General features: G+C 42.8%; 4 protein-coding genes across 6 annotated transcripts; 2 read left to right on the plus strand and 2 right to left on the minus strand.

Annotated features, from left to right (window-relative positions):
- Positions 1-16,766: 16,766 nt before the first annotated feature.
- emsy (EMSY transcriptional repressor, BRCA2 interacting) lies at positions 16,767-44,702 on the minus strand. 3 transcript variants are annotated; one of them, XM_046327486.1, is made up of 20 exons: positions 44,684-44,702; positions 39,593-39,701; positions 39,355-39,454; positions 39,154-39,228; positions 36,592-36,767; positions 35,906-36,055; positions 35,494-35,753; positions 35,027-35,270; positions 34,583-34,807; positions 34,315-34,464; positions 33,439-33,612; positions 27,755-27,891; positions 27,214-27,390; positions 25,796-25,985; positions 25,277-25,450; positions 24,284-24,442; positions 21,834-21,991; positions 18,613-19,182; positions 17,564-17,992; positions 16,767-17,383 (listed from the first exon to the last, which is right to left on the minus strand). In XM_046327486.1, the coding sequence occupies exons 2-20, from the start codon at positions 39,696-39,698 to the stop codon at positions 17,186-17,188; spliced, it is 3,852 nt and encodes a 1,283-aa protein (XP_046183442.1). In that variant the 5' UTR covers positions 39,699-39,701; positions 44,684-44,702; the 3' UTR covers positions 16,767-17,185. The 3 variants fall into 3 exon arrangements, with proteins under 3 accessions (XP_046183442.1, XP_046183437.1, XP_046183430.1); XM_046327481.1 differs by lacking the exon at positions 44,684-44,702 and adding an exon at positions 43,889-44,114; XM_046327474.1 differs by lacking the exon at positions 44,684-44,702 and adding an exon at positions 43,802-44,114.
- Positions 44,703-50,757: 6,055 nt separating this feature from the next.
- LOC124013238 (NHL repeat-containing protein 3-like) lies at positions 50,758-65,141 on the minus strand. Its single transcript, XM_046327495.1, has 7 exons — positions 64,956-65,141; positions 59,830-59,985; positions 59,462-59,612; positions 53,984-54,184; positions 53,634-53,725; positions 52,347-52,459; positions 50,758-52,167 (listed from the first exon to the last, which is right to left on the minus strand). Exons 1-7 carry the CDS (start codon positions 65,046-65,048, stop codon positions 51,912-51,914), a joined length of 1,062 nt encoding a protein of 353 aa, XP_046183451.1. The 5' UTR covers positions 65,049-65,141; the 3' UTR covers positions 50,758-51,911.
- A 44-nt stretch (positions 65,142-65,185) lies between these two features.
- On the plus strand, positions 65,186-92,641 carry LOC124013245 (zinc finger protein 525-like). The gene is made up of 2 exons (XM_046327508.1): positions 65,186-65,476; positions 91,319-92,641. Exons 1-2 carry the CDS (start codon positions 65,284-65,286, stop codon positions 92,128-92,130), a joined length of 1,005 nt encoding a protein of 334 aa, XP_046183464.1. The 5' UTR covers positions 65,186-65,283; the 3' UTR covers positions 92,131-92,641.
- Positions 92,642-120,250: 27,609 nt separating this feature from the next.
- Positions 120,251-129,664, plus strand: dcps (decapping enzyme, scavenger). The gene is made up of 6 exons (XM_046327517.1): positions 120,251-120,494; positions 120,943-121,093; positions 125,369-125,514; positions 126,288-126,401; positions 126,551-126,661; positions 127,104-129,664. The coding sequence occupies exons 1-6, from the start codon at positions 120,291-120,293 to the stop codon at positions 127,368-127,370; spliced, it is 993 nt and encodes a 330-aa protein (XP_046183473.1). The 5' UTR covers positions 120,251-120,290; the 3' UTR covers positions 127,371-129,664.
- Positions 129,665-140,270: the final 10,606 nt, after the last annotated feature.

Raw genomic sequence — 140,270 nt, forward strand, 5'->3', positions numbered from 1 at the left:
ATAAATGATAAGGATGTTAAGCTTGAAAGGGCTGGTAACTGTGACAGCATGGAATTCAAAGGAGGCGATAGACAGATGGGTAAGGGGAGAAAGAGAGAATGACCACTTGGGAGAGATGAGGATCCCGGTGCCACCACCCCGCTGACCAGAAGCTCTCGGGGTGTGCGAGAACACGTGGGCGGACGAAGAGAGAGCAGTAGGAGTAGCAGTGTTGTCTGTGGTGATCCATGTTTCCGTTAGTGCCAAGAAGTCGAGGGACTGGAGGGAGGCATAGGCTGAGATGAACTCTGCCTTGTTGACCGCAGATCGGCAATTCCAGAGGCTACCGGAGACCTAGAACTCCACGTGGGTCGTGCGCGCTGGGACCACCAGATTAGGGTGGCCGCGGCCACGCGGTGTGGAGCGTTTGTATGGTCTGTGCAGAGAGGAGAGAACAGGGATAAACAGACACATAGTTAACAGGCTACAGAAGAGGCTACGCTAATGCAAAGGAGATTGGAATGACAAGTGGACTACACGTCTCGAATGTTCAGAAAGTTAAGCTACGTAGCAAGAATCTTATTGACTAAAATGATTAAAATGATACAGTACTGCTGAAGTAGGCTAGCTGGCAGTGGGTGCGTTGTTGACACTACACTAATCAAGTCGTTCCGTTGAGTGTAATAGTTTCTACAGTGCTGCAATTCGGGGGCTAGCTGGCTAGCTAGTAGTGTTGTTTACGTTACGTTGCGTTAAAAGAATGACAATAGCTGGCTAGCTAACCTAGAAAATCGCTCTAGGCTACACAATTATCTTTGATACAAAGACGGCTATGTAGCTAGCTATGTACCTAGCTACGATCAAACAAATCAAACCGTTGTACTGTAATGAAATTAAATGAAAATGTGATACTACCTGTGAATGCGACCGGGTTGTTGAGTTCTATTCAGAAGACGTTGGCTAGCGTTGGCTAGCTGTTGGCTAGCTAGCAGAGTCTCCTACGTTAAGGACGACAAATAGCTGGCTAGCTAACCTCGGTAAATTAAGATAATCACTAAGACTACACACTCTAAACCTAAACAACACAATTATCTTGGAACGAAGATACGAAGACAGCAAAGACAGCTATGTAGCTAGCTAACACTACACTGATCGAGTCGTTCAGTTGAGTGTAATAGTTTTCCCAGTGCAGCTAATCAGTGGACGTTAGCTAGCTGGCTAGTGAAGACTACGTTAGGTCTTCACTAGCCAGCTCATTTAAGCCTCCAATTGACTTAAATGATGTAATTTAGCCTATCAGAAGTTTCTAAAGCCATGACATTTTCTGGAATTTTCCAAGCTGTTTAAAGGCACAGTCAACTTAGTGTATGTAAACATCTGACCCACTGGAATTGCGATACAGTGAATTATAAGTGAAATATTTTGTTTGTAAACAATTGTTGGAAAAATTACTTGTGTCATGCACAAAGTAGATGTCCTAACTGACTTTCCAAAACTATAGTTTGTTAACAAGGAATTTGTGGAGTGGATGAAAAAACAAGTTTTAATGACTCCAACCTAAGTGTATGTAAACTTCTACTTACGCAAAGCTTCCCAGTAAAGCAATGAAATCAAGCAACCATGCCAAAAAAGTGAACAAAAATAGCCCACGTTAACATATGTAGCTTAAGAAACAAGGTTCATGAAATTAGTATCTTGCCAGTAACAGACGACATTCATATTATCTCTCTTAAACTCACTTAGACAATACTGTTGATGATACAGTGGTAGCAATACAAGCTTATAAAATGTACAGAAAATACAGAAATGCCAGTGGCGGAGGTGTCGATATTCATATTCAGAACCACATTCCTGTGAAAATTAAAGAGGATCTCATGTTAAATACTGCTGAAGTAATATGCTACAGTTATCACAATATCGTAGCCATATCTAGGAAAACCAAAGTTCCAAAGGCTATGCCTAATATAGTGTATAAGAGGTCATACAATCATTTTTGTAGTGATTCCTATGTTGTTGATGTAAAGAATATGTGTCGGTCTGTGGTGTGTAATGAGGAGCAAACACTTGACACATTTATGAAATTGCTTATCCCAGTTACTAATAAGCATGCACCCATTAAGAAAATGACAAAAAATGGTTGAATCATTGTGGATCAATGAGGAATTTAAAAATTGTATGGTTGAAAGGGATGAGGCAAAAGGAATGGCAAATAAGTCTGGTTGCACAACCAATTGGCAAACGTACTGCAAGTTGAGAATTTATGTGACTAAACTGAATAAAAAGAAGAAACAACTACACTATGAAACAAAGATAAATGACAAAGAATGATAGTAAAAAGCTTTGGAGCGAGCACCTTAAATTAATTTTGTGGAAAAAAGGCAAACTCAACTCCATCATTCAGCAACAAATGCTGACACGACACATATCTGACCAAATTATGAAAGACAAGAATTGTCATTTTTAATTCCATAAAGTGAGCGTGGAAGAGGTGAAAATATTATTGTTGTCTATCAACAATGACAAGCCACCGGGGTCTGACAACTTGGATGGAAAATTACTCAGGATAATAGCGGATGATATTGCCACTCCTATTTGCCATATCTTAAATTTAAGCCTACGAGAAAGTGTACGCCCTCAGGCCTGGAGGGAAGCAAAAGTAATTCTGCTATCTAAGAATAGTAAAGCCTATAGGCTCAAATAGCTGACCAATCAGCCGGTTACCAACCCTTAGAAAAATGTTGGAAAAAATAGTGTTTGACCAGATACAATGCAACAGTAAACCAACTGACAACAGACTTTCAGCACGCTTACAGGTAAGGATATTCAACAAGCACAGCAATTACACAAATGACTGATGATTGCCTGAGAGAAATTGATGATAAAAGATTGTGGGGGCTGTTTTGTTAGACTTCAGTGTGGCTTTTAACATTATTGATCTTAGTCTGCTGCTATATTGAGGATAATGTCTTACCTGTCTAACAAAACACAGAGGGTGTTCTTTAATGGAAGCCTCTCCAACATGGGGTGGCAGGTAGCCTAGTAGTTAGAGCATTGAGCCAGTAACTGAAAGGTTGCTGGATTGAATCTCCCGAGCTGACAAGATAAAATCTGTCATTCTGCCCCTGAACCCACTGTTCCCCCGGTAGGCCGTCATTGTAAATACAAATTTGTTCTTAACCGACTTGCCTAGTTAAATAAAGGTTACATTTAATCCAGGTAGAATCAGGAATGCCCCAGGGCAGCTGTCTAGGCCCCTTACTTTTTTCAATCTTTACTAACGACATGCCACTTGTTTTGAGTAAAGTCAGTGTCATGTTTTGTCATTTATTATCTTGTCTTGTCCCTGTGCTTCCCATTCTATTCGTTTCCCTCTGCTGGTCTTATTAGGTTCTTTCCCTCTTTCTATCCCTCTCTCTCCCCCTCCCTCTCTCACTCTCTCGCTCTCTCTTCTCTCTATCGTTCCGTTCCTGCTCCCAGCTGTTCCTATTCCCCTAATCAATCATTTAGTCTTCCCACACCTGTTCCCGATCCTTTCCCCTGATTAGAGTCCCTATTTCTTCCTTTGTGTTCCGTTCCTGTCCTGTCGGTTCCTTGTCTAGAATTCACCGTGCTGTGTTTGTGTATCGCCCTGTCGTGTCGTGTTTTCCTCAGATGCTGCGTGGTGAGCAGGTGTCTGAGTCTGTCTGGTTCAAGTGCCTTCCCGAGGCAACCTGCTGTTCACCTGCTGTTCAAGATCGAGTCTCCAGTTTGTCCTCGTCATTTCGAGTGAAAGTTGTGTTTTTTGTTTGTATTTACTTTACTGGATTAAAGACTCTGTTTTCGCCAAGTCGCTTTTGGGTCCTCTTTCACCTGCATGACAGAAGGAACCGACCAAGGAATGGACCCAGCGACTTCAGACGCTCGTTACACTGCCGTCGAGATCCAAGGAGCCATGCTCGGCAGACACGAGCAGGAATTGTCTGCTGCTCGCCATGCCGTGGAGAACCTGGCCGCTCAGGTTTCCGACCTCTCTGGACAGTTCCAGAGTCTACGTCTCGTGCCACCTGTTACTTCCTGGCCTGCCGAGCCTCCAGAACCTAGGGTTAATAACCCACCTTGCTACTCCGGGCAGCCCACTGAGTGCCGCTCCTTTCTCACGCAGTGTGAGATTGTGTTCTCTCTCCAACCCAACACATACTCTAGAGAGAGAGCTCGGGTTGCTTACGTCATTTCACTCCTTACTGGCCGGGCTCGAGAATGGGGCACAGCTATCTGGGAGGCAAGGGCTGATTGCTCTAACAAGTTCCAGAACTTTAAAGAGGAGATGATTCGGGTTTTTGACCGTTCAGTTTTTGGTAGGGAGGCTTCTAGGGCCCTGGCTTCCTTATGCCAAGGTGAACGGTCCATAACGGATTATTCTATTGAGTTTCGCACTCTTGCTGCCTCTAGTGAGTGGAACGAGCCGGCGCTGCTCGCTCGTTTTCTGGAGGGACTCCACGCAGTGGTTAAGGATGAGATTCTCTCCCGGGAGGTTCCTTCAGATGTGGACTCTTTGATTGCTCTCGCCATCCGCATAGAACAACGGGTAGATCTTCGTCACCGGGCTCGTGGAAGAGAGCTCGCATCAACGGTGTTTCCCTGCTCCGCATCGCAACCATCTCCCTCCTCTGGCTCAGGGTCTGAGCCCATGCGGCTGGGAGGGATTCGCATCTCGACTAAGGAGAGGGAACGGAGGATCACCAACCGCCTGTGCCTCTATTGCGGAGTTGCTGGACATTTTGTTAATTCATGTCCAGTAAAAGCCAGAGCTCATCTGTAAGCGGAGGGCTACAGGTGAGCGCAACTACTCAAGTCTCTCCATCAAAATCCTGTACTACTTTGTCGGTCCATCTACGCTGGACCGGTTCGGGTGCTACATGTAGTGCCTTGATAGACTCTGGGGCTGAGGGTTGTTTCATGGACGAAGCATGGGTTCGGAAAGATGACATTCCTTTCAGAGAGTTAGAGAAGCCTACGCCCATGTTCGCCTTAGATGGTAGTCATCTTCCCAGTATCAGATTTGAGACACTACCTTTAACCCTCACAGTATCTGGTAACCACAGTGAGACTATTTCTTTTTTGATTTTTCGTTCACCGTTTACACCTGTTGTTTTGGGTCATCCCTGGCTAGTATGTCATAATCCTTCTATTAATTGGTCTAGTAATTCTATCCTATCCTGGAACGTTTCTTGTCATGTGAAGTGTTTAATGTCTGCCATCCCTCCCGTTTCTTCTGTCCCTACTTCTCAGGAGGAACCTGGCGATTTGACAGGAGTGCCGGAGGAATATCATGATCTGCGCACGGTCTTCAGTCGGTCCCGAGCCAACTCCCTTCCTCCTCACCGGTCGTATGATTGTAGTATTGATCTCCTTCCGGGGACCACTCCTCCTCGGGGTAGACTATACTCTCTGTCGGCTCCCGAACGTAAGGCTCTCGAGGATTATTTGTCTGTGTCTCTTGACGCCGGTACCATAGTGCCTTCTTCCTCTCCGGCCGGGCGGGGTTCTTTTTGTTAAGAAGAAGGACGGTACTCTGCGCCCCTGCGTGGATTATCGAGGGCTGAATGACATAACGGTTAAGAATCGTTATCCGCTTCCCCTTATGTCATCAGCCTTCGAGATTCTGCAGGGAGCCAGGTGCTTTACTAAGTTGGACCTTCGTAACGCTTACCATCTCGTGCGCATCAGAGAGGGGGACGAGTGGAAAACGGCGTTTAACACTCCGTTAGGGCATTTTGAGTACCGGGTTCTGCCGTTTGGTCTCGCCAATGCGCCAGCTGTTTTTCAGGCTTTAGTTAATGATGTTCTGAGAGACATGCTGAACATCTTTGTTTTTGTCTATCTTGACGATATCCTGATTTTTTCTCCGTCACTTTCGAGATTCATGTTCAGCACGTTCGACGTGTTCTACAGCGCCTTTTAGAGAATTGTCTCTACGTAAAGTCTGAGAAGTGCTCTTTTCATGTCTCCTCCGTTACTTTTCTCGGTTCCGTTATTTCCGCTGAAGGCATTCAGATGGATTCCGCTAAGGTCCAAGCTGTCAGTGATTGGCCCGTTCCAAGGTCACGTGTCGAGTTGCAGCGCTTTTTAGGTTTCGCTAATTTCTATCGGCGTTTCATTCGTAATTTCGGTCAAGTTGCTGCCCCTCTCACAGCTCTTACTTCTGTCAAGACGTGTTTTAAGTGGTCCGGTTCCACCCAGGGAGCTTTTGATCTTCTAAAAGAACGTTTTACGTCCGCTCCTATCCTCGTTACTCCTGACGTCACTAGACAATTCATTGTCGAGGTTGACCTTCAGAGGTAGGCGTGGGAGCCATTCTATCCCAGCGCTTCCAGTCTGAATAAGGTTCATCCTTGCGCTTATTTTTCTCATCGCCTGTCGCCATCTGAGCGCAACTATGATGTGGGTAACCGTGAACTGCTCGCCATCCGCTTAGCCCTAGGCGAATGGCGACAGTGGTTGGAGGGCGACCGTTCCTTTTGTCGTTTGGACAGACCATAAGAACCTTGAGTACATCCGTTCTGCCAAACGACTTAATGCCCGTCAAGCTCGTTGGGCGTTGTTTTTCGCTCGTTTCGAGTTTGTGATTTCTTACCGTCCGGGTAGCAAGAACACCAAGCCTGATGCCTTATCCCGTCTGTTTAGTTCTTCTGTGGCTTCTACTGATCCCGAGGGGATTCTTCCTTATGGGCGTGTTGTCGGGTTAACAGTCTGGGGAATTGAAAGACAGGTTAAGCAAGCACTCACGCACACTGCGTCGCCGCGCGCTTGTCCTAGTAACCTCCTTTTCGTTCCTGTTTCCACTCGTCTGACTGTTCTTCAGTGGGCTCACTCTGCCAAGTTAGCTGGTCATCCCGGTGTTCGAGGCACTCTTGCGTCTATTCGCCAGCGCTTTTGGTGGCCGACTCAGGAGCGTGACACGCGCCGTTTCGTGGCTGCTTGTTCGGACTGCGCGCAGACTAAGTCGGGTAACTCTCCTCCTGCCGGTCGTCTCAGACCGCTCCCCATTCCTTCTCGACCATGGTCTCACATCGCCCTAGACTTCATTACCGGTCTGCCTTTGTCTGCGGGGAAGACTGTGATTCTTACGGTTGTCGATAGGTTCTCTAAGGCGGCACATTTCATTCCCCTCGCTAAACTTCCTTCCGCTAAGGAGACGGCACAAATCATTATCGAGAATGTATTCAGAATTCATGGCCTCCCGTTAGACGCCGTTTCAGACAGAGGCCCGCAATTCACGTCACAGTTTTGGAGGGAGTTCTGTCGTTTGATTGGTGCGTCCGTCAGTCTCTCTTCCGGGTTTCATCCCCAGTCTAACGGTCAAGCAGAGAGGGCCAATCAGACGATTGGTCGCATACTACGCAGCCTTTCTTTCAGAAACCCTGCGTCTTGGGCAGAACAGCTCCCCTGGGCAGAATACGCTCACAATTCGCTTCCTTCGTCTGCTACCGGGTTATCTCCGTTTCAGAGTAGTCTGGGTTACCAGCCTCCTCTGTTCTCATCCCAGCTTGCCGAGTCCAGCGTTCCCTCCGCTCAAGCGTTTGTCCAACGTTGTGAGCGCACCTGGAGGAGGGTGAGGTCTGCACTTTGCCGTTACAGGGCACAGACTGTGAGAGCCGCCAATAAACGCAGGATTAAGAGTCCAAGGTATTGTTGCGGCCAGAGAGTGTGGCTTTCCACTCGCAACCTTCCTCTTACGACAGCTTCTCGTAAGTTGACTCCGCGGTTCATTGGTCCGTTCCGTGTCTCCCAGGTCGTCAATCCTGTCGCTGTGCGACTGCTTCTTCCGCGACATCTTCGTCGCGTCCATCCTGTCTTCCATGTCTCCTGTGTCAAGCCCTTTCTTCGCACCCCCGTTCGTCTTCCCTCCCCCCTCCCGTCCTTGTCGAGAGCGCACCTATTTACAAGGTACATAAGATCATGGACATGCGTTCTCGGGGACGGGGTCACCAATACTTAGTGGATTGGGAGGGTTACGGTCCTGAGGAGAGGAGTTGGGTTCCGTCTCGGGACGTGCTGGACCGTTCACTCATTGATGATTTCCTCCGTTGCCGCCAGGATTCCTCCTCGAGTGCGCCAGGAGGCGCTCGGTGAGTGGGGGGTACTGTCATGTTTTGTCATTTATTATCTTGTCTTGTCCCTGTGCTTCCCATTCTATTCGTTTCCCTCTGCTGGTCTTATTAGGTTCTTTCCCTCTTTCTATCCCTCTCTCCCCCTCCCTCTCTCACTCTCTCGCTCTCTCTTCTCTCTATCGTTCCGTTCCTGCTCCCAGCTGTTCCTATTCCCCTAATCAATCATTTAGTCTTCCCACACCTGTTCCCGATCCTTTCCCCTGATTAGAGTCCCTATTTCTTCCTTTGTGTTCCGTTCCTGTCCTGTCGGTTCCTTGTCTAGAATTCACCGTGCTGTGTTTGTGTATCGCCCTGTCGTGTCGTGTTTTCCTCAGATGCTGCGTGGTGAGCAGGTGTCTGAGTCTGTCTGGTTCAAGTGCCTTCCCGAGGCAACCTGCTGTTCACCTGCTGTTCAAGATCGAGTCTCCAGTTTGTCCTCGTCATTTCGAGTGAAAGTTGTGTTTTTTGTTTGTATTTACTTTACTGGATTAAAGACTCTGTTTTCGCCAAGTCGCTTTTGGGTCCTCTTTCACCTGCATGACAGTCAGTGTGTCGATGTATGTGAATGACTATACATGTTGGTTACCTATACACATCAGCTACTACAGCTACTACATAAACTGAAATGCCTGTAACATTTAACAAAGACCTGCAGTTAGTTTCAGAATGGGTGGCAATGAATAAGTTAGATATATTTAAATATTTCTTAAATATAAAAAAAACAAAAAGCATTGTATTTGGACAAATCATTCACCTAAACCTCAACTAAATCTTGTAATAAATCATATGGAAATTGAGCAAGTTGAGGTGACTAAACTGCTTGGAGTAACCCTGGATTATAAACTGGCATGGTCAAAACATATTGTTACAACAGTAGGTAAGAATGGGAGAAGTCTGTCCATAATAAAGCATTGCTCTTAACAGCCCTATCAACAAGTCAGGTCCTACAGGCTCTAGTTTTGTGGCATCTGGACCACTGTTCAGTCTTGTGGTCAGGTGCCACAAAAAATTACAATTGGCTCAGAACAGAGCAGCACGGCCCTTGGATGTACACAGAGAGAAAACATTAATAATATCCATGTCAATCACTCCTAGCTCAAAGTAGAGGAGAGATTGACTTCCTCGCTACTTGTATTTGTGAGAGGTATTGACATGTTGACATGTCTATTTAAATGATTAGCACACAACTCAGACACCCATGCATACCCCACAAGACATGCCACCAGAAGTGTCTTCAAAATCCCCGTCCAGAACAGACTATGGGAGGCGCACAGTACGACATAGAGCCATGACTACATGGAACTATATTCCACATCAGGTAACTGATACAAGCAGTAGAATCAGATAAAAAACAGATAAAAATACACCTTATGGAACAGCGGGGACTGTGAAGCAACACAAAGCTAGGCAGACACATACATACACAAACATGATAACATACGCACTATACACACAGATTTTGTGTTGTAGATATGTGGAACATGGGCCCGAGGGCACACACTTAGTGACATAATTTTTCCGGACCCCAGGAAGAGTGGTAGCAGCTAATGGGAATTCATAATAAATACATATACAAATACTCAAACTATTACACATGACAGCAATTGTTGGACTGGTGGGAAAGTACTAGAAACTGGATGGTTTGGTAAATTTAACTTGCTCTTAAATAAATACTTGGCAAAAGGTTTATGCCACCTTTGGCAACATTTGTGATTTGTGAAGCATGTTTCTACGTAGTGTTTACGAAGACTATGAATGCTGCATAAAACAATTTTTATGTTGTTATCATTTAAACTGGGTCCCTAATGTTTTTGATACCAGCGTTGAGGCATACAGAGACAACGTGGAAATAACATGACATCAATACTCATTGGCAGATGGAGATGTGGTAAAAACCGATATAGAACAAACACTCTTTTTGCTCTGTCATAGTTTACAGAAGTGCTGCGTCACTGACATTTTGCTTATCTTTCGCTCGTACTGCCCCTGCCTTTGTTCCACTAGGCTATTCACTCGAAGTGAAATGTACACCCACTATCTGTCTAAGTAGAGTGTACCGCCCCTCTGTCTGTGGCTTTTATTGAGTGTGTGGGAGAGGGGAACCTGATAGCAGTGTGTGAAGGGTACTTCTCACATAGGGATGGACTACAGATGCTATAAGGGGACTTCCTCATTGTTAACAGTGGGTGCAATGTCCCAAATGGCACCCTATTCCCTACACCCTATTCCCTACTACTTTTTAAAAGTAGTCCACTATGTAGGGAATAGTGTACCATTTGGGACATAAATAAGGTATGCTTTCTTGGTGGACTAATCTCAATTAACTGACTTTTCTGACAATTGCTACCTCTTTGGCAGAGATCCGCCACCTTCCCTCAAAACAATGATAGGACACTTGAGAGAGTTGAGGAAGTTATTCCAGTATGATCGTTCTGCCAGATACCAAATAACACAAAACGCACATTACTAGAGAGGGAGGAAATCATTCAATACGTTCTGTTTCTCAAATATTCAAGGTTAAATTCTACCAAAGACCTGAAATGACAGACTATGGCATTTTGAACACATTTTCACAGTAAAACAAGTTAGAGACAATGCAATATGATGGCAGCATTATTATGGCAAAAACATTGAAATTATACACTGACATTTATCAAACACTGCTGACTGTCTGACCTCTTATGGTCTGTGTATGTCCAACCACATTGGTCAGATGGAACCCATGGTCAAATTCAATAGTGCACAACTTAGAAAAGCATTTTGCAACTGAAAACGAAACATGCGTTTCTCATTTGACAAATTAAGGTAATCCCTCCATGTTTAGGTCTGTTTGCTACAGTTTGGTTCCTAGTGAATATGACACACGACGCAACATTGGCGAACAATAATGTGTATGAAATTAGGAAACGTTAACAATAATTAGGAAACTTTAGCAATTAATCATATTAATCATTAATCATACTGACACCATAGGTTATTTCATTTCTTCATTGCTTCCTAGATGTTTCCAATGAAGATGAGTCATGTTCAAACTCTGATAATCTCTGTGAGGAAGGCTGTGTTCAGTAGGCACTAAATGGAAAGAAGACGCTCTGAAATGGAGTTTAGGTACGCTTAATTAAAACGCTTAATTCCGTTTTCCATTGCAAACTGTTTTGCTATAGTGTGTCCCAATGAACACAAGCCAGAACTGATGCTCCGGTCAGGGATTTTTGCACAGTCTGTCTCTGAGAGGACCATGAGAAACCGAGAGATCAAAGGTGACCTTCAGCCAACATTATTTATGTCCTCTGCTCCTAACATTCCCAGGCAGACTCACTTTTTTTTGGGGGGGGGTCTTCTATCTACAGTACATCCTTATCCTCCTCATCCTCCTTACCCCTGCTCCTCCTTTCATCTTGCACCTCCTTTCTCTTACCCTATCCTCTCCTCCCCCTTACTTCTCCTCCATTTATTCCTCTCCCCTTCCTGCTTGTCCTCCTCTCGGTCCTCCTATCCCCTTCCTGCTTCCTCCTTCCCATCTTCCTCATCTCCCCCTAATCTTCTCTCCCTCCTAAACGTCATCCTCCCCTATGCCCCTAACCAACTGGTGGTTGTGGTCAGAAGTTCAAAGTCCAGCTAAGACATCTACCATAGGGATGAGCACAGAGCTAAGCTATCTGTCTCTCCATGAGAATCAAAATAAACAGTCTTTAAGCGAGCAAAACCACCTCGCTGGCAAAACATTTAAGTGCCCCCCCCTCTTGACAGCGGAGTGAAAAAAATAAAGGGGTACTTCGGCATTTTGGAAATTAGGCCCTTTATCTACTTCCCCAAAAATATTTAGTCAGCCACCAATTGTGCAAGTTCTCCCAACTTAAAAAGATGAGAGAGGCCTGTCATTTTCATCACTTCAACTATGACAGAAAAAATGAGAGAAAAACAATCCAGAAAATCACATTGTAGGATTTTAAATTAATTTATTTGCAAATTATGGTGGAGAGAGGGGAACTGGCCAGGCAGAGACAGCAAGGGCGGTTCGTTGCTCCAGTGCCTTTCTGTTCACCTTCACACTCCTGGGCCAGACTACACTCAATCATAGGACCTTCCAAAGAGATGAGTCTTCAATAAAGACTTAAAGGTTGAGACAGAGTCTGCGTCTCTCGCATGGGTAGGCAGACCATTCCATAAAAAAATGGAGCTCTATAGGAGAAAGCCCTTCCTCCAGCTGTTTGCTTAGAAATTCTAGGGACAGCTAGGAGGCCTGCATCTTGTAACCGCAGCGTGCGTGTAGGTATGTACAGCAGGACCAAATCAGAAAGATAGGTAGGAGCAAGACCATGTAATGCTTTGTAGGTTATCAATAAAACCTTGAAATCAGCCCTTGCCTTAACAGGAAGCCAATGTAGAGATGCTTGCACTGGAGTAATATGATCATTTTTTTTGGTTCTAGTCAAGATTCTAGCAGCTGTATTTAGCACTAACTGAAGTTTATTTAGTGCTTTATCCAGGTAGCTGGAAAGTAGAGCATTGCAGTTGTCTAACCAAGAAGTGACAAAAGCATGGATTCATTTTTCTGCATAATTTTGGTCAATAACAAAGGTTTTCCACCATAATTTGCAAATGAATTCATAGTTGAAGTGTACATATGATGAAAATTACAGGCCTCTCTTGTCTTTTTAAGTGGGAGAACTTGCACAATTGGTGGCTGACTAAATACTTTTCCCCCCCACTGTATCTCCCTCACTAACTTCAAGCATTGGGTGCCAGAGAAGCTTACCGATCGCTGCAGCTGTACACAGCCCATCTGTAAATAGCCTTCCAACCAACCTACCTCATCCCCATATGTTTTTTTTCTGCTCTTTTGCACACCAGTATTTCTACTTGCACATCCTCATCTGCACATCTATCACTCCAGTGTCAATTGCTAAATTGTAATTACTTCGCCACTATATAAAGTCACATATATCCTAGGGCCACGTCCAAATACGTCTGGGCTGCCGGACAGATCTCAGCCTGAGCACACTCAACCCTCAACCCAGGATATCAATTCCAAAGCAGGAGAAAGGCAGACCAAAAGCAGGCCAGGTTGATGAATACAGGAATAGCCAGAGGACCAGTCACTGAAAAAGGAGTCGGAGTGACCCTACCACCTCAACTAAGCCCAGTCAGACATCGATAGGAGGGTAGAAAAACAGATGACACCCACGAATCTACCAGCGAGTGAGCAACACCATAATGATCTAGAAACATATTCACTCTGTACTGATCTAGGATCAGATCCACCCTGTCCATGTAGTCTTATTCAATATAATCTAAAAGGAAAACCTGACCCTAAATCAGCCCTTGTATTCTGAGACACTTAGAGACACTTAATACATATGGCCCCAAATGCCCATTCAACTCCCTCCATGGACACCACAGTGAGTATTAAAGTGAGGGATCAGGTTAACCAGGAGTATTACCACAAACCAGATTCTGGCTGGATTCCACTCCGCACACACTGAACTGATATACAAGGCTTTTGGCACAATGGTTGTGAAAAAAGTGGAATGTTTCTGTACAAAAACAATGTCACAAACATTGGTTGGACAATGGTTTATCACAAAAATATAGCACAACCATTGTGTGAAAATTAAATGCAGATAGATGTACAACCCGGGTGTGTATGTTAAAGATTCTTATTCTAGTGATGCCAGTAGACGTCTTAGAAGGAAGGACGTGTCCAACAACAAGAATGTATCCCATTTTAATTAACATATGCATGCAGAGATACAGTCTACCTTATAGGGAACCTAAATTAAATTATCTGAACTTAAGAAAAATGATCTGTGTGACTGAAATAAATGCACAGGTTGTGATTTCACTCTACTTAGCTAAGCCAAACCATTTGGACTGGGCTGGGTATGCATCTACCAGAGTAGCTGGAATAGTAATGGAAAGGACATAGTGAAAGAAAATGATCTGAGCCAGTATAGTACGGTTCGGGTCAGCACGGTTGGGTAAAAAGAGTATTCCTATATTGAGGCACAGACTTGCTTGCTCCCATGCTGAGGTGGGTAGCGGAGTTGAGTGGTTGTGTTCTAGTTGTGGTTGCGCTGGTCGATCTGTGGTTGCAAGGTCTAAACACAGATGTTTGGGAGCCTGAACCACAAGCCTGGCAGTGAAAGTTCTCTCAGTTCCTCTTTTATGAAGTTACATTCAGCAATTGAGACTTCTCAAGTACCACTATGCATATTTTTGTTGGGGATTGCATTTGAAAAAGGTTGTATTCAATGGAATCAACTAGCACAGGTTTCAGATACAGTAGACCCCATTCAAAATGGGGTCTACTATGCTAACGTATGACATTTTTTAAGATGGTCATAACAATGCACATTTAGAGATTTGATGTAGAATTTTAAGACCCCTTTAGGCATAAAAAAATATTTGATGAAACATTGAATTTGACCTTTCTGCTATAGCTAATAGAAACACATTGAATTACAGATTCATACATGGAAAAACTTTTGTTTGGATGTGTCTGTCCTATATTTGAAAGATATAAGAACGATCAAGGTATTATTTTTATTTCAGGGGAGAATATAATAAAATCCATTTTTTGGTTTTACGCACTAAACTACTTCCATATATGCTCCCATTAATTAAAAAAAAACTGGTACCAGGCTACCTTCAGTCTTGTGGGGCGTCTACGTCAGAAACACTGACATGTACGTGTTCGTACTTTTCAGACGCTACAGATAGAAGTTGAAAGAACCGACTAGACAAGTCGGGGATCGTATAGCAAAACAGAGGACATGTTCGTGAGAGTCTCATCTTTCCACAGAGGGGTCATATCAGTAAGGATGCTACAGACGTTTTCGTGAGAATACCAATTTTCGGGATATTTCATCGTCTGACAAACACACTATAGCTCTGCAACTTTTCACCACAGTTGCGCATGGCCGACAACCGTGGATGCGGTGGATTGCAGCCCATGCAAAAAAACAGATGTCTCTAGTTAAAACAGAGATTTTTATGGGGATTTTTTTATTACGCGAATTACATTTCCGCGGGGCACGGACAACGTCAAGGGGTTTTTAAGGTCTATTTAGGATTTAAACTGAATCTATTATTCATGGAAATTCTAGCGTAGAGGTCACGACAGTTTTTGCTATGGTATCCCACAAGGGGCTTCCCGTGTGACCTCACTTCCTTATCTCTCTAATTGTACTAAAATAGAAAGAGAAATTCGGGGGTGCATTTATTAATGCACACCGTAGCAAAACGTTTTGCAACTGGAAACATTTTGCAACCAAAATTTGTGTTTGTTGGACAAGTTCAGGTTAGTCCGTCCCGTTTCGAACCGGGTGGTTCCTAGTGAATACACCCCTGTAAATCGATTGTTGTCAGAGTGCAGTTTCCCCATTAGCTGTAATGGGTAGATAGTTATAAAACAGGTGCAGCAAACAAGACGGACAGTTTGCGCATGGTTTCAATTATTTTTATACAAAGGGATTTTCAAATGGAAATTTGTGGAATAATATTATGATAATGGGTTATAAACACCTTGTGCATGCAATTAGGGCAAAATACAAAACAACCATAGGCTAAATAAAAGGACAATGATTATGTCTGTGGTCCCCCATTCTTACAAAACACACCTGATTTATTATGGTATGTGCAGCCAATGCTTACATATTTTCAGTTTTACAAAGGCATGATTTAGAATCCATGTGAGTTGAAGTATCATTTACAATTTCAATTAGCAAAACAGATGCTTGTCACATGTTCAGCCAGAAACAACCTCAAAGCAATGCCCAAAATGTCCATTTCTGTATCCAGAAATGAACCGTTGAATCATCTTTTGGCTACTAATGTGGTTTGTTAGAACACAATGCTAACCACTCAAAGGAGTAAATGAGGGGAGAGCTAGTTCTAGGTCTACATCATCCTCCCTTGGGCTTGGGCATACTCCTGGCTTTAGCAATATCCGGACACAAAGTCCCTCTGTGTGGATAACATGAGAAGATTCGCCAAAGCCCGACGAGAGAGCAAAAGCACCCTATAATGAATGACAGATTCCCCTTTCAGCCAGTCCAGTACACGGATGCTCTGTAGGCTAGTTAGCACAATGGCTAGCCTCCATCTCCATCGCTGACTACACTGCAGTTAGACCAACCACATTGTGTAAACACACTCATAAAATCTGTATAGCCTCAGTTGGTAGAGCATGGCGCTTGCAAAGCCAGGGCTGTGGGTTCGATTCCCATGGGGGACCAGTACATAAAAATAATCTATGCACTCACAACAGTAAATTGCTCTGGATAAGAGCATCTGCTAAATGACAAAAATGTAAATTATACAACCCAGACTTACAGCACTAACAAAAGGGTGCTGGTATTCACAGAAACTTCCCAACACACACTAGCCAAGCTTACATGTAGCCCTCACATTAAGCCATTCTTTTTTACCCCTATGATTTAATGCAAATAAACATTTGGTGGAAACATTGGTGATTTCCTTATGTTGAAAGGTCAATTCATTAAGATGGACTGATAGGTCATGTACAAAATGACATTCACCAAGGGAATGCCAAATTGTGTGCAGTCCTGTAACAGTTTAAAGCTGTTGTATAAAAGTTTAGTTAAACTTCTAAAAGGTTACACAGAGAACACAAAACAGAAAAACGCAAACTAACAAGGTTGAATGTGTATTTATTTGTTTGTATTTCTTTTTTCTTCCAACAATTGTTCTTACCAACTGTTTCAACTTCAAAGTGTTAATTCCTCAAGGGTTACTACAATCTCTTTATGGTCAGCCGTTATTGTCTGTGACAAATCTTGAATCACTGCATGTGCCCACTTTAAAACAAACTGAAGTAATCTGAAGGCCATCAAACTTATTTATTTCAAGTCAGAAACTCAAACTGTACTATCATGTATTCAAATTGACATTGTCGAATCAAATACCGTTATGCAAATACCTCATTTATTCGTTTGCCGTAACGTGATTAGGGTTCTAACTAAGTCGGGAGATAACCACAAGTCACTGTGATGACCGTAATCACCCTCATCTCTGCCACACATTGTGTGTGACGGAGTTGACATGTGTAGTGGTCACTGGGACTGGTCGGCACAGCCCTCCATGGGGCTGACAGTGGTGGCCTCGTCATTGCTGCTGTCCACCTCTTGCTCCATGACGCTCTCCTCGTCCAGCCGCTGGCTGGTGTAGTTGCTGATCTCCAGGAAGCCGCTGGGCTCCACCACCACATTGGACTGGCTGGAGTCTGGCATGATAGAGTACCGAGGGATCACCTGGGGAGGGGAGTAAACGGATGTTATTTAGCTTTTATTGTCTATAGATGTTAAAAGCTTAGATGACTGTTGTCCTATAATAAGCAATGTTTAAGAGATGTTAATCATATGGCTCAGAATATGTAATTAGTAAGGCTTTGCTATGCTATAACATACATCTTTGAAATCACAGAAATGTACCTCAATGACGTCCAGGTCTTCTTTGCCCTTGGCCACTAGGCCCTGGATGCGGCTAAACTGGCTGTGCTGGGGCTTGGAGTGGGATGAGTGGTGCAGGGAGGCCCCCGAGCTGCTGATGACCGGGCCTGAGCCCCCCAACACACCTAAATCTCCCCCTGCCCCCACACCCTTCCCGTAGGGGTTGCAGTCGCTGGACGAGTCAACCACCATTGGCTCGGCGCTAGGGTCGATCTCCGCTTCCATCATGGAAATCTTGAGAATGTCCGAAACGGAGGGCTTCTCGCCGCCGGACGGGCCCGAGCTGCTGGGCTCGGCGGGGACCAGCTTTGCTGTGGCCTCGCCACTGCTGGACACGGGTGGGGACTGGTGGCAGCTGCTACCGCCGAAGGTGATCTTGGTGATGCTGGCGCCCTGGGTGATGATTGGCGGCTATGTCGGGGGAGAGAGGGGAAAAATGGATTTGGTTGGAACTATAGAAATTAATAGAACAGACATTGCAATTCAAGTCAATGTTCTGTAATATGTAGACCAGCGGCCATATTGAATGTACCCATGAAGGTTAGTCAAATTGCCATGGTCTGAAAGGGCTTCCCCCTTCCATTTCTATGGTTGGAACTAGTGTAGGGCATGGGGAAACTCATGCCCCCTTTTGAATGAAAAACAATGGTAATTTATTTTCAGGTTGTCATAAGTGAAGGTTTTGTCAGGCTTCCTGCGCTACTGTACAAGCAACACTGATCTGATGGGAATTTGTGGCATGGTGCCCAGAGCTTTGTCTTATCTTATTGATCTTAAAAGGCCCATCAAGGGACAAGTGCTGTGAATCAGGACAAGATTTACATGTATGGAATGTGCACTCGGTGTAAATGCTTTTAAATGTTTAAGTCAAAATCCATGTAGAGGGCAAATAAATGAATTTCTATTCTAAAGCATTATGGCACAATGCATCTGACAGTTGATGATTCACTGTGTCAACCTGATCTGTCCCGGACCAATAAATAAAATAGTCACTGAGGCCTGGAGGTCCATCAGAGAGGGATGGTGCTCACCAGGCTTGTGGAAGGGGTCTTGTCTGCACCAACCGGGTGGTGGGCCTGCAGGGGTGGCGGCTGGGACAGCTGTGTGTGGATGGGCCTGTGGTGGGAGGTGGGTGCCTGCTGCAGCTTGGGGAGCTGGGGGGTGAGGGAGGGTGGCTTTGTAGGGGTGCCCAGGCCCACCAGCTGGGGGGATCCCGAGGCAGAGGAGGGCCTCTCCTTCAGGCTCTGCCCTGGAGCCTGGGGCTTGGGCTGGTACTGCTCTTGGAGCTGGGGTGGCTTCTTCACCAAGGTGGAGGAAGGCTGGCTCATCTGGGGCTTGCTGTGTAGCTGTGGGGGCTGGGTGGAATGGGGCATGGGCTGGGTGGAGTGGGGCATGTGTCTGCCCTGCTCCGACTGGGGCTCAGAGTGTGACTGGCTTTGGGGTTGGGGGAGTGTGTGGTGCTGAGGGGCAGGGGCTGCCGCGAGTTGGATGGAACGGTAGAACAGGCCCGTCTGGGGGTCCAGGGTGTCCCCTTCTAGTTCACCCTCCTCCATCACCATCTCCTCCGCCTGCTTACTGTGGATAAGCTGGCCCTCCGATGCCTGGAATGACATTATACGATCCTTAACAATAGTGGTATGTATATATGGAAATACAGGTAACTGCTAAAAATAAAGGAAACACCAACAAAGTTTATTAATAGGGTGTTGGGCGACCATGATCCAGAACAGCTTCTATGCACCTTGGCATAGATTCTACAAGTGTCTGGAACTCTACGCAACACCATTCTTCCTCAATTTCGTGTTTTGTTGATGGTGGTGGAAAACGCTATCTCAGGCGCCACTCCAGAATCTCCTATAAGTGTTCAATTGGCTTGATATCTGGTGACAGACGGCCATGGAATACGGTTTATAACAATTTCATGCTCATCAAACAATTCAGTGACCACTAGTGCCCTGTGGATGGGGGTATTGTCATCCTATGGAGACAAAATAATGGCCTGCCCAGCATTTTAATACATGGCCCTAAGCATGATGGGATGTTAATTGCTTAATTAACTCACACTATACCTGTGTGGAAGCACCTGCATTCAACACTATTTGTATCCCTCATGTTTCCATTATTTTGGCAGTTACCTGAATATTGGTGCATATTGATACAGTTGAAGTTGGACGTTTACATACACTTAGGTTAGTCATTAAAACTCGTTTTTCAACCACTCCACAAATGTCTTGTTAACAAACTATAGTTTTGGCAAGTCGGTTAGGACATCTACTTTGTTCAGCAATTTTTTCCAACAATTGTTTACAGACAGATTCACTGTATCAATTCCAGTGGGTCAGAAGTTTACATACACTAAGTTGACTGCCTTAAACAGCTTGGAACATACCAGAAAATGATGCCATGGCTTTAGAAGCGATAGGCTAACTGACATCATTTGAGTCAATTGGAGGTGTACCTGTGGATGTATTTCAAGGCCTACCTTCAAACTCAGTGGCTCTTTGCTTGACATCATGGGAAAAATCAAAAGAAATCAGCCAAGACCCCGGAAAATAAATTGTAGACCTCCACAACTCTGGTTCATCCTTGGGAGCAATTTCCAAATGCCTGAAGGTATCATGTTCATCTGTACAAACAATAGTACGCAAGTATAAACACCATGGGAACCTGCAGCCATCATACCGCTCAGGAAGGAGACGCCTTCTGTCTCCTAGAGATGAATATACTTTGGTGCGAAAAGTGCAAATCAATCCCAGAGCAACAGCAAAAGATCTTGTGAAGATGCTTGTGAAGATGCTGAAGGAAACAGGTACCAAGGTATCTATATCCACAGTAAAATGAGTCCTATATTGACATAACTTGAAAGGCCGCTCAGCAAGGAAGAAGCCACTGGTCCAAAACCACCATAAAAAAAGACAGATTATGGTTTGCAACTGCACATGGGGACAAAGATCGTACTTTTGGGGGAAATGTCCTCTGGTCTGATGAAACAAAAATAGAACTGTTTGGCCATAATGACCATCGCTATGTTTGGAGGAAAAACGGAGAGGATTGCAAGCTGAAGAACACCATCCCAATCGTGAAGCACCGGGGTGGCAGCATCATGTTGTGGGGGTGCTTTGCTGCAGGAGGGTCTGGTGCACTTCACAAAATAGATGGCATCATGAGGGGGGAAATTATGTGGATATATTGAAGCAACATCTCAAGAGTGGCCATCACAAAGCACTGACCTCAATCCTATAGACAATTTGTGGGCAGAACTGAAAAAGTGTGTGCGAGCAAGGAGGCAGGCAAATCTGACCCAGTTACACAAGCTCTGTCAGGAGGAATGGGCCAAAATTCACCCAACTTATTGTGGGAAGCTTGTGTGGAAGGCTACCCGAAACGTTTGACCCAAGTTAAACAATTTAAAGGCAATGCTAGCAAATACTACACATTCTGACCCACTGGGAATGTGATGAAAGAAATAAAAGCTGAAATAAAATCACTCTACTATTATTCTGATATTTCACATTCAACATTCACAGTCAGTTAGGATCACCACTTTATTTTAAGAATGTACACTTACCTAATGAACAGTGAGATCCTATGCCAGTGAGATAATGCAGTATAACATGCACTATATGATTTAATAAAACATTGGAAAAGAAGAATACAAAGACAAACATGTATTTTGTTAGTAGCTTGTTAGTAGCTACTTTCTTGTCTCATCGCTACAACTCCCGAACGGGCTCGGGAGAGACGAAGGTTGAAAGTCATGCGTCCTCCGATACACAACCCAACCTAGCCGCACTGCTTCTTAACACAGCGCGTATCCAACCCAGCCGCACCAATGTTCAGCATTGTGTCGGAGGAAACACCATGCAACGTTGGTTAGCGTGCACTGCGCCCGGCCCACCACAGGAGTCGCTGGTGCGCGATGAGACAAGGATATCCCTACTGGCCAAACCCTCCCTAACCCGGACGACGCTTGGCCAATTGTGCGTCGCCCCACGTACCTCCCGGTTGCATCCGGTTACAAATGCCGCTGCAGTACAGCGCCCTTAACCACTGCGCCACCCGGGAGGCCTCATGTATGTGATTTTTAAGTTCATAGTAGTATATTAACTTAAAAATCACATACATGAGGCCTCCCGGGTGGTGCAGCGGCAGTTGTGCCACCAGAGACTCTGGGTTCGCGCCCAGACTCTGTCGTAACCGGACGCAAACGTGGGGCGACGCACAATTGGCCTAGCGTAGGCGTTTGTCTCACCAGTTGGACAATGCGTGTGACGGTGACCGCAGAGGAAGTTGGGATGGACTTGACCACCATGGGGGTGTGACCTGTGCTCTGTGAGGACGCCGCCAGTTGCTGGCTAGCGGACATGACCATGTCGCCTCCAGAGGATGGTCCGGCCCGGCTGGCTTTAACTGCACAAAGAGAGATCATCATAAGTTAGGTTCCCATCCAATTGGCAACAGAGTTTGCATGTGAATATTCTAAAATCCACTTAATAACAATGTGCACATTTTCCCACCAGGGGGGTTATTCCATTAAATTGACTTGTTGCAGATAAAAGGCACGTGCACTCCAGCCAACAGATACAGTAGCACTGTTGGCTAGAGAGCACGTATAGCCTACATGATGAGATCATTATGGACACAATTATTTTTATTTGTCAAACGCAAGCATCAATCATGTCACCAGAATAAGACCCTCAATATTTATTGGAAAGGAGAATCAAAAGAATCACCTTGCACTTTCACCGCCCCCTGAAGTTCATCATAACTTGTTTAATCTGTAGCCTAATAAACTGCATGTTTTCCCGACGAGCTGGGAGGACCACACATGTCATCGGGTGACTCCTAGTTTAATTCAATAAGGGTTATTTGATCAATATTTGTGAATAAAAAAAATAGTTTCCACCATTTATCGCATAATTAATTTTCCTGACACAAAAATATCCCACCTTGTCTATTGTATTTTGTTTTGCCTGTAATTAAAATGTTTTTTTTCTGACATACTTTACTCGCATAAAAAGGTTGGATGGAAACCTTGTTTTTAACATGGAATTGCTCTCAATTACTCGGAACGGCATTATTTCGAGACATTCTTTAGTGAGTACAGCTAAGTATAGAACAGCCTGCTGTTTTTCACTTTGCTTATTTCTGTGTGGTTAAGGGCTACAATTGTGTGTAAACCCCTGAATACATGAGTAGGAAAGTGTATAATTTTCCATCCAAGTTGTAATATCATTAAGGGGTGACGAAATATGATATACACTACCAGTCAAAAGTTTGGACACACCTACCCATTAAAGGGTTTTTCTTTATGTTTAATATGTTCTACATTGTAAAATAATAGTGAAGGCATCAAAACTATGAAATAACACATATGGAATTAAGTAGCAACCAAAAAAAAGTGTTCTTCGAAGTTGCCACTCTTTGCCTTGATGAGAGCTTTGCATTCTCTCAACTAGCTTCAACTGGAATGCTTTTCCAACAGTTTTGAAGGAGTTCCCACATATGCTGAGCACTTGTTGGCTGCTTGTCCTTCACTCTGCGGTCCAACTCATCCCAAACCATCTCAATTGGGTTAAGGTCGAGGGATTGTGGAGGCCAGGTCATCTGATGCAGCACTCCATCACTTTCCTTCTTTGTCAAATAGCCCTTACACAGCCTGGAGGTGGGTTGGGTCATTGTCCTGTTGAAAAAAAAAATGATAGTGGGACTAAGCCCAAACCAGATTGGATGGTGTATTGCTGCAGAATGCTGCGGCCAAAGGACAGATTTCCACTAGTCTAATGTCCATTGCTCATGTTTCTTGGCCCAAGCAAGTCTCTTCTTCTATTGGTGTCCTTTAGTAGTGGTTTCTTTGCAGCAATTCAACCACGAAGGCCTGATTCACGAAGGCCTGATTCAAACAGTCTCCTCTGAACAGTTGATGTTGAGATGTGTCTGTTACTTGAAATCTGAAGCAATTTCTGAGGCTGGTAACTCTAATGAACGTATCCTCTGCAGCAGAGGTTACTCTGGGTCTTCCTTTCCTGTGGTGGTCCTCATGAGAGTCAGTTTCATCATAGCGCTTGATGGTTTTTGCGACTGCACTTGAAGAAAATGTCAAAGTTCTTCATGTCTTAAAGTAATGATGGACTGTCATTTGTCTTTGCTTATTTGAGCTGTTCTTGCCATATGGACTTGGTCTTTTAGGGCTATCTTCTATAAACCAGCCCTACCTTATCGACTCAAAACGCATTGAGGATGAAATAAATACCACCAATGTACTTTTAACAAGGCACACCTGTTAACTGAAATGCATTCCAGGTGACTACCTCATGAAGCTGGTTGAAGGAATGCCCAGGTGTGTCCAAACTTTTGACTGGTACTGTACATCAATGTATTTCACAATGAAACAGTATGAAAAGAAAGTGAACATCATATCACTTTGGGAATCATTTTAGGTGTCCTCCTAAAGTGATGACAATACAGTGTAATATGACAATTGATCAAATCTGAGAAACTAAAAAGTAAGACAGATTATAGTGTCTTGGCTGTGTGTAATGCCCAAGTAGAAATGTTTCAGTGAGCTCGCTTCCCAAATAGCACCCTATCCCTTATATAGTGCACTACCTTTGAACAGGGCTGGACCTCAGTGAAAAGTAGTGCATGATATAGAGAATAGGGTGCCATTTGGGAGGCAACCCGAGTGGTCAGTTCATGTACCAGCAGTGATGTATTCAGTGGACGGTTCAGTCTCTACAGTGGATGTCCCAGGGGAGACTAGATCCTGCTGCTTCTTGTCCTGGGCCATCTGAAAGGGCACAGCCATCTGGCTCAGGTCTATGGTGTGCTGCCTGGGCTTCGCCTCACCCTTGTCCTTCACTGTAAAGGCAACAGAGACTGTCACTATCAGTCATCTAATAAACAACTACTCCATTTATATTTGGAAAGACGCGGGACGACAAAGTACCGTCACTTACATGAGAATTAGAGTTCAGAGCAGTCTGACCCCAACAACAAACACTTTTACATCCAAATCTCCCAGAATCAGGTTCCAGAGAGTCCAGTTACTTGACCTGTGATCAGGCTGTGTTTGAGTGCGCCACAGGCCCATTAATTGCACCGGTAAGAAATTGTGTGTTTGTATATGTGGAAAAACGGAGGTGTCAGAAGCTGGGCTTTCTTCTCAAGTCGTTTGTATTAAACATTGGGGGCTGCAGTGTCAGGATATTCGCACAGCACCTGACACACCTAATTCAACTAATCGTGGTGTACAAATTTAATATCTATATTATTTGAGTCAGGTCTGGTACAAAACCCTGCCACTATAGCAAGGACTAGATAGGTGCAATATGGCGATGGCTCCATCTCGTTTCTATCTGCAAGCACTAAAAGGGGGATGTTTTTGTATATCAGGCATCAGTCACACTCAACTTAGTCACGCTCAATAGCAAGCAAAAAACAGCCTTTTACAAGAAGTCAGTGAAAGGTCCACAGCAGTAAAGATTACAAAAGGGGAAGTGGTTTGGATAACCCCCAGAGTTCTTCCACTGACTTCTGGGATAGAATCCCAGCCATAATAACAAGCACTATTAACAGGTGACTAGCCTTGTTGCCAGGAAGATTACTCCATTTCTGAATTTAAATGGAATTGACCCCAACCCTGGTAAGTGGTATGATAGTTGTCATGGTGACGGTGGTCAGTCTGTTAGTCACCTGTGGTTTGCTGCAGCTCCAGCAGGGCCTTAATGGTTGAGGTGGCCGACTGGGTCACGTTCCCCGTAGACACGTCCTGGTAGATGATTGTGGGGCCGGACTCCACCGACACTTCATGCTGCTCAGCCCACTCCTGCCCTCTGGAGGAGATGATGTGCACTACGGGCTGGGAGTCTGACCGGTGACAACAACCAAAACAAGTCATATGGAATTGTGCGGGTTCCCTTTAGATTCCAGTCGATGTAGGAATTAAATTGGACATGGCATTCAAGTAAAAGGGAATTGAAATAATTATATTATGCGAGTGGAGCCATTTACCATTTGAAAGTGAAGGGAATTGAACTTAGCTGGATACTTGTGAGAATATACACTTTACACTTTCATACTACAGATGAGGTAGTCAATAGCTGTGTGAGACTACAATACACAGTTTTAACTTGAGTGTATTTTTTGTTCTCGTAGTTAGGCTGCAGGCTATATCATGTACTTCTTGCTGTTATGTGGAGTGCCACGACGTACCGTGACTGCTGCTGTTGGAGCCGTCGGCGGGCTGAAAGCTGCCCTCGGCGATGCCACCGGACTCATCCTTCAGCGCCCCCTCCTGTGCGTCAGCCACCCTGGACGCCTGCTGCAGTGTTTCGCTCACCAGCTGCCTGGTCTGCTCGCTCAACACTGCAGTCTGGAAGATGGGCTTAGGCTTGATCAGCACCTGGACACGAACCAATGTTTAAAAAACGTTATATTCAATATTACAAACCTAGAAGAGCTCAGTGAATGGCACTAGAGAAATAGTTTTTGTTGCTCCATAAAGTACAGCACAGCTGAGACCAATGTCAAGTGTCCTGGTGGTCCTTTTTTTACATCATACATATAATTAATGTGCCTATTTAAAGCGGTATGGTCTTGCAATCCTAAAGTTACACTGACCTGATGCATTGGTAATTCAGGACAGAAGTTAAAATATACAGTGCATTCAGAAACCTTCCTTTATTCCACATTGTTACATTACAGCCCTATCCTGTGTATGTGTGTATATATATATATATATATATATATACATACACACACACACACATACACAATAACCCATAAGACAAAGCAAAAGTTTTTTTTTTATATATATATATATTTTTTATTGTAATTTTACCTCTCTTTTCCTCCCCAATTTTGTGATATCCAATTGGTAGTTATGATCTTGTCTCATCGCTGCAACTCCCCCAACGTGCTCGAGAGAGAGAGAGAGGCGAAGGTCGAGTCATGCATCCTCCGAAATATGGCCTGCCAAGCCGCGCTACCTCTTAACACCTGCTCGCTTAACCCGGAAACCAGACGCACTAATGTGTCGGAGGAAACACCGTTCAACTGACGACTGCGCCACTCCGGAGGCCACGAAAACAGGTTAAGAGATTTTAGCAAATTTGCTAAATAAAAACAGAAACAACTTTAGGTACATAAATATTCAGACCCTTTGCTATGAGACTCGAAATTGAGCTCAGGTGCATCTTGTATCCATTGCTCATGCTTGATGTGTTTCTACAACTTGATTGGAGTCCACCTGTGGTAAATTAAATGTATACATTTGCAAAAATGTCTAAATACCTGTGTTTGCTTTTTCATTATGTGGTATTGCATGTAGATTGACGAGGATTTTTTATATATTTTTAAATCCATTTTAAGTTAAGGCTGTTACATAACAAAATGTGGAAAAAGTCAAGGGGTCTGAATACTTTCCCGAAAGAACTGTATCCAAGACAAAGAGCTTTTAGTACTCGTTGAGTGGCTGAGACGCTCCGGGGTGAAGTTTCCCCAGAGTACAGACAGCTCTCGGATCAGCTTCCCCAAACCTAAGCATTAGAGGGGTAAAGGCAAAACTGACCCAAGAGCCAGCGTCTAAGGGCAACTTCACCCTACATAGACAGCGTTGGACTGTTACTGACCTGGGTCTTGCCCTGCTGGCCGTACACTATTTTGGTGGGGATGATCTTGGTGGTGGTGTTGGGCTGCACCCCTGAGCCCATGCCTTTCGGCTGGGTCACGATCATCTTGGTGATGGGTCTGGAGGCTGTGATGATGGCTGGCTTGGACCCTGGCACACCCTGCAGGGTCTTTTCGCCCTATGGCACAGAGGCATTCATATTTTGGTTCTGTAACCAATGGCACCCTATTCCCTATATAGTGCATTATTTTGACCAGAGTTTAAGATTCATGTACTAATTGTAAGTCACTATGAATTAAGAGCATCTGCTAAATGACAACTGAAAACATAAACATGTAAATGCATAACATGGAGCTGAAAGCAATAGACTGATCAGACAAAGGCTAAACTAGAACTATCAAAAAACTTTAAAATACGTTTTGGGGTCAATACATTTGAACACTTCTGAAATAATTACTTAGAATCTAGATAGATTTTATTTAACATAAAAAATGTCTTAATTAAAACGGTTTCATTTATAATAACAATCATGTTGAACTGACCCCTGCATTCAACAGTGTGGTGACCACATTCTTGCCAGGCAGGCCCTGGATGGTCGTTGCTTTGCCAGTGGTTTTTTGCACCACAATAACATTGGGTTTGGACGTCATAGGAATGGTAGTTATCTTAGTTGTTGTACCTGCAATGGAGGGGGAAAGAACATCCAAAGGTTTGCCAAAACACAACATTTGAAGTCACTATAATTGGACAACTAGATGTTCAGTCAAAATTGGTAACATTAGGGTTGCAAAAGTTAGGTAATTTTGCTAATCTATGTAAACTTTAATAAATGTATACTGGAGTAACTACATAGCCCTTCAAATTAGTGGATTCTCCCATGTCAGCCACACAGCCATGTAATCGCCATAGACAAACAGCGGCAGTAAAATGTCCCGTACTGAATTAGCTCAGTGACTTTCAACGTGGCCCCATCATTGGATGCCACCTTTCCAACAAATTAATTGTAAAATTTCTGCCCTGCTCGAGCTGTCCCGGTCAACTGTAAGTGCTGTTACTGTGAAGTGGATACATCTAGGAGCAACAACGGCTCAGCCGAAGTGGCAGGCCACACAAGCTCACAGAACGGGACCGCTAAGTGCTGAAGAGAGTAGTGCGTAAAAATAGTCTATCCTCGGTTGCAACACTCACTACCGAGTTCCAAACTGCCTCTAGAAGCAACATCAGCACAATAACTGATTGTCAGGAGCTTGACAAAAATGGTTTTCCATGCCCGAGCAGCCGCACACAAGCCTAAGATCACCATGCGCAATGCCAAGCATCGGCCAGAGTGGTGTAAAGTTTGCCTCCATTGGACTCTGGATCAGTGGAAAGGCGTTCTCTGGAGTGATGAATCACACTTCACCATCTGGCACTGCGACAAACTAATCTGGGTATGAGGTATGCCAAGAGAATGCTACCTGCCCGAATGCGAGGATGAATAATGGTCTGGGGCTGTTTTCATGCAACGGGTTAGACCTGTTCGTTCCAGTGAAGGGAAATCTTAAAACTACAGCATACAATGACATTCTAGACGATTCTGTGCTTCCAACTTTGTAGCAACAGTTTGGAGAAGGCCCTTTCCTATTTGAACATGACAATTTAGATTGGTGTGGTAGCACTTTATTGGCCTGCAGAGCCCTAACCTGATTTGGAACGCCGACTGCGAGCCAGGCCGAAATGCCTGACCTCAGTAATGCTCGTGGCTGAATGGAAGCAAGTCCCTGCAGTCATGTTCCAACATCTAGTGGAACGCCTTTAGAAGTGTAGAGGCTGTTATAGCAGCAAAGGGGGAGGGACCAACTCCATTTAATGCCCATGATTTTAGAATGAGATGTTCAACAAGCACATGTCCACAAACCTATGGCCATGTATAGTGTGAGAGAGATATATACACTGCTCAAAAAAATAAAGGGAACACTTAAACAACACAATGTAACTCCAAGTCAATCACACTTCTGTGAAATCAAACTGTCCACTTAGGAAGCAACACTGATTGACAATACATTTCACATGCTGTTGTGCAAATGGACTAGACAACAGGTGGAAATTATAGGCAATTAGCAAGACACCCCCAATAAAGGAGTGGTTCTGCAGGTGGTGACCACAGACCACTTCTCAGTTCCTATGCTTCCTGGCTGATGTTTTGGTCACTTTTGAATGCTGGCGGTTCTTTCACTCTAGTGGTAGCATGAGACGGAGTCTACAACCCACACAAGTGGCTCAGGTAGTGCAGCTCATCCAGGATGGCACATCAATGCGAGCTGTGGGAAGAAGGTTCTGTCTGTCAGCGTAGTGTCCAGAGCATGGAGGCGCTACCAGGAGACAGGCCAATACATCAGGAGACCTGGAGGAGGCCGTAGGAGGGCAACAACCCAGCAGGGCCGCTACCTCCGCCTTTGTGCAATGAGGAGCAGGAGGAGCACTGCCAGAGCCCTGCAAAATGACCTCCAGCAGGCCACAAATGTGCATGTGCATGTGTCTGCTCAAACAGTCAGAAACAGACTCCATGAGGGTGGTAATGAGGGCCCGACATCCACAGGTGGGGGTTGTGCTTATAGCCCAACACAGTGCAGGACATTTGGCATTTGCCACACCAAGATTGGCAAATTTGCCACTGGCGCCCTGTGCTCTTCACAGATGAAAGCAGGTTCACACTGAGCCCATGTGACAGACGTGACAGAGTCTGGAGACGCCGTGGAGAACGGTCTGCCCCCTGCAACATCCTCCAGCATGACCGGTTTGGCGGTGGGTCAGTTATGGTGTGGGGTGGCATTTCTTTGGGGGGCCGCACAGCCCTCCATGTGCTCGCCAGAGGTAGCCCGACTGCCATTAGGTACCGAGATGAGATCCTCAGACCCCTTGTGAGATCATATGCTGGTGCGGTTGGCCCTGGGTTCCTCCTAATGCAAGACAATGCTAGACTTTATGTGGCTGGAGTGTGTCAGCAGTTCCTGCAAGTGGAAGGCATTGATGCTATGGACTGGCCCGCCCGTTCCCCAGACCTGAATCCAATTGAGCACATCACGTCTCGCTCCATCCACCAACGCCACGTTGCACCACAGACTGTCCAGGAGTAGGCAGATGCTTTAGTTCAGGTCTGGGAGGAGATCCCTCAGGAGACCATCCGCCACCTCATCAGGAGCATGCCCAGGCATTGTAGGGAGGTCATACAGGCACGTGGAGGCCACACACCATACTGAGCCTCATTTTGACTTGTTTTAAGGACATTACATCAAAGTTGGATCAGCCTGTAGTGTGGTATTCCACTTTAATTTTGAGTGTGACTCCAAATCCAGACCTCCATGGGTTGATACATTTTTATTTCCATTGATAAAGTGTGATTTTGTTGCCAGCACATTCAACTATGTAAAGAAAAGTATTTAATGAGAATATTTCATTCATTCAGATCTAGGATGTGTTATTTTAGTGTTCCCTTTATTTTTTTGAGCAGAGTATATACACATACACACACACACACACACACACACACACACACAAAACATTTGGACACACCTATTCATTCAAAGGTTTGTTTTTATTTGTACTATTCTACATTGAAGAATAATAGTAAAGACATCAAAACTATGAAATAACACATGGAATCATGTCATAAACCCCCCAAAAAAGGGTTAAATAAATTGTGACAAGGTAGAGGTGGTATACAGAAGATTGGGCTATTTGGTAAAAGACCAAGTCCATATTATGGCAAGAACAGCTCAAATATGCAAAGAAAAGGACATTCCATCATTACTTTAATTTAAGACATGAAGCTCAGACAATACAGAACATTTCAAGAACTTTGAAAGTTTCTTCAAGTGCAGTCGCAAAAAACATCAAGAGCTATGGTGTAACTGGCCCTCATGATGACCGCCACAGGAAAGGAAGACCCAGAGTTACCTCTGCTGCAGAGGATAAGTTCATTAGAGTTATCAGTCTCAGACATTTCAGCTCAAATAAATGCTTCACAGAATTCAAGTAATAGACATCTCAGCATCAACTGTTCAGAGGAGACTTCGTGAGTCAGGCCTTCATGGTTGAATTGCTGCAAAGAAACTGCTACTAAAGGACACCAATAAGAAAAAGATACTTGCTTGGGTCAAGAAACACGAGCAACAGACATTTGACCGGTGGAAATCTGTCCTTTGGTCTGATGAGTCCAAATTCAATTTTTGGTTCCAACTGCAGTGCCTTTGTAAGATGCAGAGTAGGGTGAACGGATGATCTCCACATGTGTGGTTCCCACTGTGAAGCATTGAGGTGGTGGTGTTTTGCTGGTGACATTGTCTTTGATTTATTTAGAATTCAAGTCACACTTAACCAACATGGCTACACCATCCCAACCGGTTTGCGCTTAGTGGGACTATCATTTGTTTTTCAACAGGACAATGCCCAAAAACACACCTCCATGCTGTGTAAGGGCTATTTGACCAAGAAGGAGCGTGATGGAGTGCTGCATCAGATGACCTGACCTCCACAATCACCCGATCTCAACCCAATTGAGATGGTTTGGGATTACTTGGACCGCAGAGTGAAGGAAAAGTAGCCAACAAGTGCTCAGCATACGTGGGAACTCCTTAAAGACTGTTGGAAAAGCATTCCTCGTGAAGCTGGTTGAGAGAATGTCAAGAGTGTGCTAAAGTGTCATCAGGGCAAAGGGTGGCAACTTTGAAGAAACTAAAATATATTTTGATTTGTTTAACACTTTTTTGGTTACTACATGATTACATGTGTTATTTCATAGTTTTGATGTCTTAACTATTATTCTACAATGTATAAAATAGTAAAAATAAAGAAAAACCCTGGAATTAATAGGTGTCTAAACTATTGACTGGTACTGTACTTAAGTATCAAAAGTAAATGTCATTTCTATAATATACTTATTAAGTATGAAAAGTATAAATTATTTCACATTCTTATATTAAGCAAACCAGATGGCACCATTTTCTTAAAAATAAATAAATGAATGAATAGCCAGGGGCACACTCGGGCATCATTTACAAATGAAGCATGTGTGTTTATTTAGTCTGCCACAGAGGCAGTAGGGATGACCAGGATGTTCTCTTGAGAAGTGTGTGAATTGGACCATTTTCCTGTCCTGCTAATCATTCAAAATATAATTAGTAATTTTGGGTGTGAGGGAAAATGTTTGGAGTAAAAAGTACATTATTTTCTTTAGGAATGTAGTTTAGTAAAAGTAAAAAAAATATAAATAGTAAAGTACAGATAACCCAAAAAAACACTTTAGTACTTTACACCATTGTATATATTCATATACATTTTTATATCAGTGTCCATGTCATCTATGAGTTTCTTGAAGAAGGACAATATGGTTTAGGAGAAAATAGCCTAATAATAAAAACAAAAGAACAATATTGAATCAAGAATGAAATCTGGCCTCCCGGGTGGCGCAGTGGTCTAGGGCACCAGAGACACTGGGTTCGCGCCCAGGCTCTGTCGCAGCCGGCCGTGACCGGAAGGTCCGTGGGGCGACGCACAATTGGCCTAGCGTCGTCCGGGTTAGGGAGGGTTTGGCCAGTAGGGATATCCTTGTCTCATCGCACACTAGCAACTTCTGTGCACGCTAACCAGGTCGCCAGGTGCACGGTGTTTCCTCCGACACATTGGTGCGGCTGGCTTCCAGGTTGGATGCGCGCTGTGTTAAGAAGCAGTGCGGCTTGGTTGGATTGTGTTTCGGAGGACGCATGGCTTTCGACCTTCGTCTCTCCCGAGCCCGTACGGGAGTTGTAGAGATGAGACAAGATAGTAACTACTAACTATTGGATACCACGAAATTGGGGAGAAAAGGGGGTAAAAAAAAATTTAAAAAGGAAAAATCATGAAATCTGCAATTTACTCTGCAACGCTTCCAACTATTGACTTATTTCACAACTTCCACTAGTTCAGCCCCAAGTATTTACCTCAAATTTAATCCAGACAGAAACCTTCATATTAAACAGCAACAGCACTAAGTTGATAGGTTATACTGAGGATGTTTGACAGCTTTGTGATTCTATTTTTCACATGAATTTTTTTTATTTATTATCAGCGATATATATTTTACATGTTACATCAATTATTTGAAATCATTTAAAAGTATCCAAATCTCCAGTAGTTAACTGGTAAATATAAACATCACTGGTAAATACCCCCCGAAACCCTAGTAACACTACAGAACTTTCAAACTCACCAGACACAATGTTGCTGCTGATGATCTTGCCGCCTAGTGTGGCTAGAGACTTGGGGACCACCGTGATTATGCTGCCGCTGGTGGTCTTGACGTAGGTGGCACCACTGGTTGACGTCGCCATCCTGGCGCCAATGGAGGGACTCACAGTGGGCCTTGAGTATGTGGCCTGGGTGCCTGCACAAAATCAATGTTTTTCCTCAACGGGGCTTTGCTAAGTATTTCTTCATATCAATATCTAGTTTCATGTCAGTTTCATGCCACATGCACAAGTACAGTGAAATGCCTTTCTTGCAAACTCAAAATCCAACAATGCAATAAATCTATAACAATGTATTACTAGAAAAAAAGCAAATGAGAGATAAGAAATACACTAAGTAAGTAAAATAGAATAAAGGATTAAAACAGATGATCCAAACCAGTGCAGACATCTACTGTCCTTGTGTATTATTTACATGTTTGGACGACAGTTGTCTGTTTTGTGAGTTTACTGTTGGTGCATTTACACTGAGGATTTACCTTGGTATTTTACCAAACAGTCTCAGACTTGTGTGTTTCCACCCCCACAGCCTGGCTCCTGGGACTCACTGGGCCATGGCCTCGGTGAACCTGCTCTAACCTGGGACCAAGAAAGCCACTGGGGCTTTTCTGGCAGCATTTACATAATGGCTAACTGAACATGGGTTTACGCCATCAATGGTTAAGATATCCTCACAAAGCAACTGTTTTGATTATGCAGAGGTTGTTGATTTTGTTCTTCACAAGTCCTCACTGTCAGCCTTAGCTTTGGAAACACTGTTTACCTAGTAAAACATCAGTGTGTATACACTAGTGTAACAATTGTGTTACAGTCAAAAAGCAGTATGTGAGAAGGCACACCTGTGGGCTGGGACACCAACTTGGTGGTCATGATGGCCCCGTTGCTACTGACAACCATGATGGGGGAGGAACTGCTGCTGGACATGCCTACAGAGGAGGGCTTGGGCAGGATCTTACTGGGCTGCATCTGCTGGGTGATGATTTTGACACCTACAGGTACAATTAGACAAATCATTAGTTAAATACATGATTAAGACTTTCTGTACTCTTGCATACTCAGGGTAGAGTACTGACACCAGTAGAGTTGGGTATCACGCCCTGTACTCACCTGACTCCTGCTTAATCTGGATGGTGGGTTTGGAGCCGGGGAGAGTGGTAGAGGACTGGGCCTGGCCCATGACGCCGGCCCCCATGGGGGAGCCCTGCTGCAGCTGCTTGGGTGACTGTTGGTGCTGCTTGGGGAACTGGGCCAGAATCTGGGTTGGAGAGCCCACCATGGTCTTAGGAGAGGGGAGCCTGGCGGAGGCCACTTTCATGCCCGTCGACGAGCCACCTGGCACAGGGAGAGGACAAGCAATAGTGGCCAGTTTCAAAGACCAATCAGATACACACAATTCAGTACAATTCCTGTTTCAATAAAATTTTGTATACATGAAAGGTCTTAGTTGCTAGAACAAGACAATCTTTGTCTAAATTGGGCGAAGGCCGGTAATAAATCCTGAGTAAACAAACTATTTGAAAACACTGCAGGAAGTGGGACATTCAAACCTACCCTGCGCTATTGTTGACATGACCACAGACGGGCTGGAAGAAACCATGGTGGTCACAGCGACTGTGTTTGGGGCTGAGGAGGGACTGGAGCTGGCCGGAATTAACACTGTCTGCTTCTGGTTGGCCGAGGTCAGCATGGAGGTGGACACCAACTTGGACATGGCCGCCGCGTAGTTGTGTGAGTGAGACTTGGACAGGATGTTGGGAACGAAGTTGGAGCTTGGAGAGGTCGTCACAATGATCACCTGACAAAACATACATTATACAGTAAATTACACAGCCACTTACAATTAAGTTCTTATACACAATCACTTACAATCAAGTTTTCAAACAGTATGCAATCACTTACGATCATTCAAACATATCCATACATTCCTATATTATCTGGCTCACACCTCACTATATTGACTCTTTGCCTATAGAACAAGAGGATTTATACTGAACAATGGTAAGTTCTGTCCTGCTCACCTTCTGCGTGGTGGTGTTAGTGGTCTGGGTGGTGGGCTTTGTAAAGGTGATCTTGACGGGGGACATGTGCGGTGGCAGGGAGTTTGCGATGCTCTGCATGATGTTGCTCATCTTGGGGCTGCCGCTCACCGGCACAGTGATGGTCTTGGACATGGGCGGGGTCACCTTGGCCACTTCCTTCAGCACCACAGGGGAGGAGCTTGAGGAGTTAGTCCGCCTCCGCTTACGCGGCTTCTCATCCTCATCCGAGCAGCTCACGCCTGGGGGAGCGAGAGAAACATACAGACGGAGACAAAGAATGCAGCAATACATTGACAGACTTCAGGTTCTGTTTAGTGAGTGTCGCGTCGGAGACTCCTTAACCAATGCAAAATTCTTAAATAAACACTTTAATCTCTGTTCTGACACTCACTTTTCACATAGACGGTGCTCCCGCTGGGCAGCACCACCATGTTTGAAGCGGGGCTGGCCGGACGGGGGGATTTCACCATGGCTGCTGCACTGCCACTGGGCGCCGTGGCACTGGTGGACGTGGTGCTTGTGTAGGAGTAGCAAACAACCACTGCAAACAAATAACAACCATAATTCATATAAAAAGACACTATAAGAAGACATAAGTGATTAATCATGTAACGTCTTCCTCCCTCTTCAGTTGATGTTGCAGGTAGAAAGTTACTACTGACAGGGCCAGATGACGTAAAATAGAGTCTAAGCTACAACATATGCTAATATTTTGAAATGTCTGATTTTACACAATTGACTTCAGGTAAAAATTAAAAAAATAAATAAATCTAGAAATGATAAAATAGTTTGACAACCCTGTTTGTAAGCTTTTAAATGATATCAAATCTCAATAGTTTATATCTTCCAGTGATGAATACATGTATGTCTCATGGAATGGTGGGGGCATGTAAAATATGTCAAGTTTGAGCAGTTTGGGCAAATACATATGGAAGGTTCAGTTCAAATCAAAAGAGGTGCTGTCAAAAAGTGATTGAATTCAAATGGATTAACCCTCAGGCTAAGATTAGGAGCAAGGTAATGTGATCCTAGATCTGTGGTTAAGAGCAATTTCCACCTTGAGCTGTCTGATCTTACCTTCTTTATTTCCTGTTTCGGCAGGCAGCAGAAGCGAAGAGTTCTGATTGGCTGTGGCGCTGGCCACTGCGTTGGCCGTCACAGTGAAGGCAGTCTGGGGGACCAGTCTGGGCATCAGCGGGACCAGCCGACGCCCCTCAATGGACCACTCTGAGGAGCTGTTGGGACCTGACATGCTTGACAAGACAGATACAATTGTCATCAAACCAAAGTTCATTTGTCACGTGAGCCGAATACAACAGCTGTGGACCTTACCGTGAAATGCTTACTTACAGGCTCTAACCAATAGTGCAAAAAAGGTATTAGGTGAACAATAGGTAAGTAAAGAAATAAAAACAACAGTAAAAAGACAGGCTATATACAGTAGCGAGGCTACATACAGACACTGGTTAGTCAGGCTGATTGAGGTAGTATGTACATATGGTTAAAGTGACTATGCATATATGATAAACAGAGAGTAGCAGCAGCATAAAAGAGGGGTTGGCGGGTCGGACACAATGCAGATAGCCCGGTTAGCCAATGTGCTGGAGCACTGGTCGGTCGGCCAAATTGAGGTAGTATGTACATGAATGTATAGTTAAAGTGACTATGCATATAGGATAAACAGAGAGTAGCAGTAGCGTAAAAAAAAATGGGTTGGGGGGGACACACACAATGCAAATAGTCTGGGTAGCCATTTGATAACCTGTTCAGGAATCTTATGGTTTGGGAGTAAAAACTGTTGAGAAGCCTTTTTGTCCTAGACTTGGCACTCCGGTACCTCTTGCCATGCGGTAGTAGAGAGAACAGCCTATGACGGGGGTGGCTGGGGTCTGACCATTTTTAGGGCCGTCCTCTGACACCGCCTGGTGTAGAGGTCCTGGATGGCAGGCAGCTTAGCCCCAGTGATGTACTGGGCCGTACGCACTACCCTCTATAGTGCCTTGCATGTAAGAGGCTGAGCAATTACCGTAACAGGCAGTGATGCAACTAGTCAGGATGCTCTCGATGTTGTAGCTGTAGAACCTTTTGAGGATCTCAGGACCCATGCCAAATCATTTTCGTTTCCTGAGGGGGAATAGGCTTTGTCGTGCCCTCTTCACGACTGTCTTCGCGTGTTTGGACCATTTAATTTGTTGGTGATGTGGACACGGGGAATGGGGGTGTGCTCGGTCCTCCTTTTCCTGTAGTCCACAATCATATCCTTAGTCTTGGTTACGTTGAGGGATAGGTTATTATTCTGGCACCACCCGGCCAGGTCTCTGACCTCCTCCCTATAGGCTGTCTCGCTGTTGTCGGTGATCAGGCCTACCACTGTTGTGTGTCATCTGCAAACTTAATGATGGCGTTGGAGTCGTTCCTGGCCATGCAGTCGTGGTAAACAGGGAGTACAGGAGGGGACTGAGCAAGCACCCCTGGGGAGCTCTAGTGTTGAAGATCATCGTGGCAGATGTGTTGCTACCTACCCTCACCACCTGGGGGTGGCCAGTCAGGAATTCCAGGATCCAGTTGCAGAGGGAGGTGTTTTGTCTCAGGATCCTTAGTTTAGTCATGAGCTTTCAGGATACTATGGTGTTGAACGCTGAGCTATAGTCAATGAATAGCATTCTCACATAAGTGTTCCTTTTGTCCAGGTTGGAAAGGGCAGTGTGGAGTGAAATAGAGATTGCATCATCTGTGGATTTGTTTGGGCGGTATGCAAATTGGAGTGAGTCTAGGGTTTCTGGGATAATGGTGTTGATGTGAGCCATTACCAACCTTTCAAAGCACTTCATGACTAGACTTGAGTGCTACGGGTCTGTAGTCATTTAAGCAGGTTGCCTTCGTGTTCTTGGGCACAGGGACTATGGTGGTCTGCTTGAAACATGTTGGTATTACAAACTCAATCAGGGACATGTTGAAAATTTCAGTGAAGACACCTGCCAGTTGGTCAGCACATGCCCGGAGCACACGTCCTGGTAATCCGTCTGGCCCCGCAGCCTCGTGTATGTTGACCTGTTTAAAGGTCTTGCTCACGTCGGCTACGGAGAACGTGTTCACACAGTCGTCCGGAACAGCTGATGCATGCCTCAGTGTTGCTTGCCTCAAAACGAGCATAGAGGTGATTTAGCTTGTCTGGTAGGCTCGTGACACTGGGCAGCTCTCGGCTGTGCTTCCCTTTGTAGTCTGTAATAGTTTGCAAGCGATGCCACATAAGACGAGCGTCTGAGCCGGTGTAGTATGATTCAATCTTAGCCCTGTATTGACACTTTGCTTGTTTGATGGTTCGTCGCAGGGAATAGCAGGAATTCTTGTAAACTTCCGGGTTAGAGTCCCGCAGCTTGAAAGCGGCAGCTCTACCCTTCAGCTCAGTGCGAATGTTGCCTGTAATCCATGGCATCTGGTTGGGGTATGTACATACAGTTACTGTGGGGACGACGTCCTCGATGCACTTACTGATAAAGTCAGTGACTGATGTGGTGTACTCCTCATGGTAAAGATATGATAAATTGAGGGGCTGAAGCGTGTACTAGTATGTAGTAGTTGGTCATAATGTGTATGTAGTTTTAGTACTGACCACCTTAAGAGGGTAACTTGACTTACTGATAGGCAATGGTGGTAAGGCGCTCATCATTGACTGCCCTACGGACCTCTGCACGATGACGCTCTGTTGAAATGCTGTGGGAGACAACCATACAGTATTAGCAAAGAAAGTATGAGCAATTAAGTCACAAGCCAAGTTTGTTTTTATTAAGAAAAGGGTCCCATATTTCATAGGTTCCTCTAGTGACTTTGCTGGTTTACCTGAGGACTTTAGTGAGTTCTCCAAGGAGATCCTTCTTATCCTTGGTGAGGTCGCCTTGGGCTCGCAAAGCACTGATAACACCAGCATACGCCTCCAGCTCTGTTGAAACAATATGGTTTATCATTAAAAACAACTTTCACTCTGAAATAGCAGTAACATTTGGGGTTCTTTGAAAGTGGCAAATCACTTCATGCATAAGGCAAGCCAGAGAGGCCGGATAAGTTCAAAGGCACTTACCAAGTTTACGGAGGATTCTCTTACACTCATCCCTGCCCAAGTCAAGGAGAGTGGGCCACACCACAGGCATGGTGCAGGCCAGCTGCGGTTTCTCCTGCTGAATCATCAACTAAATTGACAGTGAGCAGAAGAGAGGACATGTCAAATATGTAATCATCTAGATTATCCATGCACTACAATTACTTTATTTGAATTATGAATACGTTTCTCCAACTCTTAGTATCAGGGTACCTTTCATGTACAAAGTAATGGTAGAAGAAGGTCTAGCTAGCTCTGTGTACCAATAAGTCATAATATATCAGAATTGGATAATGCAATATGGTTGTCAGTAATAGAAGTTCCATATCAGAATATGGATATTATTCAACCATAAACAAGCATTGTCAGCAGCTTCCAAATCAGGATTGATACAAGCTAGTTAACTAACCTAAACCACCGGACTATTGTTATTAGTAAGCTTATTCCCAGAGTTGGTACCAATTACGTGTATAAAACCTGGATTACGGATTTTATGTAATGGCCAATGAGAGGCTTTGAAGCCACCTGTCGGCCATATTGGTACTCCTAAGGCGCAGTCCTCCATAATGGAATTCTACAGTACTTCAATGAAATGTTTCAAGGACAGAATTACATGTATTTAAGTATTTATTTGTTGGAGTGGGGACAGTAACAGTATTCTCTAAAAAAATTGCTTTAAGGAGTATATTTTATACATGAATTAAGGTGTCTATAATGGAATATACTTGTCAAAAACAAATGAATAATAAAAGCATTTCTATAGCTTCCAAAATCTTAATTTTTGTATTATTACTATTATTATTATTCAAATCAAAGTTTCTCATGTGCCCCGAATACAACAGGTGTTGGGGGGTGCTATTTTGAAGCTACCGCGCAGCCATTCTGGCGTGAAAAGAGATTATCGTACCAGTGACAATAGACAGCTAGAAGAAACCTTACAGTGAAATGCTTACTTAAAGGCTCTAACCAATAGTGCAACAATGGTATTAGGTGAACAATAGGTAAGTAAAGAAATAAAAACAACAGTAAAACTACAGTGAAAAATTACTGTTTGATGGTTCGTCGCAGGGCATTGCAGGGTTTCTTGTCAGCTTCCAGATTAGAGCGGCAGTGCGGATGTTGCCTATTATCCATGCCTTCTGGTTGGGGTATGTACGTACAGTCACTGTGGAGACGACGTCCTCAATGCACTTATTGATAGAACCAGTGACGTTTAATTTTTATTTTACCTTTATTTAACCAGGCAAGTCAGTTAAGAACACATTCTTATTTTCAATGACGGCCTAGGAACAGGTTAACTGCCTGTTCAGGGGCAGAACGACAGCTCGGGGGTTTGAACTCGCAACCTTCCTGTTACTAGTCCAATGCTCTAACCGCTAGGCTACCCTGCCGCCCCTGATGTGGTGTACTCCTCAATACCATCGGAAGAATCCCGGAACATATTCCAGTCTATGCTAGCAAAACAGTCCTGTAGTTTAGCATCTGCTTCATCTGACCACTTTTTTATAGACCGAGTCACTGGTGCTTCCTGCTTTAATTTTTGCTTGTAAGCAGGAATCAGGAGGATAGAGTTGAGCCGGATTTACCAAATGGAGGGCGAGGGAGATCTTTGTACGTGTGTGTGGAGTACAGGTGATCTAGAATGTTTTCCCCTAGAAAACTGATTAGTAGAACTGATTTAAGTTTACCTGCATTAAAGTCTCCGGCCTTTAGGAGCGCCGCCTCTGGGTGAGTGGTTTCTGGTTTGCTTATTTCCGCACTAAGTGCGGTCTTAGTGCCAGCATCTGTCTGTGGTGGTAAATAAACAGCCACGAAAAGTATAGCTGAGAACTCTCTAGGCAAGTAGTGTGACCTGCAATTTATCACAATATACTGGACGGAAATGGACATCATCCAAGGCTGTGCAGCAAGCAACATCAGCCCTGAGACACCAAGACATTGTGGGGAATATCCAGTATGTAAGAGGAGGCTTTGGCCTGGCAGCAAGCAAACCAACGTTCCATAAGGCAACAACATCTGAACGCAGGAAGCTGGTGGTCGAGGAGGTACGCAGACAGGAGGAGACTGCAAGAAGTGCAAAGGCTGTCTCTCTTGCTAAACAAGGGTAATGGACGCGGTGGGAAGGCCTGGAGAGGAGAAAGATCAACTGGAGTGAGCTTTGGCAAATGGAGGCAAGCAACATCAGCTTCATCATAAGAGCTGTTTATGATGTACTTCCATCACCAAAAAAATCTACATCAATGGTATGGCGAGGACTCGACCTGCCCCCTCTGCCCAGCTCCAGCGACTCTCAGGCATATAATGACAGGTTGCAAGACCAGCCTCTCACAAGGCCGCTACACCTGGAGGCACAATCAGGTCCTCAAGAGCCTGGCTGCAGCACTTGAGACCAAGAGGAGTGCAACCAATTCATTACCTCCAAAAACAAGCAATCCCGTCAAAACAACAACCTTCATCCGGGAGGGACAGAAAAGGCCCAAGTATCCTCCTACGAAGCCAGAAACTGGACACCTAGCCATGGCCCGGGACTGGAAGATGCTTGTCGATATTGGCCAGCAACTATTTTTTCCATCTGAGATTGCTTCTACCAACCTTAGGCCAGACATGGTACTCTGGTCCCCTTCACGAAAGGCTGTGTACATCATAGAGCTCACAGTCTGTTGAAGAGGCCTACGAGCGTAAGAAACTGCGTTACACAGAGTTGGCAGCAGACGCAACTCAGCGTGGCTGGAATTCAAAAGTCTGGCCAGTTGAAGTGGGATGCAGAGGATTCGTGGCTTCTTCCACCATCAGGTTGCTGAAAGAACTTGGAATCCATGGACAGGCTCTGCGGCAGACCGTCAGAGCAGTTTCTCAAGCAGCTGAGAGGCAGCCAGTGGATCTGGATCAAACGGAAGGACCCTTGCTGGGCTATAACTTCATGACCCCCCACCCCCACCCGAGAACCCAATTCAGATCCCTCCAACTTGAGGAGGGCATATGAGGTATGCGGTCAGCTGTTGGGCTGGCTCAGGGAAGAGGACGCCCCTGCCTTGCATAGTCCCGTGGGACATCTTAATTGGGCATGGGACACAAGCTAAGGCTTGATCACCCTTTAGCTGGCCACCTTTGATGAGGGTGTTTTGTGATTAAAGGCCGAAACACACACTGATTCGAAGGCACACTACTGAGGATGTGTCCCAAAATTGACATCTTAACCCAGTCTAAGAAATAAACCTCCCTTGCCACTCTGTCAACATCACGGCAAATCTCATGTGAGTGCATTCCATCTATTGGCACAATGGACAGTTTTTAACATCTCGTCCCGTGTTTTATGATTCTACTTCAGGCGAGCAAAATCGAGAAACTTCCTTAGATTTCGTGCACCGGCTGTTGTTTACAAAAATGAAAAGACCGCCCCCCTCGTCTTACCAGAGTGTGCTGTTCTATCTTGCCGGTGCAGCGTATATACACGTCGCCATTCAGCCACGATTCCGTGAAACATAGGATATTACAGTTTTTGATGTCCCGTTGGTAGGATATTCATGATCGTACATCGTCTAATTATTATGATTTTTCCCCCCAACAGAGGAGCACCAAATGGGACACACTTTTAAGAAGCGATTTTCGTACCAGGTTAGGAGAGCACTAACCCTTTTCCTAACCTCAGTCTCCTAGCCTGCTGCATAAATGATCCTAACCTGGAATGGAAGTGGCGTGAAAAGAGATTATCGTACCAGAATGGCTGCCCGGTAGCTTCAAAATAGCGCCCCCCTAATACATATCATTGGTTGGTACCTGTTGACATCCTTCAGTAAGAGGCTTATATACTCCTTCAATTCTACCGTCCTAATATCATTGACATAGGAAGAAAACGCATTCAGTTGGGTGGCTAAACAGTGACACTAGATAGCTAGAAGAAGCCTACGGGTGCCAAATGACTTACTCTGGTTTGCAAAACCAGCGTTAGCCTGCACAACAACATTAGCGAGGTAACGCGTTAACTACTAAATTGAAAGTTGCATGACACTGAAAATACAACATTACAGCAAATAAATACATATTTGTATAATATCTAACACTAAGATAAACTGTTTGCATAGTTCTAGATACTATCAAGCATTTCAAGTTGTGCAAGCATCCCCCTGGGAGTAAGCTAACGACGTTTGATAGCTAGCTATTCATCTGGTAGCTTTCCCTCAGCCATCTTACCATGCAGTGTTGCAATGTCGTTATGACAGTCCTGATTGAAAGGATCAGTACATTATTACATATTAATCCAACGGAAGTTGCACGCACCAAAATATGAAAAATATGTTTTTCTTTACTGAGGATCCACCTCAGTTCCAAAGACCTTCAATTCCGCCATGATTGAAAAACGCCAAAACACTTGGGCCTGAAATAATGCTGTCCAAAAATAAACCTGGATTGGATTGAAATGAATTTGAAAAGTTAAGATCTAATATTGATAATTTTGGGATCTTAACCCCCTTATTTTTTCACATATGGAATAATCATGAAAAACAATTAAAAATAAACCCAAGAAATATAAATATACCAAGAAACATAAATCCAAATAGGCGGGTTTTCGAACACTTTTTTTCAGGACCCAATGACGTCGCTGTTGACATTCTTTGTGCACGGGTTTTGGTATTGGTCGTCACTAGTTACCACAGTCGCAAGTTATAAATCCCGCCCATTCATGCCATTTCTGTCAAATTTAATTTTTAAACAGTGGTTGTGTTGGAGGAAGGGAGATGCTCAACTCGGCGGAAAAATCTGTTTCCCTCCAGCAGTTGGCGTCAAAGTCAATGAGTATCGAATTTGGTCAACAACAAAAATTAATGGCTTATTTGCTACATGAGGTTTATTTGATCAAATAGGAGTTTCGCAATGCTTAAATTGTTACGAGTGTACTAATATAATGTAACGACCCTGTGTTTATTAGCGCGGATATCGACTCGCAGGAAAAGCTTGCTCGAGCGGCGGACTCGATATCCGCGTTTATAAACCCAGGGTCCTTACACTAAATCCTTTCAAAGAGCGCGTCCTCGCGCTAGCTTGCGAATCTACGTCTTACAGGAACGCGCTCACCGGTCAAGCACACGCACTGTCGTGGATGCAAGGTCCGATCCCACTTCTGACACCAGTGTATTGAAACACTCTCGCGACCTTCAGGCCCGAACTCTAGCGTGCTACCGACTGCGCCGCAAACGCGTGCTTGTGCGGCAGAGTCAATATCCGAGTTTATAAACCCAGGGTCGTTAAGTAGGACACGTGACACACCGGCGACTTTGATAAAAAAGAGATGGCTATGCATATTCATGTCATGAGGCTAGTAGCATAGCGTCTCTCCGTTTAAATCAAGCGGTTGACGTCAACAACCCTGATTGAAGATTAAAAAATAGATTACAATAACGAGATGTATCAATCACTCCAAAGAAAGGGTAGGCGGGAGCTAGACAGCCCGCCATGCTGCTTTGTGGACGACTCCCATTGTGTGGAGAGACATGTATATTGTCAGTATATCCATCACAGGAGATTGGTGATAACTGCTTAAAATTAAAGCAGGAAGCACCAGTGACGAGATAAATAAAAAAAAGTGGTCAGATGAAGCAGATGCTAAGCTACAGGACTGTTTTGCTAGCTTAGACTGGAATATGTTCCGGGAATCCTACTCTGAAGATTCTGTGTTAGGCACTATAGCCCGTTACCATATATGTGATTGAATATTATCTGCTGTTGGCTTGTGTGGATGTATGTGTTATGCAACATAGCTGACTTGAGACATTGTTAACAGTTTCTGGGCCATGGGCCTTTCTCATGATGGAGAAATACAGAATAACATGAAGACAGGAACTGTGCAATGAGTTGGGGGGGCATTCAGAACGTAGTGTTGCGAGAACAAACTGTATTTTGCTAGATAATGAGCCAGGTGCCTGATAACTGTATATTCTACACAGCTACAACAACTGACCGCTGAAACGCTTAGGGGGCTGGGACCAGCCTCTGCGCCAACAATCACTGATAGGCTGGGTGAGTCTTAACCACGCCCAGTCTCTACTCTGACAGGCCGACTCGGAAGCAGGAACTACTTCTGTCATCAGAGTATATTATAATATCTTTGTCAGGAACAAGTCAGTTCTCTGTTTGCCCTGCAAGGTGGGAGAGAGCGCCTGGCAGCAGAGCGGAAATGGAGGAAAACTCGCCTCCCTGCGGACCTGGCATCCTTTCACTCCCTCCTCTCTACATTTTCCTCCACTGTCTCTGCTGCTTAAGCCACTTTCTACCACTCTAAATTCCAAGCATCCGCCTCTAACCCTAGGAAGCTCTTTGCCACCTTCTCCTCCCTCCTGAATCCTCCCCCCCCCCTCTCTGCAGATGACTTCGTCAACCATTTTGAAAAGAAGGTCGACGACATCCGATCCTCGTTTGCTAAGTCAAACGACACCGCTGGTTCTGCTCACACTGCCCTACCCTGTGCTCTGACCTCTTTCTCCCCTCTCTCTCTCTCCAGATGAAATCTCGCGTCTTGTGACGGCCGGCCGCCCAACAACCTGCCCGCTTGACCCTATCCCCTCCTCTCTTCTCCAGACCATTTCCGGAGACCTTCTCCCTTACCTCACCTCGCTCATCAACTCATCCCTGACCGCTGGCTACGTCCCTTCCGTCTTCAAGAGAGCGAGAGTTGCACCCCTTCTGAAAGAACCTACACTCGATCCCTCCGATGTCAACAACTACAGACCAGTATCCCTTCTTTATTTTCTCTCCAAAACTCTTGAACGTGCCGTCCTTGGCCAGCTCTCCCGCTATCTCTCTCAGAATGACCTTCTTGATCCAAATCAGTCAGGTTTCAAGACTAGTCATTCAACTGAGACTGCTCTTCTCTGTATCACGGAGGCGCTCCGCACTGCTAAAGCTAACTCTCCTCTGCTCTCATCCTTCTAGACCTATCGGCTGCCTTCGATACTGTGAACCATCAGATCCTCCTCTCCACCCTCTCCGAGTTGGGCATCTCCGGCGCGGCCCACGCTTGGATTGCGTCCTACCTGACAGGTCGCTCCTACCAGGTGGCGTGGCGAGAATCTGTCTCCTCACCACGCGCTCTCACCACTGGTGTCCCCCAGGGCTCTGTTCTAGGCCCTCTCCTATTCTCGCTATATACCAAGTCACTTGGCTCTGTCATAACCTCACATGGTCTCTCCTATCATTGCAAGACGGAGCTGCTCTTCCTCCCGGGGAAGGACTGCCCGTTCCATGATCTCGCCATCACGGTTGACAACTCCATTGTGTCCTCCTCCCAGAGCGCTAAGAACCTTGGCGTGATCCTGGACAACACCCTGTCGTTCTCAACTAACATCAAGGCGGTGGCCCGTTCCTGTAGGTTCATGCTCTACAACATCCACAGAGTACGACCCTGCCTCACACAGGAAGCGGCGCAGGTCCTAATCCAGGCACTTGTCATCTCCCATCTGGATTACTGCAACTCGCTGTTGGCTGGGCTCCCTGCCTGTGCCATTAAACCCCTACAACTCATCCAGAACGCCGCAGCCCGTCTGGTGTTCAACCTTCCCAAGTTCTCTCACGTCACCCCGCTCCTCCGCTCTCTCCACTGGCTTCCAGTTGAAGCTCGCATCCGCTACAAGACCATGGTGCTTGCCCACGGAGCTGTGAGGGGAACGGCACCTCAGTACCTCCAGGCTCTGATCAGGCCCTACACCCAAACAAGGGCACTGCGTTCATCCACCTCTGGCCTGCTTGCCTCCCTACCACTGAGGAAGTACAGTTCCCGCTCAGCCCAGTCAAAACTGTTCGCTGCTCTGGCCCCCCAATGGTGGAACAAACTCCCTCACGACGCCAGGACAGCGGAGTCAATTACCACCTTCCGGAGACACCTGAAACCCCACCTCTTTAAGGAATACCTAGGATAGGATAAAGTAATCCTTCTCACCCCCCCTTAAAAGATTTAGATGCACTATTGTAAAGTGGCTGTTCCACTGGATGTCATAAGGTGAATGCACCAATTTGTAAGTCGCTCTGGATAAGAGCGTCTGCTAAATGACTTAAATGTAAATGTTAAATGTATGCATTTACCACTTATTGCTTAGCTAATAAAAAATACATAGCATACAATCGGTGACTCAGTGTCATATTTATCCTGATACCAGATTCGAATTGACGCAACCCTAACACTACGGCATTGAGTACACCACATCAGTCATTGGCTTCATCAGTATTTACGTACCCAAACCAGATGAATTACCAAGACGTGTACTGCGAGCATGCGCTGACCAACTGGAATTTTCAACCTCTCCCTGTCTGAGTCTGTAATACCAACATGGGCACAGACCATCATAGTGCCTAAGAACACTAAGGTAGCCTGTCTAAATGACTACCAACCGGTAGCACTCACGTCTATAGCCATGAAGTGCTTCGAAAGGCTGGTCATGGCTCACATCAACACCATTATCCCAGAAACCCTAGACCCACTCTAATTTCCATACCGCCCCAACAGATGATGCAATCTCTATTGCACTCCACACTGGCCTTTCCCACCTGGACAAAATGAACACCTATATGAATCAAATCAAATGTGTTTATATATGAGAATGCTATTTATACATACCCCAACCAGAAGCCATGGATTACAGGCAACATCTGCACAGAGCTAAAGGCTAGAGCTGGCGCGTTCAAGCGGGACTCTAACCCAGAAGCTTCTAAGAAATCCTGCTATGCCCTCCGACTAACCATCAAACAGGACTAAGATCAAATCGTATTACACCGGCTCTGACACTCGTCGCATGTGGCAGGGCTTGCAAACCATTACAGACTACAAAGGGAAGCACAGCCGAGAGCTGTCCAGTGACAAGAGCTAAACTACTTCTATGCTCGCTTCGAGGCAAATAACACTGAAAAATGCATGAGAGCACCAGCTGTTCCAGAACACTGTGTGATCACACTCTCTGCAGCCAATGTGATTAAGACCTTTAAACAGGTCAACATTAACAAAGCCGCAGGGCCAGACGGATTACCAGGACGTGTACTGCGAACATGCGCTGACCAACTGGCAAGTGTCTTCCCTTACATTTTAAACCTCTCCCTTTCTCTATTGCACTCCACACTACCCTTTCCCACCTGGACAAAAGGAGCACCTACAGTTGAAGTTGAAAGTAACATACACCTTAGACAAATATATTTAAACTCCGTTTTTCACAATTCCTGACATTTCAGCCAAGCAAATTCCCTGTCTTAGGTCAGGTAGGATCACCACTTTATTTTAAGAATGTGAAATGTCAGAATAATAGTAGAGAAAATTATTTATTTCAGCTTTTATTTCTTTCATCACATTCTCAGTGGGTCAGAAGTTCACATACACTCAATTAGTATTTGGTAGCATTGCCTTTAAATTGTTTAACTTGGGTCAAATGTTTCAGGTTGCCTTCCACAATCTTCCAACAATAAGTTGGGTGAATTTTGGCCCATTGCTCCTGACAGAGCTGGTGTAACTGAGTCAGGTTTGTAGGCCTCCTTGCTCGCACACGCTTTTTCAGTTCTGCCCTCAAATTGTCTATAGGATTGAGGTCAGGGCTTTGTGATGGCCACTCCAATACCTTGACTTTGTAGTACCAAAGTACATTCATCTCTAGGAGACAGATCACATCTCCTTCCTGAGCGGTATGAAGGCTGCATGGTCCCATGGTGTTTATACTTGCGTACTATTGTTTGTACAGATGAACTTGGTACCTTCAGTCATTTGGAAATTGCTCCCAAGGATGAATCAGACTTGTGGAGGTCTACAATTTTCTTTCTGAGGTCTTGGCGATTTCTTTTCATTTTCCCATGATGTCAAGCAAAGAGGCACTGAGTTTGAAAGTAGGCCTTGAAATTCATCCACAGGTACACCTCCAATTGACTAAAATGATGTCAATTAGCCTATCAGAAGCTTCTAAAGCCATGACATCATTTTCTGGAATTTTCCAAGCTGTTTAAAAAGCACAGTCAATTTAGTGTATGTAAACCTCTGGCCCACTGGAATTGTGATACAGTGAATTATAAATTAAATAATCTGTATGTAAATAATTGTTGGAAAAATTACTTGTGTCATGCACAAAGTAGATGTCCTAACCGACTTGGCAAAACTATAGTTTGTTAACAAGACATTTGTGGAGTAGTTGAAAAACGAGTTTAAATGACTCTTACATGCTGACCAGACACATCGCGTGCGCGAGCGTCGCAAAATAAATTTAGAAATCCATGTTATTCAATTATTGCGCCAACGAGCGTCTACGACTCCAAAGGCTAAAATAGAACTCATTCCTATTTCTGACGCAGATTGCGCTGCAAGTCCTGCCTCTCCCATCTCCTCATTGGTTTATAGAAGCAGGTACCCACATGCCATCTCCTCATTGGGTGATTGAAGGACGAACTGTTTTGCCGGAAGTCGTGGTAATACAAGGAAAGTTTAGATGCGATCACCATATAAATTAAACGATGAAAAAGCCTTGGAAGAGAGAAAACTAGAAACGATTTGGTTGGCCGTTTTGTGCGTGGATTAATTGTCGGAGTAGACTTCCTTGTGCATTTCAGGTAAAATAACACCTCAATGTTTATATCCCAGGACAAATTAGCTAGCAACAGCAAGCTAGCTAAATAGGACAAATTAACGTTAGCTAGCAAGTGCAAGCTAACTAGCTATATTGCCATATATGTTTAATGCTTTTCGACCTGTCCCCAAATTAATGTCATTGGTTTTGATATTTTAACCTGTGTGTCGTGATCGCGTTTGGTGTGGGGGGGCAAAATACATTTATGCACGATAGCGCACGCGCGCAGCCGGTTTGGGTTCCGTGTGATTTCTAACAGCATTTTGTTTGTAATTGCTGTGGATAGATAATTTAATTACATTTGTCACTCAGACTGTAATTCCTATTTTTGGTCTGTTTTTCTTTGCCTTGCTGTTTTCAGAATCACTTTACATGAAGGGGTTGTGGATTCATCAGTGAAGACTGCTGAGGACAGCTCATAATAATGTTTTGGATACCATTCCATTCACTCTATTGCAGCCATTACACTCCACTCCAGAAATTATTATGAGCCGTCCTCCCCTGGTATTCATGCATCAAAATAATGAGACTAAAGCCAGGGGAAGCTATATCATTATGACAAAATTGGTTTAAAAAAAGTTTATTTAGATCTTATTTCTGTCAATCTTTACCCTTGAAAATCAAAGAATAACAAGCAACATAAACATTGAAAATTCAATGAACATTCAATGATGCAGAGCATGACTAAGATATGGCACTAATAAAAAGCAGCAGAAACAAATCAAAGTATATTCATACAATCAAATTTAACAAAATATGCATATGACCATAACCAATATTCAGGAGCAAGCAATGTAAACATTTCCCCATAAAATAAGATTTGTTCCCCAGGGTAAAAACACAAAAAAATACAGGACTTGTAATCCCAATGAAACCATATACACACACAAGCATAATAATGTTATGCTTTGCATTGAAAGCTTATGTTATACACTTTCAATGCAAAACCACACATTTCATATATCACAACACTTCCCCTGGCAAAATATATACAGGCTAGCGGATGACACCGAACCCTTTCAAATCTAATCTGAATAGCACTGGTCATATGTGATCAAACATACTGCAAGTAAGAAAACAAGTTTCTCACTTGATAGTAGTAGTACCCCATACAGCACAAGTCACTTTGACGCTTTTAAAACATAGCTGCCTTAAAGAATTTCAAATTATGGTTCTTACAACCATTTCTTTCATGCAATTAAGTAACAGGATCATGAGCTTTGGTTAACATCAAGCCGCTAACGTAAGGGACCAGGGAGATTGGTTAGTTGGACATGCAATACTTTTCTATACCTCCATAAGAACTAAACAGTAAACATAGAGCTGGCTAAGAGTTCCTGATTGGTGTAGCACGTTACATACAAAGGACTTTATACCTTAGTGAGCCTGGGGTAAATCATTATTCAAATGAGCAGTATGGGGAGAAAATGGCATCTTTGATTTGTCCAATAAGTGGCCTGGCTCATTTGAATCTTTTTAAATATACATGTTAACTTCTCATCAAAAGATTATAGTCGTGGTCCAGGCCAACTACATTGCAGACGTTGCACTGCATCAGCCAGTGGTTCTGTGCCCAGATCATAGACTGCACAGTCGGGCATCAGATTGCTATCATATGATGTGGTTAACTGATATGTTAAACACCAATCCAGGCATTCTGAGATCTGTCATGTGTCTGCAATGTTGTCCGCCTGAAACACGGCCTATAATAGAGTGCATCAACCATCCTGCAGGAAGCCAGTACCCAGGCTGAATGGGGTAAACTTCTGAGCCTGCTGTGCACCAATCTCAGCCACATACAGAGCCCCCGTCTTCAGGTCCAGGTCCACTAGGTGGGGCTTGACGTCTTCAGCCAATTGGATGACACTGACCACCTGGCACTGACCAATCACACCCACAGGTGGAGCCTCCAGTAGGGAGATCTGATTGGTGTTCAGTTGCACCACCACAAAGTACTTCTGGTCTGGTGTCAACCTATGGGGATAATTAATTACACTGAGTGTACATAACATTAAGGAAACCTTCCTAATATTGAGTTGCAGTTAGCAAAACCAGTGTGACCATGAAAGATAACAAAATAAGACTGACAGGTAAATTTACATTTACATTTAAGTCATTTAGCAGACGCTCTTATCCAGACTATCACTACCAACCTGACAGAGTAGGGTGCATCCTCATTGAAACAGCTTCCCCATGTTCCAAGCCAATCTCCAGTCACAGAATTAAACACCTGGATTCGCTTGTTTCCTCTGTCAGCAACCCACACCTACGCAACACCACAACACACACTTACCACAAAATCCAAAGCTTACCATAAACCTCATAATCTAGCAGTGTGATTTAATTTGAAACTTTTCTTAAATCATATGCATTATAAAGAGGAGATTTCACAGAGTGTATAAAACATTAGAAACACCTTCCTAATATTGAGTTGCACCCACTTTTCCCATTAGAACAGCCTCAATTTGTCGAGGCATCGAAAACGTTACACAGGGATGCTGGCCCATGTTGACTCCAATGCATCCCACAGTTGTATCAAGTTGGACAGATGTTCTTTGGGTGGTCGACCATTATTGATACACACAGGAAACTGTTGAGTGTAAAAAAACCTGCAGCATTGCAGTTATTGACACTCAAACCGGTGTGCCTGGCACCGACTACCATACCTTGTTCAATGGCACCTTAAATCTTTTGTCTTGCCCATTCAACCTCTGAATGGCACACATCCATGTTTCAATGCTTAAAACTCCTCCTTTAACATGTCTCCTCCCCTTCATCTATACTGATTGAAGTGGATTTAACAGATGACATCTATAAGGTATCATAGCTTTCACCTGGTCAGTCAGTGTTAGGTTAGGTGTTCCTAATGTTTTGTACACTCACCCAGCTTACAAACTCTACTTAAATTAATCGCCTCCTTATTTATTTTATTTCACTAGGCAAGTCAGTTAAGAACAATTTCTTATTTACAGTGACGGCCTACCCCGGCCAAACCAAACGTTGGGCCAACTGTGCGCCGCCCTATGGGACTCCCAATCACAGCCGGGTGTGATGCAGCCTGGATTCGAACCAGGGACTGCAGTGACACCTCGTGCACTGAGATGCAGTGTCTTAGACCACTGCGCCACTCGGTAGCCCATATAATGCATATAATTGAAGAAAAGTTTTACATTAAATTACACTGCAAAATTAGAATGAGGTTTACTTCTTGCACTTTGCACAATTAGTTTGCACTACGAAAATGTCACCATCAATCTGTATCAGGTACAGATCTATAAAAGTTGAGTGAGATGAGACTTGGATTTCAGCTTGTGAAGCATTTCAACCACGAGATGCCTGCTTAAACATCACTTCACAATATTGGACAATAAGGTTTTGAACGTGAAGTTGTCTTCAACACAGCACTGCTTGTACTGCAGAGTCCTGCACAATGTACCTACCCTTTGATAGTTATCTACTGCCACACTATGGGGGATGTAGAACTGTGCAAGGCCCTGGCCCTTCTCTCCGTGCATCCATTGCACCTCCAGGTCTATAGAGAAACCATATAGAGGTTATAACATGGATCACACCATGGCTATAGCATTATGTTATTTCAATGGGTAGTATCACCATTTTCTATGAATGGCCATACAAATAGAATTACCAGAACTTTAATGGGAATGTCCGTTCTAGAAATTATATTTAGGCATTTTGGAAGTGTGGCTCTGGCATAGAACATAATGTTATAACCACAGAATGACATATACAACTTATTCTAGGCTCTCTGTGGTTATAATGTCACCATCACCTTTGGACAGTTTGATGAGGCGATTGTTAATCCCTCCGTCCCCGTCCACTATGTAGATCTCCCCAGAGCTGTGGACAAAGATTTCAGCGGGCTGGTCAAACTGGAGCGGGTTGACCCCAGAGCCGGCTTCCCCCATTGAGCCCAGGACCTGGAGCAGCTTGCCCGAGGGAGAGTACTGCTTAATGGAGTGACCATACGGGCCTACAACAGATTGGATAGGAAAAATACAGTAGTCACTCAAAACACAGACTACAGCAGCGTTCTAAGCAATGAGACAGCAGACAGGTGAAGGAGGCTCATATTTTGGGAAATAGATGAGTGATGAGGTTGTGTAAGAACTTTTCTATTAGGCAAGGCACTTTAGCTGGATCCAGTGTTTATCAGCCAGATGTGTGTATGACTAACAAAGTAAATACACCGTATTTTGTCAATACTAAAGTGTTTAGTACATAGAATACGTTCACAATAGGGCTTTTTTCAGTTCTGTTGCAAAATGTTGTCCGTTGCGTGTCCTAATGAACACGACCCAGGGCCCGGTTTCCCAAAAGCATCTTAAAAAACATCTGCCTTTAAAAAGCAACAAATCCCTTTGAAAATGGCCTGTGTGTCATCGATATGAGTCAGAAACAGTTATTTTAGAGTCAAAATTGACTACAAAGTGTAAATAGGATGATTTTGGTCTTGAAGTCAGTCTGGTCTAAAACAGAGTTTGGAACATCTGTGTGTCACACAAGGTAAATGAAGGTTAGGTTTTGATTTGATGATGTCCATTTGCCCACTAACATAGGGTGAAGATCTGCGGTGATTGCTCTCTATCCAATAGCATAGTCAGTGAGACAGATCTGCCCAGCAGCTCCGACTGTTTACATAAGACAACACTTCGTAAATGTTTTTACTTGAGAAATACTGCACCAAACACCTTAGTTAGATGTAAAATTTTGCATCTAAAACATCCACAGCCAAAATGTAAAAATGTATTACAGATTTCATGAGTCCATAGATTCATTCTGGGGAATTTGAGGAAGTGAAATCGGCTTCTGCATCTACAGTGTCTCATAGAGAACAAACTTCATTAACCAAATGCGGAATCAGTCAAGAAACACACCTCTAAGACTGAAATATAGTTTTCTAATGAGCAATAGAAAAACGTGCCAATCGGCCTGTTCAGTGGCTCTTTATGGCTAAATTCATCGTTAGAACCTTCGTATGACCATCTTTAAATCTCTTGAGTGGTTTCCCAAAACTATGGTTAACGTTGCACTTGAAAACACTCGTCATCTGAACCCTACATCAGACCACTTGTAGAACAGCTAAGTGCTTTGTTAGATGTTTTTGTGCCCTCCCGCGTCACATACACAGAAGATCTCTGCTAAACATTTTAATGGCATCGGACCGAGGCTCTGCATCTGTCCTCGTGCTCCTAGACCTTAGTGCTGCTTTTGATACCATCGATCACCACATTCTTTTGGAGAGATTGGAAACCCAAATTGGTCTACACGGACATGTTCTGGCCTGGTTTAGATCTTATCTGTCGGAAAGATATCAGTTTGTCTCTGTGAATGGTTTGTCCTCTGACAAATCAACTGTACATTTCGGTGTTCCTCAAGGTTCCATTTTAGGACCACTTGTTTTCACTATATATTTCACTATATATTTTACCTCTTGGGGATGTTATTCGAAAACATAATGTTAACTTTCACTGCTATGCGGATGACACACTGTACATTTCAATGAAACATGGTGAATCCCCAAAATTGCCCTCGCTAGAAGCATGTGTTTCAGACATAAGGAAGTGGATGGCTGCAAACTTTCTACTATTAAACTCGGGCAAAACAGCGATGCTTGTTTTAGGTCCCAAGAAACAAAGAGATCTTCTGTTGAATCTGACAATTAATCTTGATGGTTGTACAGTCGTCTCAAATAAAACTGTGAAGGACCTTGGCGTTACTCTGGACCCTGATCACTCTTTTGAAGAACATATCAAGACCATTTCAAGGACAGCTTTTTTCCATCTACGTAACATTGCAAAAATCAGAAACTTTCTGTCCAAAAATGATGCAGAAAAATTAATCCATGCTTTTGTCACTTCTAGGTTAGACTACTGCAATGCTCTACTTTCCGGCTACCCGGATAAAGCACTAAATAAACTTCAGTTAGTGCTAAATACGGCTGCTAGAATCCTGACTAGAACCAAAAAATTTGATCATATTACTCCAGTGCTAGCCTCTCTACATTGGCTTCCTGTCAAAGCAAGGGCTGATTTCAAGGTTTTACTGCTAACCTACAAAGCATTACATGGGCTTGCTCCTACCTATCTCTCTGATTTGGTCCTGCCGTACATACCTACACATATGCTACGGTCACAAGACGCAGGCCTCCTAATTGTCCCTAGAATTTCTAAGCAAACAGCTGGAGGCATGGCTTTCTCCTATAGAGCTCCATTTTTATGGAATGGTCTGCCTTCCCATGTGAGAGATGCAAAATCGGTCTCAACCTTTAAGTCTTTACTGAAGACTCATCTCTTCAGTGGGTCATATGATTGAGTGTAGTCTGGCCCAGGAGTGGGAAGGTGAACGGAAAGGCTCTGGAGCAACGAATCGCCCTTGCTGTCTCTGCCTGGCCGGTTCCCCTCTTTCCACTGGGATTCTCTGCCTCTAACCCTATTACAGGGGCTGAGTCACTGGCTTACTGGGGCCCTCTCATGCCGTCCCTGAAGGGGGTGCGTCACCTGAGTGGGTTGATTCACTGTTGTGGTCATCCTGTCTGGGTTGGCGCCCCCCCCCCCCCCTTGGGTTGTGCCGTGGCGGAGATCTTTGTGGGCTATACTCAGCCTTGTGTCAGGATGGTAAGTTGGTGGTTGAAGATATCCCTCTAGTGGTGTGGGGGCTGTGCTTTGGCAAAGTGGGTGGGGTTATATCCTTCCTGTTTGGCCCTGTCCGGGGGTGTCCTCGGATGGGGCCACAGTGTCTCCTGACCCCTCCTGTCTCAGCCTCCAGTATTTATGCTGCAGTAGTTTGTGTCGGGGGGCTAGGGTCAGTTTGTTATATCTGGAGTACTTCTCCTGTCCTATTCAGTGTCCTGTGTGAATCTAAGTGTGCGTTCTCTAATTCTCTCCTTCTCTCTTTCTTTCTCTCTCTCTCTCGGAGGACCTGAGCCCTAGGACCATGCCCCAGGACTACCTGACATGATGACTCCTTGCTGTCCCCAGTCCACCTGGCCATGCTGCTGCTCCAGTTTCAACTGTTCTGCCTTACTATTATTCGACCATGCTGGTCATTTATCAACATTTGAACATCTTGGCCATGTTCTGTTATAATCTCCACCCGGCACAGCCAGAAGAGGACTGGCCACCCCACATAGCCTGGTTCCTCTCTAGGTTTCTTCCTAGGTTTTGGCCTTTCTTGGGAGTTTTTCCTAGCCACCGTGCTTCTACACCTGCATTGCTTGCTGTTTGGGGTTTTAGGCTGGGTTTCTGTACAGCACTCGGAGATATCAGCTGATGTACGAAGGGCTATATAAATACATTTGATTTGAACATAGCATGGTTTATCCTTCTCTCTGTGACCTCAATAACTTCAGAACAAAGTTGACTACATATACAAAGTTGCCAATGTCTTTGCAATTATACACAAGCAACATATACAAATATGAGTCAAAGAAAAACAGAGATGACTGCATTAAAAGATAAACAAGCAAATTATGTTCAATCAACTGAGTTCTATTTGCTACTTGTAAGCTACGATCTGTAATTTGTCAAAAAATATTACTGGCGCAGCCGAACATGTGGGCAACGTGCAAAATCTGTGATTTAGAGCATTTTTACTGGGTAAGCATTAGAATATTTGCAGTCATAGATGGCAATATCTCTATAGGAGCTGATACGGCATCAGTATTGTGAAATACAGCGTATTCGGAAAGTATTCAGACCACTTCACTTTTTTCCACATTTTGTTACATTACAACTTTATTCATCAATCTACACACAATACCCCATTAAAAAAGCAAAAACAGGTTTTTAGAAAAAAAAAACGGAAATATCTCACTTACATAAGTATTCAGACCCTTCACTCAGTACTTTGTTAAAGTCCCCTTGGCAGTGATTACAGCCTCGAGTCTTCTCGGGTATGATGCTACAAGCTTGGCACACCTATATTTGGGGAGTTTCTCCAATTCTTCTCTGCAGATCATCTCAAGCTCTGTCAGGTTTGATGGGGAGCGTCGCTGCACAGCTATTTTAGGTTCTCTCCAGACATGTTTGATTGGGTTGAAGTCCGGGCTATGGCTGGGCCACTCAAAAACATTCAGAGACTTGTCCCGAAGCCACTCCAGTGTTGTTTTGGCTGTGTGCTTAGGTTCGTTTTCCTGTTGGAAGGTGAACCTTCGCCACAGTCTGAGGTCCTGAGCAGGTTTTCATCAAGGATCTCTGTACGTGGCTCCGTCCATCCTTGCCATCGATCCTGATTAGTCTCCCAGTCCCTGCAGCTGACAAACATCCCCAAAGCATGATGCTGCCACCACGCTTCACCGTAGTGATGGTGCCAGGTTTTCTCCAGATGTGACGCTTGGCATTCAGGCCAAAGAGTTCTATCTTGAGATGGGAGAACCTATAAGGACAACCATCTCCACAGAGGAACTCTGGAGCTCTTTCAGAGTGACCATCGGGTTCTTGTTTAGGAAGAGTCTTGGTGGTTCCAAACTTCTTCCATTTAAGAATGACAGAGGCCACTGTGTTCTTAGGGACTTTCATTGCCTCAGAAATGTTGGGGTTCCCTTCCCCAGATCTGTGCCTCGACAGAATCCTGTCTCAGAGCTCTACGGACAATTTCTTTGACGTCATGGCTTGGTTTTTGCTTTGACATGCACTGTCAACTGTGGTACCTTATACAGACAGGTGTGTGTGCCTTTCCAAATCATGTCCAATCAATTTAATTTACCACAGGTGGATTCCAATCAAGTTGTAAAAACATTTCAAGGATGATCAATGGAAACAGGATGCACCTGAGCTCAAATTCAAGTATCATATCAAAGGGTCTGAATACTTATGTACACAAGGTATTTTTTATATATTTTTATAAATTTGCAGACATTTCTAAAAACCTGTTTTGCTTTGTCATTATGGGATATTGTGTGTAGGTTGATGAGGAAAACGTTTTATTTAATCCATTTTATAATAAGGCTTTAATGTAACAAAATGTGGAAAAAGTGAAGGGGTCTGAATACTTTCCGAATGCACTGTAATTACAGTGTTGAGGAAAGAGCTGAATGAAGCTGATCCGAAAGCAGCACTCCCTTCCTTTCGATCCTATCGGTATCGACACATACTCCAACGACGCACTTAGCAACCGTTCTCTCTGCATGGTGTTTTGGGAAACGCATGCTACATCTTCGGCCATTGTAGGAAAGGTGCATTGTTACACTCATAAGCTTAAGTTCCATCTCTATCGGGAAACCGGGCCTAGGTCTGCTGTGAGGCCTCACCGTTTCCTACGTCCGTGACCCACACGGTGGGGTTGGTGGCGGCGTCGGCCAAAAATATCCCATGGGGCATCTCCAGGGTGCTCGTGTTCCAGGCTTGTAGGAACTCTCCGTCTGTTGTGAACACCAGCACCTTTGGAACCGTCTCACCTCTCTGGGACATAGAAGTTTGGTTATTTAATACCTAATAGCCTACATTGTCATCTATTTTGTACAGCACATCTGTACTCAGCACTGTTTTTACAATGACAATGTTATGCTAATCTGTTTTTTTAAGTCTTGCTTTTTCTTTTCCCTTTGTGTCTTTAAGTTTTGTATCATAACACCATTGGTTTTAAATAAAACACAGGAATTCAAGATAACATACTGACCTGTGCAACATATACCACACCAGCATACTGGTTGACAGCCACTCCAAATACCTCGCCGCTGAAAAGCTCGGGATATTTGGGCCAGTTGATATCCAATTTGTACAGTGGTCGTCCAAGAAGTCTGTAATCTGGTTTTAGGCCAGATGTTTCCGATTGCTGCCAAAGAAACAAAACATTGCCTTATGCATTCTAATGGGAAATTATTTGATTAGGGCTAATTATTTTACTGCATTTGATTTACTGTTGATATGGATTGATATCTAATAAACTTGCTGGTACAGTGCCTTCAGAAAAAGCATTCACTCTGACTCTTTCCACATTTTGTTGTGTTACAAGGTGGAATTAGAATTGATTTAATTGTAATTTTTTTGTCAACGATCTACACAAAATACTGATGTATTTTTTTATACATGTTAGAATTTATGAAAAATAACAGACTAATATTGATTAAAAAAGTTAAGTCAATATATGTTATAATCACCTTTGGCAGCGATTACAGCTGTGAGTCTTTCTGGGTAAGTCTCTAAGAGCTTTGCACACCTGGATTGTACAATATTTGTACATTATTATTTTTAAGTTCTTCAAGCTCTGTCAAGTTGGTTGTTGATCATTGCTAGACAGCCATTTCCAAGTCTTGCCATAGATTTAAGTTGATTTAAGTCAAAACTGTAACTAGACCTCTAAGGACAATTCATTGTCGTCTTGGTAAGCAACTCCAGTGTATATTTGGTCTTGAATTTTAGCTTATTGTCCTGCTCGAAGGTGAATTTGTCTCCTAGTGTCTGTTGGAAAGCAGACTGAATCAGGTTTTCCACTAGGATTTTGCCTGTGCTTGGCTCTATTCCGTTTCTTTTTATCCTCAAAAACTCCCTAGTCCTTGCTGATGACAAGCATACCCATAACATGATACAGCCACCCCCATGCTTGAAAATATGAAGAATGGTACTCAGTGATGAGTTGTATTTGCCCCAAAGATAACGCTTTGTATTCAGGACAATACTTTGTCAATTTTTTTGCAGTTTTACTTAAGTGCATTATTGCAAATAGGATGCATGATTTGGAATTTTTTTATTATGTACAGGCTTCCTTCTTTTCAAGCTGTCATTTAGGTTAGTATGGAGTAACTACAATCCTCAGTTCTCTCTTATTAGTCATTAAACTCTGTAACTGTTTTAAAGTTACCATTTGCCTCATGGAGAAATCCCTGAGCGGTTTCCTTCCTCTCTGGCAACTGCGTTAGGAAGGACGCCTGTATCTTTGTAGTGTCTGGATGCATTGCTACACCATCCAAAGTGTAATTAATAACTTCACCATGTTCAAGGGATATTCAATGTTTGCTTGTTTTTTTTAACCATCTACCAATAGGTGCCCATCTTTGTGAGGCATTTGGAAACCTCCCTGGTCTTTGTGGTTGAATCGTGGCTTGAAATTCACTGCTTGACTGAGGGAACTTCCAGATAATTGTATGTGTGGGGTACAGAGATGAGGTAGTCATTAAAAAAATCATCGTAAACACTATTATTGCACAGAGTGTGTCCATGCAACTTATGTGCCTTGTTAAGCACATTTGACCTCTGAACTTATCTAGGCTTGCCATAACAAAGGGGTTGAATACTTATTGACTCAAGACATTTGAGCTTTCCATTTTAAATTAATTTGTAACAATTTCTAAAAACAAGATTCCACTTTGACATTATGGGCAATTGTGTGTAATGACAAAAAAAAATCTAAAATTCACCCATTTCAAATTCAGGCTGTAACACAACAAAATGTGTAAAAATTCAAGAGGTGTGAATACTTTCTGAAGGCACTGTATGTGCGGGGAGACGCAGACAGATGCATTCCATTGCGGGTAGAAAAATAGGTTTTACTGTGTTTAAGTACCATATTTAATTAAGTTGTTTTCTATCAGTTGAAACTAAGTGCTGATGTTTCTACCTTTGGCCTGTTTAGCTGCCAGTATCAAATGTCTGCCAGTGTTGAATAACAGATAAAGAATCTGTGACACTGTGATTCTGTAGCAGCTGATGTTGTGACTTCCTTCAAGCCTCTCAGGCTGGTATTTAAAGAACGTTCTGTAGTGTGTGGGCCAGACATTTTCTCTACTACTGTTCTGGAGGTGTATCCTTGTTGCAAAAACATATTTATTCAGTTTCATGATGGTTCCAACAAAGAAAGTTTCTAAACCCAGAGGCACAACAAAGCAAAACTTCCGGGGAATGCTTGAGATCAGAACAAGCCGGGATTTGGGATGTGAGAAGTCAATGACAGAAGTGAAATATTCTTCCTTAGCTGTTAATTCTCTAAAAAAAGGAACAACCTAAATTCGAGCCAATGTCCTAAGTAGCTGAACAAGTTATTATAAGTTATTACTCCAAACTTGTGAAATTGACACATTTTGATTTTCGTCAAAAGCAATTTTATATCGAAGGAGTGTCTTTGATTTTTGATGGCCTGCACATTCGCAGTTCGGCGCCAGACAACCTTTAGACCCGATGATGTGTTTCTGTATTAGCTTATCACAGACAGAAAGGGTAACCCAGACACATCACAAGGCTATCAAGCTGAAGCATCAGTTTTCAAAGTTCTCACCACCAAATGTGGTAGTGAGAGGAAGTCCAGCCGCAGGTAGTGGGAGAGGATAGCACTAGGTTAAACTGGGCCGAAATTCTGCATATTTTCTCATTATGAAAAATCTGATTTCAATCAATGTTTCTGTTCCCTAAACTAAAAACTCTTCAGAACACAGTGTACTAAGTTCTATGGAGTCAATGCTTTTCCAAAGTTGAAAATAATTCCGTTGTTTAGGAGTGCAAGGTCGAATTGAGTTTGTGCACAGTTTTCATACTTCACACACTATGCTTAATTTGCTCCCACTGTAAACGACACAGATTAACTATCTTTGGCTTAGCTAGCCAACGTCGCCATAACATCGCCAACAAGCGTGATCGGGGATTTCTATTTGATAGAGGAATTTTAAATTCCCTTATGTTTTATTGCCAAAACCAATTAAATTCGCACTCATTTCTAATTCATGATAAGTTGTAAGTTTATCATTTGCATGAATTAGCAAGAGACCAGTCTTAAAAAACAAGTTCAGCATTTATTCTTGATGAGTACTGACCCAAAATACAAAGAACATTATTTTAAATCTGAAGACATAAAATGACGTCATCAGTTACACCCCCTCTCCCAGTCTTACAATGGCGTAGTATTCGGTCCTGGAGATAGTTTCACTCCCCTCATAAACTACATTCCAACCTGCCTAAAGGATATACTTCTCTCTGCTAATGGAATCCAACCAAAACATTCTTATCTGTTTGAAGTACTATCTTATCTCTGCTTTAAGACTTTCCCAGGAGACACAGACACAATTAATTTCTGCTTACATTTTCAGTAACAGTACAATTAAGAACCCATACTTTTCAAATCATAACATAATAGTATTAGCATGAATGGTTCTAATCATTAAAGTATACATAATTGATCATCTAAACTATATTTTCCTCTATCACTATTGGAGAAGCAGTTTCTGCCTATCTTCACAGAGTACCACAGCATCAGTCATAATACCCATAAAACCTAGCGGTCAAACAGGGAAATGGTTCCCATCAAACAAGTGTGTTCGCAATACTCCCTTAATAAAAGACCTTCGCTTCAGAAATGAGAAAAAATGTCAATTTTGAGATGCTGTATTCAGTATATACTTCCTCAAAATAGTCAGAACTCATCAAAGATAACTCAAGAAATCTGTCATTAATTTTGACATTTTTTTTCCAGAAGAGATCTTAGTTGTGCAATTTTACATCTAACTAAGATGTTTGGTGCAGTATTTTTCAATTAAAAAATGTGCATGAAAACAAGCCGTCTCTCATTGAATGACAACAGTCTTAATTGAAGAATCCCTACTGTTGACCAATCACAGACAAAGGGGTGTAGACTTCGGATCTGTACATCAGCTTGCCACTATAAAAAACATGGGTGCCCAAACAGCCGAAAAAAACTCACCGAAGTCCAAAACGTCACAAAATGTTGTCATAATATATGCACAAACTCTACCAAACTGTTTCTGCTGGAAAGCAAGCGGTTGCCTTCACCCTGCCATGACGTTTTGATAAACGTTTAAATCTCTCTAGTACAAGGTGATTTATCAATATATTCACTTGAATTTACACCCCTAAAATGAAATACTAATTATTTGCTAATGTGGATATCATAAATAACCATAAATACCATGATTTGGAAGAGACAGCTGAATTGAGGCAAAGGTAAGAATATCTGAATTAACTATCCAAATATAGTAATGAATAAATTAGCTACATTTCTTTAAATTGACATAATACCTGTTAGCAAAGGTGTCAGCTTGAGATGATGTGCAGGAGCTTGTAAGGATTTGTAGTTTTGCATGATGTCTACTTTGATGCTAATTAGCATTTTCGAATTTGAGATTAAATAGAGCCGAATATATTGATAAGTCACCTTGTCCGAGAGAGAGATTTACATGGTTATCAAAATGTCATGCCAGGGTCAGTCTACACAAAACACAGCCCTTACTTGAAGTGTTTCTAAAATCCTCTATGGGTAAAATGAATGCTGGAAAATGATTGGAACCATTTCCCTGTTTGGCCGCAAGGTTAAGGGTATTATGACATCTCCACTGTGGGGTTTTATACTGTACTGTCTTTGGGCTTGTTCTACATTGCAGCCGACTGATTCATCTCCAAATAATTTTGCACAATAATGAACTACCCATTATTATTTATAGATCAGTCAGTCACCATTTACCCACAGTACATAATGGATTTGATGGCCTCAAATAGGGCCTTTACCACAACCCATCCCGTTGTTCAACTAGTCGTTCAGTACAAAGACGTACTGAATGCAGCCCATTATTTTGACAGGGTATCTTATTAACAGGACAGACAGGAAGGATCCTGTTCTAAAAACAGAGTTTGTTCTTAACAGTTTAAGTGAGAAATAATTGTGTAATCTATGTATTAGGGCAAGTAACTATTGATTCTGGCAACTGTTAGCTAACTCAAGAAGGGCAAGGAAGGATATGATGCTGACAGTCAGCAAAACAGGTAAGTCAATACCATAAAAAATATTGAAAGGAGCTTACGTACCTGTGAATTTATTGTACCATATAGTACCACCATAAGCAGAAAAAGTGTCCCCATGGTCGTCACTATTAAACACAAATTATTTCGTCTTTTCATGGGGAAACCTTGAAGGTTAACAATCAAATATATCGGGCGCTTCCACCCAACCTAGCACCTTTGAATCAGACGAAAAGACTTAACGCCACTTCCTATTTTGATCACATGACGATGTTCGTGGTTGAGGTCACGTGGTCTTGGGTACATTTTGTCTGAGGTTTTTTTTTTCTCCATACGTAGCCAGTCTACTAGCTAGAAGTGGTCAAGTCTTTTACATTAATTAGGTCTTGCAAAAATGTCCAAACTACAGTTGTTGAATGGGTTTCTTACCAAGCGACTAACCGCGGTTGCCGTGGAGATATACGTAGAAGTAGAAAAAACGATAACAGAATACCGGGACGAAATTTCCAGTTCAAAGGAGGAGATCAAGCGTTTACGACGGCTGCTTGATTTGGTTTTCAATCCGGAGATAAAATTACATCGATCAGGTTTGTAGCAACTACTGTGTCGAGTCATGGTTGACCCTAATGGCCAAAATGACCGTTTATCGTGCTATGGTTGCAGCCATGGGGAGAAAGTGGGATTGGGAATAACGGTTCCCCAAACATTGTCCCTGTAAACCGAGGTAAAGACAGTTTCAGGTTGGATATTCGACGGATATTCGCCTGTAGTTTTCCTTACGTCCACCAACAGCAGTTAGGGACCATCAACATAGTGAAATCAAATTTGTCAAATTTCAATAAGTCTTTAACCATTACTCCTAACACTTTCAAAACTGGTTGTAGCTAACCCGATGGCACAGGCACACATTGCACACCCTTTAGTTTGTCCATTTTCATCTCATGATTTTACATTTATTTTTAAAATGTATAACTTCAATAGCTCCTTGGTCATGTGACCTAGTGACTTCAAACACCTTTCAGAATGTCCACTCAGTGGCCCTACACATTGCACACCCTTTAGTTTGTCCATTTTCATCTCACATGGTTTTACATTGAAGCCAGTTGAGAGCAAGTTCTCAATTACAACTGTGACCTGGCCAAGATAAAGCAAAGCAGTGTGACAAACACAGAATTACACATGGAATAAACAAACGTACAGTCAATAACACAATATAAAAGTCTATACAGTGTGTGCAAATGAAGTAAGATTAGGGAGGTAAAGCAATAAATAGTCCGTAGTGGCAAAATAATTACAATTTTGCAAATTAACACTGGAGTGAGATGTGCAGAAGATGAATGTGCAAGTAGAGATACTGTGCTGCAAAAGAGCACAAAAATGAATATATATATATAAAATATATAGCAATATGGGGATCAGGTAGTTGAATGGGCTATAATACAGATGGGCTACGTACAGGTGCAATGATCTGTAAGCTGCTCTGATAGCTGATGCTTAAAGATAGTGAGGGAGATCTGAGTCTCCAGCTTAAGTGATTTTTGCAATTCATTCCAGTCATTGGCAGCAGAGAAATGGAAGGAAAGGCAGCCAAAGGAGGAATTGGCTTTGGGGGTGACCAGTGAAATTATACCTGCTGGAGCGTGTGCTACGAGTGGGTGCTTCTATGGTGACCATTGAGCTGAGATAAGGCAGGACTTTATCTAGCAAGGACTTAGATGACCTGGAGCCAGTGGGTTTGGCGACAAATTGAAGCGAGGGCCAGCCAACAAGAGCATACAGGTCGCAGTGGTGGGTAGTATATGGGGCTTTGGTGACGAAACTAATGACACTGAAATAGCAAATTGGATGCAGTCTGAGTAGTGTTGGAGGCTATTTTGTAAATGACAACTCCGAAGTCAAGGATCAGTAGGATAGTCAGTTTTACGAGGGTGTTTGGCAGCATGGTATGTTTGGCAGCATGAGTGAAGGATGCTTTGTTGCTAATAGGAAGCAGATTCTAGATTGAATTTTGGATTGGAGATGCTTAATGAGTCTGGAAGGAGAGTTTAGGCTAACCAGACACCTAGGTATTTGTAGTTGCCCACTTACGTATCCCTTTTGGCCCGACAGTCTAGGGGGGATGGTAATAAGACCCGTAACATAACTCAGGCAAATTATAACTCAGGCAAATTATAGTGACAAAGTGTGAACAAAATAACCAGGACAACTGACATTTACCATCAAACTCAAGGTTTATTTGAAAAAACACGGTAATGGGGGGGGGGGGGGAGCAAGAAAGGGAGCTGATCTGGACCCAAGGAAAGAAATAATAAGTATTCAAAACACCCAAGCTAGACTAGCCTATTTCAACACCAGCTAACTAACCAAAAATACAGTGGGTGGTCCGCTCAGTTCTAACTAGGGTATTTAACAAAGTTTACCTACGGGTAGTGTATGCCCATGGGCGACTTGTCTTGGTTCCCCTTTTCCCACCAGCAAACAAACACCATAACCAAAACAATACTCACAGGTGAGGACAAACTGCTATGGAGGTGCTCAAACAAAAGAGAGGTTAATACACAAAGAGCGAGTGACGCACAGAGACCTACAGACATGGCATTTACAGAGAGATTGAGCTCCAGCGCAAACTACTGACAGGGTTTTTAAACCAAGGGAAAGGAACTGTGATTGGGTAGGAAACGGGAGGAGGTGTGTCTTCTGATTGATGATTGGATTGGTGACTGATTGGGGAGTGATGATTTTCACCTGTGAGGGGAGAAGGAGAGAAAAGAACACAGGATACACACACATACAGGATACACACACAGGATACTGGTATCCGTAACATCCACATATTCTAAGTCAGAACCGTCCAGAGTAGTGATGCTAGGCGGGTGGGCAGATGCGGGGTTGTACCTTACCTGGTAGGTTCCATGATAATTTGTGAGATTGAGGGCATCTAGCTTAGATTGTAGGATGGCTGTAGGATGGCTGGGGTGTTAAGCATATCCCTGTTTAGGTCACCTAACAGTACAACCTCTGAAGATAAATGGGGGGCAATTAATTCACATATGGTGTCCAGGGCGCAGCTGCGGGCTGAGGTGGGGGTATGTAACAAGCGGCAACAGTGAGAGACTTTTTTCTGGAAAGGTGTATTTTTAAAAGTAGAAGCTCGAATTGTTTGGGCACAGACCTGGATAGCATGACTGAACTCTGCAGGCTACCTCTGCAGTAGATTGCAAATCCACCCCCTTTGGCAGTTCTGTCTTGGTGGAAAATATATACACATACATAGGGGCATTTTTTTAGCTATTATTTTACCACTCAGAATCCAGAATGGAAATGACAATGAGGCCAGCATAGGATGTAATACACCCTTACAACAATCTACTTTTTGATCTTCTTGACTTCTTATCTGGTAAACTGCTACTATGTGTCAAGAAAAGAGCCCCAATTAGGGGTTAGTGTACTCCAGTAAAAAAAGGTCTGGTTTAGATTAAAAACTATTTCTCTGTGTCCCCGTTTGTAGGGGCATGAGAGACTAGTCAGTGGTAGAATTGAGTTGGCACTTTATTGGCCCAAACACCCATAGACCCACAAGGTTGAGTTTACTCATGGACAGTAATTAGTAATGTATATGCATTGATGCATTGTCTTCTAACTGTCCAAGAATAGGATCCAAAGTGTTAGGATATTTTTGTTCCCATAAATACAAAGGAGGATGTCTTTCCTCATACCTTTGGCACTTTAGTCAGACTGCCTGACTGTGCACCACAGAGCCAATCAGGAGAGGATACATACAGGTCAACGGTGCCAATTGAAAGTCAAGGGGTGTGTCTGTGCCTTTTGGATTACTCTGTCTTTACAGGGAACCCCTGTGGTTCAAGTCTGCTCTGTGCATGTCTGAAAGTGACAGAGCCAGCAGGCAAGAGTTTTTCACAGTATGTCATAAAAAAGTATTACACTTATGAATGTATGTAAAATGCTAATATGTATTATATCCAGTACAATGGAATAACTAAGACCTGAATTTAATTGCAGCGTGTTCCGATTCCTCCTTCTCTTTCTGTCCAGCAGGGTCAACCAAAAACACTTGGCTGATGGTTCATGCAGATACTGGGGAAGCAATATAGAAATGTATTGACCCCTTAAATGATTTTAATATTACATTACCTATATCACAACCCTCATACCTCTTCACAAAAATGTACCTAAATCAATTTTGGAAAAAGGATTTTACTCACAAAAGACCATTTTCCCAGCTAGAGATGGTAGGCAATGCATCAAATAACTATTTTCATCAGAAAAACATACCCTCAAATGCAATATTGCATTTTGTAAGTTGTCTGCAGGTGCCTTGTTGTGAATACACTCAAATATCAAGTTATTATCAGGTTATGTAAACTGCGTTCTAATACTCAACGTAGAAGGATTTGTCTTAATGTACAGTATATGAAAGTGATGCTATGAAAAGTATTCTTTCATGTTATCAAGCTCACTGTGACCTTCAAATCACTGCCTATTACTGTGATTAAAAAGAGCATATGAAACACTGTTTTCATGAGGCCTACCTGTGCTCCTTCCTTTAAGCACTTCTGTTTGAACACCTCTTCTGTCCTTGATCCATACCACATACAGCCATTTGCGGATCTTTTCAGTGTCCATGTGAAATATAGTTATCGTGAGGATGGAACATTTTGTTCACTTAATTATTATTATTTTTTAATACCCATGTAAAATGAAGGCCTGCGAAGCTTACATATTTAATTCTAATAGCATGATATGAAAGGAGACACACATCAGAGCGTGCGATATGAAGGTATAGTCAGTGGACATTCTGAACCTTGTTTGAGGTCAGTATGTCACATGACCAAGGAGCTATTGAAATTCTACATTTTGAGAAATACATGTAAAACCATGTAAGATGAAAATGGACAAACTAAAGGGTGTGCAATGTGTAGGCCCACTGAGTGGACATTCTGAACCTTGTTTGAAGTCACACATGACCAAGGAGCTATTGAAACTTTAAATATAAAAAAAAATAATGTAAAATCTTGTGAGATGAAAATTGACAAACTAAAGGGTGTGTAATATAGAAGGGTAGTCAGTGGACATTCTGAACCTTGTTTGAAGTCAGTCAGAAATTTGAATGTAAAAAAAGTTTGTACTTTGTTTATGCTCCCTAACTATTTAAACTTGGAATACAAAATGCAGCTCACATTTCCACATCTTTATTAGCTTTGGAAAGTGAATGAATGTCCAAATCGTGAAAATAAAACCTGTGCAATGTTGTACGTAATTTTTCCAACATCATGAGACTTATTTGGAATCTGTGGCTCAAGTGGTTTGAAAGCGCAAATATCCATCGAATATCCAATTTGAAACTGTCTTTACCTCGGTTCCCTGGACATACCATTCTTTCCTTCAGAAAATCGCTCATCTGACACCGTAATTTAAGATTTATTCTATATCCACTAATTTACAGATTACAGATTACCTATTAGATTACCTAATGTAAGGGAGGAATTTATTAAGCTAGCACAATAAATTGACAAGACTTATTTTCAACCAAAACATCTACCGGATTGTGCGAGACAGTCTTGCATTTTATCAACAAATTCAAACAACTCATTTAGATGTTTTTTTGTTGTTTTCAGTCAGATATTTCCTCGCTTGCAGTCACGTTGTGTTTATGAAAATACATTTCTAATGATGTGTTAGCATAAAACCCCACTGGTGTCGTGGAGAATTGTTTCAGAAATATAATACTCTCAGAAGAACTTTGTGAATTCAATGTAGACTTTAATACAAGTTATTAAGAGCCGTGCTGGTCCGCGGAACAGCCGCCCCTTCTTAGCACTGGCTCTGCTTTTATACATACATAGTATTTGTGTACATCACATATGTAAATAAAGTTACTCCCCCTTAGTATCTGCTTTTGGTTACAACGATGGCAGAACTCTTTCCATGTTCTAAAAATAATGTATGTATTGCATGCTTATGTTTTACGTGTTAGTCATCAGTTATCTTGCCTACATCTTTCTTCCTGTATCCTGCTGACCATAGCACGTTCATGTTATGCAGGTGAATGAGGACCCAAAAGCGACTTGGCGAAAACAGAGTCTTTATTCCAGTAAAGGAAATAGGCAATACTCCTAGACAAATCAGAGCAGAAAATAAAACATAAAAAACGAATTCCACTCGTAGTGACGAGGACAGACTGGAGACTCGACCATAAACTGTAGGTTGCCTCGGGAAGGCACCGACCGTAGCAGACTCAGACACCTGCTCACACGCAGCATCTAAGGGAAACAAGACACGACAGGGCGAGACAAAGACACAGCACGGCGAACAATATACAAGGATCCGACAGGACAGAAACGGAAGACAAGGGGAGAAATAGGGACTCTAATCAGAGGGCAAGATAGGGAACAGGTGTGGAAAGACTAAATGAGTGAGTAGGAGAATGAGGAACAGCTGGGAGCAGGAACGGAACGATAGAGAGAGGAGAGAGAGGGAGGGAGAGAGAGAGGGATAGAAAAAGGGAACGAACCTAATAAGACCAGCAGGGGGAAACGAACAGAAGGGAAAGCATAATGACAAGACAATATAAGACAAAACATGACAGTTCAGCTGTCACGAATGCACATATGGTCTTGGTTAATGTATTATTTCAAAAATAGAGTATGGTCTGGGTGTCATATGGCCTGGATATCATCTTCTCTTAATGTGCATGTCCTTGCTACTTCAGCCTAGCAGCCAAACCTATCTACATGCAATGCTGAGCTTTCCTCAATGGTTCGCTCCAACACTGGTGATCAATGTTTTCTCGAAACTGGGTGCGCAGTTTTGCTGGGACTGCAGCACAGAAGTAATATCAACCTGCACAGAGAAGCACGAGATTGAATTGAACTCCCCCTTAATTAATAACATTTCCCTTTACTGTGGGAGTTGTGATCGAATTAACAATATTTGACACTTTCAATGCAACATACCAAAACAACTATAATGATATTCAATATTCAATATTCAACGAAGAAATTAAGAGGGAGTTTGCCAAAAGGAACCTAAAGGGCTCTCAGACCATGAGAAACAATATTCTCTGGTCTGATAAAACCAAGATTGAACTCTTTGGCCTGAATGTCAAGCATCACGTCTGGAGGAAACCTGGCACCATCCCTACGGTGAAGCATGGTGGTGGCAGCATCATGCTGTGGGGATGTTTTTCAGCGGCAGGGACTGGGAGACTAGTCAGTATCAAGGGAAAGATGAACGGAGCAAAGTCCTTGATGAAATCTGTTCGAGATTGGCCCAATCTGAGAAGATTCATCTTCCAACAGGACAAGCACACAGCCAAGACACCTCCTAATCGCCTTGAGTGGCTAAGCCAGAGCCTGGATTTGAACCTGAACGAACATCTCTGGAGAGACCTAAAAACAGCTGTGCAGCAATTCTCCACATCCAACCTGACAGAGCTTGAGAGGCTCTGCAGAGAACAATGGGAGAAACTCACGAAGTACAGGTGTGCCAAGCCTGTAGTGTCATACTCAAGAAGACATGAGGCTGTAATCGCTGCCAAATGTGCTTAAACAAAGTACTGAGTAAAGGGTCTGAATACTTATGTAAATGTGATATTTCTGTTTTATATTGTTAATACATTTGCAAACATTTCTAAAAACCTGTTTTTGCTTTGTCATTATGGGGTATTGTGTGTAGATTGAGGGGTGGAAGCAATTTCATCAATTTTAGAATAAGGCTTTAATGTAACAAAATGTGGAAGAAGTCAAGGGGTCTGAATACTTTCCAAATGTGCTATACATTTTTATTTTTATTTTTTACAAGTTCTCATTTACAACTGCGACCTGGCCAAGATTAAGCAAAGCAGTGCGACAAAAAGCAACAAGAGTTACACATGGGAGAAACAAATATACAGTCAATAACACAATAGAAAAATCTATATACAGTGTGGGCAAATGGAGTAAGGAGGTTAGGCAATAAATAGGCTAATAGTAGCGAAGTAATTACAATTTAGCAAATTAACACTTGAGTGATTGATGTGCAAGTAAAAATAGTGGTGTGCAAAAAAAGTTAATAAGAACAATATGGGGATGAGGTAGGTAGTTGGATGGGCTGTGTACAGCTGTAGCGATCGGCAAGCTGCTCAGACAGCTGATGCTTAAAGTTAGTGAGGGAGATATGTCTCCAACTTGAGCAATTTTTGCAATTCGTTCCAGTCATTGGCAGCCGAGAACTGGAAGGAAAGGCGGTCAAATTAGGTGTTGGCTTTGGGGATGACCAGTGAGATATGCCTGCTGGAGCGCGTGCTACGGGTGGGTGTTGTTATGGTGAGCAGTGAGCTGAGATAAGGCAGAGCTTTACCTGGCAAAAACTTATAGATGACCTGGAGCCAGTGGGTCTGGTGATGAATATGTAGCGAGGGCCAGCCAGGAGAGCATACAGGTCGCAGTGATGGGTGGTACAGTGGGGCAAAGAAGTATTTAGTCAGCCACCAATTGTGCAAGTTCTTCCACTTAAAGATGAGAGAGGCCTGTAATTTTCATTATAGGTACACTTCAACTATGACAGACAAAATGAGAATAAAAAAAATCCAGAAAATCACATTGTAGGATTTTTAATGAATTTATTTGCAAATTATGGTGGAAAATAAGTATTTGGTCACCTACAAACAAGCAAGATTTCTGGCTCTCACAGACCTGTAACTTCTTTAAGAGGCTCCTCTGTCCTCCACTCGTTACCTGTATTAATGGCACCTGTTTGAACTTGTTATCAGTATAAAAGACACCTGTCCACAACCTCAAACAGTCACACTACAAACTCCACTATGGCCAAGACCAAAGAGCTGTCAAAGGACACCAGAAACAAAATTGTAGACCTGCACCAGCCTGGGAAGACTGAATCTGCAATAGGTAAGCAGCTTGGTTTGAAGAAATCAACTGTGGGAGCAATTATTAGGAAATGGAAGACATATAGTGGGGCAAAAAAAGTATTTAGTCAGCCACCAATTGTGCAAGTTCTCCCACTTAAAAAGATGAGAGGCCTGTACTTTTCACAGGTACACTTTACCTATGACAGACAAAATTAGAAGAAAAAAAATCCAGAAAATCACATTGTAGGATTCATAATGAATTTATTTGCAAATTATGGTGGAAAATAGGTATTTGGTCAATAACAAAAGTTTATCTCAATACTTTGTTATATACCCTGTGTTGGCAATGACAGGGGTCAAACGTTTTCTGTAAGTCTTCACAAGGTCTTTCACACACTGTTGCTGGTATTTTGGCCAATTCCTCCATGCAGATCTCCTCTAGAGCAGTGATGTTTTGGGGCTGTTGCTGGGCAACACGGACTTTCAACTCCCTCCAAAGATTTTCTATGGGGTTGCGATCTGGAGACTGGCTAGGCCACTCCAGGACCTTGAAATGCTTCTTACGAAGCCACTCCTTCATTGCCCGGGCGGTTTGTTTGGGATCATTGTCATGCTGAAAGACACAGCCACGTTTCAGCTTCAATGCCCTTGCTGATGGAAGGAGGTTTTAATTTTTTATTTATTTTTAAAGTCTCATCGCGCGCTAGCGACCCCTGTGGCGGGCCGGGCGCAGTGCACGCTAGCCAGGTCGCCAGGTGCAATGGTGTTTACTTTGACACATTGGTGCGGCTGGCTTCCGGGTTGGATGCGGGGGGCAATATTTGGTGACGGGGCAGTATTTTCACGTCCGGATGAAATACATGCCCAAATTCAACTGCCTGCATCCCCAGAAGATAAGATTAGCATATTATTAGTTGATTTGGATAGAAAACACTGAAGTTTCTAAAACTGTTTGAATCATGTCTGTGAGTATAACAGAACTTATTTAGCACCGAGCACAAACCATTCAGATTTTTATTTTATTTTTTTATGTCACTCTCTTTTCAATGGGTTTTCTCTGGGAATCCAGATTTATAAGGGACCTTATTGCAGTTCCTATCGCTTCCCCTGGATGTCAAGTCTTTAGAAATTGGCTAAGGTTATTCCTTTTGTGATGAAGAAGTACGGCCATCATGAACACGGGTCACTTGAAGTGTACTGTTAGATAGAGGCGCGTGACCAGAAAGCATTCTTCAGTTTGTTTTTTTCCTGTATTGAACATAGATCATCCCGTCTTCAATTTTATTGATTTATTTATGTTAAGAATTACCTAAAGTTGTATTTCAAAAGTAGTTTGAAATGTTTTGGCAAAGTTTACAGGTAACTTTTGAGATATTTTGTAGTCACGTTGAGTAAGTTGAAACCAGTGTTTTTCTGGATCAAACGCGCCAAATAAATTAATGGGACATATTGGAGTGCCATCAAAAGAAGCTCGTCAAAGGTAAGGCATGAATTCTATTTTTATATCTGCGTTTTGTGTCGCACCTGCAGGATTGAAATATGGTTTCTCTCTTTGTTTATGGAGGTGCTATCCTCAAATAATAGCATTGTTTGCTCTCGCCGAAAAGCCTTTTTGAAATCTGACATGTTGGCTGGATTCACAACAAGTGTAGCTTTAATTTGCTATCTTGCATGTGTGATTTATTGAAATTTAGATTTTTATAGTAATTAATTTGAATTTGGCGCGCTGCATTTTCCCTGGCTTTTGGCAAGGTGGGAGCATCCCACATATCCCAGAGAGGTTAAGAAGCAGTGCGGCTTGGTTGGGTTGTGTTTCGGGGGACGCATGGCTTTCGACCTTCGTCTCACCCGAGCCCATATGGAAGTTGTAGCGATGAGACAAGATAGTAACTACTAACAATTGGATACCACGAAAAGGGGGTAAATTAAATTTAAAAAATTAAGAATGGTGTCGTCTGCATAGAGGTGGATCAAGGAATCACCCGCAGCAAGAGTGGCGACATTGATATACTCGTCGGCCCGAGAATTGAACTTTGTGGCACCCCCATTGATACTGCCAGAGGTCCGTACATCATGCCATCCGATTTGACACACTGAACTCTGAGAAGTAGTTGGTGAACCAGGCGAGTCAGTCATTTGAGAAACCAAGGCTGCTGAATCTGCCGATAAGAATACGGTGATTGACAGAGTCGAAAGCCTTGACCAGGTTGATGAATAAGTCTGCGCAGTATAATCTTTTATCGATGGCGGTTATGATATTGTTTAGTACCTTTTGGGTGGCTACGGTGCCCCCGTGACCACCTCGGAAACTGGATTGCACAGCGGAGAAGGTAAGGTGGGATTCGAAATGGTCAGTGATCTGTTTGTTAACTTGGTTTTCGAAAGACGTTAGAAAGGCAGTGCAGGATGGATATAGGTCTGTAACAGTTTGGGTCAAGAGTGTCACCCCCTTTTGAAGAGGGGCATGACCGCGGCAGCTTTCCAATATTTAGGAATCTCGGACGATACAAAAGAGACGTTGTACATACTAGTAATAAGGGTTGCAACAATGGCGGCGGATAATTTTAGAGAGGGTCCAGATTGTCTAGCCCAGCTGATTTTTACCGGTCCAGGTTTGCAGCTTTTTCAGACAGCAGCTTTCTGCTATCTGGATTTGGGTGAAGGAGAAGCTGGGGAGGCTTGGGCATGTAGCTGCAGGTGGTGCGGAGCTGTTGGCCGGGATTGGGGTAGCACGGCCAGCAATAGAGACATGCTTATTGAAATTCTCGATTATTGTGTATTTATCGGTGGTGACAGTGTTTCCTAGCCTCAGTGCAGTGGGCAGCTGAGAGGAGGTGCTCTTATTCTCAACGGACTTTCCACTGTCCCTGAACTTTTTGGAGTTAGAGCTACAGGATGCAAATTTCTGTTTGAAAAAGCTATCCTTTGCTTTCCTAACTGACTGTGTGTATTGGTTCCTGACGTCCCTGAAAAGTTGCATATCGCAGGAACTATTCAATGCTAGTGCAGTACGCCACAGGATGTTTTTGTGCTGGTCGAGGACAGTCAGGTCTGGATTGAACCAAGGGCTATATCTGTTCTTAGTTATACATTTTTTGAAAGGGGCATGCTTATTTAAGATGGTGAGGAAAGCACTTTTAAAGAACAACCAGGCATCCTCTACTAACGGGATGAGGTCAATATCCTTCCAGGATACCCGAGCCAGGTCGATAAGAAAGACCTGCTCGCAGAATTGTTTTAGGGAGCGGTTGACGGTGATGAGGGGTGGTCGTTTGACCATGGTCCCATAACGGATCCTGATTGAAAACAGCAGAGGTGTATTTGGATGGCAATTTGTTCAGGATAATATCTATGAGGGTGCCCATGTTTACAGATTTAGGGTTGTACCTGGTAGGTTCCTTGATAATTTGTGAGAGATTGAGGGCATCTAGCTTAGATTGTAGGACAGCCGGGGTGTTAAGCATATCCCAGTTTAGGTCACCTAACAGAACAAACTCTGAAGATAGATGGGGGGCAATCAATTCACATATGGTGTCCAGGGCACAGCTGGGGGCTCTATAATAGGTGGCAACTGTGAGAGACTTATTTTTTGAGAGATACATTTTTTTTTAAATTAGAAGCTCGAACTGTTTGGGCATAGACCTGGAAAGTATGACAGAACTTTGCAGGCTATCTCTGCAGTAGATTGGAACTTCTCCTCCTTTGGCAGTTCTATCTTGACAGAAAATTATGTAGTTGGGTAGGGAAATCTCCAAATTTTTGGTGGCCTTCCTAAGCCAGGATTCAGGCACGGCAAGGACATCAGGGTTGGCGGAGTGTATTATAGCAGTGAGTAAAACAAACTTAGGGAGGGGCTTCTGATGTTAACATGCATGAAACCAAGGCTTTTACGCTTACAGTGGTCAACAAATGAGAGTGCCTGGGGACACACTGGGACTGGGTTAACCCCTACATTACCCGAGGAACAGAGCAGGAGTAGGATGAGGGTACGGCTAAAGGCTATCAAAACTGGTCGTCTAGTGTGTTGGGGGCAAAGAATAAAAGGAGCAGATTTCTGGGCGTTGTAGAGTAGATTCAGGGCATAATGTAGAGACGTGTATGGTAGGGTGTGGGTACAGTGGAGGTAAACCTAGGCATTGAGTGACGATGAGAGGTTTTGTCTCTAGAGGCGCCATTTAAGCCAGGTGAAAGGTTGAGACTGAGTTTGCGTCTCTCACATGGATAGGCAGACCATTCCATAAAAATGGAGCTCTATAGGAGAAAGCCCTGCCTCCAGCTGTTTGCTTAAAAATTCTAGGGACAGTCAGGAGCCCTGTGTCTTGTGACCGTAGCGTACATGTAGGTATGTACGGCAGGACCAAATCGGAAAGATCGGTAGGAGCAAACCCATGTAATGCTTTGTAGGTTAGCAGTAAAACCTTGAAATCAGACCTAGCCTTAACAGGAAGCCAGTGTAGAGAGGCTAGCACTGGTGTAAAATGATCAAATGTTAGGTTCTAGTCACGATTCTAACAGCCGTGTTTAGCTGTAACTAAAGTTTATTTAGTACTTTATCTGGGTAGCCAAAAAGTATAGCATTGCAGTTGTCTAACTTAGAAGTTACACAAGTGTGGATCCATTTTTCTGCATCGTTTTTGGGCAGAAAGTTTCTGATTTTTGCAGTGTGATGTAGATGGGAGGAAGGGAGGAAGCTCTCCTTGATACGTCAAAAGAGGATCAGTGTCCAGAGTAACCCCGAGGTCCTTCAGTTTTATTTGAGACGACTGTACAACCTTCAAGATTAATTGTCAGATTCAACCGAAGATCTTTGTTTCTTGAGACCTAGAACAAGCATCTCTGTTTTGTCCGAGTTTAAAAGTAGAAAGTTTGCAGCCATCCACTGCCTTATGTCTGAAACACAGGCTTCCAGGGAGGGCAATTTTGGGGCTTCACCATGTTTCATCGAAATCTACAGCTGTGTGTCGTCCGCATAGCAGTGAAAGCTAACATTATGTTTCCGAATGACATCACCAAGAGGTAAAATATATAGTGAAAACAATAGTGGTCCTTAAACGAAGCCTTGAGGAACACCGATATTTACAGTTGATTTGTCAAAGGAAAAACCATCTACAGAGACAAACTGATATAGTTCAGACAGATAAGATCTCAACCAGGCCAGAACTTGTCCGTGTAAACCAATTTGGGTTTCCAATCTCTTCAAAAGAATGTGGTAATCGACGGTATCAAAAGCAGCACTAAGGTCTAGGAGCACGAGGACCGATGCAGAGCCTCGGTCTGATGCCATTAATAGGTCATTTACCACCTTCACAAGTGCAGTCTCAGTGCTATGATGGGGTTTAAAACTAGACTGAATCATTTCGTATACACTCTTTGTCTTCAGGAAGGCAGTGAGTTGCTGTGCAACAGCTTTTTCTAAAAAGAAATTGAGAGGAATGGGAGATTTGATTATAGGCCGATAGTTTTTTATTTTCAGGGTCAAGGTCTGGCTTTTTCAAGAAAGGCTTTATTACTGCCACTTTTAGTGAGGTTGGTACACATCCGGTGGATAGAGAGCCGTTTATTATGTTCAACATAGGAGGGCCAAGCACAGGAATCAGCTCTGTCAGTAGTTTAGTTGGAATACGGTCCAGAATGCAGCTTGAAGGTTTAGAGGCCATGATTATTTTCATCAATGTGTCGAGCTATGGTATTAAAACACTTGAGTGTCTCCCTTGATCCTAGGTCCTGGCAGTGTTGTGCAGACTCAGGACAACTGAGGTTAGGAGGAATACTAAGATTTAAAGATGAGTCCATAATTGCACTTCATGAATGTATCACTGCTGAAGTGAAAGCAATCCTTTCTTGGGGAATGCTTCTTGTTAGTTAGGTTTGCGACAGTATCATTTTTTGGGGATTGTTCTTATTTTCCCCAATTAAGTTGGAAAAATAGGATGATCGAGCAGCAGTGAAGGCTCTTTGATATTGCACGATAGAGGTCCACCGACTATGATTTTTTATCACCGATACCGATTATTGAAGAATGGAAAAAAAGCCGATACCGATTAATCGGCCAATTGTTTTTTTTTATTTGTAATAATGACAATTACAACAATACTGAATGAACACTTATTTTAACTTAATTAATATAATACATCAATAAAAATGAATTTAGCCTCAAATAAATAATGAAACATGCTCGATTTGGTTTAAATAATGCAAAAACAACGTGTTGGAGAAGTAAAGGTGCAATATGTGCCATGTAAAAAGCTAACGTTTAAGTTCCTTGCTCAGAACATGAGAACATATGAAAGTTGGTGGTTCCTTTTAACATGAGGCTTCAATATTCCAAGGGTTTTAGGTTGTAGTTAATATAGTATTTATAGGACTATTTCTCTCTATACCATTTGTATTTCATATACCTTTGACTATTGGATGCTCTTATAGGCACTTTAGTATTGCCAGTGTAACAGTATAGCTGCCGTCCCTCTCCTTGTCCCTACCTGGGCTCGAACCAGGAACACATCGACAGCCACCCTCGAAGCATCGTTACCCATCGCTCCACAAAATCTGCGGCCCTTGCAGAGCAAAGGGAACAACTACTCCAAGTCTCAGAGCGAGTGACGATGTGAAACGCTAACTAGCTAGCCATTTAACATCGGTTACACCAGCCTAATCTCGGGAGTTGATAGGCTTGAAGTCATAAACAGCGCCATGCTTGAAGCATTGCGAAGAGCTGCTGGCAAAACACACGAAAGTGCTGTTTGAATGAATGCTTATGAACCTGCTGCTGCTCAGTCAGACTGCTCTATCAAATATCAAATCATAGATTTAATTTTAACATAATAAACACACAGGTAATTTAATATGGTCAAATCCAGAAACTATCATTTAAAACGTTTATTCTTTCAGTGAAATACGGAACCGTTCCGTATTTTTATCTGCAGCGATTGTTCTTTTTTCGCAAATGCGCACCGCATCGATTATATGCAATGCAGAACACGCTAGATAAACTATTAATATCATCAACCATGTGTAGTTAACTAGTGATTATGATTGATTGATTGTTTTTTATAAGATAAGTTTAATGCTAGCTCGCAACTTACCTTGGCTTCTTACTGCATTCGCGTAACAGGCAGGCTCCTCGTGGAGTGCAATGTAGTTAGAGCGTTGGACTAGTTAATTGTAAGGTTGCAAGATTGAATGCCCGAGCTGACAAGGTAAAAATCTGTCGTTCTGCACTTGAACAAGGCAGTTAACCCACTGTTCCTAGGCCGTCATTGAAAATAAGAATGTGTTCTTAACTGACTTGCCTAGTTACATAAAGGTGTAAAAAAAAAATCAGATTGTTAGGAAAACTTGAAATCGGCCCTAATTAATCGGCCATTCCGATGAATCGGTCAACCTTTACTGCACGGTACTGTCTTTCCAAACTTGTCAGAAGGCTTCCAGTTTTGTGTAGCTCCATTTCCGTTACAATTTTCTGGTAGCTTGCTTCAGAGCTCGGGTATTATCTGTATACCAGGGACCTAGTTTCTTATGGCAAATGCTTTTTGTTTTTAGGGGTGCGACTGCAAGGTTAAATTGAGTTCCTCAGTTAGGTGGTTTTTGTACTCTGACGTCCTTGGGTAGGTGGAGGGAGTCTGGATGGGCATTTAGGAATCTTTGGTTTATCTGAGAATTTATAGCACTGCTTTTGATCCTTGGTTTGGGTCTGAGCAGATTATTTGTTGCGATTGTAAACATAATAAAATGGTGGTCCTATAGTCCAGGATTATGAGGAAAAACATTAAGTTCCACAACATTTATTCCAAGGAATAAAACTTGGTCCAGAGTATGACTGTGGCAGTGAGTGGGTCTCTGTTGGAGTGGGTCTGTGGACGTTTCCATGTGAATATTGAAGTCCCCAAAAAAAATTAATATTATCTGCCATGACTACAAGGTCCGATAGGAATTCAGGGAACTCAGTGAGGAACGCTGTATATGACCCAGGAGGCCTGTAAACAGTGATTGAGTAGACTGCATAGATTTCATGACTAGAAGCTCAAGAGATGAAAACGCAGTCTTTTTTTCTTTTTTTTTTGTACATTGAAATTTTCTATCGTAAATGTTAGCAACACCTCTGCCTTTGCAGGATGCACTGGGGATATGGTCACTAGTGTAACCAGGAGGCGAGGCCTCATTTAACACAGTAAATTCATCAGGCTTAAGCCATGTTTCAGTCAGGCCAATCACATCAATATTATGATCAGTGATTAGTTAATTGACTATAACTGCCTTGGAAGTGAGGGATATAACATTAAGTAGCCCTATTTTGAGATGTGAGATTTCACAATCTCTTTCAATAATGACAGGAATGGAGACGGTCTTTATTCCAATGAGATTGCTAAGGCCAATACGTGTTTAGTTTTGCCAAACCTAGATCGATGCACAGACATGGTCTCAATGGGGATAGCTGAGCTGACTACACTGACTGCTAGTGGCAGACTCCAATAAGCTGGCAGTCTGGTTATCTCATTGTGGAGCTTGGGGAGTTAGAGCCCTGTCTGAGTTCGTAGATAAGATGAGCACCCCTCCAGTCAGGATGGAGTCTGTCACTCCTCAGCAGGCCAGGCTTGGTACTGTTTGTTGGTGAGTCCCAGAAAGAGGGCCAATTATCTACAAGTTCTATTTTTTGGGAGGAGCAGAAAACAGTTTTCAACCAGCGATTGAGTTGAGAGACCTTGCCGTAGAGCTCATTACTTCCCCTAAAATTAAATCCACATGTAGTTCCTTTGCCATTTTAGCTCCCAGACATCTTTGCAGGAACTACCATCACATATCACGGTTACAATTCTGTAGCTTGGAATAAGGCTGCTTCGAAACGTATTTGAGCAGGGGCTTGCCGATTCTCTCCTAGTCGTAATGAACATAGGTCAACAGGTGTACCTGGGTGAACTACGAGTCAAACGGTTATGAAAACGTACCTCAACACAGGGGTGTATTCATTCGTCAAAGACATTTGTGAAACGTTTTGCAACAGAAACTATTACAATGAAAACAACAGTTTCTATTGGACAAATTCCTTTAGGTCCGTTCTCGTGTCATTCTGTTTGCTTCTGCTTGCTTCCGTTTGGTTTCTAGAGTAAAAGTTATTTTGCAACAGACAAAATATTTTGCTATGGACTATGACTAATTAATATACCCCAGACAACAGTAAATCTCTTAAGATTGAAATACTGCTTGTTTTGAATTAAACTTCCCTTTTCGTCCTCAAGCTAGGTAGCCAATGCTAAAACAGTTACGGCAGTTAGGCTACTCAACCCTAAAAAGTAGTTTAATTAAAAAGTAGCATTTAAATCATGCATTTTATTGATAACTGGTACAGCGACACCTTTCATCCCTTTTTATACCTGTTTGACTCATAGTTCATCGAGGTGCACGTGTTGACCTTTGTTTGTTATTAGTAGGAGAGAATCCCTTCTAGTTATAATGTTATGTCTAACCTGGGGTGTGTTCAGTTTAAAAAAACTTTTGTACTGAACAACATGTTTTCTCACTGGTGTGCACCGTTCTTCAATATTCTTCAAGTGATGTTTGGTGGATGTAGTGCTGAGCGATTTAGTGCTTTTTTTTAGGTCTTCCACCCCTGCTAATGCGACTATCCCCGATGCCTCTCTCTCTTTTTCCCCTGCCTCGCTACAAAGTTTTAGTAAGCGATCCATTTTATTGCTTTTCTGACATTCGCGACCAATCTACTTGGCTGCTAGCTGTTTGTAATGTTTTGTCTGCTGAAAGAGATGTCCTTACATAAACGCTTGGTATACCTGTCGCTGAAAAGCTTTTTTGAAATCTGACACGCCAGGTGGATTAACAACAAGCTAATCTGTGTTTTGCTATATTGCACTTGTGATTTCATGAAAATTAAATATTTTTTGTAATTTAATTTGAATTTGGCCCTCTGCAATTTAGCGGATGTTGACGAAAATGATCCCACTAACGGGATGGGTGCATCAAGAAGTTATTAAGAGTGTGCCCCTAATCTCAGCTCGTTACCTGTATAAAAGACACCTGGGAGCCAGAAATCTTTCTGATTGAGAAGGGGTCAAATACTTATTACTTATTAAAATGCAAATCAATTTAACATTTTTGACATGCGCTTTTCTGGATTTTTGTTGTTGTTATTCTGTCTCTCACTGTTCAAATAAAATACACCCAGTCACCATAAAGATACAGGTGTCCTCACCAGACATCACCGGCAACAACATCGCCTATGGGCACAAACCCACTGTCGCTGGACCAGACCGGACTGGCAAAAAATGCTCTTCACTGACAAGTCACGGTTACAGGGAAGACATCCTCCTCCCTCATGTGGTACCCTTCCTGCAGGCTCATCCTGACATGACCCTCCAGCATGACAGTGCCACCAGCCATACTGCTTGTTCTGTGTGTGATTTCCTGCAAGACAGGAATGTCAGTGTTCTGCCATGGCCAGTGAAGAGCCCGGATCACAATCCCATTGAGCAAGTCTGGGATCTGTTGGATCGAGGGACGAGGGCCATTCCCCACCAGAAATCTCCGGGACTTGCATGTGCCTTGGTGGAAGAGTGGGTAACATCTCACAGAAATAACTGGCAAATCTGGTGCAGTCTATGAGGAGGAGACGCACTGCAGTACTTTATCTGGTGTGGCCACCAGCTGCATTCTGACTTTTGATTTTGACACCCCCCTTTGTTCAGGGACACATGTCATTTCTGTCTGTCTCTCTCTCTCTCTCTGTATCTGTATCATTAGGCTGTATGTATTGTTACATATTCATTCGAATGAACTGATCAGCACAGCAATTGATTACACAGGACCATGTTTGCTAAACAAGTGTTTCTGAGTTTGTCAATATTACACAGGTCAGCTAAACAGAAATCAGGAAGAGAGACAGGTTCTTTAGACCTTTTATATAGGAGTGACTTTCCATCATGCCATAATCATTTATTATGTTGAACACCTACTGATCTGAAAATGTTTATGATATATATTTTTGTCAATTACATGTATTGCTAATATAATGGTTTAAGGAAATACCGGCAGGCACCACATTACTACAGTGCAAAGCTGCTCGCTCAATCAAGCATGATGGTCTTTTAAGTATAAAAGCACAGCTTGCTTTCATAGAAATAAAAAAAATGCTTGGAATTTGTTGTGTGTGTGCGAAGAATCCAATACTTTTACGTGTATGCAGTACAAATCACATGATTATGCGAGCACCTCCTCCGAGTATGAATTAGGCTATTTGAGAAGGTTTAAATCCTAAGCAACATGCATACACATTGTTTGAAGTACAATAGGCCAACAGCTACTGTAGTAGGTCAAAGCAGGGTGTTGGGAAAAACTTGGTAGAGCATGAATCGAGTAGGCATTGTGGTGCTCATGTGAATTTTCTTTCTTTAGACAAATGCGTACTTCACACTTAAAACGTAGAATTTTGTTTTAGAGTAATATATTATTACAAGTTATTTCTCACTCGCTCGTCAAAATAAACACAACTTTCTAACTAGCGCCCGCCCAGCTGTTGTTGCATGCTAACCACCATGAACAAGCTCTGGTGGTTAAGGTTATATACCCTATTAATTTGTACATGGTGGTGACTCCAGCACCCCCCAAACCTTTGCCACCGCTGCTGATAAAAATACTAGGGGATTTTGGTAAGTATGACATAGATTTTGACAGACGTTGCATCCCTTCCACCCATGACCCTGCTTTGGCTGGCTAGTTAGCTTAGCTAGATGGAAATTGTAGGTAATATAGCAAGCTAGTCATTGTAGCTAACTAATTATAAGCTATAACTTTGTGTGTGTGTGCGCATCTAGGAACATAACATGATAATGGCAGTATTTTTTTCTAATGCCATGACTTATGCTGACCAAACCCGCCACGTTGCAAAATACATTTACACGTGTTATTCAATCATTTCATCAACGGGTGTCTGCATAGCCAGGCGCTAAAATATAACTTGGTTCGACACAGAACAAAAATAAAATACTGCAATGCAAGCAACAATTTCAATGATTTTACTGAGTTACAGTTCATATAAGAAAATCAGTCAATTTAAATAAATTCATTAAGCCCTAATCTATGGATTTCACATGACTGGGAATAAACATATGCATCTGTTGGTCACAGATACCTTAAAAAATAGGTAGGGTTATGGATCAGAAAACCAGTCAGTATCTGGTGTGACCACCACTTCACTCATGACTTCTCCTGGTAAAGGAGAAACATCCCTGTTAGTGAGCATAAATACATTTGTGCACAAAATTTGAGAACATTTTTCCCGTGCTTATGGAACATTTCTGGGATCTTTTATTTCAGCTCATGAAACATGGGCATGACACTGTTTCTTTTCTATTTTCCTTCAGTATATTTTAGACGTTTGCCGTGCTGAATATCCCACCTCTCCCACCAACTTATAGATTTTTAAGAGCATATACAAGAGGTAGATGCACTATTGTAAAGTGACTGTTCCACTCGATGTCATAAGGTGAATGCACCAATTTGTAAGTCGCTCTGGATAAGAGCGTCTGCTAAATGACTTAAATGTAAATGTAAAATGTCAACCGATTATGATTTTTCAACACCGATACCGATTAATAGGCCAAATGTTGTTTTTGTAAAATAAATGTGTATATATATATATTTTTTAAACCAAAAAAGTTGTATATATATACATACATACACACACACACACACACACACACACACACACACACACAGTGGGGAGAACAAGTATTTGATAACCTGCAAAATCGGCAGTGTTTCCTACTTACAAAGCATGTAGAGGTCTGTAATTTTGTATCATAGGTACACTTCAACTGTGAGAGATGGAATCTAAATCAGAAAATCACATTGTATGATTTATAAGTAATTCATTTGCATTTTATTGCATGACATAAGTATTTGATCACCTACCAACCAGTAAGAATTCCGGCTCACAGACCTGTTAGTTTTTCTCTAAGAAGCCCTCCTGTTCTCCACTCATTACCTGCACCTGTTTGAACAACCTGCAAAATCGGCAGTGTATCAAATACTTGTTCTCCCCACTGTATATTTAAATATATATATATATATATATTTGTAATAAGGACAATTACAACAATACTGAAGAAACACTTATTATAACTTAATATAATATATCAATAAAATAAATTTAGCCTCATAAATAATGAAACATGTTCAATTTGGTTTAAATAATGCAAAAACAAAGTGTTGGAGAAGAAAGTAAAAGTGCAATGTGTGCCATGTAAAAAAAAGAAGCTAACGTTTAATCTTGATACTCAAAAATATTATTTTTGTAGGCGAAATAGCTCTGTTTGTTCTTCACGTTTGGCTGAGAAATCGACCGGAAATTGCGGTCACGAAAACGGCGAAAAATATTCCAAATTAGCTTCATAATATCGACAGAAACACGGCAAACGTTGTTTATAATCAATCCTCGAGGTGTTTTTCAAATATCTATTCAATAATATATCCACCGGGACAATTGGCTTTTCAGTAGGACCGAGAGGAGAAATGGCTACCTCTGTATTTTACGCAAGAATCACTCTGATGGCGCAGTGGTTAAGGGCGCTGTACTGCAGCGCCAGCTGTGCCATCAGAGTCCCTGGGTTCGCGCCCAGGCTCTATCGTAACCGGCCGCGACCGGGAGGTCCGTGGGGCGACGCACAATTTGGCCTAGCGTCGTCCGGGTTAGGGAGGGCTTGGTCGGTAGGGATGTCCTCGTCTCATCGCGCACCAGTGACTCCTGTGGCGGGCTGGGCTCAGTGCGCGCTAACCAAGGTTGCCAGGTGCACGGTGTTTCCTCCGACACATTGGTGCGGTTGGATGCACGCTGTGTTAAGAAGCAGTGCGGCTTGGTTGGGTTGTGTATCGGAGGACGCATGACTTTCAACCTTCGTCTCTTCCGAGCCCGTACGGGAGTTGTAGCGATGAGACAAGATAGTAGCTACTACAACAATTGGATACCACGGAAAAGGGGTAAAATATTTTTTTAAAACAAGAATCACTCTGAAAGCCATCAGGTGACCACTTACGCAACATAAATGCGTGAAACTACGTCAAGATGCTGTAGACACCTTGGGGAATATGTAGAAAAAGGAATCTGGTTGATAGCCCATTCGCTGCTCATTAGGGACGCATCGGAACGCAGAGCTTTCAAAACATGAGTCACTTCCGGATTGTATTTTTCTCAGGCTTTCGCCTGCAATATCAGTTCTGTTATACTCACAGCCAATATTTTTACAGTTTTGAAAACTTTAAAGTGTTTTCTATATATTCTATATATTCTAGCGTCTTGTCCTGCCAAAATAGCCCCGTTTACATTGGGAACGTTATTTTTCCAAAAATGAAAATACTGCCCCCAAGTTACAAGAAGTTTTAAGTTCCTTGCTCCGAACATATGGAAGCTGGTGGTTCCTTTTAACATGAGTCTTCAATATTCCCAGGTAAGACGTTTTAGGTTGTAGTTATTATAGGACTTTTTCTCTCTATACCATTTGTATTTCATAATCCTTTGACTACTGGATAGTCTAATAGGTACTTTGGTATTGCCAGCCTAATCTCGGGAGTTGATAGGCTTGAAGTCATAAACAGTGCAATGCTTGAAGCACAGCGAAGAGCTGCTGCCAAATGCAGGAAGGTGCTGTTTGAATAAATGCTTACGAGCCTGCTGCTGCCTACCGCCGCTCAATCAGACTTAATTATAATATAATAAACTCACAGAAATACGAGCCTTAGGTCACTAATATGGTCAAATCCGGAAACTATCATTTAGAAAACTAAACGTTTATTCTTTCAGTGAAATACGGAACCGTTCCTTATTTTATCTAACGGTTGGCATCTAAATATTGCTGTTACGTTGCACAACCTTCAATGTTATGTCATAATTATGTACAATTCTGGCAAATTAATTACGGTCTTTGTTAGGAAGAAATGATCTTCACACAGTTCGCAACAAGCCAGGCGGCCCAAACTGCTGCATATACCCTGACTCTGCTTGCATGGAACGCAAGAGAAGTGACATAATTTCCCTAGTTAAAAGAAATTCATGTTAGCAGGCAATATTAACTAAATATGCAGGTTTTAAAATATATACTTGTGTATTGATTTTAAGAAAGGAATTGATGTTTATGGTTAGGTGCACATTGGTGCAACGACATGCGGTTGTTATATCACCCGTTTGGCGAAGTATGCTATGATTCAATGATAAATTAACAGGCACTGCATCGATTATATGCAACGCAGGACAATCTAGATAAACTAGTAATATCATCAACCATGTGTAGTTAACTAGTGATTATGTTAAGATTGCTTGTTTTTTATAAGATACGTTTAATGTTAGCTAGCACCTTACCTTGGCTCCTTGCTGCACTCGCATAACAGGTAGTCAGGCTGCCATGCAGTCTCCTTGTGGAGTGCAATATCAAATCAAATGTATTTGTCACACACTTTGTTAGCAGATGTTAATGTGAGTGTAGCGAAATGCTTGTGCTTCTAGTTCCGACCATGCAGTTATATCTAACAAGTAATATAACCTAACAATTTCACAACAACTACCTTATACACACTAGAGGTTGACCGATTAATCGGAATGGCCGATTTAATTAGGGCCGATTTCAAGTTTTCATAACAATTGGAAATCTGTATTTTTGGGTGACGATTTTGCCGATTTAAAAAATATATATTTTTATACCTTTATTTAACTAGGCAAGTCCGTTAAGAACACATTCTTATTTTCAATGACGGCCTAGGAACGGTGGGTTAACTGCCTTGTTCAGGGGCAGAACGACAGATTTTCACCTTGTCAGCTCGGGGGATTCAATCTTGCAACCTTACAGTTAACTAGTCCAACGCTATAACCACCTGCCTCTCGTTGCACTCCACGAGGAGACTGCATGTTACGCGAATGCAGTAAGCCAAGGTAAGTTGCTAGCTAGCATTAAACTTATCTTATAAAAAACAATCAATCAATCATAATCACTAGTTAACTACACATGGTTGATGATATTGCTAGTTTATCTAGCGTGTCCTGCGTTGCATATAATCGATGCAACATTGGGGGATGATTTAACAAAAGCGCATTTGCGAAAAAAGCACAAACACCAATGCCTTTCTTAAAATCAATACACAGAAGTATATATTTTTAAACTTGCATATTTAGCTAAAAATAAATCCAGGTTAGCAGGCAATATTAATCAGGTGAAATTGTCACTTCTCTTGCACGCAGAGTCAGGGTATATGCAACAGTTTGGGCAGGCTGGCTCATTGCCAACTAATTTGCCAGAATTTTACGTAATTATGACATAACATTCAATAGCGGGGTGAACAGGCAGTGATTCGGGTGGTTGTTGTCCTTGATGAACTTTTTGCCTTTCCTGTGAAATCGGGTGGTGTAGGTGTCCTAGAGGTCAGGTAGTTTGCACCCAGTGATGCATTGTGCAGACCTCACAGACCTCCCTCTGGAGAGCCTTACGGTTATGGGCGGAGTAGCTGCTGTACCGGGTGGAACAGCTGCCGTACCAGGCTGTGATACAGCCCGACAGTATGCTCTCGGTTGTGCATCTGTAAAAGTTTGTGTGGTTTTGGTGACAAGCCGGTGTCCAAAAATGCTGATCACCGATTGGTATAAAAACTTGAAATTGGCCCTAATTAATAGGCCATTCCGATTAATCGGTCGACCTCTAGCAAATACTCATGTGGGTGATTTAAAAGATGAACAAGGTCCAGACTCCAGTCCAATTGGTGGCTGTAATGCACTTTAAAGTTTGTAGCCAACTGCCATAAAACATTTGAAGAAAACTAACAAGGTTTAGCTTTTTAACAGTGGATAAATTGTTGGAGTACACAATTTTGCAGGACTCAAAATGGCTAACAATTTATACTAGTATCCAGCAACAACAAAAAAGCAACAAAGCTAGCTAAATGTTCTTGAATGGTTTTTCATGTGTGTTTTCAACCTGTCCCCAAATTAATATAGTTGGTTCACAGTTGGTTTTGATATTTTGATGGGGATAGACAAAATCAACACTCGCACGATGGCGCACACAGACGCACGTGCGGAGCCTGGTTTGGTCAGCATATTAGTCATTTTGTCAATATTTGGACACTGAAAGTACCATTTAGCTAGCCATCAGCATGCCGCAGACTAGGCTAGCAACAGCTGGCCCATGGCATTTTCCAGAAAGAGCATTGGGTTGTGGATTTTGTAATTGATTTGAGCGCCAACAGAGTTTCAAATCTTTTTTCAATAGGTTTTTTCCAAGCTTATTACAGTAAAGAAATAAAAAGTGGTGTTCACAATGTTTAACATATTAGCGTTATTTAAATTGTAGGACTTAGTCGTTTTGAGTTTAGAATGATGGAAGATCAGGCAACAGAGGCTTCAAGGTTCTCTGGGAGAATCTGATAAAAAGGCATGCGGTCAGACTGCTCCCAACTCAAAGCAACCATGCGTCTATCCAGTATAAATGGACTGTAAGTGTACCAACTAACCATGTAAGACAATGGTTAAGGAATTAATCGTTTTTGAAAGATTCTTCTTTCCTATCCTTTTCTCCAGACCTCCATCAGCTCTGTCTCCCAGAAGAGGTCCCACTTGAACAGCAGCAGTGGAGCCCCAGTCTGAAGCAGGAGAATCCAGAGCCCACACAAGTTAAAGAGGAACATGAGGAACTCTGGACCAGTCAGGGGGGAGAGCAGCTTAAAGAGCTAGAGTCTGATACCAAAGAATTCATATTTACTCCTGCTTCTGTCGAAAATCAGGGCCCACCTCAGCCCTCACATCTTTTCCAAATGCAAATTGTGGAGTCCCCTACCAGTACAACTAAAGAGATCAAGATGAAACCAAGTCACATTGGTGAAAACCCTTGTCTTGTTTGTGGCAAATGTTTCAACTGTAAATCTGCTCTGGAAAGGCATATGAGGGCCCATACTGGGGAGAAACCTTATTGCTGCAGTGAATGTGGCAAATGCTTTAGTCAGATCGGACATCTGACAGTGCATATGAGGGGACACACAGGGGAGAAACCGTTTAGGTGTAATATTTGTGGCAAACTGTTTTATTGGGAATCTGATCTGAAAAGGCATAAGAGGACCCATACCGGGGAGAAACCTTATGGCTGCAATGAATGTGGCAAATGCTTCCGTCAGATAGGACATCTGACTGTGCATATGAGGCGACACTCAGGGGAGAAACCACACAAGTGTCCTCTGTGCAGAAAATGTTTTACCACAGCATTTCAATTAAGATTACATACAGCAAGTCATACAGGAGAGAAACGGTATTGCTGTCAATATTGTGGTAAATGCTTCAACCAGAAAATAAGTCTGACTAAACATTTGAGTGCACACACAGGGGAGAAACTTAAGTAGTGCAAGGAATTTGGCAAATCCTTCAGGAAGAAGGGAACTCCGAGCAACCATATGAGGCATCACACCGGAGCAAATAATGCAGCGTAATGCAGCAACCTGAGTGGAAAACTGACAATTTGATTATTCACACTGGAGAGAACAATATACAGTGGGTATAAAAAAGTATTCACTCCTTTTGACTTTTTCAGATTGTGTTATGTGGGGTTGAAATGCTGGCCTGCCTCTTTAACACCTAGGTTACCTGCCGTCCCATTTGTTGCCATTTGTTCCATTGTTTACGTTGGTTCTTGGTGTCTGTTTCCTTTATGGTATGCACGCTGTACAGTAAGCTCACCACTTTGCTGTAATCAGATAACTGTGGACATTATTTCATTAAGGAAATAAATACATATTTCCTTTATTCTCTCTGACGGTGTCAAATGACCATGCTGAAATATATTCAAGCTGTGAAAGTGTAAGGACATTTTCTGAGTGATTTATAATCAATAAATGTACCATATTAAACATTGAATAAGGAAAACATTTTTTTGTGAAAGATTATTTTTCTATCCTCTGCAGACCTCAAGTGGGTCTCTCTCCCAGTCTCTGCAGAGGATGTTCCCCCTTAGCATCAGCACTGTGAGCAGGAATGAAGCAGAACTCAGACCCCACACAGATTAAAGAGGAACATGAAGATTTCTGGACCAATGAGGCGGGCAGAAGAGCAGCTGGAAGGGCTGAAGTCTCATACCAAAGAGTTCATATTCACTCCTGCCTGTGTGAAAAGTAAATGTGATCAGGAGGATCGAAACCTCAGCCCTCAGATATTAACCAAATCCAAATTGGTTAATATCTTTATCCCACCAACACAACTGAAGAGTTTAACAGAACCAGATGGAGACTGCAATGGTGTTTCAGAATGTAGCAGTGTGTGTGAAATGACTTGTGTCTGAAATCTGGATAGTCACATTTGTGACCCTCGTGTGGTAAATGTTTCAAATTGAACTCTTATTGCAAGTCCTACAAGGGCCCATACTGGGGAGAAACCTTACTGATGCAGTGAATGTGGCAAATGTTTCAGTCACAACTCGCAAAATATGAGGGAACACACAAGTGAACAACAGTTCAGTGTTCATGTTTGAGGCAAACGTTTCGATTGGGAATCTGATCTGAAAAGGCGTATGAAGGGACACACGGGAGAGACCATACAGATGCTCTTTGTGTAGAAAATACTTAATCAAGGCATCCCAATTAAAAATCCCATGATCATTCACATGCAGGAGAAAACAATGTGTGTGTGTGTGTTCTGGTAACAATCAAGAGACTCAGGAAAAACTTATCAGTGCAAGGAATGTGGCAAATCCTTCAGACAGAAGAGTAGCCTGATATGGCATATGAGGAATCGCACAGGAGGAGTTAATGCAGCAAGAACTACAACCTGCGTGGAAAACTGTCATTTTATGATTCACATAGAGGTTGCGAGGTGGATGTATTTACAGATGTCCTCAAACATAACCGGCATCCAACCGTCTTAGTGTTCTGGGACAGACAATGTGTACATTGTAAAACAAATGTATGTTTAAAAGTTTAACATCCTTCTTGGAAAAATTTGGGGGGGCATTTTGTATATACAGCAGAAAAAAAACATTCTCTCACTGTGAACTGTGTTTATTTTCAGCCAACTTAACATGTGTAAATATTTGTATGAACTTAAGATTCAACAACTGAGACATAATCTAAACAAATTCCACAGATGTGACTAACAGAAATTGAATAATGTGTCCCTGAACAAAGGGGGGGTCAAATTCAAAAGTAACAGTCAGTATCTGGTGTGGCCACCAGCTGCATTAAGTACTGCAGTGCGTCTCCTCCGCATGGACTGCACCAGATTTGCCAGTTCTTGCTGTGAGATGTTACCCCACTCTTCCACCAATGCACTTGAAAGTTCCCGGACATTTCTGGGGGGAATGGCCCTAGCCCTCACCCTCCGATCACGCACAGAACGAGCAGTATGGCTGGTGGCATTGTCATGCTGGAGGGTCATGTCAGGATGAGCCTGCGGGAAGGGTACCACATGAGGGAGGAGGATGTCTTCCCTGTAACGCATAGCGTTGAGGTCCTGCTCCAGAGTACAGACCTCATTCCTTCGACGATAAACACGAATCCGACCATCACCCCCGGTGAGACAAAACCGCGACTCGTCAGTGAAAAGCACTTTTTGCCAGTCCTGTCTGGTCCAACGACTGGGTTTGTGCCCATAGGCGACGTTGTTGCCGGTGATGTCTGGTGAGGACCTGCCTTACAACAGGCCTACAAGCCCTCAGTCCAGCCTCTCTCAGCCTATTGCGGACAGTCTGAGCACTGATGGAGGGATTGTGCGTTCCTGGTGTAACTCGGGCAGTTGTTGTTGCCATTCTGTACCTGTCCCGCAGGTGTGATGTTCGGATGTACCGATCCTGTGCAGGTGTTGTTACACGTGGTCTACAACTGCGAGGACGATAAGCTGTCCGTCCTGTCTCCCTGTATCTCTGTCTTAGGCCTCTCACAGTACCGACATTGCAATTTATTGCCCTGGCCACATCTGCAGTCCTCATGCCTCCTTGCAGCATGCCTAAGGCACGTTCATGCAGATGAGCAAGGACCTTGGGCATCTTTCTTTTCAGGGTTTTCAGAGTCAGTAGAAAAGCCTCTTTAGTGTCCTAAGTTTTCATAACTGTGACCTTAATTGCCTACCGTCTGTTAGTGTCTTAACGAGCGTTCCACAGGTGCATGTTCATTAATTGTTTATGGTTCATTGAACAAGCATGGGAAACAGTTTTTAAACCCTTTACAATGTAGATCTGTGAAGTCATTTGGATTTTTACTAATTATATTTGAAAGACAGTCCTGAAAAAGGGACATTTCTTTTTTTGCTGAGTTTATATAAATAATGGCTGGGCCTGGCTCCCAAGTGGGTGGGCATATTCCCTCCCAGGCCCACCTACTAGGGAGCCAGGCCCAGCCAATTAGAATGAGTTTTTCCCCACAAAAGGGCTTTGTTACAGAATGAAATACTAATTTTGTTACTTTACAGCCTTATTCTAAAATTGATTTAAATAGCTTTTTCCCTCATCAAGCTACACACAATACCCCATAATGACAAAGCAAAAACAGAAAAAATATGTTTACATAAGTATTCAGACCATTTACTCAGTACTTTGTTGAAGCACCTTTGGCAGCGATTACAGCCTCAAGTCTTCTTGGGTATGACGCCACAAGCTTGGCATACCTGTATTTGGGGAATTTCTCCCATTGTTCTCTCTAGATCCTCTCAAGCTCTGTCAGGTTGGATGGGGAGCGTTGCTGCACAGCTATTTTCAGGTCTTTCCAGAGATGTTTGATCGAGTCCGGGCTCTGGCTGAGCCACTTAGGGACATCCAGAGACTTGTCCCGAAACCACTCGTGTTGTCTTGTCTGTTTGCTTAGGGTGACCCTTCGCCCAAGTCTGAGGTCCTGAGTGCTCTGGAGCAGATTTTCATCAAGGATCTCTCTGTACGTTTCTCCATTCATCTTTCCCTCTCCTGACTTGTCTCCCAATCCCTGCCACTGAAAAACATCCCCACAGCATGATGCTGCCACCACCATGCTTTGCTGTAGGGATGGTGCCAGGTTTCCTCCAGATGTGATGCTTGGTATTCAGGCCAAAGAGTTCAATCTGGGGCGCTAGAGAGCGTGCTATGGAGTAGATGTGCTCCGCTCCATTTTGAAACAAATTAGTATTTATCTTAACCTTTCACGACCTATAACTTCAAACAAATATGACAAAGGGAAAAGGCACCAAAAAAGGGAGCGCTAAACAAGATAATTTGAATGAGAGACAACGAACCAATTTCAACGTCGCCAACCCACGAGGAGTTGGCTGAAGAGGCTAGCTTCCAAGAGTTCCCCACAGAGCCTACGCAAAGTGACATACTGGCGGCCATAAACTCACTAAGCAAGAAGGTGGACACAAGGTTGGCTGATATCTCAAAGAGTATTGGGACTTTGGCCGAAACTGTGAAGGAAACTCAGAGAAGGGTGCATGAGGTTGAGCAGTCGACAGCCGATCACGAGGCCAGGCTACAGGACATAGAGAAACAGTGCGCAACGTTCAAAAATGACAACAAAGCCCTGAACGCCCGACTGGAAATGCTCGAGTCGCATTCAAGACGCCAGAACATCCGAATATGTGGCATCCAGGAGGACACTGAGAAAGGGAAACCCACTGAATTTGTCTCGGAGCTGATACCGGCCCTGCTGGGGAGTGAACACTTCAAAACGGCCATCCTGATCGACCGCGCACACAGATCTCAGGCAACGAAGCCGGACAAGGGCGGGCCACCAAGGCCATTCATTGTACGGCTGCACTATCCCCAGACCAGGGATCTCATCCTCAAGCTGGCTAGTCAAAAGTTCCCCCTTAACTTCAACGGAGCCAGGGTGTCTTTCTACCCAGATCTTACCTTGGAGGTGAGGAACCAACGGAAAGAGTATGATGAGGTATGCAAACAAATGCAGGGCGGCCAACATCCGATATGGATTCCTCTTCCCAGCCCGGTTTAAGGTGACAGTCGAAGGATCAACACGTACGTTTGACAACCCAAAAGAGGCCGATCTGTTCTTGACAAGCAAGCTCCCTGGCTGAGGATACAGAACGGCTGTGTCAGCAGGAATGTGTTTGGATTTCCGGCCTATGTCTTTTCGATTAGAAGATCACAATTTGGGATTTATGATTGGTGAGATGTTGTGGCTAATATAGCATTGTTTGGCACATCATGTTTTAGCGCCACTCACCCCATAACGTGAGAGTTAAGTGTTAAGTGTTATTTAATATTAGCGTATATGCGGAGCATCTATAGACGACGAGTTAGTTCAAGCTGTATGTCTAGACACCCTAAGGTTTGTGTGTTAGCCAAGGAGTGCTTCGTTTGGGGAAGTCACTCAGTAAAGGGGGGGGGGGGTCTGTGTTTTATGTTCACGTTTATTATTAGTACAGGTGGAATGACAAGCTCCCGCACGGCTGGACGTTTTTCTTCTTAGTTTTGTATGACAGCAACAATTTGCTCTAAAATAAGAAATGCCACATAGAGACAGAGCACATAGTAGACCAGGTGGAATAAAGATAGTCAGCTGGAACTGTAGTGGCTTAGGGCATGTGGTGAAACAAGGTTTTTTCTCATCTTAAATCACTGGGTGCTGACATAGTGTTTCTTCAAGAAACTCATATTAAACGCTCCGCTGGATCGGTCAGATATACCAGTCTAACTTTGATGCAAAAGCGAGAGGAGTAGCAATCCTGATAAGGAAAAACATTCAGTTTGTTTACTCATCCTCAATTTCAGATCCTAATGGTCGGTATATTATTGTGGCTGGTATACTGAATCCGAAACCAGTAACCTTGGTCAATTTATATGGACCCAACTTCGATGATCCATTATTTTTTCAAAGGGTATTTAAGGACATACCAAATATCTCGTATACAAGTGTTATTGTTGGAGGGGACTTTAACTGTACGTTAGATCCTCTTTTATATAAACAGCTATCAAGGTCACTGCAACAATCAAATGCCAGTGTCTGTCTAAATACATTGATGACAAACCTTAACATTGTCGATATTTGGAGACTGACACACCCAACAGACAGGGATTACTCTTTATTTTCATCAGTTCATAAATCATATTCCAGAATTGACCATTTTTTGTTGAACTCCAAACTAATTTCAACAGCTGAGTCGGTTACCTATCACCCTATTCTAATTACGGACCACTCTCCTCTGTCCATGGTGCTGAAACTCGACAATATGTCGACAGGTTGGCGACCGTGGCGCTTAGACGCATACCTGCTGAAAGATGAGGCTTTTTGTCAGTATTTGAAGGAGCAGATTGCCTTTTTCCTCGGAACTAACGACACGGGGGAGGTTGACGACTCCACCCTTTGGGAATCTCTAAAGGCTGTGATTAGAGGTTACATTATTTATTATACATCAGAGAGGAAGAAACGCGCCAATAATAGGCTGAGAGAAATTGAAAGAGAGTTAGGGGAACAGGAGAAAGTTTTTAGGATGAATTCCTCGTGTACAGTCCTTGAGATGATCACAAAGTTAAAATATGAATACAATACCATCCTTTCGAAAACGGGTGGGCTCTTTACTTGCTAGAACGCAACAAAGTTATTTTGAACTGGGTGACAAACCACAAATTATTAGCAAGACAGCTAAGGCATGTACAGGCATCTAGAGATATTCACAAAATAAAAGACAAGAAGGGTAAAATAGTAACAGATCCGCAGGATATTAATAAATGCTTTGCGCAGTTTTACTCAGAGCTATACCAATCAAAATGCGATGCTACTGATCCACAAACTATGGAACGCTTTCTCGCTGAATGTGAACTTCCTAAACTAGACAGGAGGGCAGCTTCTGCACTCGATGCAGGGATAACTTTAGAGGAACTTAACACAGCGATAGCACAATTTCCAAACAGCAAGGCCCCTGGGCCTGATGGATATGTAATAGACTGGCGCAGTACTTCTTATAGAATTATATCTCCACTTATGTTGTGAATGTTTAAACAATCCAAAGAAAATGCCAAACTCCTGCAAACACTGTATGAGGCTACAATAGCACTGATCTTGAAAGATAGAGCCCCGTGTCGTTACTCCCCATAGAAAACAAGGTGTTGACAAGGATATTGGCAAACCGATTGAAAACATACATTTCCGACATCATACACCCAACCAGACAGGTTTTATCCCGGGCCGACATATATACTACAATTTGAGACGCCTTTTCAACGTAATGTATCACGATCATAAGGTTGAGGCAGTGGTAATAGCTCTTGATGCAGAGAAGGCGTTTGATCGGATTGAGTGGAAGTATATGATGTCGGTTCTTGAGCAATTCGGGTTCGGAAAGGAATTTATTAATTGGATAAGAATTATTTATGCACACCCAATGGCGTCCGTGGTAACCAATCAAGAAATGTCGCAGTCATTCCGCTTGTTCAAGGGGTGCCCTATTTCGCCTGCTATCTTCGCTATAGCCATGGAACCCCTTGCTACTTGCATTCGGGCATGTGCCGACATAGCTTCTGTTAAAATAAAGGACACCCAGCACAAAATGTCCCTATATGCAGACGATGTTCTTTTGTTTTTGTCCAAGCCTAAAACTTCTTTTCCACCCTTACTTAACTTGATAAACACATTTGGCTCCTTCTCTGGCTACAAGATAAACTGGCAAAAAAGTGAGTTGATGCCAATATCACGGCCTGGGGATATGCTATTTCTACAATCTACCCCGTTTAGAACAGTGATGGACAAGTTCACAAGCCTTGGCATTGTAGTGACAAGAGACCTTGATCAGCTATTGAAAGCGAATTGGGACATGAAAATATATCAGCATAATTAAACAAAATAAATATTTTTGGAAAACTCTGCCTATCTCCTTGGTTGGTCGTATAAACGCTATTAAAATGGTTGTCCTACCCAGGTTTCTTTACCTCTTCCAATGTCTACCCAATTTCATACCACAAAGCTATTTTAAGAAACTGGATTCAATAGCAACTCCATTTTTATGGGATAACAAGGCAGCCAGAATTTCAAAGAAGCATTTATGCAAGTACAAAATAGAGGGGGGCTTTGGCCTTCCTCGCTTTAAACTGTATTATTGGGCTGCTAATCTGAACATTGTGTCTTTCTGGAGGGAAAGCTTACCTGCCATGAGACAGAAGGATATGCCTGCATGGCTTTTGATTGAGCAGGCCTCCTGTCAACATTCCTCACTCCCTGCACTTGTTAATAGCCCATCATTTGTGAAAAAATCCACTTATGACTAACCCAGTCATTTGTCATATGCTTAGGATCTGGAAACAGTTTAGGTATTTTCTTAACATACCTACTGTATACATTGACAGCCCGATTTGCCTGAATCATGCTTTCCACCCCGCATTGGATGATGTGGTGTTTTCACAGTGGATGGAGAAGGGGCTCACAACAATTGGTAATCTATACATAGATGGTCAGTTAGCTTCATTTCAACAATTACAGGGAAAGTTCAACATGCCAACAACACATTTTTCAGATACCTCCAAATCAGGTATTTTGTAAGGACACATATCCCACAGTATGGCATGAAGCCAAATAGTCCTACATTAGATGGCCTGATCCTTGTCAAACCCCATTCAAAAGGGTCGGTCTCTAGACTGTATGATGTGCTACAGGCCCACATAGAGGTATCCACAGACACCATTAAAAGGGCTTGGGAACAAGAACATGGGTCAGAAATCTCAGATGAGGACTGGGTAGAAGCTCTCAGGAATATAAACCACAGTTCAGTGAATGCCAGACACAACCTTGTACAGTTTAAGGTGATACACAGGTTACATTACTCAAAAGTAAAACCGCATAAAATATTCCCGGACACCTCACCACTGTGTGAGAGGTGCAAGCAGGATGAGGGGACGTTGACCCACTTATTCTGGACATGTCCCAAGTTACATGTTTACTGGGCTTTCATTTTTGATTACTTATCTAGAGCCTTTGATAGAGTTCTAGCCCCAGACCCATTGACCACTCTGTTTGGTACAGTTGATGGGAATAACCACGAAGGGAAAGCTGTCTCTCTTTGTACTCTATTAGCCAAAAGGCTCATATTGCAATTTTGGTAACTGGAGACTACCTACCTTTGAAATGTGGTTACGGGATTTAGGGAATGTAATACATATGGAAAAGATTCGATACAATAGCTCCAATAGAAGTCCAATGTTTTACAAAATATGGCAGCCGATACTGTATAAATGGTCTAGTCCCGCTTCATAACTGGGTTGACGATCTGCTGCTACTCTGTGCTGTACTCCACTCAATATTTATTTTTGGCTTAATTCCACTGCTTGTAATGACTATATGCTGTCTTCTTACACATGTACCACCTAATAGGATTTTGTTTTATTTTGTGTATGTGTGAGTTAAGTTTTGTTTTGTTCTCTAAATTGGCCATCCCATTCAACAGTACAATGAATGTCATTGTTAGTATTGCTGTCTTTTTTATTTGATTTTTATTGTAAAATAATAAACATATTATCAAAGAGTTCAATCTTGGTTTCATCAGACCAGAGAATCTGAGAATCTGTTTCTCATACCCTGAGGCAAACCCCAAGCGGGCTGTCATATGGCTTCTGTCTGGCCACTCTACCATAAAGGCCTGATTGGTTGAGTGCTGCAGAGATGGTTGTCCTTCTGGAAGGGTTTGCCATCTCCACAAAGGAACTCTGGAGCTCTGTCAGAGTGACCATCACTTTCTTGGTCGCCTTTATTTGTATTCATGTGCAACAATGTCTTAACCTGATTTTTAATTTGTCATTATGGGGTATTGTGTGTAGATTGATGAGGGAGAAAAAGTATTTAATCAATTTTAGAATAAGGCTGTAACGTAACAAAATGTGGAAAAAATCAAGGGGTCTGAATACTTTCAAATGCACTGTATAGATTGTGTTGCCTTAGTATAACCATAGGCCGTAGGGTCCCATTAATCCTGAAAATATGTCCCAAACAAATTGTACGATTCTTAATTACCTATCCTTCTCTCCAGACCTCCAGCAGCTCTCTTTCCCTGTCTCTGAAGAGGAGCTTCCAACTGAGCAGCAGCACTGTGAGCAGGAGTGGAACTCCAGTCTAGGGCAGGAGGACCCAGAGCCCACTCAGATTAAAGAGGAACAGGAGGAACTCTGGACCAGTCAAGGGGAACAGCTGCTTGAAAGGCTGAATTCTGATAACAAAGAGTTCATATTTACTCCTGCCTCTGGGAAAAATCAGGAACCACCTCAGCCCTCTCATCTTTTCCAAATCCGAATTGTGGATTCGCCCACCAACACGACTGAGATGAAAACAGAACCTGATGGAGACAGCTACAGAGTATCAAATAAAACACTTACTTGTCAGATTTGTGGCAAATGTTTCAAACGTAACTGGGATCTTAAGAGGCATATGAAGAACAAGATTCATATGAGAAAGGTGCTTATGGTTTCTCACAATACGGAGAAACCATACAGGTGTCATGTTTGTGGCAAAAGGTTCAATTGGGAATCTTTTCTGAAAAGGCATATGAGGACCCATACAGGGGAGAAACCTTATTTCTGCAATGAATGTGGGAAATGCTACGGTCAAATTGGACACCTGCGAGTGCATATGAGGAATCACACAGGGGAAAGACCATATAGATGTTATTTTTGCAAAAAAGGCTTTACCACATCATTCCAGTTAAAACAACATAATTGTCCTCCAATTGTTGGGAAATAACAGATTTTAACGATATTCGGGTTGAAAGGACAAAAAAAAAACGTATTATACCGAATCATGGCGCTCTCTAGATTTGTGCAAATTCCCACAGGAACACAGCCATTTTAGAAGTGGAGGGCTTGGGCCATGCCTTCATTTTTTGTCTTAAAGGAATGAAAAGGAAGTCTCTTTTCTCATCCATCATCCATTGATGTAAATACACATGAATACATACATATGTGTATATACACTGCTCAAAAAATAAAGGGAAAACTAAAATAACACATCCTAGATCTGAATGAATGAAATATTCTTATTAAATACTTTTTTCTTTACATAGTTGAATGTGCTGACAACAAAATCACACAAAAATTATCAATGGAAATCAAATTTATCAACCCATGGAGGTCTGGATTTGGAGTCACACTAAAAATTACAGGCTGATCCAACTTTGATGTAATGTCCTTAAAACAAGTCAAAATGAGGCTCAGTAGTGTGTGTGGCCTCCACGTGCCTGTATGCCCTCCCTACAACGCCTGGGCATGCTCCTGGTGAGGTGGCGGATGGTCTCCTGAGGGATCTCCTCCCAGATCTGGACTAAAGCATCCGATTTTGAAGGATGGAGCGAGACATGATGTCCCAGATGTGTTCAATTGGATTCAGGTCTGGGGAACGGGCGGGCCAGACCATAGCATCAATGCCTTCATCTTGCAGGAACTGATGACACACTCCAGCCACATGAGGTCTAGCATTGTCTTGCATTAGGAGGAACCCAGGGCCAACCTCACCAGAATATGGTCTCACAGGGGGTCTGAGGATCTCATCTCGGTACCTAATGGCAGTCAGGCTACCTCTGGCGAGCACATGGAGGGCTATGCGGCCCCCCAAAGAAATGCCACCCCACACCATGACTGACCCACCGCCAAACCGGTCATGCTGGAGGATGTTGCAGGCAGCAGAACGTTCTCCACAGCGTCTCCAGACTCTGTCACGTCTGTCACATGTGCTCAGTGTGAACCTGCTTTCATCTGTGAAGAGCACAGGGCGCCAGTGGCGAATTTGCCAATCTTGGTGTTCTCTGGAAAATGCCAAACGTCCTGCATGGTGTTGGGCTGTAAGCACAACCCCACCTGTGGACGTCGGGCCCTCATTACCACCCTCATGGAGTCTGTTTCTGACCGTTTGAGCAGACACATGCCCATTTGTGGCTTGCTGGAGGTCATTTTGCAGGGCTCTGGCAGTGCTCCTCCTGCTCCTCCTTGCACAAAGGAGGAGGTAGTGGTCCTGCTGCTGGGTTGTTGCCCTCCTACGGCCTCCTCCATGTCTCCTGATGTACTGGCCTGTCTCCTGGAGCGCCTCCATGTTCTGGACATTACGCTGACAGACACAGCAAACCTTCTTGCCACAGCTCGCATTGATGTGCCATCCTGGATGAGCTGCACTACCTGAGCCACTTGTGTGGGTTGTAGACTCCGTCTCATGCTACCACTAGAGTGAAAGCACCGCCAGCATTCAAAAGTGACCAAAACATCAGCCAGGAAGCACAGGAACTGAGAAGTGGCCTGTGGTCACCACCTGCAGAACCACTCCTTTATTGGGGGTGTCTTGCTAATTGCCTATAATTTCCACCTGTTGTCTAGTCCATTTGCACAACAGCATGTGAAATTTATTGTCAATCAGTGTTGCTTCCTAAGTGGACAGTTTGATTTCACAGAAGTGTGATTGATTTGGAGTTACATTGTGTTGTTTAAGTGTTCCCTTTATTTTTTTGAGCAGTGTATATATATACAATAGTATGTGGACACTAGTTCAAATTAGTGGGTCCGGCTATTTCAGCACACAGCCATGCAATCTCCATAGACAAACATTGACAGTAGAATGGCCCTACTGAAGAGCTGAATAATGGGCTGTGGCTATGTTTCATGGTTTGGGCTAGACACCTTAATTCCAGTGAAGGAAGATCTTAACTCTACAGAATACAATGACATTCTAGACGATTCTGTTCCAACTTTGTGGCAACAGTTTGGGGAAGGCCCTTTACGGTTTCAGCCTGACAATGCCCCCATGCACAAAGCAAGGTCCATATAGAAATGGTTTGTCGAGATCGGTGAGGAAGAACTTGACTGCCTGACACAGGGCCCATCGAACACCTTTAGGATGAATTGGAACGCCGACTGCGAGCCAGGCCTAATCACCCAACATCAGTGCCCAACCTCACTAATGCTCGTGGCTGAATGGAAGCAAGTCCGGGCAGCAATGTTCCAACATCTAGTGGAAATCCTTCCCAGAAGAGTGGAGGCTGTTATAGCTGCAAAGGGGGGACCAACTCCTTATTAATGCCAATGATTTTGGAATGAGATGTTCAACGAGCAGGGGTCCGCATACTTTTGGTCATGTAGTCTATATCTCCTGATTCCCAGTTCATCCACAAGATAGCAGTAGAAGATCACATGACTTCTCATGGCTACATGAAACTAGTTGCATCTGGTTTAGGTAGTGAGTCACTGTGCCAAAATGGCTGAACTGATATTAAAGCTTGTCATCCCAATATTATTTTTAGCAATGGGGGCTTTCAAGTTATGGAATTTCTATTTTATTTTACATAAGACACAGACAGCTGAGGAAACTTCAAACTTATTTTCCCATTCACCCTTTCCATGCATACTAAATTTAGCATATTGCTCAGCCCTTTTTTGGTCCAGAGGGAGGAAGCATGACAATGTGATTTGTGAGAAATATGTCAGAGAATAGGAAGGACATACCACTCTCGTCTCTGGCCCTTTGTTCAAATCTGTATGATGTGACGAATGTACATTTTCTGAAGGCCTCATTTGTTGTTTTTAAGATATATTAAGGATTTCTAAGCAATCTCCAGCAACTTTCTACATTAAATTGAATTTGTAGACAAAGTTGTCATTTGTATTGAGAAATAAAATGTGTCGGTCAAATACATTACCCCACCGCGGCATTCTAGAATATGGCATTGTGGAACATTATATTTTGCTGTGTGTTAAAATTACCATTGAATCTGCCATTTTAAATCTGGGGATAATCACTGTCCCAGTAATTCCCATCAAAATTGATCATAAGTTTGTGTCTGTTTCCTTCATGCAAACTCCATTCATTATAAGTTGTGAGGCGGATGTTATGTTCAGTATCCAGTAATCACACAGGATTGCCTAAAAACATGCCACTTCGATACAGCTACGAGCGGAAAGGACTTTTCATAGCAGTTTAGGAGAGCATTTTACCTAACCCTTTTCTTAACCTAATTCTCTTAACCTGCTACGTTAATTCTCCTAACCTGCTGCGTAAGTTCTCCTAACCTGCTACGAAATACTCACTTGCAGTCAAGATGTATCGAAGTGGCGTGTTTTTAGGGAATCTCCAATCTCACAGTCTGTTCTGGGACAAACATTACTGATAGACATTACTGTGTAAATTGTAAAACAAACAATTTATTTTTAAAAATTATAAAAATGTACTTTGTTTACACTCTGTTTCCCAGATCCCAATTTAATCGTCTGGTCCTAATTTCTTTTCACAATAACCTACACTAAAGTTATTAGTGCAAGAATGAACTTTCTACTATTCAATTTAAACAAGAAACCTTTACACAACACATTTCTGTGTATATTGTGTATTTCTTTGCACACATCAACACCAGTGGAGGCTCCTCAGAGGCCGAAGGGGAGGACCATCCTCATTGAATTTCATACAAATAGTCAAACATTTCAAATGTATTCTTTTTAGATAAAACTATACTAAATATATTCACTTGTCACCAAATAATTGATTAAAACACACTGTTTTTCAATGACAGTCTACCGTAGCCTCAACGGCACTCTCTAATGTAGCACCATAGTGTAGCCGGAGGACAGCTAGCTTCATTAACTTCAGTACAAAGCCTAGAAGGTTCATGGTTCTCATCCCCTTCCATAAACTTAACAGTATGTGATTTAATTATGACAACTTCCAGAGGACGTCTTCCAACCTATCAGAGCTCTTGCAGCATGAACTGACATGTTGTCCATCCAATCAAATGATCAGAGAATTAATCTAGTACTGAAAGCATAAGCTACAGCTAGCTAGCACTGCACAGTGCATAAAATGTGGTGAGTAGTTGACTCAAAGAGAGAGAAAGATGAAGGAGAAGCGAGATATATTTTGTCTTTTTTTTGCTTTCGCTTACTTAGCTAGCAAATGCAGCTCGCAAGTTTAGCCTACTCAAACACCTGGCTCAAACAGATGGATGCTTTCTACCTAGCTGACTATGACTATCCAACACAACACTGGAACTCTTCCAAGTCAAGGTAAGCTTTAGGTTTTACTATTTTGTTGCCACCGGGGCCCGCCGGTGTAACTGCTAAACTGCTTACTAACTGAACGCTGTAACGTTACTGCTTGGAAAGTTTTTTTCGCCTGGTCACAAACCGCTGATGTGTTGTGCATTGAAGTCCATAAGCGAAGGTAAAAGGGGAGAGGAGGAGAGAGCATTGATGCGAGAAGGAATACAACATGGCTGCTATGAAAGTGAACTGTGTTTACGTGTGATCAGGGGTTTATTTATTTAGCCGATTTGTGTTAGACCGTTTAAGAAATGTTTTGTCTGTCAATGTGTCACTGTCACCCTAAAATGTTCTCTCGGCCTGTGTGCACCTACGTTGTAAACTTTAATTCATAGTGTAGGTTGTAGCAACCTCATAATAGGTATAGGGAAAATGTGAGTATCATGTAGTAGCCTAAACCTATCGATGTTACATTGAGCTGGGTGAATGGAATATGAATGACGGTCATTCAGTATGCTGTAATAGAAATAAGGCTATGCTCATTATTTATTTTTTTAAACTGACCGCCACTGATCAACACACAGTACAAAACCTGATTTCCACAATAGACAGGGCTGTAGTGGTGTCGAGAGCTTCAAGTTTCTCTGTGTTCACGTCATAAACATGGTCCACACACACCAACACAGTCGGGAAGAAGGCACAACAACACCTCTTCCCCCTCAGGAAGCTGAAAATAATTTAGCATTAGTCCTTGGATCCTCAAAAAGTTTGACTGATGCACCATTGACAGCATATTGACTGCATGCAGCACCGCTTGGTATGACAACTGCTTGGCATTCAACCGCAAGGTGCAACAAAGGGTCGTGTGTACATCACTGAGGCCAAGCTCCCTGCCAGCCAGGACCTCAATACCAGGCGGTGTCAGAGGAAGGCCCTAAAAATGGTTTAAAAAAACTCCTGTCACCCAAGTCATAGCCTTTGCTCTCTGCAACCACACGGCAAGTGGTTCCGATGCACCAGGTCTGGAACCAACAGGATCCTGAACAGCTTCTACCCCCCTTCTACCCAATCAATCAATCAAATTTGATTTATATAGCCCTTCGTACATCAGCTGATATCTAAAAGTGCTGTACAGAAACCCAGCCTAAAACCCCAAACAGCAAGCAATGCAGGTGTAGAAGCACCCCAAGCCTAAATAGTTAACCAGACTATCTGCATTGACCACCCCTTGCACTAACATGCTGACCACACCGGCCACATCTCATGCGCGAACGATGCAAAATAAATTTACACATACATGTTATTTAGTCATTGCACCCACACTGCTCGAGCACACAAACGAGCGTCTGCGTTGCCAGGCACTAAAATAGAAGTTGCTTCAACTTGGGACGTAGAACGCGCTGCAAGTCTTGCCTCTCCCATCTCCTCATTTGGCTTTTAGAAGCATATGTTCACGATTGAAAGATGAACTGAGTTCGGTCGGTTGTTGTGGTAACTATGAAGGTTAGATGCCAATCCCCATGTAAAGTCCAAAGAAGAAAAAGCATGGAAGGAGGAGAGATGACGAGAAACTATTCAGTTTACCTTTTTATGTGTGGATTAATTGTCTTAGTAGAGGACCTTGTGCAGTTCAGGTAAAATAACAACTCAATGTATATATCCCAGAACAAATTAGCTAGCAACAGCAAGCTAGATATATAAATAGGACAAATAAGCTAGCAACTGCAAGCTAGATATATAAATAGGACAAATTAGCTAGCAACTGCAAGCTAGGTAATTTGCCATGAAAGTTTAATGCTTTCTGACCTGTCCCCAAAATAATATAATTTGTTCAGAGTTTGTTTTGATATCTCTACCTGCATGTCGTGATCACGTTTGGTGTCGGGGGACAAGATCAATTTGCACACGTGCATCCAGTTTGGGCATGGTGTAACTCTTTTGATTCATCACATGCACTGCTGCTACTGCTTATTATCTATCCTGTTGCCTAGTAACTTTACCTCTACCTATATCTACAATACCAGTCAAAAGTTTGGAGACACCTACTCATTCCAGTGTTTTTCTTTATTTTGTACTATTTTCTACATTGTAGAATAATAGTGAAAACACCAAGACATCAAAACTATGAAATAACACATGGAATAACCAGAAAAGTGTTAAACAAATAAAATAATATGCTTGGCATTCTCTCAACCAACTTCATGAGGTAGTTAGCTGGGATGCATTTAAATGAACCAGTGTGCCTTGTTAAGTTAATTTGTGGAATTTCTTTCCTTCATAATGCGTTTGAGACAATCAGTTGTGTGTGACAAGGTAGGGGTGGTATACAGAAGATAACCCTATTTGGTAAAATACCAAGTCCATATTATAGCAAGAACAGCTCAAATTAGCAAAGAGAAATGACAGTCCATCATTACTTTAAGACATGAAGTTCAGTCAATCTGGTAAAGTAAGACCCATAATTACTTCTGCTGCAGAGGATAAGTTCATTAGAGTTAACTGCCACTAAGAAATTGCAGACCAAAGAAATGCTTCACAGAGTTCAAGTAACAGACACATCTCAACATCAACTGTTCAGAGGAGACTGCGTGAATCGGGCATTCGTGGTCAAATTTCTGCAAAGAAACCACTTCTAAAGGACACCAATCTTAAGAAGAGACTTGCTTGGGCCAAGAAACACAAGCAATGGGCATCCAATTTGTAAGTCGCTCTGGATAAGAGCGTCTGCTAAATGACTTAAATGTAATGTAATGATTAGAACGGTGGAAATCTGTCCTTATGGTCTGTTTTGCACTTAGTTGGGACTATCATTTGTTTTTCAACAGGACAATGACCCAACACACCTCCAGGCTGTGTAAGGGCTATTTGATCAAGAATGAGAGTGATGGAGTGCTGCATCAGATGACCTGTCCTCCACAATCACCCGACCTCAACCCAATTGAGATGGTTTGGGATGAGTTGTACCGTTGAAGTGTGAAGTTTACATACACTTATGTTGGAGTCATTAAAACTCATTTTTCAACCACTCCACAAATTCCTTGTTAACAAACTATAGTTTTGGCAAGTCGGTTAGGAAATCTACTTTGTGCATGACACAAGTCATTTTTCCAACAACTGTTTAACGGACAGATTATTTCACATATTATTCACTGTATCACAATTCCAGTGGGTCAGAAGTTTACATACACTAAGCTGACTATGTCTTTAAACAGCTTGGAAAATTCCAGAAAATTATGTCATGGCTTTAGAAGCCTCTGACAGGCTAATTGACATAATTTGAGTCAATTGAGGTGTACCTGTGGATGTATTTCAAGGCCTACTTTCAAACTCCGTGCCTCTTTGCTTGACATCATGGGAAAATCAAAAGAAATCAGCCAAGACCTCAGACGAAGAATTGTAGACCTCCACAAGTCTGGTTCATCCTTGGGGGAAATTTCAAAATGACTGAAGGTACCCCGTTCATCTGTACAAACAATAGTACGCAAGTATAAACACCATGGGACCACGCAGCCGTCATGCCACTCAGGAAGGAGACTCGTTCTGTCTCATAGAGATGAACGTACTTTGGTGCAGGTTATATTGACATAACCTGAAAGGCCGCAAGGAAGAATCTACTGCTCCAAAACCGCCATGAAAAAAGACAGACTACGTTTTGCAACAGCACACATTTCTCCAAAAAGATCATACTTTTTGGAGAAATGTCCTCTGGTCTGATGAAAAAAAATAGAACTGTTTGACCATAATGACCATCGTTATGTTTGGAAGAAAAAGGGGGAGGCTTGTTAAGCCAAAGAACACCATCCCAACTGTGAAGCACAGGGGTGGCAGCATCATGTTGTTGGAGTGCTTTGCTGCAGGAGGGACTGGTGCACTTCACAAAATAGATGGCATCATGAGAATGGAAAATGATGTGGATATATTGAAGCAACATCTCAAGACATCAATCAGGAAGTTAAAGCTTGGTTGCAAATGACCCCAAGCATACTTCCAAAGTTGTGGCAAAATGGCTTAAGGACAACAAAGTCAAGGTATTGGAGTGGCCATCACAAAGCCCTGACCTCAATCCTATAGAAAATTTGTGGGCAGAACTGAAAAAGCATGTGTGAGCAAGGAGGCCTACAAACCTGACTCAGTCACAACAGCTCTGTCAAGAGGAATGGGCCAAAATTCACCCAACTTATTGTGGGAAGCCTGTGGAAGGCTACCTGAAATGTTTGACTCAAGTTATAACATTTTAAGGCAATGCTACCAAATACTAATTGAGTGTATGTAAACCTCTGACCCACTGGGAGTGTGATGAAAGAAATAAAAGCTTAAATAAATCATTCTCTCTACTATTTTTCGGATATTTCACATTCTTAAAATAAAGTGCTGATCCTATCTGACCTAAGCAGGGATTTTTTTACGAGGATTAAATGTCAGGAATTGTGAAACTGAGTTGAAATGTATTTGGCTAAGGTGTATGTGGGAAATCCTTCAAGACTGTTGAAAAAGCATTCCAGTTAAAGCTGGTTGAGAGAATGCCAAGAGTGTGCAAAGCTGTCATCAAGGCAAAGGGTGTCTACTTTGAAGAATATAAAATATATGTTGATTTGTTTAACACTTTTTTTGGTTAGTTCATGATTCCATGTGTTATTTGATAGGTTTGATGTCTTCACTATTATTCTACAATGTAGAAACTCATTGTATATTTATTCCTTGTGTTATTGTCTTTCTATAATTTTTCCTCAGCATTGTTAGGAAGGGCCTGTAAGTAATTATTTCACTGTTAGTCTACACATATTGTCTTCAAAGCATTTGACAAATTACATTTTATTTTAGAACACTCAGCTATGCATTTAATGAGTGATTGCCCGTAAAAAAACAACTTCTCATTTTGACAATGACCTATGTGTCATCAATATCAATCAGAAACCTTTATTATTGTGTAGAAATGGACTACCCAGCTGAAAAAGGTTAACATTGGTCATAGAGTTAGTCTCGTCCAAAAACTGAGATTTGTGCAATGATAGGAAAAAAAAAATCTGTTACGGAATGAAAGGTACTGTAACAGTTTTCCTTAGGTTGGGTTTATTTCAATTCTGGCCACATTTCCACAGCTGGAGACACCCAAGTAATCATCAATTCAGAGTGCAGCTGCACTTGATCCAATTGTAATCCCTATGGGGCTAGTTATGGACCATCAGTAAATGACACAATGGGACAATATTGTAAAATGTCCATAGTTCCAAATGTCGATGATAAAACATTTTAAATTTAAAGTCAGGAAGTTCAGCCACCCTTAAAAAATACAGTAGCCTAGCAATGCATTACGAAATGCAGTATCTGCAGTTTTACCACAAGAGGTACTGCTTTTAAAGTCGAGTGATTGGCTACCCAAAGAGCAGAAGAAGAAGGCACTAAGGCTCCAAGGACCAGCGGTCTAGTGATGTTTGATGACATTCTCCCTGCAGATGTAATGCTGGGGTATATTAACCCAGCTAACTAGGGTTAGGATTAGTGTTCCCACACGGCCATATCTCCATGTTACAGTGTTTGTTTATGGAAGACAGACGGAAGGTAAAGGTGCCAACTTGTGCTGATTAGTGATCTAGAGTTCTCTGAACACATGGCAGTGTGTTAGCATAACTAGGAAGGAAGTGTAGTTTCTTCAACTGGAGGCACACATAATATATTAATCTGTGCAAAACTGCTACAGTAAGTGTATATTTTTATTGAACATTTTATTTCTTGCTGATATGAAAGATAAGGGGCATATCTTTCTAAAAAAAATGTTTGGCAAGCAAAAACCCTACAGAGAAGGGTTTTCGAGAGATATTTGTAGTTATTATGGATCTTCATTAGTTGCTGCCAAGGCAGCAGCTACTCTTCCTGTGGTTTGTCAAAATTAAGGCAGTTATACAATTGTAAAAACATTACAATACGTTCATAACAGATTTCACAACACACTGTGTACCCTCAGGCCCTTACTCCACTACCACATATCTACAACACAAAATCTATGTGTACGTGTGTGTATAGTGTGTATGTTATCATGTGTGTGTATGCATGTGTCTGTGCCTGTGTTTGTTGCTTCACAGTCCCCACTGTTCCAAAAGGTGTATGTATGTATGTATGTATGTATGTATGTATGTATGTATGTATGTATGTATGTATGTATGTATGTATGTATGTATGTATGTATGTATGTATGTATGTATGTATGTATGTATGTATGTATGTATGTATGTATATGTAACAGTATAATTTTAAACCGTCCCCTCGCCCATACCCGGGCGCGAACCAGGGACCTTCTGCACACAACGACAACAGTCACCCTCGAAGCATCGTTACCCATCGCTCCACAAAAGCCGCGGCCCTTGCAGAGCAAGGGGAAACACTACTTCAAGGTCTCAGAGCAAGTAACGTAACCGATTGAAATGCTATTTAGCGCACACCGCTAACTAAGCTAGCCGTTTCACATCCGTTACATATATATACAGTGCCTTGCGAAAGTATTCGGCCCCCTTGAACTTTGCGACCTTTTGCCACATTTCAGGCTTCAAACAAAGATATAAAACTGTATTTTTTTGTGAAGAATCAACAACAAGTGGGACACAATCATGAAGTGGAACGACATTTATTGGATATTTCAAACTTTTTTAACAAAGCAAAAACTGAAAAATTGGGCGTGCAAAATTATTCAGCCCCCTTACGTTAATACTTTGTAGCGCCACCTTTTGCTGCGATTACAGCTGTAAATCGCTTGGGGTATGTCTCTATCAGTTTTGCACATCGAGAGACTGAATTTTTTTCCCATTCCTCCTTGCAAAACAGCTCAAGCTCAGTGAGGTTGGATGGAGAGCATTTGTGAACAGCAGTTTTCAGTTCTTTCCACAGATTCTCGATTGGATTCAGGTCTGGACTTTGACTTGGCCATTCTAACACCTGGATATGTTTATTTTTGAACCATTCCATTGTAGATGTTGCTTTATGTTTTGGATCATTGTCTTGTTGGAAGACAAATCTCCGTCCCAGTCTCAGGTCTTTTGCAGACTCCATCAGGTTTTCTTCCAGAATGGTCCTGTATTTGGCTCCATCTTCCCATCAATTTTAACCATCTTCCCTGTCCCTGCTGAAGAAAAGCAGGCCCAAACCATGATGCTGCCACCACCATGTTTGACAGTGGGGATGGTGTGTTCAGGGTGATGAGCTGTGTTGCTCTTACACCAAACATAACATTTTGCATTGTTGCCAAAAGGTTCAATTTTGGTTTCATCTGACCAGAGCACCTTCTTCCACATGTTTGGTGTGTCTCCCAGGTGGCTTGTGGCAAACTTTAAACGACACTTTTTATGGATATCTTTAAGAAATGGCTTTCTTCTTGCCACTCTTCCATAAAGGCCATATTTGTGCAATATACGACTGATTGTTGTCCTATGGACAGAGTCTCCCACCTCAGCTGTAGATATCTGCAGTTCATCCAGAGTGATCATGGGCCTCTTGGCTGCATCTCTGATCAGTCTTCTCCTTGTATGAGCTGAAAGTTTATAGGGACGGCCAGGTCTTGGTAGATTTGCAGTGGTCTGATACTCCTTCCATTTCAATATTATCGCTTGCACAGTGCTCCTTGGGATGTTTAAAGCTTGGGAAATCTTTTTGTATCCAAATCTGGCTTTAAACTTCTTCACAACAGTATCTCGGACCTGCCTGGTGTGTTCCTTGTTCTTCATGATGCTCTCTGCGCTTTTAACGGACCTCTGAGACTATCACAGTGCAGGTGCATTTATACAGAGACTTGATTACACACAGGTGGATTGTATTTATCATCATTAGTCATTTAGGTCAACATTGGATCATTCAGAGATCCTCATTGAAATTCTGGAGAGAGTTTGCTGCACTGAAAGTAAAAGGGGCTGAATAATTTTGCACGCCCAATTTTTCAGTTTTTGATTTGTTAAAAAAGTTTGAAATATCCAATAAATGTCGTTCCACTTCATGATTGTGTCCCACTTGTTGTTGATTCTTCACAAAAAAAATACAGTTTTATATCTTTATGTTTGAAGCCTGAAATGTGGCAAAAGGTTGCAAAGTTCAAGGGGGCCGAATACTTTCGCAAGGCACTATATATATATATATATATATATATATATATATATATTTTAAATAGTAAAATCTGATTCTACTGCTTGCATCAGTTACCTGTTGTGGAATAGAGTTCCATGTAATCATGGCTCATATATAAAATGTGGTGAGAGCATTTGTGCAAAAGCCACTACAATGTTGCAAGTGTAGGAAGTTTGGACTCCTGGCAAGTGTCTACTTTGCTGTTATTCTGGCTGCACTGTTTGACGTGACTGTAAGTTATCCGTAGTTGGCGAGCTAGCAAGCATGGGATAAAAATGTTGCCAGCCAGTATGGCAATGGAACATTTAGAACGAACGACTGGGTAGCGTCTATAGATACAGAACAAAAAGACTGAACGACTGGCTTGCGTCTCTGACAACTGAACCAATAGAACAAATGACCAGCCGGCTTGGGTAGAAACCCTAGATTTGTGTCGGGACTATATTTTGTGGAAGGATAAAATAGTATGAATAAATTAATCAAAATAAGTGATAATGCCCACAAAGCCGGTGTTTGGAGGATATAGTGGCACGGTTTGCCATCCCTCGACTTTGTCTCGAGCCTAACAACACCCATGCCAATATATCCTACAAACACCAGCTTCGCGGGCATTATCACTTAAGTAGAGTCTAAGGATCAACAATGTTACAAAAGTATCATTGTTCCAGGAGTGTCCGGTTAGGATGAAGGAGATTGAAGTAGTGGCGTGTATTCATGGATGCCAAGGGAAGCCAGGCTTGCCAATTTTGTTTTACCAAGAAAATAATACAATTTATCTTCTCTCTCTTTGTTTTCTTAATTTTCCTGAATCTCACCGGAGAAATCATCTGAGTGAGGGAAACAGCGCCCCTTTTCTGTCTCAGTATGTGTAGCCCAGGTATCTGATGCTGTCTGACCAAAAGAGTACAGTACATAACATGTAGCTGTCGTAGCATTTGATTGATTGATGCCAGCAAGCATTTGGCCTCCCTTGATAAAAAAACATATAAATAATTAGCCAATAAGCATTCAGGTGAGCTCAACTTAGGGTTGTCCTGGTGCAGCAAAACACCCACCAAGGGAGGCCAGATTTGATTTAGCTTCAAACCAATCAAATCACTTCCTAAGCAAAATGTCATTTTCAGAAAAACTTATGTTTCTGGTCTACTTGTGTTATTGTCCTGCAGTAGCTAACTTGCTAAATCGGCCCTTTCTACGTCATGGATGGAGGTTAGGGCTCTGCTCAATCAGTGGCCCGCCCCTGTGAAGAGACATGGGCTGTAAACTACACCCTTCTCCCTCCACTATATAAGCCCTTGACAAAAATGTAACCTCCTGTTCCGGGTACATTAGGATGATGGTCCGATGTCAGAAGGGTTCAGATAATAGCTGTTCCGAGGACGTGAGGACGACGGTCCCATACAGAATGGTTAAGATAATAACTACAGAACGAAGCCAACATCAGCGTGAGCTTTGGCTGCGACTGGTATGAACTTTGAACTCTTATTCACTACAGAAGTGATACCTCCTAGCAGTTGAGTTAGCAACCACAGCTGCAAACGCAGGTTAGGAAGGAACAGACAGAGTTTCCTGTCTACCACACAACGGCGTTACTACAACGTATCCAATTTACCAGCAGAGACATTCTTCAAAGGACTCGGTTGGGCAACACGGCCTTCCATCTACCACCAACCTACCGAAGCGCAGCTCAGAGTAAATATTTATTGCATTTTCCTTTTCCAAATAGGCGGTAATTTAGAATGCATAAGATACTGTATTTACGATAGCACAGCTTCTTCCCTTTGTTTCTCAGTCTTCCCGCTCTTTCACTCAAACCCAGCCCCTTTTCTTTTCTGTAACAAGCTGTGACCTCTCTCCTCTCTTCTCCAGACCATTTCCGGAGACCTTCTCCCTTACCTCACCTCGCTCATCAACTTATCCCTGACCGCTGGCTACGTCCCTTCCGTCTTCAAGAGAGCGAGAGTTGCACCCCTTCTGAAAAAACCTACACTCGATCCCTCCGATGTCAACAACTACAGACCAGTATCCCTTCTTTCTTTTCTCTCCAAAACTCTTGAACGTGCCGTCCTTGGTCAGCTCTCCCGCTATCTCTCTCAGAATGACCTTCTTGATCCAAATCAGTCAGGTTTCAAGACTAGTCATTCAACTGAGACTGCTCTTCTCTGTATCACGGAGGCGCTCCGCACCGCTAAAGCTAACTCTCTCTCCTCTGCTCTCATCCTTCTAGACCTATCGGCTGCCTTCGATACTGTGAACCATCAGATCCTCCTCTCCACCCTCTCCGAGTTGGGCATCTCCGGCGCGGCCCACGCTTGGATTGCGTCCTACCTGACAGATCGCTCCTACCAGGTGGCGTGGCGAGAATCTGTCTCCTCACCAAGCGCTCTCACCACTGGTGTCCCCCAGGGCTCTGTTCTAGGCCCTCTCCTATTCTCGCTATATACCAAGTCACTTGGCTCTGTCATAACCTCACATGGTCTCTCCTATCATTGCTATGCAGACGACACACAATTAATCTTCTCCTTTCCCCCTTCTGATGACCAGGTGGCGAATCGCATCTCTGCATGTCTGGCAGACATATCAGTGTGGATGACGGATCACCACCTCAAGCTGAACCTCGGCAAGACGGAGCTGCTCTTCCTCCCGGGGAAGGACTGCCCGTTCCATGATCTCGCCATCACGGTTGACAACTCCATTGTGTCCTCCTCCCAGAGCGCTAAGAACCTTGGCGTGATCCTGGACAACACCCTGTCGTTCTTAACTAACATCAAGGCGGTGGCCCGTTCCTGTAGGTTCATGCTCTACAACATCCGCAGAGTACGACCCTGCCTCACACAGGAAGCGGCGCAGGTCCTAATCCAGGCACTTGTCATCTCCCGTCTGGATTACTGCAACTCGCTGTTGGCTGGGCTCCCTGCCTGTGCCATTAAACCCCTACAACTCATCCAGAACGCCGCAGCCCGTCTGGTGTTCAACATTCCCAAGTTCTCTCACGTCACCCCGCTCCTCCGCTCTCTCCACTGGCTTCCAGTTGAAGCTCGCATCCGCTACAAGACCATGGTGCTTGCCTACGGAGCTGTGAGGGGAACGGCACCTCAGTACCTCCAGGCTCTGATCAGGCCCTACACCCAAACAAGGGCACTGCGTTCATCCACCTCTGGCCTGCTCGCCTCCCTACCACTGAGGAAGTACAGTTCCCGCTCAGCCCAGTCAAAACTGTTCGTTGCTCTGGCCCCCCAATGGTGGAACAAACTCCCTCACGATGCCAGGACAGCGGAGTCAATCACCACCTTCCGGAGACACTTGAAACCTCACCTCTTTAAGGAATACCTAGGATAGGATAAGTAATCCTTCTCACCCCCCCCCTTTAAGATTTAGATGCACTATTGTAAAGTGACTGTTCTACTGGATGTCATAAGGTGAATGCACCAATTTGTAAGTCGCTCTGGATAAGAGCGTCTGCTAAACGACTTAAATGTAAATGTTAATGTGATATCGGTTCCGCCCGCTAGGGACGTTTTCCTTTATGACGTCATTTGTAATCATGTTATGATTTAATTATGTGTATGTGTAATTCTGTGTGATTAGTTAGGTATTTAGTAAATATATAATTAAACCCAATTTTGTATTGCTGATTCAACTTGTGAGCCAGGGTTCGTGCAGATAACTAAGAATTTACAACTTTCAGATGAGACTGAATTAAGATGATGATTAATATTGACTGCTATTGATGTAAAATATTACTAGGTCTTTAAGAGTTTATTCGGAAGATAACAGCTCTATAGATATTATTTTGTGGTGCCCGACTCTAGTTAATTACATTTATATGATTAGCTCAATCAGGTAATATTAATGACAGAGAAATTATTTTATAGAATAGCATGTCATATCACTTAATCCGGCATAGCCAAAGACACGACACTGTTTAGTAAACTGGCGAAAACATGAACTTGTTTGACCATGCTGCAGGTGATATACCTGTTTGTTACATGCAATATTTGTTATTGGACAGATGTTGCTCTCTGGTTTTGTGATTAAACGAATGTATGTGTAGTTTAATTTATTCCCCTACTGTGTGGCTGTCGTCTTTTTGTTGCCATGACCTTATTGTATATCATGATGGCTTATGAACAAATGGGTTATAGAGCAAACAATGCAATTATCACAATGGGTTGCAATTTGGCTTTTTTACTGGCTTGGCTTGGCTTCCTCAGTGATTTTACCCACACACAGCTACTGGATTGAAGTAGCAAATATCAGGAGGCAGTGGACATAGTTAGACCAAATGAAGATGAGGAGGACATGGCAGTGTATGAGAATGTTGTTCAACAGTTGCGTTCCTGATATAGGCCTTAATGATCGTGAAGAAAGTGTATTTTTGTTGCATTCATTGAGCAGGTGATAAATTGTACTGGCCAAACCAGCAGAAATTGGAAATCATGGTGAAAGGGTCTAAAAGGCTTTTGGATCTACATAACTTATTCGCTGAAATATTGCAAGGAATATTGTCCAAATAAGTTCCCCCCTCTCAGGCCCCAGAGCCTGTGTAGGGATCTGAGTAGTGTTGGATCCTGTATTTTACATTATAGCCATTAGATATATATGATTAAATATTATCTGATGTTGGTTGTGTGAGGTGTCTGCATTTGTGCACTGGAGCATCATTATGAGATTAAACAACTGCTTGCTACTTGCCTGTTTGTGTGTGACAAGAACTGAGTAGCATGGTGTGACCTGCATGTTGCAAAACTGTAGATAACAGCCCAGCAGATGCTTTGTCCTTGTGTTTGTATGTAACAATCTTGAGCACATGGTGTGACTTGCTGTATCTTTTTGTGTTGCGAGAACAAGCGGTATTTTGTTAGATAACAGGCAGGAGCCAGATGCGAGATAACGGTATGGAGCATGGGAGCCTGGATGTTCTTCACAAGCAAGTTACATCTATCAACGGAAGCGCCAAGAGGCGGGAACCCGCCTGAGCGCCTGCAATAGGCTGAGCAAGTTTAAACCACGCCCAGTCTCATACAGGATGTATGTAAACAGTATTCTTTCTACTGTGATAGACAGTTCCAACCCGTCTGTTGGCCTATCACAGTAGAAAGAATACTGTTTACATACATCCTGTCAGTTCCCTGTTCTGCCCTGCGTGGTATTACAGTGAGCATGTATATACGAAAGTTGCATTTGCCATTTATTACTTAGCTAATAAAAAATACATAGTATAAAATCGGTGACTCATTGTTATATTTATCCTGATACCAGATTTGAATTTACGCAACTCTAACAGTAGACATGAATAAGAAGGAGATTATTATTTATATAATAATATATATTATTTTGGGCTGTTTGTTTTGGGGCAATATGAGTGTTTTTTTCACCCTTCGTTTATTTCCTATGTTAAAGTTTCTCAGTTTTCACTCCAACCAGTAGGTCGAGGCAATAAACATGTAGTCATTCTGCGGTAAAACCCCACCAAAGAAGAGGTGCCTCAGAATAAAAATGGCGGAGACTGGTAAACGTGAAGTTGATTTTGAGGACAGAAACGAAACTGATACTGCTAAGGCCAAACGACTAAAGAATGACCCGAATAGTGACCAAGATAATCACAATGAATCAGCATCTGAAAATCCTTTGTTCGGATTTAAAACAACAACGGTTCTGCGCGACTCTGCACGGGAGAAAAATATGTTCATACACGGAAAGGTGGCTAACGTTACTGGTATCTAGCTAGTTAGTCAATGTTGGCTAATAGCTAGCTAAACTAAAACCAAAAAGCTTATAGATGTTTATAAGTGGTGACGTTACATAGCTATATTTTATAGGTTGGAAATCTGTAGTTGCGGCCACTTAAACTTCAAATGTTAGTAGCTTGGTAGAAGCTCGCATCGCATAATTCGTCTTGCTTGCCTGTTGTCAAAGTGACCAGTCGTCAGTGTACGAAACAATTTAGCGATGGCTGCCTAGGGCCGCGAGGTGTCGTTAGTTGAATAAAATTGTTTATTTGTATCATGCATGTCCTGTCCGACTATATGACAACAATACATGTAGTTAAATACTTAATCTTGTTAACGTTCGATTGTCTAGGTAGCTAGTTAACAAGGTGTACAGTCCATTGAATCTCAAACAACGTATTTCCTTAATACCCTATCAGTTGAACGACCAGGATGCGGTCATCATTCTGGAGAAGACCCCTATCAGGGAAGACACCCTGTTGGAGATTTTCAATGGCTCCAGACTGAAGTTGGACATGAGGAATGATATCTACAGCACGTATCAACTCCAACCCCCTGCTCATTTGAATGGTATGCCCTAGGATACATAAGCTAGATCTGTTCCAAAATGACTTGAACAGTTATGATATGAAAATTCGTGATTCTCTTGAGAGGGAGCTTACTTGCATATAGGTCCTACTGTACCTATGATTGGCTATGGCTCACTGGTCTGTGTAGAATCCGGGCCTGGACATGACAAAGGTATTATGTATTATTTACTGCAGTCTCTATTAATTGTCCAAATGCACTGCCGCTTTCCCACTCTATATTGCTATAGTTTTCACAAATCCTTACTGTAAGTAATTCTCAAACATATAAATGTGACAATGACCATATCTAAGTGCTCGCTTGTCAGAAAATGTATATTCCTGGGGATGTATATGAACATTTGATATCTTATTAAAATCTGTTATGTTACATGAGCCGAATACAACAGGTGTAGACATACAGTGAAATGATTACTTTACAAGCCCTTAACCAACAATGCAGTTAAGAAAATACTTTTAAAAATAGAGAAATGTCAAATAATTAAAGAGTGCAGTAAAATAACTAAAGCAGGGATATATACAGGGGGTACCGGTGTGAAGGTAATTGAGGTAATATGTACATGTAGGTAGAGTTCTTAAAGTGACTATGCATAAATAATAACAGAGTAGCAGCAGCGTAGAAGATGGGTGGGGGAGCGCAAATGCAAATAGTCTGGGTAGCCATTTGATTAGCTGTTCAGGGTGGCTTGGGGGTAGAAGCTGTTTCGAAGCCTCTTGGACCTAGACTTGGCGCTCTATACCAGGCGGTAGCAGAGAGAACAGTCTATAACTAGGGTGGCTGGAGTCTTTGACCATTTGTAGGGACTTCCTCTGACACCGCCTGGTATAGAGGCCCTGGATGGCAGGAAGCTTGGCCCCGGTGATGTACTGGGCTGTACGCACTACCCTATGTAGTGCCTTGTGGTCGGAGGCCGAGCAGTTGCCATACCAGGCAGTGATGTAACCTGTCAGGATTCTCTCGATGGTGCAGCTGTAAAACCTTTTGAGGATCTGAGGACCTATGCAAACTCTTTTCATTCTCCTGAGGGGGAATAGTTTTTGTCGTGCCCTCTTCATGACTGTCTTGGTGTGCTTGGACCATGTTAGTTTGTTGGGGATGTGGACGCCAAGGAACTTAAAGCTTTCAACCTGCTCCACTACAGCCTAGTCAGTGAGAATGGGGGTGTACTCAGTCCTCCTTTTTCCTGTAGTCCACAATCATCTCCTTTGCCTTGATCTCGTTAAGGGAGAGGTTGTTGTCCTTGCACCACATGGTCTCTGACCTCCCTATAGGCTGTCTCGTTGTTGTTGTTGATCAGGCCTACCACTGTTGTGTCGTCAGCAAACCTAACGCTGGTGTTGGTGTCGTGCTTACAAGAGGGGACTAAGCATGCACCCCTGAGTGGCCACCGTGTTGAGGATCAGCGTGGCAGATGTAGCTTTGCCTAACCTTAACACCTGGGTGCGGCCCATCATGAAGTCCAGGATCCAGTTGTAGAAAGAGGTGTGTAGTCCCAGGGTCCTTAACTTAGTGATGAGCTTTGTGGGCACTATGGCTTTGAACGCTAAGCTGTAGTCAATGAACAGCATTCTCACATAGGTGTTCCTTTTGTCCAAGTGGGAAAGGGCAGTGTGATTGCTTCATCTGTGGATCTGCTGGGGCGGTATGCAAATTGGAGTGGGTCTAGCATTTCTGGGATGATGGTGATTTGAGCCATAACCAGCCTTTCAAAGCACTTCATGGCTACTGACATGAGTGCTTCGGGGTGGCAGTCATTTAGGCAGGTTACCTTCGCTTTCTTGGGCACAGGGACTATGGTGGTCTGCTTGAAACATGTATGTATTACAGACTTGGTCACGGAGAGGTGGAACATGTCAGTGAAGACACTTGCCAGTTCGTCCACACATGCTCTGAGTACACACCCTGGTAATCCGTCAGGCCCCGCGGCCATGTGAATGTTAACCTGTTTAAAGGTCTTGCTCACATCGGCTACGGAGAGCGTGATCACACAGTCGACTGGAACAGGTGGTGCTCTCATACATGCTTCAGTGTTGCTTCCCTCAAAGCGAGCACAAAAGGCATTTATCTCGTCTGGGTGGCTCAAGTCACTGCGCAGCTCGTGGCTGGGTTTCCCTTTTGTGTTAGTATTTTTTTTCTCGCCTATTTAACTTAGCCCTTCCTGTGTACTAGATCACAAACAGCATACTGCTGACCTAAACGTTTGGAAATTATAAGTTCACTTTCGCAAGCATGGCCTGAAAACGCATCCCAAGTGCACTGTTTACCTCGCTTCTGAAGTATAGAAAAAAACTCCAGGCTTCCATCATAACTGTCAATTCATTGGAAAAAAAAAAGAATTACAGGAGTCAGTTTGGGAAATGTAACCTTTTATTCAACTAGGCAAGTCAGTCAACCTCTCTGGGATAGGTGGGGCGGCAGGGTAGCCTAGTGTTTAGAGCGTTGGACTAGTAACTGAAAGGTTGCAAGTTTGAATCCCCGAGCTGTCGTTCTGCCCCTGAACAGGCAGTTAACCCACTGTTCCTAGGCCGTCATTGAAAATAAGAATTTGTTCTTAACTGACTTGCCTAGTAAAATAAAGGTATAAAAAAAAAATTAAAAGCCGGGGGGAAATTCAGAGCGCCAAATTCAAATAAATTACCATAAAAATCAAAATGTCATTAAATCACACAGTCAAGATAGCAAATTAAAGCTACACTTGTTGTGAATCCAGCCAACATGTCAGATTTCAAAAAGGCTTCTCGGCGAAACCAAACGATGCTATTATCTGAGAATAGCACCACCGTAAACAAAGAGAGAAACCATATTTCAGGCGCGACACACAACGCAGAAATAAAAATATAATTCATGCCTAACCTTTGACGAGTTTCTGTCCCATAAACATCACAAATGGTCCCTTTGTTCGATTAATTAGTTCCAACTTGCGCAACATGACTACAAAATATCTCAAAAGTTACCTGTAAACTTTGCCAAAACATTTCAAACTACTTTTGTAATACAACTGTAGATAATTTTTAACGTAAATAATCAATAAAATTGAAGACTGGATGATCTGTGTTCAAAACAGGAGGAAAACAAACTGTAGCTAGCTTTCTGGTCACGCGCCACTATCTAACAGTACACTTCAAGTGACCCGAGTTCAAGATGGCCGTACTTCTTCATTACAAAGGAATAACCTCAACCAATTTCTAAAGACTGACAACAGTATACTCACAGACATGATTCAAACAGTTTTAGAAAATTCGGTGTTTTATATCCAAATCTACTAGACTCTCTAGTACACAAATGTATTTACCGTTTACACTGGTCCAACCGGTCAGAAAAAATAATATTGTAATCTAACAGCAACTGTTTGGCACACAATACTCACGCAACACTTGCTCCAAAACCCTACTTTTTCTAGATATCCAGTAGTTTCCACAACTAAGTCAAATGTCTTCCATAGATCTGACTTCCTCTTTCCCTCCTGAACAACCTGTAAACATTTGCCCATTTCAAGTTTCTTTTTCACATCCTCCGCATCCATTTTGCTGTCGACATTACTGTGTTCGGAGTTGGTTATAACCAGTTCATTGATGTGACTGATTGGCTATAGGTCATGCCCTATTGGTCACATGCATGCAATGCTCACATGTTTCACATGCTCACATGAGTAAAGACAGCAAGGGTTGAGGGAATAGGGAATGTTTTTTCCTAAACAAATGAGGGATTTCTTAAACAAATGAGGGATTTCTATCAAATTTCTCATTTAAAAACAAGTAAACTAAATGTCTGAAATTGTTGCAGCTTCAACACAGACAGTGCAATAAAGACTTGTTGTGCATTTTTCGCTGCAGTAAGGAGGAGAGCGAGAAAATGTGCGCCAGTCACACAGGCAATCGCTGTCATTTTTTAAAACTGTGTGTGACCATCAGGCTCTTTCTTGAGTCGTGTGTGTGTCCTAATTATTTAATCAAACCGTGTGCTTAAAGCATCAGACAAGCTCAGTTCATATGTCGTTGGTTTTATTCAAACACAAGGTGTGTCTGTCGATTATATGGAAAAACAGATTTAAACATCTTGACCAATCGAGAGTCGTTCTGTTCCAATCGGTCGACCAAGATTTGCTTCAGTTGTAGACAGCTGTAGATTCAATACATTGGACCAAATCAAATAATTCTGCAATGCGAAGTGGCACCATTATCATTTCCTAATGGAATTCAAATCTCTGACTGAAATCTGATGTGATATTGATCCTTGTCTTGTTTCTTGGTTCCAAAGAGATGAAGACCACAGTGGTGTGTCCGGCCACAGAGAAGCATGTGAAGAAATACCTGCGCCAGGAGACCTACTTAGTGCAGGAGACTGGGGAGGACTACCGCTCTATCACCCTACCTTACATTCAGAGTCAGAGCTTCAGTGTACAGGTAGCATTTCATTGCTTTCAAGGTGAAAATATTAGTCACACAGTCTCCCACTCCACATCCGAAGGCCTTGATTGTCAACTCAGTAAATGCACGGTTCTTACAGGTGATCATCCTCAATCTGGGATTACAATACCATCCATATAAAAGAGCCAGATTGGGCAATGCGTCACAGATGCTCGAGAGGTCATTAGTAAGGGCTTTCCTCCGATCTTAAAGGGTTAATGTGATGCCGCTGTCAGGGGTGGACTAGTTATTTGGAGGCCTCTGTCAGAGGCCAATCTGAGGCCCCATCCATGTTTATTTAACACAATCATGGCTACTGAACAAATAGGTGTTTGGAGCCAGCTCTTTTAGGTGAACAAAGCGGAATGAAAAGGCTAACTGAAAAGACTTGAAATGCCTTTCACTAATAAAGGTCTTTGCATCACCACATAGAACACGAGTGGGCAATTTTCAACAAATGGCAGGTATTTATTTGCAAATCAAATCAAATCAAATCAGTGATATCTCAAAGTGCTGTACAGAAACCCAGCCTAAAACCCCAAACAGCAAACAATGCAAACAAATACGCCCTTCTGCTGCTTGACAGGTAGAGCCCACAAAGGATGGGGAAATTAACCTAAACTTCTCATACTTGTCAGGTATAGTTTACTTTTATATCACTCAAATATCCAATTAATGGTTGCCAATATTGAAAGATTGTGATTTGTAAACCTGCACTTCTATGATTTATGTGGTAATGATTTTCTTGTTTCTGTGTATTTCCCCTCCAGTGGGTGTACAACATCTTGGAGAAGAAAGCGGAGGCAGAGCGCATCGTTTATGAGGACCCAGACCAGGACGTCGGCTTTGTCCTGCTCCCAGACTTCAAGTGGGATCAAAAGCAGGTGAGATACCTTGTATGATTCTGTCCAAGTGATCTAAAAGTCTAAACCTATCCTAAATCAGAACTTCAACTTTGAGACACTTTATACATAGGGCCAAAGTGGAGCCCTAAGCCTATTCTTGAACACATGGTTACTCTACCCCCCCCTAGTTGGATGACTTGCATTTGATTGCCATCGTTCATCGAAGGGACATCAAAAGTTTGCGAGGCCTGACAGCGCTGCATCTGCCATTGCTGACTAACATCCGCAAGAAGGGAGAGGTGAGAAGGATCCTATAATACATACATATTTTCATATTTACATTTTCTTGTTGAGCGTATTGCGATTGTTTGAGGGATGGGATTTGCCTAGCAATACTGACTGTTTATTTAGCAACCTTCTTGTCATTAAACCATTTCCTTTTCCTGTCAAATACATTCTGTGGTGAAGTTTCCCATAGGTACAGATTAATGATCAGCCTCACTACTTAACTCTTACACTACATGGTCTGTAGCCTGCTAGTTTTCTGTTCTACCTGATAATTCAATGCAGACACCTGGTGTCCCAGGTCTAAATCAGTCCTTGATTAGAGGGGAACAATGAACAAGTTGCAGTTGAACTGTCTTTGAGGTTCAGAGTTGAGTTTGATGGGTCTTGGGGCAACTACTCCTTACTGTGTCATATAGTTGTGCTTGTTTTTCATGGTGCTTTCCCCTATCACAGGAGAGCATTCTGAAGCGATACGGTGTGGCAGCCAGTAAGCTGAAGGTGTACCTCCACTACCAACCGTCCTACTACCACCTCCACATCCACTTCAATGCCCTGAGCTACGAGGCCCCGGGCTGCGGGGTGGAGCATGCCCACCTGCTTTCGGACGTCATCCAGAACCTCCAGGCAGACTCCCAGTACTACCACAGTCGCTCCCTCTCCTTCCCCCTGCGGGCTGACCAAGGCCTGCTCAGCAAGTTCAAGGATGCTGGCAAGCTGTAGTGTCTAGACGCCCAAACACGACAACACTACTACGGAAGGACCTCAGAGGGATGAACACGTTGGGAATGGTGGTGGTTTGGAACTCTGGCTTTTTTGCAATTGAATTTGCTAAAATCCTGTATCTTCTCTTCTCCGTCCTCTCTCGCCTTCTTTTTAAAAATGTCATGGAGAGGCAGCGAAGAGAGGTAAATGTGGATGAAAATATGCTTGTATGAAATTACTCCTCCACTCGCGTGTTGCATGAATTACGTTTACAGGGGTAAATCTAAAAATACATGTGATAAAGACAAATAAAGTTAGTTGGGCCAGACATTTTATAGATAAAACGATAAGTAGCATATTGATTTTCAACGTGTGGATGCTTTTCTCCTCAGAAAAAACTAACGCTGATTCAAAGCGGGTTTGGCAGATTTCAGAACTCTTCCGCGAAGGACTTGCATGTTTATCCTCGCCTATTAACGAATTGACATCTCCTCAATCACTTATCGGGTTCCTGGTCATGGAGAGAGGGTGGAGGACAGACTTTTTCCCAAATGAGAAAAGGCCACAAATGTCTGTCACTTTGACATTCACTTACAAACCAAAAATCAGTATTAGAAAATATTCATGCAGATTTTGTTTTCTAATAATTTAGCCAGATACTGTACATACAGTGCCTTCAGAAAGTATTCATACCCCTTGATTTATTCTACATTTTGTTACAGCCTGAATTCAAAATGGAGAACAAAAAGTCTCACCCATCTACACACAATAGCCCATAATGACAAAGTGAAAACCAGTTTTTTTTTTTTTGCAAATGTATTTCAAATGAAATGCATCTCATATATATACGTATTCACACCGCTGAGTCAATACATGTTAGAATCACCTTTGGCAGCGATTACAGCTGCGAGTCTTTCTGGGTACGTTTCTAAGAACTTTGCACACTTGGATCGTACAATATTTGCCCATTATTCTTTTCAGAATTCTTCAACCTCAAGTTGGTTGTTGATCATTGCTTGGCAACCATTTAAGTCTTGCCATAGATTTTCAAGCATATTTAAGTGAAAACTAACTCAGCCACTCAAACATTGTGTCTTGGTAAGAAACTGCAGTGTAGACTTGGCCTTGTGTTTTAGGTTATTGTCCTACTGAAAGGGGAATTCACCTCCCAGTCTGGTGGAAAGCACACAACCAGGTATCCCTCTAGGATTTTGCCTGTGCTTAGCTCCATGATGTTTTTATTTTTTATCCTGAAAAACACCCCACTCCTTAACGATTACAAGAATACCCATAACATGATGAATCCACCAATATGCTTGAAAATATTGAAAGTGGTACTCAGTATTGGATTTGCCCCAAACATATTACAACACTTTATATTCTGGACAAAAAATGAATGGCTTTTCCACATTTTTTGGCACTATTACTTTAGTCTCTTGTTGCAAACAGGATGTATGTTTTTGGAATATTTTTCATTCTGTACAGGCTTCCTTTTCACACTCAATTAGGTTAGTATTGTGGCGTAAATACAATGTTGTTGATCCATCCTCCCTTTTCTCTTATCACAGCCATTAAACTCTGTAACTGTTTTAAAGTCACTATTGGCCTCATGGTGAAATCCCTGAGCGGTTTCCTTCCTCTACGGCAACTGAGTTAGGATGGACACCTGTAACTTTAGTGACTGTGTGTGTTGATACACCATCCAAAGTGTAATTATTAACTTCACTATGTTCAAAGTAATATTTGGTATCTTTTTTTTTTACCCATCTACCAATAGGTTCCCTTCGTTGTGAGGCATTGGAAAACCTTTGTGGTTGAATCTGTGTTTGAAATTCACTGCTCGACTGAGGGACCTTACAATTATCTGTAAGTGTGAGGTACAGAGATGTAGCCATTCAAACATGATGTTAAACATTTATTGCACGGAGTGAGTCCATTAAATTTCTGTGACTTAAGCAAAAAAATAAAAAATACTCCTGAACTTTAGGCTTCCCATAACAAAGGAGTTGAATACTTGACTCAAGACATTCAAGCTTTTAATTTTTACCAAAAAATCTATTTAATCTGTTTTAAATTCAGGCTGTAACACAATGTTGAAAAAGTCTAGGGGTGTGAATACTTTCTGAAAGCACTGTATTTGTTTCTCTGTAGCCTATAGATTATTTTGTTTTTAATACAAGTCCTGAGGATTGAGGTTCAACTGTAGTTGTGCTGTATTGCCTTGGTGGATTCAGAATTTGCAGTTGCTCATTTTTTGTTAAACTTTTTAAAAATATATTTGTTGAACAGAAATAAAGAATTGTACAACCATTTTTGTTTGCCAGTTGTGACTTATCTGAAGATGCTTGATGTATTTGGACAAGTGCAGTGGTAGAAAAATAACTGAATTGTCATACTTCAGTAAAGGTACCCTAATAGAAAATGACTCAAGGGAGTCACCCAGTAAAATACTGGTTTTAAATGTACTTAAGTCTAGTGGTGCAAAAAGTACTAAATTGTCATAAATATAAATAGTAAAGTACAGTCGTGGCCAAAAGTTTTGAGAATGACACAAATATTAATTTTAACAATGTCTGCTGCCTCAGTTTGTATGATGGCAATTTGCATATATTCCAGAATGTTATGAAGAGTGATCAGATGAATTGCAATTAATTGTAAAGTCCCTCTTTGCCATGCAAATGAACTGAATCCCCCAAAAACATTTCCACTGCATTTCAGCCCTGCCACAAAAGGACCAGCTGACATATCAATGATTCTCTCGTTAACACAGGTGTGAGTGTTGACGAGGACAAGGCTGGAGATCACTCTGTCATGCTGATTGAGTTCGAATAACAGACTGGAAGCTTCAAAAGGAGGGTGTTGCTTGGAATCATTGTTCTTCCTCTGTCAACCACGGTTACCTGCAAGGAAACACATGCTGTCATCATTGCTTTGTACAAAATGTGCTTCACAGGCAAGGGTGCATGGCCAGGAAACTCCCCAGACCTTAATCCCATTGAGAACTTGTGGTCAATCCTCAAGAGTTGGATGGACAAACATAAACCCAGATATTCTGACAAACTGCCAGTAAGATTGCACCTAAATCAACCATTTATCGGATCATCAAGAACTTCAAGGAGAGTGGTTCAATTGTTGTGAAGAAGGCTTCAGGGTGCCCAAGAAAGTCCGGCAAGCTCCAGGACCGTCTCCTAAAGTTGATTCCGCTGCGGGATCGGGGCACCACCAGTACAGAGCTTGCTCAGAAATGGCAGCAGCAGCAGAGTGCATCTGCACGCACAGTGAGGCGAAGACTTTGAGGATGGCCTGGTGTCAAGAAGGGCAGCAAAGAAGCCACTTCTTTCCAGGAAAAACATCAGGGACTGACAGATATTCTGCAAAAGGTACAGGGATTGGACTGCTGAGGAGTGGGGTAAAGTAATTTTCTCTGATGAATCCCCTTAACGATTGTTTGGGGCATCTGGAAAAAAGCTTGTCCGGAGAATCAGTACTGTGTCATGCCAACAGCAAAGCACCCTGAGACCATTCATGTGTGGGGTTGCTTCTCAGCCAAGGGAGTGGGATCACTCACAATTTTGCCTAAGAACACAGCCATGAATAAAGAATGGTATCAACACATCCTCCGAGAACAACTTTTCCCAACCATCCAGAAACAGTTTGATGACGAACAATGCCTTTTCCTAAGTGGCTCGGGGAATAAAACATCGATATTTTGGGTGCATGGCCAGGAAACTCCCCAGACCTTAATCCCATTGAGAACTTGTGGTCAATTCTCAAGAGGTGGATGGACAAACATAAACCCAGATATTCTGACAAACTCCAAGCATTGATTATGCAAGAATGGGCTGCCATCAGTCAGGATGTGGCCCAGAAGTTAATTGACAGCATGCCAGGGCGGATTGCAGAGGTCTTGAAAAAGAAGGGTCAACACTGCAAATATTGGCTCTCATGAAATGCTTGTAATTATACGTAATTATTCCATAGTAACATCTGACAAAAATATCTGAAGACACTGAAGTAGCAGACTTTGTGAAAATGAAAATGTGTCATTCTCAAAACTTGGCCACGACTGATATATACAGATATAACAAAGTATTTTTACTTTAAACCACTGGTTTGGTGGAATATGATAGTGTGCCACTGACTACACTAAAAAACATTTTGGGAGGAAAAACAACCAAGTTTAGAGAAACCATTTTAATACCTGAATAGCACATTTACGAAACATGTCTAAATAACAGGTATTTAGAAGGGATGGACCGACTCGACCTAGTACAGTTGGTAATAACCAAACGATTCTTCTGTATGACCATTTTCCAGTGCATGGCGCATGCGTTTAAGTGAATCAAAATGGGCCGATGCTGGGCAGTCATTCAAGTACACCGAGCGTTTCTGTCTACCAGAATTGAGCCGACTTTGCCGGCATCTTACCAGCATCTCCCCCAGCTGATGCAAATTTAAATACATATATACAAAATTACCCAATTGTAAGAATTTTAAATATTACTATTATACATTTTATACATACAAATAAGACTCATCCACAAAAAAAAAAAAACATTTTGTGTTGGAGGAAACGCCATACACATGATGACCGTGTCAGCTCGCATGCACCTGGCCCGCCACAAGAGTCGCTACAGCATGTTGGGACAAGGACATCCCGGCTGGCCAAACCCTCCAACGGCGCTGGGCCAATGCAGGTTTTTATTATCAAAACAATCTCTGAACCAATTATATTAATTTGGGGACAGGTTGAAAAGCATTGAACATTCATGGCAATTTAGCTCGCTAGCTTGTAGTTGCTAGCTAATTTGTCCGTTTTAGCTAGCTTGCTGTTGCTAGCTAATTTGTTCTGGGATATAAAATTTGCTTTGTTATTTTACCTGAAATGCACAAGGTCCTCTACTATGACAATTAAACCACACATAAAACAGTCAGCCGAATCGTTTCTAGTCATCTCTCCTCCTTTCAGGATTTTTCTTTGGACTTTATATGGCGATTGGCATCTAACTTTCATAGTTACCACAACAACCGACCGAACTCAGTTCATCTTTAAATCACCAAAGTGGGTATAACCAATGGGGAGATGGCACGTGGGCATATGCTTCAATGCCAATGAGGAGATGGGAGAGGCAGGACTTGCAGTGCGTTCTGCACCACAAATTGAAGCAACTTCTATTTTAGCGCCTGGCAACGCAGACGCTTGTTGGTGTGCGCGAGCGGAATGGGTGCAATAATTGAATAACATCTATGTTTACGATGCGAGCGGTGTGTTCATGCTTTTCGACCTGTCACTAAATTAATGTAATTGGTTCAAAGTTTGTTTTGATATTTCAACCTGCTTGTCGTGATCGCGTTTGGTGTGGGGTCAAAATCAATTTGCGCAAGATGCCGCATGCGTGAGTGCGGTTTGGATATGGTGTTAGAGGGAAACTGACTTTCAGCCAAGTGCCCCAACTCAACCGGGAAGCGACCCAGATCCACTGTGCTAGCTGGGATCGCATCACTGAATAATGTGTATAATTTATCGAATTCATGCAATTTTTGTTAGGCTACCAAAATTGCAGCATTACATTTGACCTAATCGAGCCTACACTAATTTATATGATGATGTTTGTACTATGATCATGCCATATTATTTCATGTTCATAAAAATGATATAATTTGAACTGGGGACTTAAAGTTCTCAAACAATATGAGATAACATTGATTTTAAGAATAGGCTACATTTATCAGACTGGTGAAGGATTTAAGATGATTAAATTGACTTTCTTTTTACACAACTCAAATGTGACATGCTAGATAAAAGAGGGGACGGTGAATAGTAGTTTGATTCAATACAAACTCACCAATCCATTACAGACATGTAATTAGCTGGTGCTAATTGGGGAAACATTAAATATGGTGTGTAGGCAGCCAAATAGACGCTAAAGGGGTTACTTTTGCTACATTGTATTAATTTGATTTAGAAATTATACATAGACTCTGTCCCAAATTGCTTATTCCTTATAAATTAGTGCACTGGGCCTTGGTCAAAATAAGTGATCACAGAGCAGGCCTTAAAGCCTAATCTTGTTGATGTGTGCTCCGTCACAATGGGCTAGTTCCATGCCGTAAACTTTATAGGTCTTCATCCAGGAGTTCACTGCTACAGACATCGGGTCTGCCGAGGTGAAGTTTCCCTAGGTTCAGCTCTAGGATAAGCTTCCCCTCCGTCCCTCAATCCTAACCTTAACCTTTCATGTGAAAAATGCTAAACTGACCCAAGATCAGCATCTAGGACCAACATATCACTACAATCTATAGGTATTTGGGAGCTCCTGTGTGGCTCAGTCAACAGACAACTCAATAATACTCATTTCAAACCCCTTTGTTGTGCACACAGTAGTGTGCCTGTAGTGATGGTGGTGGAAACATTTATTCTCACACATTCAACACAAGAGTAGTCTCCCTCACATCCACTTCACTGTCTCACGGGACATACAGACACAATCTCTCACACATTTAACACACACATACTGTTTTAACTGTGTTGGGATAGTTCAAAAATTAAATGTCACCTTAAGGCTGTTGTTTTTTAGTTTGTAAGCAGGTGTATGTCCCGTGTCAGCTTATCTCTCTGCAGTGCTCCCCAATCCTGTCCATGGAGAGCTACCCTCCTGTGGGTTTTCGCTCCAACTCCTGGTGTAACCATCCTGATTCAGCAACACAACCAGCTAATTATTAGAATCAGGTGCGCTAGATTAGAGTTGGAATAAACCTACAGGACGGTAGCTCTTCCGGAACAGTGTTGGAGAGTCTTGGTGTAGAGTCATTGTTTGGGTATCAGCCCAGAGAGAATTGTGAGACCTCAAAAGAAGACCACTTTTAATGTGCATAATTTTTTTTAAACAATAATGAACACCATAACCTTTGATATATCCTGAGGAATCACATTTTTTCATAATCCCTAAAGATTTTATGAATGTAGAAATGTCACTAATCACATAAAGTAAGACTGAGAAATTCTGACCAGTCAACTGGGGTGAATTTCAACTTTTGTCAACTAAGTGACAATGTTTTTTAGGTTGTTTGTGAACAGTCACATTGAAGTCATCTTATCCTTGATACAGGTGCTTCTCAAGAAACTGATAGGGAGTGACTACAAAATTCTTATCTGATGTAGAGATACAGATTCAAGGTGGAGTGTTTGTCTTCATTGTGAAACACCATTAATCTGACCAATTTCACATAGAAATGTTTAGTTATAGATCTGTCATTCTCATTGAAAGCAAGTCTAAGAAGTGGTAGATCTGTTCGATGTGTGTTATTTATATGCTTCCTGTTCTTAAGTTTAGTTTTTGCGTCTTTTACTTTGTTTTGTACAGCAACTTCAAACAGCTGAAAATTCAATATGGTTTGTTATTGAAAGGATATTTCACGGCAGTTTAGATGTTACAATGACAGATTATAGGTCCGCCTTGTCTTTGTGTTATGGACAGTTTATGGACAGTTTGTCGCCATGTGTTTGAATGGTACTGTAAGTGTAGCCCTTATCTGTTCCATACACTGGGATATGATGTAGTCAGCCCTTCTCTTATGGACCAACTGTTTGTTGCCAAACATGTTATTTCCATGTGAGGCTGCATGAAAACTTGTAGATAAAGGACAGTGTGTAGAGAGAGCATAGGAGTAGGCCATGGATATAGGAGCATAAATGAGATGTGTGCTTGGTTTATGAATTATGTGTATGCTATTAGGGGCTCCCGAGTGGTGCAGCAGTCTAAGGCACTGCATCTCAGAGCAAAAGGCGTCTCTACAGTAACCTGGTTAGAATCCAGGCTGTATCACATCAGGCCGTGATTGGGAGTCCCATAGGGCGGGCACAGTTGGCCCAGCGTCGTCCGTTTGGCCGTCATTGTAAATAATAATTTGTTCTTAACTGACTTACCTAGTTAAATAAAGGTAAAACAAAGATATATATTTTTTTAATGCTAAGGAGGGTTGGCAGGACCATAAAACCAATAGTTCTCACAATGTTCTCTTGTAGAATCTTTCTTTGTGTAAATTCATGGAATTTCTCTGATTTGGTATTGATCATAGCTCGTGGTAAATGATCACAATTTATACAGAGCACAAATTCATGGTTGATTTTTATAGGGCTTACCCCAATTAGTCGACTGATAGATTGATTGGTTGTTATGCTGTTGGTCGAGCGAAATTGTTTTAGTTGAGCAGTAACACATATATACAGTACCAGTAAACTCATTTCAGGGTTTTTCTTTATTTTATAGACATTCAAACTATGAAATATCACATATGGAATCATGTAGTAACCAAAAAAGTAAAACAAACAAAAATAGATTTTATAATTGAGATTCTTGAAAGTAGCCAGTAGATGTATGGTCTAGGTTTAAGGGTATCTTTGATGACTAAATTTACCCACAAGAAGGACCGCCACAACACCTTCCTGTTCAAGTGAGCACAGCACAACAAGGTGAGCCCAAAAATGTGTTGTATGCTGCTGCATAAATTATGTAATATGACAGGGATATATGCATACTGTAGCTAAGAAAGTAATACTGTGTATGTTGTCTAGCAAGCTTTTAGTAGCCCATGTGCCTCACCCTAATAATGTGGTTCCTTTCCCCCTCATAACTTAGCCTACTGTTCTGACTTAGTGGTGCACATGTAGCCTATAGTCTGTTTTAGAGAAATGTAATCATTGAATATTGTAAGAGCTTTCATTGTCTGCCTATATGCCCCCTTTATTTATCTTGTGGTTCTGGTGTACAGGGAGAATACTGTAAAACTGGCCCATGATCTGAGTTCTGTCGCTGTACATTTCAAAAGTGCTGAACAAATAGGTAAATTGACTATTTCCGTTTTAGCCCGCACAAGTTTAGGTTTATTTCATTCCATTTACGAGTTTTGTCAATTTAGTCATTGTCCTTTGTTTGGAGTGCTCCTGTCAATGTTGAGTAAGGAGGCACAAGCATAGTTGTAGGCCAATAGGCTACCTGGCCTGCGCGCAAATGTAGGTATATAAATGTGCCTATTTGGGGATCTAATAGTATTTCTGATTGGCCTAACCACCACTAATGAACTGTGGAGCTTCTCAAAGTAATGTTTTCTTCACCTCAAACAGCAAGCAAACAAGTTCATGATTTAGATTTACAATAGTCCCTCAATGTATATGAAATATCTTTCCATCGCTCTCCTTTTCGATAAACTCTTGCTAACCACTCAGCGTGAAAGGTAAAAATGTAATGTTCTGATCCAGTCATAAAATAGGCCTACCTGATTACTTCTTATCAGTGCTTGACTTGGACTGAAATAGGTTCCGGTACTCATTTTGGGTGCTGGTACGGTTTATATGTAGGTGCAGGAGCTCCACGATACTTTGAGCTAATACTCTATAAGAGGAACAGGAGCTCAAGCAGTTGAAAATTTGAGGTGCTAGACCTCAGCTCTGGTTCTCCCCAATTTCGTAGTATCCAATTATTAGTAGTTACTGTCTTGTTTCATGCTACAACTCCCATATGGACTCAGGAGAGACTGAGGTTGAGAGCCATGCGTCCTATAAAACACAACCCAACCAAGCCGAACTGCTTCTTAACACAGCGAGCATCCAACTAGGAAGCACCTGGTCAGCGAGCACTGCACCTGGCCCGCCACAGAATGAGACAAGGATATCCCTACCGGCCAAACCCTGCCTAACCCAGACGACGCTAGGCCAATTGTGCATCACCCCATGTAACTCCCGGCTGCGACAGAGCCTGGGCTCGAACCCAGAGTCTCTGGTGGCACAGCTAGGTGCCTTAGACCACTGCGCCAGCCAGGAGGCTGCCCAGAATATTTTATACAATGTTGCAAGTTCACTAGCGCAAGCTTCGGGCCGGAACTAAGTTAATAGTTGATGAAACTATGCAGACAGGCATGCGTAGCCAATGTGATTTATAGGGTATTTATTTTGACGAGGACATTTTTCTACCTTGCTTGTTGAGTGTTTTGCGAATGTTAGAGGGATGGGACTTACTTTTCCTAGGAATACTGACTGTTTATTTGTCATCCAGTAAGCTGAAGGTGCACCTTCACTACCAGCTGTTCCTACTACTACTTCCACATCCACTTCACCGCCCTGAGCTACAAGACCCCGGGCTGTGGGGTGGAGCATGCCCACCTGCTTTCGGATGTCATCCAGAACCTCCAGGCAGACTCCCTGGACTACCACAGTTGCTCCCTCTCCTTCCTCCTGTGGGCTGACCAAGGCCTGCTCAGCCAGCTCAAGGAGGCATGTTTTTCTCCCCAGAAAAAAACTAAAGCTGATTCAAAGGGGGTTTGGGAGATTTCAAAACTCTTCCACGAAGGACCTGCATGTTTATCATCAATGCAAGGTGGCTATCGATGAAAGGAGGACACTCTTCCGTTCGCCTATTAACGGATTGACATCTTCTCGACATCCTGGTCACGGAGGAGAGAGGGTGGAGGACGGACTTTTCACCAAATTAAACAAGGCCACAAATGTCTGCCACTTTGAAATTCACTTACAAACCAGAAATCAGTTTTAGAGAAAATATTGATGCAAAAAAAAAATCATAATAATTTTGCCAGATACTAAACATACGGTGCCTTCAAAAAGTATTCATACCCCTTGACTTATTCCACATTTTGTTGTTACAGCCTGAATTCAAAATGGAGATAAACAATTTCATTTTAATCATTTTAGTCAATAAGATTCTTGCTACGTAGCTTAACTTTCTGAACATTCGAGACGTGTAGTCCACTTGTCATTCCAATCTCCTTTGCATTAGCGTAGCCTCTTCTGTAGCCTGTCAACTATGTGTCTGTTTATCCCTGTTCTCTCCTCTCTGCACAGACCATACAAACGCTCCACACCGCGTGGCCGCGGCCACCCTAATCTGGTGGTCCCAGCGCGCACGACCCACGTGGAGTTCCAGGTCTCCGGTAGCCTCTGGAACTGCCGATCTGCGGTCAACAAGGCAGAGTTCATCTCAGCCTATGCCTCCCTCCATGCCTCTCTCCAGTCCCTCGACTTCTTGGCACTAACGGAAACATGGATCACCACAGACAACACTGCTACTCCTACTGCTCTCTCTTCGTCCGCCCACGTGTTCTCGCACACCCCGAGAGCTTCTGGTCAGCGGGGTGGTGGCACCGGGATCCTCATCTCTCCCAAGTGGTCATTCTCTCTTTCTCCCCTTACCCATCTGTCTATCGCCTCCTTTGAATTCCATGCTGTCACAGTTACCAGCCCTTTCAAGCTTAACATCCTTATCATTTATCGCCCTCCAGGTTCCCTCGGAGAGTTCATCAATGAGCTTGATGCCTTGATAAGCTCCTTTCCTGAGGACGGCTCACCTCTCACAGTTCTGGGCGACTTTAACCTCCCCACGTCTACCTTTGACTCATTCCTCTCTGCCTCCTTCTTTCCACTCCTCTCCTCTTTTGACCTCACCCTCTCACCTTCCCCCTACTCACAAGGCAGGCAATACGCTCGACCTCATCTTTACTAGATGCTGTTCTTCCACTAACCTCATTGCAACTCCCCTCCAAGTCTCCGACCACTACCTTGTATCCTTTTCCCTCTCGCTCTCATCCAACACCTCCCACACTGCCCCTACTCGGATGGTATCGCGCCGTCCCAACCTTCGCTCTCTCTCCCCCGCTACTCTCTCCTCTTCCATCCTATCATCTCTTCCCTCCGCTCAAACCTTCTCCAACCTATCTCCTGATTCTGCCTCCTCAACCCTCCTCTCCACCCTCTCTGCATCCTTTGACTCTCTATGTCCCCTATCCTCCAGGCCGGCTCGGTCCTCCCCTCCCGCTCCGTGGCTCGATGACTCATTGTGAGCTCACAGAACAGGGCTCCGGGCAGCCGAGCGGAAATGGAGGAAAACTCGCCTCCCTGCGGACCTGGCATCCTTTCACTCCCTCCTCTCTACATTTTCCTCCTCTGTCTCTGCTGCTAAAGCCACTTTCTACCACGCTAAATTCCAAGCATCTGCCTCTAACCCTAGGAAGCTCTTTGCCACCTTCTCCTCCCTCCTGAATCCCCCCTCCTCCCTCTCTGCAGACGACTTCGTCAACCATTTTGAATAGAAGGTCGACGACATCCGATCCTCGTTTGCTAAGTCAAACGACACCGCTGGTTCTGCTCACACTGCCCTACCCTGTGCTCTGACCTCTTTCTCCCCTCTCTCTCCAGATGAAATCTCGCGTCTTGTGACGGCCGGCCGCCCAACAACCTGCCCGCTTGACCCTATCCCCTCCCCTCTTCTCCAGACCATTTCCGGAGACCTTCTCCCTTACCTCACCTCGCTCATCAACTCATCCCTGACCGCTGGCTACGTCCCTTCCGTCTTCAAGAGAGCGAGAGTTGCACCCCTTCTGAAAAAACCTACACTCGATCCCTCCGATGTCAACAATTACAGACCAGTATCCCTTCTTTCTTTTCTCTCCAAAACTCTTGAACGTGCCGTCCTTGGCCAGCTCTCCCGCTATCTCTCTCTGAATGACCTTCTTGATCCAAATCAGTCAGGTTTCAAGACTAGTCATTCAACTGAGACTGCTCTCCTCTGTATCACGGAGGCGCTCCGCACTGCTAAAGCTAACTCTCTCTCCTCTGCTCTCATCCTTCTAGATCTATCGGCTGCCTTCGATACTGTGAACCATCAGATCCTCCTCTCCACCCTCTCCGAGTTGGGCATCTCCGGCGCGGCCCACGCTTGGATTGCGTCCTACCTGACAGGTCGCTCCTACCAGGTGGCGTGGCGAGAATCTGTCTCCTCACCACGCGCTCTCACCACTGGTGTCCCCCAGGGCTCTGTTCTAGGCCCTCTCCTATTCTCGCTATACACCAAGTCACTTGGCTCTGTCATAACCTCACATGGTCTCTCCTATCATTGCTATGCAGACGAC

The sequence above is a fragment of the Oncorhynchus gorbuscha genome, linkage group LG02 (assembly GCF_021184085.1).
Source record: "Oncorhynchus gorbuscha isolate QuinsamMale2020 ecotype Even-year linkage group LG02, OgorEven_v1.0, whole genome shotgun sequence".
In the NCBI taxonomy this organism is placed as follows: Eukaryota; Metazoa; Chordata; class Actinopteri; order Salmoniformes; family Salmonidae; genus Oncorhynchus; species Oncorhynchus gorbuscha.

Excerpts from the sequence above, each read along its gene's own strand:
- dcps (XM_046327517.1), top strand. The coding sequence starts at position 120,291 with ATGGCGGAGACTGGTAAACGTGAAGTTGATTTTGAGGACAGAAACGAA. Across the intron at positions 121,094-125,368 it reads ACCCCCTGCTCATTTGAATG|AGATGAAGACCACAGTGGTG; the intron begins GTATGCCCTAGG and ends TTGGTTCCAAAG. Across the intron at positions 126,402-126,550 it reads TCAAGTGGGATCAAAAGCAG|TTGGATGACTTGCATTTGAT; the intron begins GTGAGATACCTT and ends ACCCCCCCCTAG.
- emsy (XM_046327474.1), bottom strand. Across the intron at positions 39,455-39,592 it reads GAGAATCCTCCGTAAACTTG|AGCTGGAGGCGTATGCTGGT; the intron begins GTAAGTGCCTTT and ends TTGTTTCAACAG. Across the intron at positions 24,443-25,276 it reads GGAGCTGCAGCAAACCACAG|TGAAGGACAAGGGTGAGGCG; the intron begins GTGACTAACAGA and ends TTGCCTTTACAG.
- LOC124013245 (XM_046327508.1), top strand. The coding sequence starts at position 65,284 with ATGTCCAAACTACAGTTGTTGAATGGGTTTCTTACCAAGCGACTAACC. Across the intron at positions 65,477-91,318 it reads GATAAAATTACATCGATCAG|ACCTCCATCAGCTCTGTCTC; the intron begins GTTTGTAGCAAC and ends CCTTTTCTCCAG.
- LOC124013238 (XM_046327495.1), bottom strand. The coding sequence starts at position 65,048 with ATGAAAAGACGAAATAATTTGTGTTTAATAGTGACGACCATGGGGACA. Across the intron at positions 59,613-59,829 it reads GTGTGGTATATGTTGCACAG|AGAGGTGAGACGGTTCCAAA; the intron begins GTCAGTATGTTA and ends TCTATGTCCCAG. Across the intron at positions 53,726-53,983 it reads CCTCATCAAACTGTCCAAAG|ACCTGGAGGTGCAATGGATG; the intron begins GTGATGGTGACA and ends GTTTCTCTATAG.